The 130,758-nt window shown below is 32.2% G+C and overlaps 20 protein-coding genes and 1 non-coding gene across 27 annotated transcripts; 17 read left to right on the top strand and 4 right to left on the bottom strand.

Moving 5' to 3' along the window:
• The first annotated feature begins 6,095 nt into the window (after positions 1-6,095).
• LOC103495338 (probable pectin methylesterase CGR3) lies at positions 6,096-10,773 on the top strand. Of its 2 annotated transcripts, none has more exons than XM_008456850.3 (7): positions 6,096-6,372; positions 7,242-7,375; positions 7,550-7,589; positions 8,400-8,441; positions 8,983-9,357; positions 9,914-9,969; positions 10,324-10,773. In XM_008456850.3, the coding sequence occupies exons 2-7, from the start codon at positions 7,256-7,258 to the stop codon at positions 10,474-10,476; spliced, it is 786 nt and encodes a 261-aa protein (XP_008455072.1). In that variant the 5' UTR covers positions 6,096-6,372; positions 7,242-7,255; the 3' UTR covers positions 10,477-10,773. The 2 variants fall into 2 exon arrangements, with proteins under 2 accessions (XP_008455072.1, XP_008455073.1); XM_008456851.3 differs by having other exon boundaries at positions 6,211-6,372; positions 7,226-7,375.
• A 3,930-nt stretch (positions 10,774-14,703) lies between these two features.
• LOC103495337 (basic form of pathogenesis-related protein 1-like) lies at positions 14,704-15,259 on the top strand. Its single transcript, XM_008456849.3, has one exon. The coding sequence runs from the start codon at positions 14,723-14,725 to the stop codon at positions 15,206-15,208; it is 486 nt and encodes a 161-aa protein (XP_008455071.2). The 5' UTR covers positions 14,704-14,722; the 3' UTR covers positions 15,209-15,259.
• Positions 15,260-15,969: 710 nt separating this feature from the next.
• On the top strand, positions 15,970-16,042 carry TRNAA-UGC (transfer RNA alanine (anticodon UGC)). Its single transcript has one exon. It is a non-coding gene; the product is annotated as a tRNA-Ala (tRNA).
• Positions 16,043-17,092: 1,050 nt separating this feature from the next.
• On the top strand, positions 17,093-17,590 carry LOC103495335 (basic form of pathogenesis-related protein 1-like). Its single transcript, XM_008456848.3, has one exon. The coding sequence runs from the start codon at positions 17,093-17,095 to the stop codon at positions 17,588-17,590; it is 498 nt and encodes a 165-aa protein (XP_008455070.2).
• Positions 17,591-19,088: 1,498 nt separating this feature from the next.
• LOC103495334 (basic form of pathogenesis-related protein 1-like) lies at positions 19,089-19,799 on the top strand. The gene has a single exon (XM_008456847.3). The coding sequence runs from the start codon at positions 19,239-19,241 to the stop codon at positions 19,734-19,736; it is 498 nt and encodes a 165-aa protein (XP_008455069.1). The 5' UTR covers positions 19,089-19,238; the 3' UTR covers positions 19,737-19,799.
• Positions 19,800-23,404: 3,605 nt separating this feature from the next.
• LOC103495333 (basic form of pathogenesis-related protein 1-like) lies at positions 23,405-23,970 on the top strand. Its single transcript, XM_008456846.2, has one exon. It carries the CDS (start codon positions 23,459-23,461, stop codon positions 23,945-23,947), a length of 489 nt encoding a protein of 162 aa, XP_008455068.1. The 5' UTR covers positions 23,405-23,458; the 3' UTR covers positions 23,948-23,970.
• A 5,053-nt stretch (positions 23,971-29,023) lies between these two features.
• LOC103495332 (basic form of pathogenesis-related protein 1-like) lies at positions 29,024-29,704 on the top strand. The gene has a single exon (XM_008456845.3). The coding sequence runs from the start codon at positions 29,078-29,080 to the stop codon at positions 29,564-29,566; it is 489 nt and encodes a 162-aa protein (XP_008455067.2). The 5' UTR covers positions 29,024-29,077; the 3' UTR covers positions 29,567-29,704.
• Positions 29,705-33,258: 3,554 nt separating this feature from the next.
• On the top strand, positions 33,259-34,199 carry LOC103495330 (pathogenesis-related leaf protein 6-like). The gene has a single exon (XM_008456843.3). The coding sequence runs from the start codon at positions 33,298-33,300 to the stop codon at positions 33,787-33,789; it is 492 nt and encodes a 163-aa protein (XP_008455065.1). The 5' UTR covers positions 33,259-33,297; the 3' UTR covers positions 33,790-34,199.
• An 815-nt stretch (positions 34,200-35,014) lies between these two features.
• LOC103495331 (basic form of pathogenesis-related protein 1) lies at positions 35,015-35,821 on the bottom strand. The gene has a single exon (XM_008456844.3). The coding sequence runs from the start codon at positions 35,764-35,766 to the stop codon at positions 35,272-35,274; it is 495 nt and encodes a 164-aa protein (XP_008455066.1). The 5' UTR covers positions 35,767-35,821; the 3' UTR covers positions 35,015-35,271.
• Positions 35,822-39,428: 3,607 nt separating this feature from the next.
• LOC127149020 (pathogenesis-related protein 1-like) lies at positions 39,429-41,367 on the top strand. Its single transcript, XM_051083645.1, has 2 exons — positions 39,429-39,915; positions 40,162-41,367. The coding sequence occupies exons 1-2, from the start codon at positions 39,684-39,686 to the stop codon at positions 40,485-40,487; spliced, it is 558 nt and encodes a 185-aa protein (XP_050939602.1). The 5' UTR covers positions 39,429-39,683; the 3' UTR covers positions 40,488-41,367.
• Positions 41,368-43,887: 2,520 nt separating this feature from the next.
• Positions 43,888-44,670, top strand: LOC103495329 (pathogenesis-related protein PRB1-2). Its single transcript, XM_008456842.3, has one exon. It carries the CDS (start codon positions 43,997-43,999, stop codon positions 44,495-44,497), a length of 501 nt encoding a protein of 166 aa, XP_008455064.2. The 5' UTR covers positions 43,888-43,996; the 3' UTR covers positions 44,498-44,670.
• Positions 44,671-47,437: 2,767 nt separating this feature from the next.
• LOC103495328 (pathogenesis-related protein 1-like) lies at positions 47,438-47,947 on the top strand. The gene has a single exon (XM_008456840.3). It carries the CDS (start codon positions 47,438-47,440, stop codon positions 47,927-47,929), a length of 492 nt encoding a protein of 163 aa, XP_008455062.2. The 3' UTR covers positions 47,930-47,947.
• A 1,779-nt stretch (positions 47,948-49,726) lies between these two features.
• LOC103495327 (phenylcoumaran benzylic ether reductase Pyrc5-like) lies at positions 49,727-51,686 on the top strand. The gene is made up of 5 exons (XM_008456839.2): positions 49,727-49,924; positions 50,359-50,493; positions 50,585-50,822; positions 50,972-51,175; positions 51,450-51,686. The coding sequence occupies exons 1-5, from the start codon at positions 49,742-49,744 to the stop codon at positions 51,614-51,616; spliced, it is 927 nt and encodes a 308-aa protein (XP_008455061.2). The 5' UTR covers positions 49,727-49,741; the 3' UTR covers positions 51,617-51,686.
• Positions 51,687-55,783: 4,097 nt separating this feature from the next.
• Positions 55,784-56,643, top strand: LOC103495326 (pathogenesis-related protein PR-1 type). The gene is made up of 2 exons (XM_008456838.3): positions 55,784-56,192; positions 56,270-56,643. The coding sequence occupies exons 1-2, from the start codon at positions 55,913-55,915 to the stop codon at positions 56,338-56,340; spliced, it is 351 nt and encodes a 116-aa protein (XP_008455060.2). The 5' UTR covers positions 55,784-55,912; the 3' UTR covers positions 56,341-56,643.
• A 594-nt stretch (positions 56,644-57,237) lies between these two features.
• Positions 57,238-95,824, top strand: LOC103495325 (serine/threonine-protein kinase TOR). 5 transcript variants are annotated; one of them, XM_008456835.3, is made up of 57 exons: positions 57,238-57,665; positions 58,108-58,446; positions 58,520-58,594; positions 58,945-59,117; positions 62,780-62,878; positions 67,384-67,543; positions 67,656-67,799; positions 67,923-68,092; positions 68,197-68,401; positions 68,477-68,671; positions 70,252-70,404; positions 70,594-70,715; positions 70,841-70,940; positions 71,079-71,174; positions 72,713-72,843; positions 74,851-74,953; positions 75,370-75,552; positions 75,806-75,898; positions 75,995-76,030; positions 76,110-76,208; positions 76,302-76,400; positions 76,771-76,933; positions 77,086-77,210; positions 77,849-77,901; positions 78,986-79,109; positions 79,199-79,384; positions 80,436-80,588; positions 80,657-80,809; positions 82,638-82,709; positions 82,808-82,942; positions 83,049-83,110; positions 84,496-84,593; positions 84,772-84,881; positions 84,955-85,128; positions 85,213-85,278; positions 85,899-85,967; positions 86,060-86,170; positions 86,840-86,980; positions 87,178-87,303; positions 87,398-87,563; positions 87,642-87,856; positions 88,392-88,598; positions 89,507-89,620; positions 89,704-89,907; positions 90,167-90,247; positions 92,006-92,080; positions 92,176-92,242; positions 92,335-92,495; positions 92,620-92,793; positions 92,912-93,040; positions 93,126-93,209; positions 93,920-93,981; positions 94,070-94,142; positions 94,226-94,360; positions 94,913-95,086; positions 95,154-95,419; positions 95,661-95,824. In XM_008456835.3, the coding sequence occupies exons 1-57, from the start codon at positions 57,555-57,557 to the stop codon at positions 95,677-95,679; spliced, it is 7,413 nt and encodes a 2,470-aa protein (XP_008455057.2). In that variant the 5' UTR covers positions 57,238-57,554; the 3' UTR covers positions 95,680-95,824. The 5 variants fall into 5 exon arrangements, with proteins under 5 accessions (XP_008455057.2, XP_008455058.2, XP_050939571.1 ...); XM_008456836.3 differs by lacking the exons at positions 57,238-57,665; positions 58,108-58,446 and having other exon boundaries at positions 58,543-58,594; positions 58,907-59,117; XM_051083614.1 differs by lacking the exons at positions 57,238-57,665; positions 58,108-58,446; positions 58,520-58,594 and having other exon boundaries at positions 59,008-59,140.
• Positions 95,825-96,883: 1,059 nt separating this feature from the next.
• Positions 96,884-99,715, bottom strand: LOC103495324 (tubulin alpha-4 chain). Its single transcript, XM_008456832.3, has 4 exons — positions 99,239-99,715; positions 98,412-98,646; positions 97,931-98,301; positions 96,884-97,780 (listed from the first exon to the last, which is right to left on the bottom strand). Exons 1-4 carry the CDS (start codon positions 99,329-99,331, stop codon positions 97,124-97,126), a joined length of 1,356 nt encoding a protein of 451 aa, XP_008455054.1. The 5' UTR covers positions 99,332-99,715; the 3' UTR covers positions 96,884-97,123.
• A 2,012-nt stretch (positions 99,716-101,727) lies between these two features.
• On the bottom strand, positions 101,728-106,045 carry LOC103495323 (protein SHORT HYPOCOTYL IN WHITE LIGHT 1). Its single transcript, XM_008456831.3, has 4 exons — positions 105,762-106,045; positions 105,455-105,682; positions 105,297-105,362; positions 101,728-102,632 (listed from the first exon to the last, which is right to left on the bottom strand). The coding sequence occupies exons 1-4, from the start codon at positions 105,915-105,917 to the stop codon at positions 102,474-102,476; spliced, it is 609 nt and encodes a 202-aa protein (XP_008455053.2). The 5' UTR covers positions 105,918-106,045; the 3' UTR covers positions 101,728-102,473.
• A 692-nt stretch (positions 106,046-106,737) lies between these two features.
• LOC103495322 (uncharacterized) lies at positions 106,738-110,942 on the top strand. The gene is made up of 9 exons (XM_008456830.3): positions 106,738-107,001; positions 107,446-107,519; positions 107,643-107,785; positions 107,867-107,913; positions 107,993-108,101; positions 108,221-108,282; positions 108,787-108,901; positions 109,469-109,629; positions 110,646-110,942. Exons 1-8 carry the CDS (start codon positions 106,741-106,743, stop codon positions 109,615-109,617), a joined length of 960 nt encoding a protein of 319 aa, XP_008455052.2. The 5' UTR covers positions 106,738-106,740; the 3' UTR covers positions 109,618-109,629; positions 110,646-110,942.
• Positions 110,943-111,695: 753 nt separating this feature from the next.
• Positions 111,696-115,687, top strand: LOC103495320 (magnesium transporter MRS2-3). 2 transcript variants are annotated; one of them, XM_008456828.3, is made up of 6 exons: positions 111,696-112,286; positions 113,080-113,313; positions 113,425-113,553; positions 113,680-113,843; positions 113,958-114,192; positions 115,259-115,687. In XM_008456828.3, exons 1-6 carry the CDS (start codon positions 111,849-111,851, stop codon positions 115,544-115,546), a joined length of 1,488 nt encoding a protein of 495 aa, XP_008455050.1. In that variant the 5' UTR covers positions 111,696-111,848; the 3' UTR covers positions 115,547-115,687. The 2 variants fall into 2 exon arrangements, with proteins under 2 accessions (XP_008455050.1, XP_008455051.1); XM_008456829.3 differs by having other exon boundaries at positions 111,716-112,286; positions 113,961-114,192.
• A 1,180-nt stretch (positions 115,688-116,867) lies between these two features.
• LOC103495319 (uncharacterized) lies at positions 116,868-118,416 on the top strand. Its single transcript, XM_008456827.3, has 3 exons — positions 116,868-117,178; positions 117,914-117,960; positions 118,149-118,416. Exons 1-3 carry the CDS (start codon positions 116,974-116,976, stop codon positions 118,275-118,277), a joined length of 381 nt encoding a protein of 126 aa, XP_008455049.2. The 5' UTR covers positions 116,868-116,973; the 3' UTR covers positions 118,278-118,416.
• An 8,390-nt stretch (positions 118,417-126,806) lies between these two features.
• LOC103495318 (protein SOB FIVE-LIKE 5-like) lies at positions 126,807-129,315 on the bottom strand. Its single transcript, XM_008456826.3, has 3 exons — positions 128,895-129,315; positions 128,166-128,242; positions 126,807-127,161 (listed from the first exon to the last, which is right to left on the bottom strand). The coding sequence occupies exons 1-3, from the start codon at positions 129,294-129,296 to the stop codon at positions 127,125-127,127; spliced, it is 516 nt and encodes a 171-aa protein (XP_008455048.1). The 5' UTR covers positions 129,297-129,315; the 3' UTR covers positions 126,807-127,124.
• Positions 129,316-130,758: the final 1,443 nt, after the last annotated feature.

Raw genomic sequence — 130,758 nt, 5'->3', positions numbered from 1 at the left:
ATCATCATATGAGTTCTCAAAATTTGAAGGAATATTTTTGTATATGGAATATATAGAAATATCCAAACACATCATCTGAAGTAATGTTTAGGATATAATTATTTAAATATAGCAATTGGAAATTAAACAAATATTATTGCTTTCCACATGCTTTTGTAAGTTTAAAATTTTAAATTAAATCTCATAAAGTACATCCTCATCTTCATAATTATAATTATATAATTTGTAAAGATCTAAAAAAATATTCATATAATTTTAAATTGGAATGCATGAGAATCAAAAGTTGATCATGTCATACAACAACAAAAAAAAAGGGAAAAAAAAAGGAAAAAAAAGGAAGTTCTTGCTATAATTAATTTAACGTGTAAGTATATATCGTTGAATCTAATTATAATATTTAAACATATAATTTAGAATATTCATAATTTCTATTTTAGTTTAACGATTAGAACAACGTAAAACCTATCATTTATAGGAAATGGTATATATTAATTATCAATTAATTAAACTCATATTTTGATAATATTCATATATTAATTATTTATGTTTCAATTTTAACAACAAAGAAATAAAATGGGAAAATTAAACTAAAATAGAAAAAATAAACAAACTTTCTTTCTTTACATTCCTTCTTAATATGACTTAACACACAATCAAAAGTTCGTGCAACGAATAAACTAACACAAGCATTTTTATTACTACATCGGATCATAGATTTATAATACGAACTAGAACGAGAACCGTAAAAAGAAAATTTAAATAGATATTTAGTTTATATACTTTTAAAAGTCTAATTATTTTTTGTATTGATTTATTTTTATTGCATCGAAGTCCTCAAAGGTAAAATATTTATAAGAAGGCACCACAACAAAGCAGAGGTGGCAAATAACAAAGTCCAGCTCATTAGACAATAATACTATTTTGTTTTGGACTAAGATTTGTGGGTCCTACCCTTGATAACACATAATCTTGGAGGAATTTTCTCTTCATATAATTTAATTTCTTATTTGAGTTCAAACATGTATGCACATGAGAATGTTATAGTGAAATAATAGGAAGATTGCATCATATTCATAAAAAAAAATTAGGAAAAAGAAAACTCATTGGACCTCTTTTTTTCTATTACGAAGATGATAAATATGACAAGTAATGAATGATACCCGAAAAGCGAAAACTATCGGACAGCTATCAGAGAGATATTAGATAGTTATCAGAAGGTTATATGCTTTTAAATTTGCTATTTTTACAATTTAAAAAATGTAGTAACATGGACTCTATTGTCATATTTTTTTTGCTATTTTTGCAAATGTCCCGAAATAATATTCCAAATCACTTTTGTTTTATTAAAAAAAAAAATTATGTTTTTAATTATTTAAAACGAAACATTTTTTAAAATAGCAAAATAGGTCAAAATGTTATTTTAAAAAATAGTAAAATTTCATATTCTATCGATGATACATTAACAGACAACTTGGATTTTACGATAATTTTTCTATTTAATATTTTCAAGTTGCGTTCCCATTTTTCTTACATTTTATTGCACTTTTAGATGACAAAAATGAGATCGCAATAGAACTGGTCGTTGCTTTGGGCCATGCATGCACATTTATCATGATTTGTTATAAAGCGCTTTTTTTTCTCATTTTTTTCCATTGTTTGTTAGATAAATTTTTATAGAAATAAAGATGGGTTATTACATTAGGGCTATGATAGATATAAACATGGTCATTCCTAGCATGAAGCGTTATAAAATATGATAGTGCGTTATAAGTTATAACGTAAGCATAATGATATATAGAATTTATATATTCATGGAGGATGAATCATTAATTATAAATGCACTTATAAATGTGTCATTCGTTTAAAAGAAACAACTTTAAGATTATTGACATTTAAGGGTTTGAAATTCATTGTTAAATAATTTGAAATAGTAACGAGTATGCTTGAAATATTTTTTTAAAAAAATACTTTTGCAAATTTAACGATTTACATGCTCCTTTAATTTTCATTTAAAAATATGGTAAGTAACTCATAATTATTTTAATTTAATTTCTACCTTTGAAGAACACACTAAACATCGAATTGCTTAAAGCTAAGTACATACTTACTGTGTAATTTTTATGATTTAGTCTCCAAATAAAAAGATACACACTGTTGGTATAGAAAGTAGCAATATTCTTCTTACGTTTTTTTCTTAACCATAATTTAATGTCTTTTTTATTTTAGATGTTATCTCAATTCATTCGTGTATCTTCGTAGTTCTTATATATGTGAAAAATTAAAACATAATGGAAAGTGCACATCAATACACCTTTAAAAGGTTTAAGGTACAAGTTGTTTTTTCCCAAGAATCTTTAATTTGATATCACTTTTTCTTTTGTAATTCTCATGAGAAAGAAAGTATAGGACACATAATTTATGATTTGATGTGAAAAGCATATATATGTGTGTGTGTGTGTGTGTTTGTGAGTGAGAGTATAAAATAAAGTGATAAATCTATTAAAAGAAGAAAGAAATTAGGAAAAGTTAGGAGACAATATCAAAATTTCTTATCTTGTTTGTTGAATTTTGTTTTGGCCATGTTTTTTTAAAGTTGGAAGTTGCTTAGTACAAAGATTCTCCCTCACTTTTTTCTTTGTTAATTCAATGGTAATAAATAAAAATAAAATTTTCAACCAAAGCAGTTAAGAAATTGACAATCAAACCGACTTAGAAAATCGTAAGGAAAAGAGAAAAATCAACGTAAAGATTTATTTGGTTCAATCACACTCTTCTAAACTACATATCAACACGTAGAAAGAATAATTTATTATTAGAGTTAAAATATAATGTTATAGATACAGAGACAATAGTAGGATTAGAAAATTTATATATCGCACTCTTCAAACCGTAGGACTAAAATTGTAAATTAGGTTTTGGAGGTAGTGGTTTTTCGGAATATTGTCAAATAATAGTTCGATTCAAGGCATTCGAACAAATACAAATAAATTTCGCATTTGTTAGAGAAGAGAAACATTATATATAAGGAAGAGAATAACTATATCTTTAATGGTATGAGATATTCTTAAATTAGTATCTATGACTAAAATAGATAATATCGTATCATTTTGTATATAAATATTTATAGGATTCGTACTATCCCTACCAGATTTGAACTTTAGTGTATCGAGCAATGAGTTATGCTTAAAGAATTAATTTTATGTATAACTTTATGTTTAGTTAAGTTTTTCTAACATGTGTAAAAGTGTATAGCTATAAGAGTTGTACTCGAGTTTACATAGTCCTCTAAGGTTAAACTCCTTATTGATAATATTAGAGAAAGATCGTAAGTATCTAAGTGAAGGATAACTACGATTGTAAGTATATTTTAGGGTTTTGGCCTGCAAATTGAATTTAATTACACCCCGAAATTTGGAAATTTCCAAAGTCTTAGAGGTTCGTTTGGAGTCCACTTGAGATCCCGAGGTGTGAATTCAAGGCAAGATCAAAGGAATACAACGAAGGAAATTGCTTTGAGAGTACTTTTTCCTCTTCTCGTTATTTTTTCTTATAGTTGTTGTAATGTCGTACGAAAATATGATTGATTTCGTTATTTAGTTAACTTTGATCGTTTGCAATCATCCCTTTCAAAATTAACTACATAAAATCATATCAAATCATTATTGAACATGTCCAATCGAGTTTCTATTTGTGTAACTATTAGTAATAGTAGTTAACATCACATATCAAAATTCACACATCATCAATAGTCATTTTTAAAACGTTAGACACTACACATGTGTATAGACCTTTTGAAACTTACAAGGTCCCAAATATTATTACTATACTACTACATTTCATCAATCGTCTTATTGATTTGTAGCAGTGTAACAATCTTTTTATGTATACTTCGTAATTCTTTCTATCCTAATTATAGACTAGAGAAAGATTTGCTTTTAAGTAAGCAGAGATTGAATCTTGATTTTGAATAGATACTTAATTTGTGAGAAGTCTTCGATCACTCGATCAAAATATCAACTTTGTTTATATGTTTAGTTGACAAATGATTATTTACATGCTCACATCAATTATTTATCATTCATCTATCCTTTTTTTGGAAAAATCAAATCAATCAAACTTACCAATTTTTTTGGTTAATCATATTGACTATGACTATTATTAATTATATATCAATTATGGTTTCCATTTTGTAAAATATACCCTCAAATTTGGACCCTACCATAATAAAATATTGTTTGTTCAATTATATAGTTTTGGATGATTGGATTTGATATCATGTTTGAAGATAAAATAATAATAAACAAAAATAGACATTTTCAAAAAAATTTCTCCATATTTCTAACCCTAATTGTTAAATAAATTTAATTACTTTAACAAATTGTAAACCAAACATTTAAAATGATGTTATAAACATTATTTTCCAAAATCACTCTAAAACATATAAAAAAATAATCATTTCGCCCATATCAATTATCCAGATCTTCTTGTTTTCATCTCATTTGAAGTTGGTTTGCATCCAAAAATCTGGAGAAACTGTAACTCAAATTCTTTGAGCCTTCGATTTTGATACGCTCAATCGCTATTTACTCGTTTGAACTCTTAAATCACTGTCAATACCTCGATGTAGGTTCGGGATAATCCTTTATTCCACAGTCTGTTAATTAGTTCGCCACAAAAATTAAATTTTTATCGAAAATTTCATTCCTAATTTAATAAAATAATTATAAAATTAGAAGGATGAAAGATGTTACAATGTGATGTTAATTTTATAAATGATGATATCATCATGAAATGGTCGTCGACCTAATTATAGAGGAAACCTTTCGGGAAAGAATTTTTTCTACATATATATAATATTCATCTTGGTCGAGGATGCATGTCTTAATATAATTATCTACCGTTTAATTTTGTATTGCACTTGATATAAGTATTTCGTCATATAATACTTGATTTTGACAATAAAATTGGTTTCATAACATTAAAATCTTGTCGGCATGTAAACATTTTCATAGATACAACATCAACGTATAAAATATATATCAACACGAATTAAAATGTATAAAATATTCATATACCCATTATTTTATTTTATTACTATTTCCATAGAATTTTATTCTAATTGAGACCTCAGAATTTATGTGGCTAAAAAAAATATGAAAATTTCAACCATTTGCCTCCACATCAACACTACAAATGATAAAATTGTCCTACCAATATGGTTATTATTTGTTCATATCAACCCTAATAAATAATTCATATAATCACTTAGAAAATATTTAAATTCTAGACATTTTATGAAATTATTGTTGTGAATTGCTTGATGATAAATTGTTTATGGGCCCAATAATAGCTGAGCCAGGCCCAAAAATAGTTGAGTATATGATGGATAAAAAAACACAATTTTTATTGGTAAAAACTTTATTCTAATTTTGTCCCTAAAGTATTCTTTATAATTTAGTGACTTAGCTCTTAATTAGTAAATTACAAAATTGATTATCAATGAAATTATAACACTAATAGTAGGTGTATTCAAAATACATGTAAATAAAACAGCTATACCAATGGAATGTAGAATATATTACAATAAAAAATGAATAGATTCGAGTAGAAAAGAATAAACGAAGCTGTAAAGTCAAAGATTAAAATAAATCGATTGTAGAGGTTAAATAAGAAGAAAATACGTCAAAAGTCACTCTTTTCTTTGAAGATTGAAATGTATTTTTTGTGGTGGTATATCTCTACTTTCTTTGAAGTTCATAGATAGAAACATTCTTCAAAATAAACCTAATTCAATATACGAAAAAGTTGGTCTTAAAATCAACTGGCTCCCATATATTGTAATAAAAATTAAAAATATATAAATGCCGCATGTTATACAATAATACCTTTGTAAATGTTCCTAAAGTAGAAACATAATAAAGTTTTGGATGATTCGTTGAAATCTAAACAAAGATAAGATATAAAAAACGTGGTACAAGTGTATTAAAATTAGTCGAGATGTGCATAAGCTAGTCTGAATATAGAGGGGACATAGTAACTTAACAAAATTAGTTTAACAATTTGCATCCTAGTAATGGACATCATTATTTAAAAACTAAACATATATGAATTCTAAAAATAAATCTCCAAGAAATGTATTATGGAAATGTTTTAATTGCCTTTTTTTTTGTGATTGTTATGTTTATTATTATTATTTTTTACAAAAGAAATAAACTTTTCAAGATTTTTCAGTGAAGACTGAGAGAGAGTCTTGATGACAGACACCTCTCTAGCTTCTCCTCCGCTTTGAGAGTGAAGCGGGCGAAATCCAGATCTGAAACCACCTTCAAGATCTGAATCTCCTCCGTATCCTATCATTTCTAAGGAGCTTCAGTAAGCTTTTGTTTTTCCTAAATTCTTGTTCATTTCCCATTCTCAATTCACTTTATCTCTCCTAATTTTCATTTCTTTGACTTCGATTGTGTGAAATTTGCCGTTTTTATGATATCTGATTCCTTTTTCTTGAAACCCATTTGATATTTTATGCTAATAGTGTGTGTGTTTTGGTTTTTGGTTGTATTCTGATTTGGGTTTTTTCGAGAATTGATTGTCCTGCGTGAAGGTTGGAACTTTTTGCCCTTTCTTTTTTGGGCTGTTCTTGGTTTACTTTTCATCTGCTTAATGATTTAAGTTATATAATCGGTGAGTAGCTCTTGAGCCAAGTCAATTAGATTCCGTATGTAAATTAGTTAATTAGCCGTTTGGCATTTAAGGATTTAATTGATTTTGATCATTTAATGTCAATTTTTGAAATGAGTAATGGATTCTTGGCTCAATATAATATGTTGCCTAAGGTGGTTTCTACTTTATTAGGTTGGAATTGTTTCTCAACATTTATTGGTTTTTTCCAGTTCTTGTGAATTTGCATTGTTGGTAAAAAGAATCTTGAATTTCGAGAGAAGTTGACAATGCTTAGAGACAAAATAACATCTTGCAAGATGCTGAAATTTTTTTAGCAAGTTTGACTGCACCGAGTTTTTTTGTTAAGTAGCTAAGATGTAGTGGGCACTGCAAATTTATGAATTTTACTTGTCGACTTGTGTGAGCCATTTCATTGTTACTACAAGAAAATTAGACAACTATGTCCGTCAACCGTTGCCTCTTTTTCTGTTTTGGAGTTTTGACATAAATTGGTGCCCTAGCGAAAACATCTTACTTGGAAATAGTGTTGTTATTGTTGATAAAGAAGTGTGGCTTTGCAGATTTTCACAAAATCATGTCAAGGAGGCCAGGAAATCCTTCTCGGCGTCTTGTTGATGGTGGGAGTCTTCCGTTTGTTGGAACAATACATTCTAAGACACGGTCATCACCTTTACTAACCATAGGGCTTGTTGTGGTACTTTTCCTTACTCCTCTCCTTTCCCTTTTCAGGAACAGTGGTTACATTTTGTTGTTGTGGGGGAAGGGTGGTCAAATGAGGGTCAAATGACTGAATAAATGTTACCTCCTTAACTTTTGGGAATAGTACTATTAGCCACTAATTTTAATTTGCTATGGTTAAAAATTTCAGGGTGCTATGCTTCTTGTTGGATTTTGCTACCGTCAAGCAGGTCTTTATTTTATCTCTTATCTTGACTTACTGTTAATTAATTCTCTTTCCATCATCAATATGCTTGTTTCTTTCTGTTAGGATGCTGTCTCTGCATTCACTTTAAATGAATTTTATGTCCACAGAATCACAGTCACTGAATTTTAGTATTGCAACACATGGACAGCTCCTCGTCCTTATATTCTCCTCATTCTATTTTGGTCACACTCTCTGCTGGAAATGCTCTCTCAATTGACTAAGTACTGTCTGAGAATTAGTCAGAGTCACTGATTTGGTCAAGTAGAGATTTACACCTTAGGCATAGTAGTCTGACTGCCACTTTCATAAGTGCCCTACTGCATTGCCCCCTTTTTTCAAAATTCAGGCTCCTATTCTACCCGGTCTCTTTAAATTTGAGCATGGACTGTGATATTGGAGAAACAGTTTCTTTTTGATAGACCCTGCCCATAACTTATCACTCAAGTGCTCTGATTATCTTGTAGCAGCTGGTCTCTAACAATGCTTGCTTTAGATAGTTGGTAAAGAGACATATCAATAGCTCTAGCTGAACTTGTACAAATTCATAATGGATATCTCCTACTAGCAAAACTATGTGAAACTGGTAGCTGAGAAGTAAGAAAAAGAGTGAGGGCATGTTTTTGTGATCGTGAACAAATCTGTCGACTATGCTGATATTCTTTTATTAGTTTTTGTTGATGTTGATTATTGAAAATTGTTCGGTTACTGATGGCTTGTGAATCCGTGATGCTCCCTCTTTTCTTAATGTAATAACTGTATATGTTTGCTTATTCATTGTTGATTTGCATGACAGGTGGATCAAGAAACAATTTAGAGGCTGTGAGTAGAGTTGAAGGTGAATATATTTTACTTTTTATGTATTCTTGAGTAAAAGCATAGTTTCACCAGAACTCAAGCCTGAAATACAATTGATATTGAAGTGGAGGTATTATAATTTGTCATTATTTCTTCTCCTTCCTTTACCTTCAGGCATTAAACTAGTCAACATGATCTGACCACTGCGTGTTCAGACTATATTACTTAACATTTTCTATCTTTATCTGCATGCATGGGCTGGGTTTAATGGGTAAAGTCCACTTAATTTGTCCAAATGGTTAATAGAACATAGTGCCTTGGGCTCTTGGGTTATATTTGATGCATCCTTAATGTGCCAAAGGCATTAAAAACTGTGGAAGAGAATTAATGATTGTTTTATCTTATTCAGAGAATCAGATCGATTTATTTTTGTTAATTAGTACCATCTATAGTAATTGTAAAAGGCACTTTTTCCCCAATCAAGTACCATAGTTGTTGCATCATATATCTTATTTGAAGATCTCAAGCATATATATATATATATATATATATATATATATATATATATATCATGTACGTAGGTAGTACATCGTGCACTGTAGAAGTCCAACGAGCGATTCCCATTCTAAAGAAAGCATATGGAGATAGCATGCATAAAGTATTGCATGTAGGCCCTGATACTTGCTCAGTGGTGTCTAAATTGTTAAAAGAAGAGGATACAGAAGCATGGGGTGTGGAGCCCTATGACTTAGATGATGTTGGTGCCAGTTGCAAAAGCCTTGTGCGGAAGGGTATTGTGCGTGCTGCTGATATTAAGTTTCCCCTTCCATATAGAGCAAAGTCGTTCTCTCTTGTCATTGTTTCAGATGCATTGGACTACTTGTCACCCAGATACCTTAACAGAACTCTTCCAGAACTGGCAAGGGTCTCCATTGATGGTGTTGTTATATTTGCCGGTAAACCACTGTTCATAAAGTTTGCCCATTTGAAATTTTAATCTTTTTCTATACACCTAATCTTGTTAGATGAGGGGGAACCGGAACACATTTTGTTTTATGCGTCTATATGGATAGCCCAAGTTACATTTTCTGTGGTTTTCCTTTATCTAATTTATAATCCTCTCTTTCACTCTGTGATAGAATTGCATAACAGGTAAAAACTCACTGGAGCAATTGTTAAATAGTCTTACATAGTTTTTTTCTCGATCACTGTATAGTGATCTGTGTTCTTCATTCTGTGTATATTCTGATACTTTCCCTTTACGATTTTGCAACTCGTGGTACATGAATTAATTTTGATGGATAAACTTCGACATTTTCTAATAAATCTCAAGTTGTCCTTTTTTGTCCTTTGATTGTATTAAAGTTATTAACTGTTCTCTCGTAAGTCCTAATGACAAAGAACACTTCTGATTGTTCCCATCACTTTTTGGTCTAAATTCATCTATTTACTTTGATTAGTCTAGATTGATTGATTTTATATCTCTCCTTTCAATGCTGTTTCAATTTGCAGGTTATCCAGGTCGGCAAAAGGCTAAAGATTCAGAACTACCCAAATTTGGACGTCCAGTAAGTACCTTCTTTTACTCTAGAAAGGTAGTTAGCAATAATAGTAATTGAATCGAAAGAGACTGGATGAATAGAATACGGAGCTTTCTAGAATTTAGTTATAGCTTGGAGACATTCTTTGGGCAGTTTGATGACTAGACTGGCCACGGATTGTAACCAATAGGGCTACTTTTGTGTCGGTCTTACAATTGATCTACAAATAGAAGAACCATCATGTGTGAACATGCGATGTATATGAACATACAAAATTGATTCATTGCTTCCTTGTTGTATTTCGAGCCTATTTTCCAAGCAGTAAAACAATCAAGATGAGATAGATCATAACACTGAGATAAATATTTGCTTGTCATGAAGGCGAAATTGCGAAGCTCGTCATGGTGGATAAGGTATTTCGTTCAGACAAGTTTAGATGAGAATGAAGCAGTGGTAAAGAAGTTTGATCAAGCAGCAACTAAGAGGTCCTACAGACCAGCATGTCAAGTTTTCCACCTCAAATCATACTCTTGAGAATCTCAAAGCTCAAAACTGTATTTCCTCTCAACATATTTTCAAACTTGCTTTTGTTTTTGCACAAAGTGCTTAGATGTCATTTCTCTCTTTTTCCTCTTCCCTTGCCCTCTTAAAAAGTTACATGGAAACTGAAGAGCTCTGCGATATGTTTAGATTGTCTTATATTAGCTGCCATTGTCAGTTCAGCAAGTTGCTATAGGTAAGAATAGAAACATTTCTCTCAAGTGTTGCACTTGTTTGTATCTTTGGTATATTATGATAATTACATGGCACAAGAATTGTGTTTTTTTTTCATGATTAATATGTATGATCTCTTTGGATTATATTTAGGATTTATGATTCGAAAATATTTTAATTCGTTGCTAAAGGTGAGGTTTTAGTAACGTCCATGCGTCAGTAAAAGTGACGATTAGCAGCACACTAAGAATGCGCTACTAAAACCAATTTTCACAACTTAAGTAAGTGTTAGGAATTTACTGTAAAACTATATGTTTATTTGTTGAGTTTACACCCTAGGAAAGTATTAGGAATTTTGAAAAATATATGCATGTAATTGAATAATAGTGGAAAAAAAAGTGAACAAAGAAACAATAAAAATAACCAAAAAAAAAAAAAAAACCCATAAAAATGCATGCCTTTTTTAGTTTATAAAAAACTAAAATCTCAACTATAAGCTTTACGAACCGGGTACCAATTCACTCGCACCCGATAGTCTCACGAGTATAGTTATGATTTTTAAAAATGGATAGACGTATACTAAACATAAAAGTGAGTGTTTATGGTTCCATTAGGTTTAACAGTTATATATATAAATCTTAATAGGTCAATTGAAGTTCTGAATACATCAAACGTCTATTGAACGTAAAATCAAAAGTTCAAAGCTCCTAAACGAACAATTTGTAATAATTCAAGAATCAAACAAGTTACCAAAATCATAAAATGGAAGAACTAAAACCCCTTATGGAAAAGATAATTGAATTAAACCTTACTTGAGATTATAAAAGTCTAAATTAGGTGCACTCATCAATTTCTATTATTTTGGAAACTACAATTTTCTTCATTATATTGATCATATTGTAGCCTTGAAAGTAAGCACATATGCATGGCCACCCACCAACATAACTTTTTTTTTTTTTTTTACCTCCTTAATTTGTGGTCAATTTGTTTATTATCCCTCCCTCTTCATCACCATTTTCTTCATACCATAATTCAACATTATTGTCACACCTCTATAATACATACATATATATATTTGTTTATATTCTTTAAAGTAAACTTAATTATGGTAATTTTCTTTAAAACTATTCTTATCTTTTGGTTGTGTCAAGTTTTTGTCTTTTCATTTTGATAATTTATTTCAAAACACAATTTAAATAGTCTATAAAGTCGAAAAACGACTTTATTTGAATTTTGAAAGACAATAATGAATGATGTTTTCTAACGTACAATGTTTTATTATATTTATATGTAATTCTTATTCAAATTTTTAGATATATTGATATTGACATACAAATGTTTTGAAGATACATTATAAGATCGCCGACTTGGTTGGATTGTTGAGAACAAAGTTTCTTGTTCAAGCAATGTATGGAGAAACATCAATAATATTTTTATAGCTAGTTTGAAAGTTTGAATCTTCATCTTCCACTTATAATGCTATATTTTGTTAAATGGAACAAAATTTCTTCCTTAATTTTAGATGGGTTGCTATTAGTTTTTCCAAAAAAAAAACCAAATCTAATGCTATCTCTGGTCCCTGCTATAAATAATATTTTAGTACTTTGTTCAGTCTTAAGCTTCTTTCCGAAGTCCTAAATCTCCGACTTCCGCTGTTTCTCTTAAAAAAAATGTTATCTATATTTAATTGATGATTCTTAATCTATTCCCTTGATGTAGGGTCAAGTAATTTAGTTAATCCAACAAATATATATAATTTTCCTCTTTAAACTACAATTTAGGAATATATATATCTCTCCATTTTCCTCTTTAAACTATATATCTCTTGACAACCGTCGTTGATCAACCTCTTAACACTATTTTCGACAATCATTGATGATACTACCGACTAACTCAGACACTCAACAAATCCGATTATGGTAATTATTTGAATTTAATAAAAACAGAAGTTTTAATATATAATAAATCAAACCAAATTTTACACATTTTATTTTATTTTAAGGAGTTTTATCAAAAGTTTTTAAATGAAATAAATTTTTAAAAGGTTTTTCTTTCTCTCTAAGTCATTGGTTAATTTGCCCTAAATTGTCAAACTTAATGGTGTATATTATTTCTCTTTCCCCCCCTTAAATTCTTCCAAAAACATTATCTTTTTCATGTTCAAATAATTTGCTTCTTGCATACTCCATACAATTTGGGAATATATATATATATATATATATATATATATTATACACACATATATATTGTCTTTATTTGTTGGTGATCATGAGAAAATCTTTGATTCTCAAAATTACTATAAGAAAACTACAATAGCCATAGCTTGCATGCAACAATAGTTATATCTATTTATTTAGATCAAAGAAGAATAAAATAATCAAACCCTATATTTCCAATTAAACTATATTAACCATGCTTAGCTTAGTCTAATACAAGCCACCCTAGCCTTTTTTATTTATTTATTTATTTATTTATTTTTATTTTAAGAAAAGAAAGGTTATATAAAATAATAAAATAGTAGATGAAATTAATTTATAGGGAAAGTTCAAAAATCATAAACAACTTGTTAAATACATTCTTCAAACAAAAGACAAATTTTGAGTTACTATTTGTAATTCTTTTTAAAAAGTAAAAGTGTATGTATCCATACCTCAACTAGATTTACATATCTTTAACATTCTCAAATCATATTTTATTAATAGGAAAACTGTATAAACTGTATTAATAGATGAAAAGTACATAGATCAAAGAGTTCAATGACGATTTGAACGATCAAATTATAAAAGGAAAAAGAAAGAGAGATGTGTTGAGAAAGCATGTTGTCAAGTTGAGAAAGGTCAATAAGAAAAAAAAAGAAGAAGATAAGGAAAGAGACAGACACACACTCTCACATGGGGCAAACACAGAAGCACTATTGAGAGAATGACTTTTGATCAGTTCATTAAATATTAAACAAAACATTTTGAAAAAGTCTAGAGACTGTTAGTTATTTATAGCCATGTGAGCCAATCACGATAGCTTTTTGTTTTTCCATAATTTAAAGCTATGTTTGCGCCACATTTTTGGGTCACAGTACTTACTTTTCATATTTTACCAATTACTATACCTCTCTAAATATGTTAGTTATATAAGTCTCCCCCACTTGCTTAATTATATTCAACAACAACAATATATAATAATCCTCATTTTGAGAATAATTGTATATGAGACTATGAAAAACTAAAATTCTACGTTTGTTAGGGTTAGATCATCTTTTCTAAGAGTATAAGGTTTAATCGGTCGTTAGTATCATAGTTGAATTTAGGTCTCCATTCGTAATATGATCATTCGTTTGTTATTTTCTTTGATTTGATTTTGTTTTGTTATCTATAGAAAAGTGAAGTAAGTGACTTTTGTTTGTGGAATTTAGCCAATAATTCAATAATATTTCGTTAGAATGAAAACCATATCAATGAGATGGTAAGATAATAAGCATAATTTTATAAAATTAATAAAGATGATTATCAAACGAAACCTTAATTAATTATCATATAATTTTCTAAGATCTAAGATGAGTGAAAGGTCAAAGCTTCAACCTAGAAAATATATATACCTCAACAACCTTAATATATATTGCTCATATTAACCTTATGTTTGTGACCTAAAGTGTAGAGAATCAAATAATCTTACTTCCATAAAAACTGAAAAAAGAATGAAAAGCTTATGAGTTATAGGTATACTTTACCCACTCGAACTATTTTATGAATCAATATATACATATATAAAGCAGTATATATTTAAACAGTCTATATGGTTGTTTTTTTATAGCATCTATCTCTCCCCAAATTAATAAACACATCAATTTCAACATTAAAAAACGGCTAAAAAAGAGACATTTTCAAATACAGCAACATAAAACAATCATTTGATGGATCACCTTTTCTCATGCACTTGTATCTTTTCTTTAGTTCTACTAGGAGGAAAAAAAAAAAAGAATTACAAGACTCTCTTCCTCTCTATAAATAGAATGCTCCAAAAATAACAACACAAGAGTTGTATCAAGAAAAGAAAAGGGACATCAAAAGATATGCCATTGCCCAAGCTTCTTCTGATCTCCTTCATGATGATGGGGCTGATAACCCTAGCCCCCATCACCCTTGCTCAAAACTCCCACCAAGACTTCGTCAATGCCCACAATGCCGCCCGAGCAAAGGTCGGCGTCGGGCCAGTCTCTTGGAACTACACCTTGGCTGCCTATGCCCAAACTTATGCCAACAAGAAGATTGGCACTTGTGAGATGCAACATTCCTATGGTCCTTATGGTGAGAATTTAGCCGAAGGGTATGGCGAGATGACGGCGGTGGAGGCTGTGAACTTCTGGGTGAGTGAAAAGAAGTATTACGACCATCATTCCAACCGGTGCATCGGGGACGAGTGTCGCCATTATACACAAGTAGTGTGGCGGGGCACCAAGCATGTGGGTTGTGCTAGAGTGAAATGTCACAACAATTGGATCTTTGTGATATGCAACTATGATCCTCCTGGCAATTACGTAGGCCAATTTCCTTACTGATATTATAAGATATTGAAAATTTGATGAATAACTCATTGTAATTCAAAGATAATGATATTATATTATGATCATTAGAAATATTTATTATGCATACGCTCATCATTTGGTCCTACCCATTTGTTTTTCTTTTTAATTATAACTACATTTTCTTCATCGAAAAACAACATTTATAGTGGTGAATTTTGAGTTTTGACCATATGATAAAAATTCGGTCTCTTGATTGTAATAATATTTTAAACAATATTAAATCGTTAACTATAAATCACCATTATCAACAACTTAATCATAATTTTTTCTTTAAACACAGCATCAACAGAATCCAAATCTTTGACTTAAGGTTTGATAATTAATACATAAAAAATTATGTGAGTTTAACCTTGATTTAACAAAAGTAAAAATACATAAGCATGCATGCATGCATGCATGCATACATACATATATATATATATATAATAGTAAAAGAAAGTTTGATAGAAAGTAGAAACCGAAAGGAGGGATTATATATTTATTTACTTTTAGATGGAAGTTACGTTGGATTACTAATGGAAGCCAAGAAAACACAAGTGGGTCTCTTTAAGAGTTCTAAACCAATATGTCTAATTAAAAAGTGAAAGTGAAAGTGTGACATATATATATATATATATATATATATATCATGGGATACAATGACAAATCCTCAAATGGAAGAGAGATTGTAGTTGTCTAATTAACACTAAATAGAATAATTGAGTACTTAACCTAACCATTTGAATCAACAAGAAGGGGATGTAGCTCAAATGGTAGAGCGCTCGCTTTGCATGCGAGAGGTACAGGGTTCGATACCCTGCATCTCCAATTAACTTCTTTTTAATAATTTTAATTTTAAGTTCTTTTAACTTTTGGGTTCAGTCGATCGCCATGTTTTAAAATATATAAGTTTTTTTAAATTTCGAGTTTAAAATATATATTATCTTTAAGATTTGAGTTTTAAATTTTTTTAAGTTTCAAGTTCGGTTTTTGTATGATCCCCATGTTTTGAAATATATATTATCTTTGAAATTTGAATTTTAAGTTTTTTCAAGTTTCGAATTTAAAATATATTATCTTTGAGATTTGAGTTTTAAATTCTTTAAAGTTTCGAGTTTTGTTTTTATATGATCGTCATGTTTTAAAATATATATTATCTTTGAGATTAATTTGAGTTTTAATTTGTCTTTTAGTTTTCTATATTTACATTTATAGTTAATTATTGTCTATTAATATAAAAGAATTACAATTAATTAAATTTTGTTACTTTTTAATATAATAGAAGTTAAATTTGAAATTTAATTATTAAATTTAAAATTCTACTTCATAATTATTTTAAAATAATGTAAATAGTGAGAGTGAGCATTATTAAACTTATAAATTTAAGTACATTAAATACAATGAACCGACGAGATTAGAGATGCTAAATAACACATTTTTTGTGCCATCGACAATATAAGTATAATTTGAAATTTTCTAAAGGAACTATATTAACACATATAGATGAACATCATATATATATGTTCTCTTTACAAAGTAAGCTAAAAATGAATTATTTTCAAATGAGTAGCAATTATATCATATGGAATAATAATATTCAATATCATATTGAAATCGTGTAAAATTGTTGACCATATCAACTTTTATTTTACGACATCCACACAATATTATGTTCAATTTACCAAAAATTCAGGGAGTTTCAATGTTTCTCCACTTTTGTCTCTTCATGGTATTTCCATCCCAACAAAACAACTTACTAAAATAGAACCACACACCCTTTGATGTTCTTCATATAAATACCCAAAACCAAAACACACATCTCCTTAATCAACTCAATTATACCAATATAATCCTTCAACTAACCTCTTCCTTTATAAGATGGCATCTACGACGTCTAAGTTTGTTTCTGCATTTTGTGTTGTTGGGCTATCCCTAATCTTAGCTCCAATATCTCCCACGATTGCAAAAAGCAGCCCCCAGGAATTCGTCGATGCCCATAATGCCATCCGTGCCAAGTATGGCGTCGGCCCGGTCACTTGGAACAAAACTTTGGCCAGTTATGCTGAAAACTATGCCAAAACTAGGGTTGCTACTTGCGAAATGGAGCATTCTATGGGACCTTACGGTGAAAACTTGGCCGAAGCATTTGAGAAGACAACAGCAGAATTGACAGTGAACTATTGGGCTACTGAGGATAAATTTTACGACCATAAATCAAACAAGTGTGTTGAGGAAGAGTGCGGCCATTTCCTTCAAGTCGTGTGGAAGGACACGACATCGATTGGTTGTGCAGAAGTTAAGTGCAACAACAACTATATTTTCACTATCTGTAACTATTATCCTCCAGGAGGGTATCCTGATCAACTTCCATACTGATCAAAATATGCAAATTAACAGCTGATTGCAAAATAACAGAGATCAAGGTCAAGGTGATCGGCCGATGAATCGAATTTTGTATCATTATTATTATCAACTCTACGATGTTATATAGGTTATGGTTTTTTTTTTCCTAATCTGTGATGCTACTTTGATGCATTGCTAACCTTTTTGTATGCAATATATACAAAATTATTGCTTGAATTATCGATCAATAATTTCAATTGAATTCTAATATGTTGTTAGTTTTTTAATCAAGCAAACCCACATAGTTTGAGTATCAAAAATTAGAATTATTAAGCTCATGATGTCAAAGTAAAGAAACTTCATTAAAATAATAGAAAAGCTTATAAGACCATTATTGTAACATCTTTGGACTATGGAAGATGAAATGGAAAACACAAGAGGGAGATATGGATGTATTAATGAGCTACTTTGATATCAAATTTATCACAGTTTTCCCATTTGTTAATTGAATTGAATATTATTGATCAACTATTATAAACCTATGATCGATAATGGAATGTACAATGATGAATAAATATTTAGAATGAAGAGAATATATCATGGAAGAAGTTAGATAGACTAATTGAAATTAAATTACAAATTTACATATAACACATCGTTCTAATGTGGGTTTTAATTTGAAATCATCTTGAAGTTCTCAAACTTTTCTAACACAACAACTTAGATGATCGAACACATGGTGGGTTAATAATATTGAGGTCGAGATATTAGATAACATAGAGTTTTTATTAATACATTAGTATATGAAATTGGACTATAATAATGTTGATAAAAACGATATGAATTATAGATCAGGTACAATAATGGACATGCGGTCGACGTCAAAGAACGTGTTTGATATCTGTTTTCAATAATTTCTTCTCTTTCAATATGAATACCCTCCCCATATCCTAAATAAACACAAACCAATCATTCCACAAACTTGTTCATTTTGGAAAAAGTACAAATGCATTGCATAGGTTACAAAAAAAAAAGTTTAAAAGTGATGAACCCTAATGATTTTCAACAAGTATTATGAACTAAAACAATAAATTTTAAATATAGAAATCAAAATAATATTTTAATTTTAAAAAAATTTGAATATCGTCCAATAGTTAAATTTATTGAGTTGGGTTGGTAATAACCATTTCTTAATTAATGTCCCCGTGAAAAAATGATGACCAATGATAAATATGTAATACTCAAGCCGTAACACAAGGCCCGATGAAAATGTATTTTTGAATAACTTTTTTACCCAACTCAACTCATATGGTTCAAATTGGATAGTTCGGATTGGGGTTGATGGGCTATCTGTTTTTGATTTTTTTGGAATATTGACCAAAATTAAAGATATCAATCCACACACACTATATATATTATTCTATCACTTAGTAATTTATATTGAAGGCATAAGAAATCATTGTTTCTTTAGTAAGTACCCCCACTATTATTAGACATCTCCTTTGTCTTCCAAAACAAACAACCCTAAAATGGAACTCTGCCCCATCTCTCCCTCTTTACATAAATACTCTACCTTAAGCCAAACCCCAAAACTGCATAAATCTTCACATCCCATATTAAATCAATAAGGGATTGTTTCAACTACTTAGCTCAGAGGACGAATAATCCATAATCTATAAATATGGGATTTGCCAACATTCTCTCCACCTTTTGTCTATTGGGGCTAACCCTAACCCTAGCTTCTACTGCCCCCATCTTGGCCAAAAGCTACCCTAAAAACTACGTTGATGCACACAACGCCATCCGTGCAGAAGTTGGCGTCGACCCTCTTCATTGGAACTCGACTTTGGCTGCTTATGCTCAAAATTACGCCAACACGAAGATCGCTACTTGTCAAATGGAGCACTCGGGAGGACCTTACGGCGAAAACCTAGCAGAGGGATACGAAGAGATGACAGCTGAGATGGCGGTGAGTCTCTGGGCTGACGAGAAGAAACATTACGACTACAACTCGAACACGTGCACGAATGACGCTAGCAATTGCCTCCATTATACACAGTTGGTATGGAGGAACACAAAATCTGTTGGGTGTGCAGAAGTGAAATGCCAAAACAATTGGGTGTTTTTGATATGCAGCTATTATCCTCCAGGCAACTATATAGGCCAACGTCCATATTAAACTTTTAGAAGGGTGAATTACAAGGCTACTTCTATATATATATATATATATAGATATATGGGGATTATATTTTTAATGTGAAAGATCAATGGTAGATGTTAGCTTTCTTGCTGCTTGGGCTAGCAGTTTGTAATGCAACATGAAAGTACTTTTTGAATCATAGTAATTTCAAGTATTATGTGTATTGTATTTTATAAAATTTTGTAAACTTTATGGATTATGTATGCATCAACTAATTTTTTTTCAAAAAAAAACTATGTAAGATGCATTTATTATTAAAAAAAGAACATTTTAAATATAGAAAATTTGCAAACTATTTATAAGCTATAACAAAAATTTTCATATTAGAGGCCCCTAGAGATAAAAGTCCAATGATAATATACAAAGAATAATAGAATTCTATTAGTGATGAGAAGAATTGTCAATATATCATTAACAGAGAGTTTGATAGAGTTTTTCAATGTCAGTTCGGCTTCACTATGGAACATTTGGCTTGAAAAGAACAATAGTTCTTTCAAAGGAAAAGATTCTTCTATCATTAATATTTGGGAAAACATTTGTGCTTTGAAAAGTTTTTGGTCCACTAAACATCCAGCTTTCTCCGGTTACAGCGCTAGCACTATAGCCATTAATCTGAACGCTTTCTAATTTTATTTGGACTTACCTCTAGCCCCTTTATCGGTATTTTGTATCCCTTGCTTTCCATTGTACTTTTCCTATATATTAATGAAGCGGGGATGATGAAAGTGCTAAAGGGTGTCTACCTAGTGGAGATGTCCGGATGCATCTACTGACCCAAAGTATCATTTTTAAGAAAAGGATAGAGTTTTTCAAATGTCAATATATATGTTAGATAGATAAATGCACGTAATAAATACTTTTCTAAAAAAAAATAAACGTATATTTTCACTCAATCTACTATTAAAATTAATGTTAACATATTAACGCTAAGTCCTTAATAATAAGTATACCAATGTTAACATACCATATACAGAGAATAATAGAAGTCTATCAATGATGGGAATTGTCAATATATCATTAACAGATAGTTTGATAGAGTTTTCAATGTCATTTCGGCTTCACTATGAAAGATTTGGCTTGAAAGGAATGATCATACTTTCATAGGAAAAGGTTCTTCTATCATTAATATTTGGAAAAACATTTGTGCTTTGACAAGTTTTTGGTCCACTAAACATCCAGCTTTCTCCAGTTACAGCGCTAACACTATAGCCATTAATCTTAATGCTTTGGGCTTACCTCTAACCCTTTGTCGGTATTTTGTATTCCTTGCTTCCCGTTGTACTTTTCCTATATATTAATGAAGCGGGGATGATGAGGGTGCTAAGAGATGTCCACCTAGTGGAGATGTCCGGGTGCACTTACTGATCCAAAATATCCTTTAAAAAAAAAGATAAAGTTTTTCAATGTCAATATATATGTTAGATAGATAAATGCACATAATAATTATTTTTTTTTTAAAAAAATAAACGTATATTTTTACTCGATCGAATTGTTTCTACTGTTACAATTTATGCTAACATATTAACGCTAAGTCCTTAATGATAAGTATACCAATCTCTTCTCGTCATAGATTAAAAAAATAATAATAATTTCACATATAGCTAACCAACAATATTTTAACAAAACTAAATTATATAATCATTTTTTGGACCGACTCCCTTGTATATATCACCTCAAGGAAAATCACTTACCAACTAACTCTTCCAAAATCAATATAAAACGATTTGAAACTACTCTAGCTAAAATTGCAAATTTATTTCATGTAAACCATATAGCAACAACATTGCATTGCTTCATTTGAAATTGTATGGAAACACCTTAAAAGTTGAATTAATTAAGAGGTAAAAATTGGAGACAAATCAGCATATAAACTAAAACCAAACGTACAAGTTAAGCAAATGGCAATATATGAATATTTTCTAAAAGAACAAGATACAATATTATATATATATATATATATATATATATATATATGAAAGTGATTGGGAGTCACATGTCCAAAGTACTATTTATTAACACCATGAATTGCTTCTCAATAATCTTTTTTCTTCTTAAAAAAACACAGTTGGTGTAAGTGATTCAACCCTTTAGCTTAAGGGTTTGTCAGTTTATGTGAGACATGTGAACCTATGACACCAACCCCCAACCTCTAATCTTTCTTCTTTCTTTTACTTTTGAAATGTGCTTAGTTTGATGAACAATTCCCCTCTCTTTATTAAATTACTTTACTTTCTTACCTTATCAATTGCTTTTCTATTTGCATTATTTCCTAATCGATTTAAAAAAAATGATCGTAAATGACAAAACTACCACTTAAAATATTTATATGCAAAATCTTAAATTTTATTGCACTTTTATGGACGTTGCCAAATATTATTTTATTAAAACGGTCACCAAATATAATTACCTTCGATTTCTATTTTGTATTTTAGAATTAAATTAAATATAACCATTACTACTAGTTAGCTTTTATTATTATTATTATTGTCTATCTTCTAATAATGTTTTTCAAAATCTACGTCAAGCTATAAAATTCTAAAATGTGATTCTTAATTTTTTTTGAGAAAAATGTGAAAATCATAGTTATAATTTAAAAAGAAAAAAAATATTGAGAACGTCTATTGGCTGATAGTGATAAAATTTAAAATTTTTCTATATTTTGTAATATTTTTAGCAATTTTTGTCATGTACCATACTTTACCTTCCCCTATTGCTTTGATAAATTTTTTTGGTTAATGTAGGAAAAATAATAAAGTGAAGGGGTTTGGTTCTAGATTAAAAAATCAACTAATGTATTTTTCTTTTAAATATACAAAACTATAAAATTTAATCATGAAAAACTCAACAAATAAACACAAAAATAAAAATATTTAGATGCTAAAGAGAATGTCCACCTAATGAAAATGTTCAGATGCAGTTATTCAACAATAAAAATAACTTGATATCGTGTATTGTTGGTGTTATCTTCTCCTTCAGAAAAGGATGGGTGGGGTTTTTTTTTTCTTGAATAAACACATCCTCATATAAAATACACATGTGAACCTTTTTTTTTCTTCCTAAAAAATTCAAAAGAAATGCATGTGAACTTAACAAGTGATGTATGTATGCCCATCTTTCGTTTAGTGTATATATGCAAATAAAATATTGTCTTCATTACTGTCCACTGATTTGTTATATCATGGAAAATCTCTCTGCCATTAATTATATCAAATTTTGAAAATGATTAAATCCTCATAACTAACTCAAATGTTTATATATTTCATTAGTTAAAATGTTCATATATGCTTCCCATGTACTAAAATAAAAACTATAGATTATATATTCATATGCATATACATAGGTTATAATGGGCTAGTATTTCATAAAACCATAGAAATTTGATGGCAAGAAAAGAAAAAAACAGACACTATTAATGATGGGAGGAGGGAGAATTCTATACCCAATAAAGAGGCAATTTTTATCAACAAAAGCAAAGTCAGATGACACATGTGTTTGGCCCATATATCTACATAATGTGCCATTATTTGATTGAAAAAGGATGCAACAAACAATAGAAAAATTCCCTTTAAACAATTCCCCAACTACAAATGCAAACCACTAACCCCCACCATCTCTTTCTCCTCTATAAATACCCTTTACCATACACCAAATCTCCACCACCAAATACAAAAGAATATTCTACTCCAAAACCCCCCCAGAAAATGGTTTCCTCCACCATTATTATTCTGTCTACCATTTGCTTGGTAAGTTTCCTCCTAGCTACTACCATCTCCAATGCCCAAAACTCCCCCCAAGATTTTGTCGATACGCACAACGACATCCGAGCAGCGGTAGGTGTCGGCCCAGTCTCCTGGGACGACACTCTAGCTGCCTATGCTCAGAGTTATGCTGATAGTAAGATCGATACTTGTGAGATGGAGCACTCCAATGGACCCTACGGTGAAAACCTAGCTGAGGGGTATGACGAGATGACAGGGGTGGAGGCGGTCAAGTTCTGGGCAACCGAGAAAAAGTTCTACAACCACCATTTGAATCGATGCGTCGGGGACGAGTGTGGGCACTATACACAAATAGTGTGGAGGCACACTACAAACATAGGGTGTGGTAGAGTGAAGTGTGAGAACAATTGGGTCTTTGTGATCTGCAACTATAATCCTCCTGGCAACTATATTGGCCAACATCCTTACTGATAATATATTATAGAAGTTTATACTTTATTAGAAAGAATTATAAGATGTTCTTAATGATAATATGCATTGATGTGCATCTATGTATAAGAATATTAAATATGTATAAAAAGTATAAATCGATATAGTTTTTTTATGGTTGATTATTAAATACGAAGCAACCGAATTGTGTCAGAAAAGTTAGAAGAGATATAGATATGACATTAATGGTCTTGAAGTTTAGTAAATATATAATATTTGTCACAATCAAAAAGTAGAGAGGGTTAAAGAAAGGGTTTGAATTTTCCTTGTGTTGTATTACGTGGACAACAAATTGAAAGAGTTATAGATATATATTAGATTAGTTCATAAACTAAAACTTTCCTTCTCACAGATCTTTTAAATCGAATTAATTGTTGGTGAGAATGAAAATGTGACCGTAATAAACCAAGAAACATGACTAACCTTCTAGTTTATTAAGGAGGAATATGATAGACAGAAAAATCGAGTAGTCAATCGACCAAATCGAAGTCGGTTGATTGAAAAACAAGAAGGATCGATTTCAAAAAGTTATAAATTGAGAATTTATAAAGAATATTTTTAAGTATTAAATTGATCCAACTCGATAAAAACCGACCAATCCTAACTCACAATGTCAATACATGATACGATTTAAGCTTACACACACATTTCTTACATCCTAAAACGACACATGATACAATTTTCCCTAAAAACACATGACGCAATTAGTGCCCTGGAATGTTACATGACAAGATTAGCTTGAACAGGAATATGACACAGTACTTAATGCTTTTAAATGACACATGACATAGTGGAAGAGTTGCTTACTAAGTATTTTAATTACTCATTATTTTCTTCAAATGTTTTTTCAAGTAATTAAAAGGCAACAAGAACATACCAAACAATTTTGAAAAAACAAATAAAAATGCTAGTTTTTGTTTTAGAATTTGACCGAGAATTTAACAGTTTTTTTTTTCTTTAGAAAAAAGGTAACCGAAATATCGTTAGAAAATGGACCGAACATTTCGTTTATTACCTATATGAACTATATAAATGATAATATATAATAGGTATATATGGGTTCATAAAAGGAAAGCGTAGACATTGACATTGACATGCATGTTCTTGTAACTCTAGAGAGATAAAAGAAAAGAACAAGATTAATGAAGTGAATGCTCACTCACATGCATGGGCCAATGAAGATATGTATTGTTATATATATATATATATATATATATATATATTATATACATAAAATCATGACTTTGCATTGACAGCCGTAATCTTTATATATATATAGACTTTGTCAGTTATGGAGTTGTAGTGTAGCCATGTGAACCAATCAGCCAATACTCGATGTTGACACATTACTACACCAACAAAAAATAGAAATGATTAGGTAAAGTGCAAACTCTGCTCCATCTATCTCTTGTACTCTCCACTTTTCTACCACAAGAAAAAAAACGACATGAGACATATTTTGTTAGATTACATATGAGATGCATGGAGATAGCTTTTTCTCTTAGAAAAATCTGTTACTACATTAGAAATTTTTTAATTATTTCAATTGAGTTGATATAACTTTAATACTTTCATTTATATTAATATCCATGTAACTAAAAAAAGAAGTACAAGAAAATTCAAAGAGGTAAGGACCTGTGAAGATATATAACTCTTTTGAACTGGAACCAAAACTTGATTATCGTTAGCTCTCTCTGTAATTAAGGATCTGTGTTGCATGCATAAATATTAAAAACAGGAAAGGTTCTATTACATTCATCGTGATAGTTGTGGTCTTATGGAAGATTTGGCTTGAAAGAAATAGTCACATTTTCAACGGCACTGAAAAAGACGTCAACATACTATGGGATGACATTGTGGCTCTTACCGTTAGCCCTTTTCTCCTTGCTTCATGTACTTATTGCATTATATTAATGAAGCAAGAATGATGAGGGTGCTAAGGGGGTGTCCACCTAGTGAAGATGGTCGGGAACACCCAACTTACCCAATATATTTTTTTTTTTAAAAAAAAGGAAATTCAAAGAGGTGGAGAGAGGGCTTAGCTATTAGGGATAGATTTATTATATTACTCTCATATTGTTTTTCCTTTGATTTTAGTTGTTGAAAAATAATGTTCAAGAAAGAGAAATGATAATGTTCAAGAAAGAGAAATGGTAATGTTATTTTCTATTAAATGAATATTATAATCAATATTAGTTTGGAGATTAGAGTGTGTTTAAGAGTAGGGATTATACTCATTAGTTAATAAAAAGATGTTGTGCACTTTGGTTATATACAGAATTGTCCCATATAATATGAATTTAATTAAGATTATACAAGAGCTGTTTTTTTTTATAAAAAAAAAATTAATCTAAGAAATAAATATTTTCTTCTTTTGCTAATTTTACTTTTATAATTTTCTTTCATGTAAAATTGAAAGAAATCTGAATTTGGATCCTTTTACATAATTTAGACTATATGGAGGTGGTCAAATTTTGGTTTTTGATTATTTCTACAAATTTCCATAAACTCATTTTTGGTTAAAAATTTCCCTTAAATATGTAATTGCAATTAATTTTGTATGGTTGAAAGTAATTTAATTAATTCTCCATATAGTGAAGATGTTTTGATGCACCTATGGACTCAATCGTATTTTTTATCAGAAAAAACAAAATTAATTCCTCCATTTCTCCAGTTGAACTAAAGAGGAAAGAAAAACAACTTGGAGAATAGATGAACTAAATTAAGGTAATCCATAATTAGAATTTCATGGTGTATATCTGACCACTACACTTGTTTTGTATCCAACCATATAAGTAACTCAAAAACCATTCATTCTTCCCAACAAATAACTCTTCACCAAATAATGTACACTCCATCCTCACCTTGTGCCTTTCACATTCTTCTTCCTTTTTCTTCCTTAAAAGAAGATGTCGAAAATGGCACTCGTCACCGCTCTCTCCACCCTTTGCATCGTTGCACTAACCCTAACCCCAATCGTCGTTGCTCAAAACAGCCCTCAAGACTTCGTCGATGCACACAATGCAGTGCGAGCCAAGGTTGGGGCTGAACCCCTATTTTGGGACGAAGAACTTGAAGCTTACGCTATAAATTAACGTCGAAGATTAAAACTTGTGAAATGGTGCACTCTGTTGGCCCTTATGGTGAGAACTTGGCAACAGCGAACGGCGTGTTAACCACAGCAGTTGCGGTGAACACATGGGCGGCCGAGGAGAAGTACTACAACCATAACTCGAACAAATGTGTGGGAGGCAAGTGCCGACATTATACACAATTGGTGTGGAAGAATAGTTTTTTGGTGGGTTGTGCTACTGTTAAATGCAAGGACAATTGGTCTTCAGTGATCTCATGCAACTATAGTCCTTCTAGGAATGTTGTACGTGAGCGACCTTATTGAGGTGATGATCGAAATATTATTCATTTCATTTACTTGTAATATGAAAGGAAGATAATTAATGTAATGATTTTTTTAGCAGAAAGCTTTATATCCATTTTGCATGGACTTCATTTAAACCAGTATGTCAAGAAAATATGGACAAGGTAGTCCACATCTAAGGTAGATTTAACTAAAAAGAGATACCATTTAACTAACAAATATAAATGGTGTAAAGACATGAAAGAATAATTGAGATCTCTAGGTTTCTTACAAAGCCATATTTTAATAAAGTTTTACATTTAACACAAATCCTTACATTTTTTTTAATAAATCAAATAGGGTTATATAACCCAAGGATGTTAGACATCTATGTTATGTTTCCAAATATCATATGAAAATTCTGTCTATAATAATAAAAAAAAATAACCGGTACGAAATTTAACTCTTATGTAACAATTACAAATATAGCAAAGTCTATCGACTATTAGACTCTTATGATCTATATAGGTGATAGACAAATAATTTCAACATGGTCTAGTATGAACTTTTATTATTAACAGATTCTACTATATTTGTAATTTCTTTAAAAATGTCGTTGTATATATTAATATTTTGAATCTAATTATTATATTTACAATTATCTAAAATCAAAATCGTGGTTATCCTACTGGGCATTAGATTCCCCACTGATAACTCTTTCTAGAAGTGCTCTTTAAATCAAAGGCCAAAATTTCGAAGACAAGTAATAGTAGCCATTAATGAGTACGAAATTGCCTTGTAATTCCCATAGCTATCAATATTCATGCTTTCCGTAATCTTTAGGATATTTAAAGTTCAGTACTTCTATGTGCTTAATGAATATGATTCCCGTAGATAATGAGGGTGCTAATTAAGAAGGTGTATTCACCTAGTGAAAATATTCGGGTGCATGCACCCTTGGATCCTAAGTATCCTTTCTTTAAAAACTTTGGCTATAGAAGCACGATATGGACGAAGTATATGAAAAAACATGTTATTAAAATGTCCAAACTTTGAAGTACTCAGTCATATTTAATGCCAGTTTGAAATTGCACTATACTTATTTAGTATAACGACGCACCTTTGATGTCGGTCATATTTAATGTGTTGTTGAAAACGTTTGTCTAGAATTAAATTTTCTCCATTGTTTGTTGATTGAAAAAAACAAGTACCCAATCAGCTGTAGATTGAACAAAATGAAAATCTGATATGACTTTGTTAGATATCTAAGTAACTTTATCGATCTACTTTATACTAATTCAAAATTTTTAAACTTACATTTATTTCAAATCTTAACATTAAAAACATAAATAACGAAACTATAGTTCAATTGACATAGTATAATAAAATGTTCGGTGACAAAAAAGAAATCGAGAAAGAAAAAGAATGTTTATTGCTCAAATCCCTTGTTGTCTGTTGCATGCATGAAAAATAATAAATGATAACAACACAAAATCCCCTCCTTTGCAAGAGAAATTTGTAGTAAAAGTAGAGATTAAACAACTAAAAAGAGAGAGCAAATCGTTAGAATTCTAGGCAAATTATAAGGTTCTCCATACATGATTTCTCCTTTTTAGTACTTCCAATGAATAATGTGAACCACATTAACACAAACCATCTATAAATAACGAGACCTTCACCAAATGTTCATCGTCCAACCTAACCTCAATTCAAGTCACACATTCTTCTTCATAATATCTATCAGCTCCTTCAACAATATGTCAAAAATGGCACTCTCCAACATTCCCTCATCCATTTGCTTGATCATGCTAACCTTAATCCCCATGATCGTTGCTCATAATACCCCCCAAAACTACGTCGACGCCCACAATGCAGTTCGAGCTGAGGTTGGGGTTGATCCAGTCTTTTGGGATGAAGAACTTGCAAAGTATGCTCAAAATTATCTCGATTCAAAGGTTTCAACGTGTGAGATGGTGCACTCCAATGGGCCTTATGGTGAGAACCTAGCAACGCTAGATGGTTTGTTGACAGCGGCAGCTGCAGTACAGGCATGGGCGGATGATAAGAAATACTATGACCATAATTCCAACACGTGCGTCGGGGGAGAGTGTCGCCATTACACCCAATTGGTGTGGAAGAACAGTTTCTTAATAGGGTGTGCCAATATCAAGTGCAAAAACAATTGGTCTTTGGTCTCATGCAATTATAGTCCTGCTGGTAATGTTGCTGGAGAGCTACCTTATTAGATGAATCAATTTGGCATTTAAATGTGTTCTTGTAATTTCCACATAAATGGATTATTTGATTTTGTAATTAGTACAAGAAGGATAAACATTATTCATTGTGTATATGTATTATTTATTTACAAGAACATGTGATTTTGTTAAGAAGCATAAGAAGGATAAACATATTATTGTTTCCACAACACACATCAGACATCTTTGCTCCAAAAGAAGCTTGAGTTAATAATAATGTAGCAAGAGAAGCTTGAGTCAACGAAGACAATTAATAATAAATCCACAAAGCCAGGCACCAGACGTATATCTTTGCTCCAGAAGGAAAAATAAAAGCTCAATATTGGAAAAGCACTCTCGTTATTAATAAGTTGTTTTGTTGAAAGTCATTTTTATATGGATTCATTTTATTGTTTAGCTTTATATACTTCTAAAAGTGATCTTTTACTAATAAAATGATAATGAAAAATGATAGAAGTAGATGAGAAATTTAGACAGAGATAACAAAAATTTGAAGATACAAAAATAAAGTTACAGAGATATAAAAAAATTTGGGGAGAATATAATGACAGATCAAGATTATGAACAACAACTTTAAAAAGAGAAAATTGGTAATAATGAGGATCAAAAAAATTTCAAGAGCAAAGTGTTGGAGAAAGAGATAAAACAACAAAACTAGGGGACAAAAACCAATAGTGTATTATTAGTATAAGAGAGAAAAATGTTACTTGTTCCAACTAATTACAATTAATTACCTGCAGATGACGAGGCTCAATTTTGGGATCAGAAACATTATTCTTAAAACAAAATCAGTCGCAATGAATTCAAAATGGTGAATTTAGATTGCAAGAAAAGTAAAAGGAAGCCCATCCTAGTTTCTAAAGATATATATTCCCCAGTTACTTGCTCGATATTAAATTCTAGGCGAAGAAGAATCGAAGTGCCATACAGGGGTTAAAGGCACATGCAGTGTCACAACACTCTACGTCTTGTATGGAATTATTGAAGCTCCCATTCCTTACAGCTCCGAGCATGGAGCAATAGGTAGGTGCCACTAGCTACTTCGCCCCTCACCAGGAGCAAATTCGTAATTTTCATGTTCTCTTTCTCGGTTGATGCATTTAAGCTCTTTATTTTGTCCGTTTTGACTCTATTCTATGAATGACAACTCGTTTTCACCCTCTAGCTAGGGTGCTTAAAACCTATAAAAAAGTCAAATAGGCATGTAAAATATAACATATAGGAACAATCTCGAATTGAAGCATAATATAATTGCTCAAGTTTTTACAGATGTGTCTGTCTCTCTACAAAGATTTGTGTTGTATCAACGTAACCAATGAGAAAGGAACCATTACTTTCAATACCATTGCTGTGATTTTATGGAAAATTTGGCTTGAAAGAAAGAACAGGATCTTCAACCACTCAGAAAAGGGGGCAATACAGCCTTGGGATGATATAGTCGTGTTGGCTGGGTTTTTGGAGCAGTAGATCGAAGTCCTCAAATTATAACGTCAGTAGCATTGCTTTAAACATTTCTACTTTTGTATAACTCTATTGGGGCTTATCTTTAGCCATTTCTCGAGGATGCTAAGGAGGTGTCCACCTAGTGGAGATGCCAGATGCATTGATCTGCGTATTTCTTTTAAAATTATATATATATATATATATATATATATATATATATATATATATATATATATATATATATATATATATATATATATATATATATATATAATTGCTCAAGGTCTCTAATTTCAACCCTTAGCTTTGTTATTTTTGTTCTTTTTTTCCCTACTTTGACTTGGAGGCTCAAACATTAAGTTTCCTACACTCAAAGTGGCAATGGTATACACTTGGACCTATACAATATATCTCTAGCAAAATATATATTTTGACATAGCTAATTAAACTTGTTTAACAATAACTATTAATTATAAAACAGAACTTTGAACCTAAGGAAATCAATAATTGACCGATCTCAAATGATATGTTTGACGAAAAACAACTATACGTTTTCACTATTTATTTCATTAAAGTATATGCAATATTATTGTATTGTACAAAATATGCACAATAACTTTGTTTCACCAACTTCATATTTAAGTATTAGACACGACGTTATTGACATATACTACATATATCATTCATATTAATACAAATAATTTATCGTTAATATACTTTATATGAAAGAAGTATATATCAATAATAATGTAAAAAATACTCAAGAAAAATAGTAAATTATTCCTTATAAATTACCCTTTCGTGCTAAAATAATGTCAACTCCAAAAATTCTAAAGAAATTAAACCATTATTTTCTAAAATTAATCCATATGGTTTCTTCTTCTTTGATGAAAAAAAGAGAGAGAGAGAGAGAGAGGTAGCACATGGGGACTTCTCTATTGGTAAACGAACAAATATAATAATTCACCATTAGAATTATTACTTTTGATAGCTTATTTGACGGTGAAGGCAAAGTGTGTCTCAAAGTCTAGAGGGGATGTTTTTGTTGACAAATGTATCCATTTGCCTCTTTTTTACAAACCCCTTTTCTTGCAAATGCCTACCTATACTCACTTTACCACCTTCACAATCTTATTACCCAAATTGTATATATATATAAAAATATATATAAAAGCAACTCTTTTATTTATTTAATTGATTTTGAGATGAACCTCCGATGATTTAATATGGTAATATTAGAGATTAGCGTGTAGCTCGGATGAGTGTTTGACTGAAAAAAAAAAAAACTTGGAATTCAACTAAAGAATAAGATTAATATAAAAGCATAATATATTGAGGTATTGAGGGAGCATGTTGAAGTAAACATAAAGATGAAAACACTTCGTAATCTATAAATTAGAATCTATATTTTTTTTTGTAAAGGATACATTGGGTCAGTAGGTACACCTAAGCATCTCCACTAGGTGAACACCTTCTTAATACCATTATCATCCCCGCTTCACTAATGATAAGAAAAGGAAAAAACGAAGCCGAGAGAAACAAAACAAAAGAAGCTAGAGATAAGCCCAAACAACCCATGACAATTCACAGAAAGCATTTAAATTAAGAGCAATGGTGCTAGTTGTATAGTTATAGAACTTAGTAGATCTGCTAGTCCAAAGACTAGTAAGCATGCAAATATCTTCCCAGAAGATTCTACGATTTCTTTCTTTCCATATAGATCACTAAAGAGAGACAACAACCAATAATATAGTAAAGAATCTATGTATTGATTACTCTTTTTAATTTTCTGTTTATTGGTTTGGATATAAAATCTCATATTCTCTAATATGACGTCAGGATAATGAGAAGAAAATATTTGATCCAATTTTATTAATAATGATAAATATAAGAGGACAGATACCACCTTCAAAAGGTATATATTGTGCGCAATTGGTTTTAAGATGAAATTCAATCTAATGGAAATACTATCATCGTCTCATATTAGTTAGATGAGGAGATGGTTTAATAGGAAGGGGAAAATATCTTCAATGATATGAGGTTGTAATTTGGCGAGTGAAACAAAAGAAAAGGTAAGAGGATTTATATATCGAAAAATGGGACAATATGATACTATTTGTTGAGATACTTGAGGATTCATTTTTTGTAGCCCCGTGCATATCCTTTATGTCTAATGCACTCAACTTAACCATATATGCATCTATTAATACTATAGACCCAACACACCAAGTTATTATTCCTCATCCAAAGCTTGATCGATAACACAACAAACAAAGAATATGTGTTTTGTCAAACTCACAAGTGTTTTTCAACTCTTTCTTCTTGCAGTGGTCGTTCTTACACTGAGATGTTGTGAAGCCCAAAACTCAGCTCAAGACTACATCAATGGGCACAACTCAGCAAGATCAACAGTGAAAGTTGGGAATATTGTATGGAACGCAACACTTGCAGCCTATGCTCAAACATATGCAAACTCAAGGAAAGGTGACTGCCAATTGATCCATTCAAATGGACCTTATGGAGAAAATCTTGCAAAGGGAAACAATGGGTTTAGTGGAGCAGCTGCAGTGAAGCTATGGGTTGATGAAAAGCCTTATTATAGTTATAGCAATAATGCATGCAATGGTGGTGAGTGTCTTCATTACACTCAAGTTGTTTGGAAAACCTCTTACAGAGTTGGATGTGCAAGAGTTCAATGCAATGATGGTTGGTGGTTTATTTCTTGCAATTATGATCCTCCTGGCAACTGGGATGGAGAGTGGCCTTATTAGCCATACCACCATATGGTTTAACTCTTAGGTATGATTATAATAAAAATAATAAAGGGAAAAAATACCTCTTTCATCTCTACGTTTTGAAGCTAGTTTTTTACTTATAGTCATTTTAAAATGGTACACTTTTACTCCTGAGATTTTTACTCAAAATTCAGACGTGTATAACTGTACTATTTTGAAACTTTGAAAATAAATTAACACACCCACGTTGAAAATCCCAGGGGCAACCAGAAAGAGTGTTGTATTTTTCCCTAGTAAGTATAAGGGTTTTCATATATATGCTTTTGTTCTTGAAAATAAGATGGTGTTTAAAATGATGATGACATGGTTTCTTTTGAAACTAGGCATCTAGAAGCCATGAGTTGAGGAGAAGGTGTTCTATTGTGTTATGTTAGTGCAATCATATATGTGTGTAATAATTTTTAATAATCTATATGATCTATATATAAGATTTTATTGTCCTTTCTCTCTCTTTCTCTTTCTTTTTGGTTAATATATTTTCTTGATTTCCACATGCAAAAGTTATATAATACATGAAGTCTCCAAACACACATGGGTCTAGCTGATCTCTCAAACAATAATGTTCATTATTCTCAAAATTTGAACTCCAACATTTCTCATTTATATAATTCCATCTATACCAAACACACCATGAACAATCGTCATGAAAAATAAATTCTTAAAATTCTTGAAGTTTAAGGATGAAAGTACTATTAGAATTTTAATCTTTATAACTTCTTGAACAATGGGGATTCACACTCCTTTGTCACACTCCTTTCCCATAGTGAAATTATTTTATTCTAAGTCTTTGAAAAATCCACGGCTAAGAGAACTTCTCATTTGCTTACTTTATTTCAGAATGAATGAGTGAATCAATTTCATCTCGTAAAATTACGATTCCTAGTTCCATTGGGGGCTGCTTTTTGCAACCGTGGGAGTTATTGGGCAGCTATGATAATAAGGGATAATCCCACAACACAAAATGCAAAAAAGAAAGTTGGTCGCAGATGCCATCTTAAGATCTAGTTTGTGGCTTTGTTTTTCTCTAAAGGATGTTAGTTGGAAGGATTGGTTGATAGTAGATTTCTTATTCAATTTGAAAACCTAATTAACTAATCGGTTGTAATGTTTTTAGGTTGTTTAAAGAGAAGGTAACTAAAAGATTCAGACTTAATAATAGCTTTTTAAAATTTTGCTGTCTTAGTTTGAATTGGTAATGTAATTTCAACAAGAAACACAATTTTTTTTAAGAAAAACCAAATGGTTATCAAACCAATAGAAACAAACAACAACATGCATAGGACTTAGGAGATCAGCATGCAAATAAGATGAACTTAATTATGCTCATAGCCCCAAGGTTGTAAAACAAAAACAAAGAGCCATATAAGATGACGACCCAAGGCCTACTACTACCCTTTTTTCAAAAGCTTCTTTAATTTTATTGACTCTTGGACATAATTTTAGTTCGTAAATGCTCACTTAGTATGGCCTTTGGTTTACATAATTGCCACTAGGATCATAGTTGCAAGTGATGAAGGTGCCACCATTGTTATTGCATTCCACTTTTGCGCATCCAATTTTTACAGAGTTCTTCCACACCACCTGAGTGTAGTGGCGACACTCACTGCCGACGCACGAGTTTGAGGCATAATCATAGAATTGTTTCTCATTCACCCACATTTGAACTGCATTGGTACCTGACAAATCAGCTGAGCTCCAAGCAAGATTCTCCCCATACGGCCCGTTAGAGTGTACCATTTGGCAGTCGTTGATGTGTTGGTTGGCATATTGTTGTGCGTAGTTCGCTACAGTTTCATCCCAACTGACAGGTCCGACGCCAACTTGGGCACGAGCAGCGTTGTGGGCGTCGACGAAGTCTTGAGGCGAGTCTTGAGCGATAGAGGAGGTGAATATAGTGGAAGAAGTCAAGAAAAAAAGGAGGGAGAGGGAGATCATCTTGAGGAGATCAGCCATTTTGGTTTGAGAGTTGGAAAATTAATGGGGAGAAATTTTGTGGGCAAAATGGGATTGGAATCCCTTGCTATTTATAAGAATGGAAATGTGAAATTTTATGTAGAAATGGTGAGATTAGATGGGTTGATTCACATTGATCAAGAGATTTCAAACACAAGAACTTGACTTAGAGTTGTTACAAGATTGATTTATATTCATATTAGTCAAGCAAAGCTAAAATGTTTGTAAAATGAGGAACACACTTTTTCTTTTTCTTCAAAAAGTTTATAGGCTTTTTTTTTTCAAAACAAAATATTAATAACCTCATTTGATAATTATTAGACCACGCATTTAATTAACTTATTTGATTTTGAGAATATATGTACTTGTTTTATTTAATTTTTTTTAGATCATCTTTCTTGAATGATCATCCATCAACAAATTCTAAGAGAAAAAACAAAATTTGGGACTTTTTCTAAGTTTTCAAAACACACCTTCTTGGATTTTGAAAATATTGGTAAAGGTTAAAAAACATGATAAAGAAAAATTCATGAGGAAAGATATAATGTTTATTTTTTTTCAGAAAAAAGATACATTGGGATCAGGTGCATCCGCACATCTATACTAGGTGGACACCCCCTTAGTATCCTCATCATCCGTGCTTCATTAATAATAAACAAAAGAATACAAGAAGTAAGGAGAGAGAGGCGGGCTAGAGATAAGCCCAAACAACTCAAACAAAAGTTACACAAAAGCATTCAAATTTAAAGCTATGGTCAGAGGCCGAGTAACTAATTGAAAAATTCTTTGAACTAGTAGTTCAAAGGCCAGTCAAAGCTTTAACATCGTCCCAAAAAGTTTGAGTGGATTTGGCTTTGTCATTGAAGATCCTATTGTTCCGCTCAAGCCAAATATTCCACAAAGAGATAGTCACAGTGTTGAAGATGATAATGTTTTTTGTCATAGTTTTAGCTCGACTCACATAGTCATATGTGTTTGCAAAGGTTTGTAGTGCTTTGTAATGTTTATAAAACTTTATTTTTTGAAATCCAAATGACTCAAAGAAATCACTAAGGCTTCCATTAATAATTAGGTCATATTTTAGCTTTTTAATATTTGAAAGTTAAGTTTATAAAATTTTAATACTCTCTCACTTATAAGTTCCTTTGGCTTTGGTTTTGTTATAATCTTCATCTTCCACTATCGTTTTCTAAAATCAAACCAAATTTGAGAGAAAAAAAATCAAAATCTCATTCTTCTTTTAATTACATGCATTCAAGTGTTTTTTTTTCAAAGAATGAAAAACAAAACTATATTATGAACTTTAATCAAAACCAAGTGTATATAAATTTGAACAACCAAATATTAAAAACAAGATCGTTACCAAATAATTTTCTTATTTTTAAGTTTTTAAAAACTATGCTTGTTTTCTCATTTATTTCTTATTTATCAAAACTAAAAATGTATATAAATTGTTTTAACCAAATTTTAGTCTTAAAAAACTACTTTTTCTTTATGGCTTTGATTTTAGGGATAGTTGCAAATGTAGCATTATATTCGAAATAATTAAGTACATAGCAACATTTTAAAAAAATTGCAAATATAGCAAAATCTGTCAAAATCTATCAATCATAGTAGTCTATCACTGATAGACCATGTAGCAAATGTTGGTCTATTACTGATAAATCATAAGAGTTTATCAACGATAGAAGCTATCACACATAGATTTTGCTATATTTGCAATTTTTTTAAAATATTGCTACATACTTAATAATTATTCTAAAAATTGCTACTCATTATAATTACCCTTGATTTTAAAGAAGATAACAAAGAAACCATTATATGTTCAAAAACAGCGTTTCTTAGTTTAAATTTCAAGGGTTTTTAAAATTGCAAATATATCAAAATCTATCAGTGATAGGCTTCTATCGTTGATAGACTTTTATGGTTTATCAGTGATAAACCAACATTTACTACATAGTCTATCAGTGATAGACTCCTATCATTGATAGATTTTGACAGATTTTGTTATATTTGCAATTTTTTTAAAATGTTGCTATATACTTAATTATTTTGAATACAATTGCTACATTTGCAACTATCCCAAATTTCAAAAGCAAAAACAAAAAGAAAACAAACAAATTAAATTAGGACCCATTTGACAACTATTTACATTTTTTAAAATTATGTTTACATACATACTAATTCACCTATTAATTTTCTCCCTTAATTGTCTATTTTCTATGAGTATATTCCAAATTCACAAGTTCTAGAAAAATCAAGAGAAAAGAAGAAAACAAGACAAAGAAAAAGCAATCTGTAAAAAACTTGTTTTTGGTCAATTTGGCTAAAACTTCACAAATATTGTAGGAAAAATGAAAGTCATGGTAAGTATAAATCGTTCAGTAACAGAGAGAGAAAACAGACATTTTTTTCAAAAAAATCAAATAGTTATGCAATGGAATTTAAAATGGATTGACAAATGGAACCCTTTTGGGGTGTGTGCATGCGTACATGGTAAGAAATTTGAGAGAAAAAACGTTCTAAAATACATGAAATATCAATTAAACAGAAAATTGAAGGTTTTGGTCAATTACTTGGCAGAACTTTTACAGTTCAAATTAATACTTATTAAGACATAATGATCAAGAAAGTTTAAAGATAATTAAGAAAAGAAAAAAGAGATTATATTGATGTGGAAAAGTGAAAAGTGAGATTCTTCGATGAAGATAAAAAGATCAAAAGGGTGAAAACTGATAGAAAAATGTTGGGTCTTCGTCTTCTTCACACCGCGCAATTTCCTCCGAGAGAATTGGAGAAGAGATAAAGGAGAGAGAGACCAAAGAAATAAATAAAAGGAAATAATAATAATACAATGAAGGAAAAAAAAAAAAAGGCTATACAATATATTGTTGAAAATTACCATGGAGTACTGTTGGTGAGTAATTTACTTTTAGAAAAACTATCCTTTTAATCTTCGAGTTTTGAGAAAAAAATATGTACGTTTGATCTTTAGAGTTTGAAAAATGTATCTTTTTAGTCGGTGAATGAATGTTGGAACTAAAGGCAAAGTGGTTAACAAAACGACAAATAAAGAAAAGAAGAACATGAGTTCTTAGGCCTTCACGATCATGCGCCCATCAAGAATCCTCAACTGAGACAAGCTCAACATAGGCTTAGCCAAAAAGGGATGAAACCGTAAAAGCACTAAGTAAGGATCGATGTTAGGCTGGTCGGTCTCAATCTAAGAAAAATTCCATGAAGAAGCGACCCAATCACAAACCCTTATTAGAGGAAGATAGTCAAAACCTAACAGTAAGTAAGTTCTACAACCAATATCAAATTAAATACTATTCTCTCTTCCTTCAACCTTTTGATTTAAACATTCCAACGAGCCCTCTTTTCCAAAAATATAAATTTACTGTGGTTACACTAAAAAGATCGATCAAATACGTTTTACTTGGTCAAAATTGGACTAGCAACACGCACTATTAAATGTTATAATGCCTTGAAAGGGAATTGGCTGCTATTAGAGAACAGTTAACATTGTATATGATTTCATTTTCTCTCTTGTATTATTTGGGAAAGACTTTGCATCTCTTATTTCCACGTTTTGTTTTTTGTAGGATATAATAAAATTATCAATTCATCACTCATGTTATTATCGAATCTAAAAAATATTAAAATATCAATATGTCGATCAAAATTTAATATCATTGTGTTTGAAAGTCAATTTTTAGAAAATAATAGTAAAACTTTTGGTCCTTTTGTTTGTTTGTTTTGTTTTTGATGTTTTATTCTTGTCATAATTGTTGGGCAGCATTCTCCTCCTCCCATTCACGGTTCTCGTGGCCCACCTCTATCCTTCTTCTCCTTCTTTCCTCTTCATTTCTTTATCCTCTTCGATCAAATTTGATGTAATAGTAGATATAATTAACATGATACAAAATAGTTTTTCTTTAATTCTGATTATGACTTTGGCCTTTATTTTTCTAGGATTTTTAGTAATTGTACCTTGTGGTGAAGTAGGATTGAAGTTGGGAAATATGGCGATGGCATTGACGATTATTGAAGATGAAGATTCTATGGCTCTTTTACCATTTGGAGGATCGGCCTTTAGTGTTGGACGCTTCATCGGACTTCCTCAATGCGGTGGCCCTCGCCGGACAGGTAACTCTTTCCGACTAGCTTCATCTTAGGTTATATAACATTGATACTAAAAAGTCAAGATGGGGTGTTCTCTCTGTTAGAAAATAGTAAGGTTTTATGGATACCTTTTGGCATCAAGATGGGTGTTTCTTCATAACTAAATTATAGGGACTACATGGACAAAATTATTGCTAAATTTCAATAATAATAATAAAAAAAAAAGTATATAAATGATCTTTGTCATGCTTCCATCTTCTCTTGCTCAAGATTCACCAGATGATCAAGACTCGCCTCAAGACTTCGTCGATGCCCACAACGTAGCTCGTGCACAAGTCAGCGTTGAACCACTTGAGTGGGACAGAATAGTAGCAGGTTTTGCTCAACAATACGCGAACCAACGCATCAACGACTGTAGGCTAGTGCACTCTGGCGGATCTTACGGGGAGAATATTGCATGGTCCAATGCAGACTTATCAGGCAAAGCTGCAGTTCAGTTGTGGGTGAATGAGAAGCCATTCTACGATTATGACACCAATACATGTGCGCCTGGCAAGTTGTGTGGTCATTACACTCAAGTAGTGTGGAGGAATTAAGTGAAAATTGGATGTGCCAAAGTGAAATGCACAAATGCTATTGGTGGCACATTCATCGTTTGCAACTAGATCCCCTGGCAATATCATATTCCGAAAGCCATATTGAGATATGTAGGGTTTAATTATCTAGCGAAAATAAGATCAATATTTTTTTTGAACAGAAACAACGCCGTTCAGGGGAAGACTGTCCAAGGCAGCCTAATTCTGAACAGGACATCAATATGATTGATATAATAAAGAAGAACAAAGGCTAGAGAGAAGCTTCTAGTTCTAAGTATAGAAAGCATTGAGATTATTCAGTGCTATTGATACACAGGAGAGTAGTTTTTGAAGACATTGTCTCTACTACACCACAATCCTATACGGTTCCTCCAATCTTCCTATAAGCTCCATTGAGATTTAGGCAAATATTTACTATCAAAAATCATCTTATTCCTTTCTACCCAAATACTCCACAAAATAGCAACTACTCCGTTGTGAATAATCTGTCTCTCTTGCTGGTGCAATTGAGGGAGCTGATGAAGGAAAAGATTTGGTCCATGCTCGTCGTTGGAATGGTAACATTGAGGTCTCTTTGTAAAAAGTCCCAAAGGAAGCATGCAGCGTTGCAATGAAGGAAAAGATGATCTCCGAGTTCTCCACTAAATTTACATAGGAATGCACCAATTCAATGGGTTGGTGGGGAAGTGCATTCCTCTTCAAATTTTCTCAACGGTAGCAAATATCAGTAATGATATATAAATGTCTTCAATGATTACGGCAAAAGAGTCATTTAATTCAATGAATTCATGTGTATAATTATTTGTCATGTACATTACATAAATGATTAGTAATTAAAAGCAGAGTAATATAATACTTTGTTGGCAGTTGCATACAAAAATTTAACTCAACTATCATCGATAGATATTAAAGGTCGAGAGATTCGTAGGGTAAATCAGTTCCCGCTTCTAATTTGTACTAAAAGAGAATAAATAAATACTTTAATGCTATTAGTTTTAAAGATAAAAGTTTATCACTGTTGCAAACTTGTGAGTTGCACCATATCTATGCATCTCTTTCAAGAACAAAATAAGACATTGAAAAAAAAAAATTGGATTTAACTAGATTGATACAATTATTAGTTTAGGGTTTAAGTTATGCTTTTGGTCTCTAATATTTGGGTATGGTATTACAAAATATTTTAGTTCCTCGATTTTAAGCAATGTTTAAAGCATTAATGTCAATGAAAATATTAGTGTTTCGAAAATTTTAACAAAGATATTGATAAAATATTGATTTTGATGGATATTTTTAGAGAAAAAAAATAAAACAAAAAATCATAGAAAAATAAATATGTATATTATTTATTGAAAAATTGCATCATATGACAAAAAAAAATGAAAAAAACAATTCATAACACCTCTTTTGCATATTGCGAATATGACGAATATGACAAATAATTAGATATATTATAGGGTTATATTAGAGAGTTATTCGTTTTTAATTTGTACTTTTCAATTAATAAAATGCGGTGACATGGACCCTATTATCATAAAAAATTTTACTATTTTTGCAAACGTCTCTTATTTATATTAGTAGCATTTTTTTTTTTGGCTTGTGGACTTTTGTAGAATGTCATAAAAATATCAATTCAAACCTCATATCATTATCAAATCTAAAAAAAAAATGTGAAAGTATCAATAAAAATATCGATATATTTCGATTAAAATTTAATATTGCATTAGAAACTTAATTTTTTTGAAAATAATAACAAAATTTTTTGCCTTCTTTTTTGTATTATACTTTTTATTCTCATTCAATTTCTTCTAATTCTTCGCATCATTCTCCTCCTCCATTCATGGTTCTCGTGGCCCACCTCTATCTTTTTCTTCTTTTTCCTTCTCTTCTCTTCTTCTTCCCTCAACCATTTCTCTCTTCTCCAAATATATCTCAATCAAATTTAACGTATTGACCATTCTTTCTCTTCTCCAAATATATCAATGGAATTTAATGTATAAACAGATAAAACACGATAAAAAACAATATATAAATACGATAAAATTTAGATCGACTTTTAAAAGTTTGTCACCATATCGAAAGGTTTGTATTTGGCTATATTTGAAATTTTTTTATTTTAAAGTTAAATGTGGAAGAAGGAGGAAAAGGGAAAGTAAAACAATGTGAAGAAAAATAGCCAAAAAAAAAATTAGGCAGCAGCCATCAAAGGAAAAATAAAGTTGGAAAAAGGAAGGAGAAAAAAATGATAATATTTTCCACAAACATCATGGAAAAGTCATTATGAAATTATTGAAATTTTCAATACTAAAACACTGACTAAATACAATCACTTTTAATTTAACATTTTTAATTTGGTGATTACAAAATATACATTTCATATTCAACCTCATGTTAAATAATTTTTTAACTAAATAAATAATTTTTAAGATGACAGGTATTCGAGTTCATTATTCTCTAAGTTGGATCTCAATTATTTTAAGATAAAATCTCCTTAAAATATTGTCTTTTTAGGTTAATCATCATCCCCCAATCGAATCCCAATTTTTTTAGATTCAATTTTCATCGAAACTTTATAAGCTTTAACGTTAATATTGAATAAATGTGAGGTTTTCTATTTCAAAATTCAGGAGTAGTAGCTCACGTATATTATAAACATCGTGAGGTTTCTCTTTAATTTTTCTAAACGTAAGAGATTGATCTTAACATGCCGGTGTCATTTTGAATTCACAATTAATTCTTGAATTGGACCCAATCTTGGTTGAATCATTATTTGTTTAAGTTTTCCTAATCAATCTTAAACAAGAGCAAAGTAAGTTAATGAACAAGCATTGAAGTCAAAGTTTTGAACAAAATACTCTTAGTTAATTAATTAATTAATTAAAACGTAAATGACATACTTAGAAGTCTTTTTTCTTAAGTTTGAATATTTATATATTTCACCTTTCTACGAATCTTTATTTTATTACGTAAATTGCTATTATTTTTATATTAAAAAGTATATAATATACATATAACTCAACTAAAAGAATTAAGATTATATCTTTTATCAAGAGATTAGAGATTCAAATTAGAAAAAAAGTATACAAACGATCGGTCTTCACTTCAACTAATTTGATCGATATACTTGCAAATTTCAATATAGTCTATATCCCAAGTGATCAGAAAAACATCTTAGGCAACACTTTTTATATATTACTAGATCAAACTGTCTATATATCAGGTTCATGTAGGATTAATTAATACTATTAATATAATGATAAAATATAGTGACAGAAACATATCATCTAGTAAGAAAATATAATACTTAATTTAGTTGCGTGTATGCTCTGCCTTTTGAACATTCTTACAATACTAAAAATAAAAATTATAAAGAAAAAACGACTCCTTCTTCACATAATATTCTGCATGTTCATGCCTATATAAATCACTCATCCCCATTGATTTTCTCCACACCAAAACTTCTCAACATTTTATATATATATCACAACTCCAATTATACAAAACCAAGTAATATGGATGTTCTCAAGCTCTCCCTCTCCCTCTCCCTCTCCCTCTTTTGTGTCCTGACCTTTATCATGCTTCCATCTTCTCTTGCTCAAGACTCACCTCGAGACTTCGTCAATGCCCACAACGCAGCTCGTGCCCAAGTCGGGGTTGGGCCGGTTCACTGGGACGAAAGAGTAGCGAGTTTTGCTCGACAATATGCGAACCAACGCATCAACGACTGTAGGCTAGTGCACTCTGGCGGACCTTACGGGGAGAATATTGCATGGGGCATGCCAGACTTATCAGGCACGGCTGCAGTTCAAATGTGGGTGAATGAGAAGCAGTTCTACAATTATGGCTCCAATACATGTGCGGCTGGTAAGGTGTGTGGTCACTACACTCAAGTTGTGTGGAGGAATTCAGTGAGAATTGGATGTGCCAAAGTGAGATGCACAAATAATCGTGGCACGTTTATCATTTGCAACTATGAACCCCGTGGGAATATCATAGGCCAAAAGCCATATTGAGATATGTAGGGTTTAATTATCTAGCGAAAATAAGATCGTTATTGGTCACTCTAATCAACATGTAGGGTTTAATGTTCATGTCCATATGAACGTTATACAATATACATACACACATATAATGAAAATAAGGAAGGTCATATTATGTGATCATAATATATATATTTATATATAAATATGGAGGCCATATTTGATATTTATGTGATCAATAGAATAAATAATAGATCTATTTGTATGGTCGTCCCTTAGTTTTCAAAATATATATTTTTAAGTTCCTCTTAAATATTCGAATACGAATGAAGAATCACTTGACTCTCCCTAAGCTTGACTTCCTGTTACCATATATATTTAGCTTTATTGTTGTTCATCATCATCTCTTTATTTTTTTTCTTCAAATGAATATTTATTCACTTGATCATAAACTTGGGTTCTCTCTAAATATGAGAATAACCTCTCAATATATTAAAGAACCTTAGGATCCTCCCTAAGGATTAATCTGTTATTGGTGAAAGATGTCGTTTAGGCTCTCCATAGGTCAAGAATATCTACTCAAGAATGAATCAAACACCTTAGGAACCATGATTCCCACAAGCCACAATGACCTGATGATTAAATTTTCTTGTTTCATAAACTATAGAATCACATAGAGGTTTCTTCTTCTGTCAAAAACACTACAGTACTTCTCCCAGGACACGATATAAGAGTGGCAATCCTAGCAAGACAACATCTTTCTCTTAATAATATGTACAACAAATAAAAATAAAAAATAAAAATAAAAAAGGAAAATCATTTTCAAAGATAAAGCAAATAATGATTTTTGCATAATCAAATCAACACAAAAGAAGAAATAATTTGTATTGTATTTTATGATATATGTTTGTGTTTGAATTATTTTCTTTAGAAAAATAAGTAGTGCTGTTTTAAAACTTTAAATTTCCAACGTTGAACATGTTCACATGCACTGCCCCTACTTAATTATTACTAATCCTATTTAAGGAATTGCAAAGGATAGAAAATTAAATATATTTCATGTCCTTTTTTTTTTTTTTTTTTTTGCCACTTGTTGGGTGCATTTCATTTTCTTTCACCTAAATTAAATTTAATTTTATGTTTAGGATGTAAATATGCTAATGAATTCAAAATTCATTTCTAATTTTTAATATCTCATCTCTTAATAAATACACCCAAATTAACATCTCAATTAAGTCGACGTCTCCTTAGTACTTTAATCATGTTACGACCAAAGAATATATGATTCATTAAATCCCCTCCTATTTCGTTAAACATTTTACTTGGTTGGTTTTATTTTATAGAATTTTTATATGTAAATTACAATTGATTTTTTCAATGTAAATATAAAAATAATATTTGATGGCACATTATATTTTTATGTTATATAGAATAATATTACAAATTCATAATCTTAGATAATTTTAGACCAAATGAATAAATCCAAAGAAGACAATATATTAATTTGGTTGTGAAAAAAGAAAAATTCAGTTCATTAGGGATGTGAGTGAATGTCCCGACCTTACAACTTTTTAAGAGGTAACTTGAATATCACTCTCTAATTCGAATCTTTCGCACCTCTTCACTCTCTAATTATTAGTGTATAACAAAGAACAATAACCACGTACATGTTTTCTCTTTTGCATGTCATATTTATCCTTTTTTAAATGAATTCATTTCGTGTGTCTTTCAGTTGTGTTCGCAAACTTAGCATCATCGCATTTCATTTTGCACTAAATAAATAAGTAATTGGCAAGAAAACTTGACTTAAGAATCTTATTTGGTTAAAAATTAATATTTTATATTTTTTATATATATATATATATACATATATATAGTTATTAATACATTGCAAGTTAATTAAAAATGATAGAAATTTAAGACTTAACTAATTGATATTGGTCATAGACATTCAAAACATGTTTTTTTTTTAAATGATCACACACACACATAGTTGAATTTTAATAATTGAAGCAAACTTTAAAGGTAGAAAAAATCATGAAATCAAGGGATGTAAGTTAATCTAATCTAACTCATTAAATAATGTCATCAATTATCATCTTAAAATTAATGATTTTGATTGATGATCGATGATTTTTACTTGAAAATAATTATTATAAATAATTATTTGATTAAAATTAAGAAAATGTCCTCCTATGAATGAAATATTCTTTAATAATATATTTAAAAATATATGCGACCTCAAAATGATTGCTTGGGATTTGGCGAAGTTTCAAACACATTCATTTCACATTATTTCGACATCAATTATAGGTTTAAGCTGTGTCCTCCCTTTTAAACTAAGGAAACTCTTAACTTATTGGTTCTTTTTATACGATAACAACGACATGATAAGAAATCGAACCTATGGCTTTTAGGAACATAATAGAGAGTTCACGTCAATATCACTGAACCAAACTCACTCCAACCTGAACTATTAAATTAAATTTCGGTTTTTATAATACATGGTAACATATGTGTGTGAGAGATTAGATTATTTAAACTTTGGACCTCCTATATAAGATTTTGCTTATATTATTATGAATTATTATATACTCCCTTTTTGGCTTACTTTGAACTTCCAAAATTTTTGCCATAGTCCTAGTCCATATATATATTTGAGTACATCAATTATATCAATGTTACATCAAATTCTTATTAAATTTAATATATCGTTGATTAATCCTCAGTAGCATTATTAAGAAGTTAACTACAAATTAAAGTAAAAAGAAATAGTCGTTTATATCTTATAAATTTAATTTTAGTTTGCGTGTATGTTCTGCTTTTGAACAATCTACGCACTAATTAATTAAGCCAATCTCATGCATGCATTCTTCACATAATCTTTTCTCCAAAGTACTTTATAAACAACATCGATATGGATCACATCCTATTCTTCTCACCAATACTTCTCATAACTTTCCAATTACTTCAATGGATCTTCTCAACCTCTCCTGCATTCTCTTTTGTGTCTTGAACTGCTTCACCATGCTTCCCTCTTCTCCCGCTCAAGACTCGCCTCAAGACTATCTCAATGGCCACAATCAGGCCCGTGCTGCAGTTCGTGTCCGGCGTATCCAATGGGACGAGAAGGTGGCAAATTATTCCAGACAATATGCCAACCTACGCATGAATGATTGTAGGTTGGTGCATTCAAATGGACCATACGGGGAGAATATTGCATGGGGTAGCCCTGACTTGGGTGGCACCGATGCAGTCAAACTTTGGGTGAATGAGAAGCAGTACTACGACTATAACACCAACTCATGCGCCAGCGGAAAGGTGTGTGGCCATTATACTCAAGTGGTTTGGAAGAACTCAGTGAGACTTGGATGTGCAAAAGTGAAGTGCAGAAACAAAGGTGGTGTGTTTATTGTTTGTAACTATGACCCTAGAGGCAATATTGTTGGTCAGAGGCCATATTAAAGGATATATGTGTGTGTGTGTGATCCCAAATAAAATAAAAGACCCTTATGGGAAAATAAAAATTATTAAGGGCTCATAATCATATAGTTTTTAACTCTAATGAAAGAATAAGAAATAAAACTGCATTTTGTGAATTGTGATCTCGAATTTCTAAAGAAAAATAACGATGATAAAAATATATTTTAACTTAATTTGAAGTTGTAGTTTTGAAAAAAAATTGTTATGTATAGTTAAAAAAAAAAAGAAAAAAGATTTTACTAGTAAATAGTTTCCATGTTTTGCTATTTTTTAAAATATCTCTTCTTATTTACACATATAAAGTATATGTCAACGACTAAAAAGTTTGTGGTTGGAGTCTTCATCTAGTTATTATAAAAGAAACTTTGCTTACTAAGGTTTACAAATGGGTTGCCAAGAAATTTTTTTAAAAAAATGTTAAAATTGTTATTCAAATTATATGGTGTGGTCATTATGTAAAATTTAACCCAAAGAAAAGAAAATCCAACATTAAATTAGCTTTATAAATCACAAGTGTAAGGTAAAAATTATCCTTTTTAAGCAATTTAGATGTGTTGAGGTTGGTAATTAGTATTAAAGAGATTGTGATATTATATATTGTTCATAATATGTGAATATTAGTATTTGTTAAAGCAGTTGCAGATATAAAAATCATACTTAAAATACAGACAGGTATGCAGCATTACTGTCGATAGAATGTAAAAATTTGTTATATTCAAAATGTTTTTGATGCAATGTGAAATAAAAACTATATTGGTTTTGGAAATGTCTTATGTCCACTAAACAAGTGTATTAGTTAATAAAGGCAGACGAGAACACAGATTAAAAGAGACATAATTAAAGATCAATTGTGAAGAACAATCAGTTGACAGATCAATAGGGTTTGCAATCTAAAGGATTAGTAAACGCATGCCCCAGTTGAGTTAGGAGTTAATTGTCGATCATTAAAAGCAACTGTAAAAGAAAAATCAAACCAAACTATTGTTAGTCATTAATTAAGTTAACTAGGTAGTAGCTAGTGTGTATGTACTCCAAAATAATAATATTAATAATAATATGTCAACTAGTAATCAATGAGCTTGTATATGTTTACTTGTTTGAATATCTATATATACACTTTGTTAGTGGGTGGAGTTTTTTTTGCATGGGAACACGTTATTTCGATGGATTTGTTCCATTCATAATTTTATTGTTTTTACTTTCAAATTATTCTATCTAAAATGTTTGGATTTTGTAAGATTATTGATCAACTTGCATCGTAAAAGTGCCAGCTTAATTTTTTTTCTTGAAAAAGATTCCATAGGTACATCGGAACATCTCTGTAGTACCATTATCATTCTTATTTCATTAATAATATAAAAAGAAGAGTACACGAAAAGATCCAACTTAATTAAACAAGGGAGGGATTAGATATATATGAGATAAATAATTGTTTAAGATGAACAAACTTTTGCTTCATAGAGATAACTAATAATTATCATAAGATTTAAAATGAAAAAGGAGAATGAAACTCATTTTCCTAAAATGAAACATGGGTTTTGACAAATACAACACACACACCTTTTTTAGCAACTAACATGGATGAGAGAAAATTGAGGAAGACTAGAACAACCAAAAGAAAAAAAAAGAACCCTAAAAGTAATGGTATAGATTTCATTGAAAAAATCAAACTAAAACCCTAATTAAAGCCAAATCAATTTGTCAGTCCATAAAGATATTGAAATTCGCTCTATTTATTGAGTAAAGTTGCGATTATGATCAACTTTTGTTGTTTGAAAATTTGAATTAATTAAAATGGCAAGCAAAAGCAAGATCCTAATTGTTGGAGGCACTGGCCATATTGGCAAGTTTATTGTGGAGGCGAGTGCTAAGGCTGGAAACCCCACATATGCTCTTGTTCGAGATTCTACTATTTTTGATCATGCAAAGTCTCATATTATCAATAACTTCAAGAACTTAGGAGTCAAACTAGTCTCTGTAAGTTGTTATCTTTTATCTTCTGAGATGAGCACAAACGAATCTGATTATAGGAATCAGATATAACGTACCTAGGTTTCAACAAGACCAAATGTTGTAGAATCCATATATAAGAATAGTCGAGGGTGTGTGTTGCATGAGTTTTAATGTAGGAGGCATATATTTTTTTTAATAAAATACCGGAGGTCGAGAGATCATTAGACGCACTCAAATATTTCTAGAGTCGCACTAATGTAGGAAAACTAAATACAGTAGGTCCGATGAAAAAATAGTAGAGATGAGTACAAATTGACCTAAATGCATGAACCGACAATAATGTAGTAGGGTTAAACAGTTGTCCAGGTGACACACAAGCCTAGTCAGAAAAGCACTAAGAAATATCAAAACGAATAGATAAATAGATAACAAGGAATGTGTGAATGACACATTTGTAGGGTGATCTCTATAACCACGACAGTTTGGTTAAGGCCATAAAAGAGGTGGATGTTGTAATTTCCACCGTTGGTGCTGGTCAATTAGCAGATCAAGAGAAGCTCATTGCTGCCATCAAAGAAGCTGGCAATGTTAAGGTCATCATCATCATAGTTTTATATTCACTAATAAATATGTCAGAATATTATTTCATGTTGATTTTAATTATGGGGTTTTGTGTATATATAGAGATTTCTCCCATCAGAATTTGGAAATGATGTTGATCGTGGACATGCTGTTGAGCCAGCAAAATCAGCTTTTACTGTAAAGGTTCAAATCCGTCGAGCTGTGGAGGCTGCAAAAATTCCTTACACTTATGTTTCTTCCAATTTTTTTGCCAGTTACTTCCTTCCTAGTTTGTCTCAACCAGGAGCCACCACCCCACCAAGAGATAAAGTTCTTATCTTAGGAGATGGAAATCCTAAATGTAAGTACAATAAATTCTAATTTTTTGCACTTTCTTTAAATCTCTTTTAGATGTATATATTTGAAAAATTAATAATAATCAAGATGATTGAATGTAACCTAAACCCAACTACCGACTTGTTCTCGATACGTACAATGCTTGATTTTCAGCTATCTTCAACAAAGAAGATGACATTGGAACTTACACTATCAAAGCTGTGGATGATCCAAGAACTTTGAACAAAACTCTCTACATTAGGCCTTCTGGTAACACCTACTCTTTCAATGATCTTGTGTCTCTTTGGGAGAAAAAAATTGGAAAAAAACTTGAAAGAATCTATGTTCCAGAAGAACAAGTGTTGAAGAACATCCAAGGTTTGTTATTTTTAATAATTTCATTTCTAAATATTATATGGCTATTGCTAAAATGTTTGTTGAAAATTCTCCTTGCATCAAATTTGAATTTGAATGGTTAAATCATACACAACCCATCTAGAAATAACTCTGCCATTATTGAAATTTGTAAAAGTAATAATCGTCCATAAGAGAGAGTATTAAACAATATGATATTGAATTTAACTTGGTAACTTAAATTTCTGTGTCAATCTAAAACTAATAATGAGTTGGGTTATTTGGTTTGTTCTTGCAGAGGCTCCATTTCCGATGAACATATTAATATCAATTTCTCATACAGCATTTGTGAAGGGAGATCATACCAACTTTGATATTGAGCCATCGTTTGGAGTGGAAGCCACACAATTGTATCCAGATGTTAAATACACAACTGTGGATGAATTCCTCAATCAATTTGTTTGAATCATGTTGCACTTTTTCTTCATAAAATTATAATAATAAGTGATATATAATATATATTAGCTTTCCCTTTTCTTCTCTATGTAATAATATTAGTATGACATGAATTTTAATCAGCCTTTAATTTAACTAACTTTGTTATCTAATTCCTACATAAAAAATTGATGGAACTTTCATTCACGTCTTCTCTCTCTCTCTCGTTTAATTTCTAAGGTAGGGTATGATAAATTGGTCACTTTTTTTAAAAAAAAATTTTTGGATACTGTCGATAATAGCTGATTGATAGACTTCTAACTAACTATCAATATCAGTAATAGAAACATATATGAGTGTCTATTAATGATTATTATTGATAGAATCTAAAATTTTGCTATATGTTGTAAATATTTTGTCAAAATTGTTATTTTTGAAAAATTTTCTATTTTTAAATGTCTTTATCTTTATTTAATATTATTTTATATTTTAAAATTTTAAATTCAAAATCTAATTATAGTGTGAACATAAAAATATTGTTTTTCAGAATTTGTACGGCTTGAATCATTGAATCCAAAAATAGTTTTTTTGGATGGTCGGCCAAATAACACATTTATCGAACAACTCAACAAATCTGAAAATATAAAATAGAATTTCAAACTCTTTAACTAATATACTCTTTTTAAGTATTATCATCAATCCATATAAAGAAAGTTATTATCTCATGACATTTAAATTCCTTAGGTTTAATATTAATATCTATGAAACAATATCAGTAATTGAAACAAATTAATTGTTAGAGTAAAAATGACGAGGGTGGGGAGTAAAAGGAAGGGTAAATATATAGTAGCGTACGTAATATTCTCAATTATGTGTCTTTCAACACACGGGTAGAATTAAACTTGTAACCTACTAACTACAACGTTATGGGTATTTAATTAACTATTACTTCTAAATTAATGGATAAAAACTCCATGGATTTCACCGAGAAGATTGATTGAAGCTAAAATGATCATATAATTTAATTAATATACTGTTTATATTATCAACTTTAAAGTTAGAGATTCGATCTTTCCATCTCATATATTGATTCGTTATCCCTAAAGTTTTTCTTTTTGTTCTTTTCGTTCTTTCTTTTTGTTCTTTCCTTTTGCGAGGTGCGGCTTTAACTAGGATTGTCCATTTGCTAGTCTTTTCACAAGAAAAAAATCAACCTTCTTCTGTCATATTCTCCATTTATTTTGCAAAACAAAACGTTAGAAAAACATGTCTTATTCAAAGTTATGGCATTGTATCCATTTCAATGCAACTTATTAACGGACTTAATTTTGTCATTATTATTGATTTGAATGTATTTGGAGAGTGTGGACTATAGACTTAATTAACTCTCATGGACTAGAAATTGTTCAATGATCAAGGTGCTATGATGTAGCTTACAACTTTTTTTCGACGTTCAAATTATTTGAAAAAAGTACTTCGAATTTGTAGCCACCTATTTGTTCGGTTTAATTTTGATATCGATTTTTTTTTTGTATTTTTATTTATCTATTTACTTTCATTTATTTTTGTCTTTGTTGAACAAGGGAGTGTTGAAAATAAAGATAAATATTTTGGTTTCGGGTAAAAACACCAAAATTAACCAAATTTTCACTTTCCCTTCATCGTTTTGGCCTATTTACATTTGGAAAAAAAATTTCAAATTATGTTAAAAGAAGGGCATATCCTCGAAGGACAATGTTTTTGTCTTTATAAACAATATAATGTGATTTTTATACACTGAGATAGAGTTTTTTAGAGAAAAAAAATAAAGTCTACAGAAAAAGAAAAAGAGAGTCACACAAATTCTAAACCCTAGAAAAAAAATACAAAGAGAATAGAGAGATCTTTCAAACTTAATTGATGGTTGTAGACGATAGGGCTAACGTCCCGAGAATTCGCATCTTATACAACAAGTTTTAAGTCTCTTTTCTCTGACTAGTTTCTTAAAGTTGGAGGGCCCGAAGAAGTCTCCAACTTGAGAAAAGACTTACAAAATTCTCCTCCATTATTTTAACCTTTTATGATCTCCATCATATTCCATCATATTACCACGCTGTTTTTCTCTTAATTTCTTTTAATCACCTCAACTTGGGATGCTAGTGTTATTTCTCTTGCTTGAAGTTGCACTGTCTCTTCTTGGGTTTGCAAGAGAAAATCTTAGATCGTTTTTCTCAAAAAGTTAACACATAACACCTAACTCGAACATGTACTCATTAGAGACGAGTTGGAATCAAGAGAAAAAATGGATGCTCAAAAAACCATAATGAAATTTTAGAGAAGTAGATGATGAAAAGTCGTACCAATTAATAAAAAACAAACGATAATGTTTTTAAGAAGAAGAGAAGGAAGACCCAAACCAAAACTTTTTAGATGTGAAATATTAGATGCAATTAAGGGCCCGTTTTGATTAACATGGGACAAAAAACATGTTTAAAAAAACTCATTTTTATTTTGATAAAAAATATTTTAACATTAATTTTAAAAGCTAATTTGAATAGTTATCAAACACTCTATTTTTTTTTTTCCAAACTAGAGGAGGGCCTAACAAGACACAACATGGTACATATAAAACAAAATGGACTCCTAAGCGCTAACAATAAAAAAAGACTACACAAACACAAGGAAGTCGAATCATATATTATATATATGATCCTCTCTATACACTATGTGACGATACAATTGTACATGTTCCGAGAGCTCAACTAGTCGTGATTTTTTTTTCTCTCTACTTTAAAGAGCTCAAATAGTCATATTGTGACAAGTTCATCTCATCGAATAGTTTGTTGTTGTGTGGATAAGACTCGACTCTACCTCATGAATATCCCGACTTTGAAAGTTTAACTTTATCTATTCTAGATCACAGCTATCATATTGTTGATTACAAAATGATTTTGTTATTTAGTATTTTTTTTTCATTTTTTGTGTGTAATATTATCTTTTACTCTCTCCCCCTCAGTTGCCCTAACTTATAGAAAGTTTTTTGGTTTATCTATCCTATGCATAATTATATGTAGATCAAAATGTGTTTCCACGCAATCAAAATGATGCTCTTTAAAAAAAATGTGATCAATATATATAAAAGAAATATCATTTTTTCTTAGGCATTTTTAACTCTAGCAAAATGAACCAAAATATTTAGAAAATATAACAAAATTTTAGTTATATCAATGATAGACATTGATAAACTTATATCAGTGTTTATTATAGTGTCATTGGTAAAAATTGATAGAAACTTATCAGTGTTTATCAATATCTATCGTTGATAGAATCTAAAATTTTGTAATATTTTGTCAATTCAGTGTCTATCAGCGTCGTCTATCGCATGTGGATAGTGACATTTTGTTATATTTTATAAATAATTTAGTTTATTTTGCAAGGTTCCTAATTTTTATCGATATATTTGAATGATATTATATTGTTCAATTAATTAATCTATTAAAAGTACATTTTATTTTCATAAGTTAAACAAAAACATATAGTTCTTGTTCATTTTCAATACACAAGCAAACACAAGGTTATTTTTTATTCCTAGACAATTATTTAATTTGTGTATTCTTAGTTTTTATTTTTAAAAACCTTAAACCAAACGACCTCTTAATGGATTTTTCTTTATATTCTTCACGTTGTCCTGACCTCGTGCGTAAACCGTACGAACATTATTCAAAGAAAATAAATTTAAACAAAAACGATCTTTTAAATAGAATTCATGTCCCATAAAATGATCTTTCAAGCTAGTTGCAACATTTGATAATACTTAAAAGTTATACTCACTTTTGTAATACAATATTTTGATCAAATGTGGTTCGATAAATAGTATTGAATGTTAGTTTTAAGAAGTAAAAATGAAGCATTATTATAGACAATTAAGATTAAGAAAAAAAAAAGTACTTTTGGACTAAAATGAACATATGAACTAACATAACGCTTATTATCAACTTCAAAGTTATTAGATATTCAATTTTTCTGATCCATGCATTTAATCTAATATACCATTTTCTAATTAAAAAATACTTTCGACCGATTAAAAATACGACTCAAGCACAATTTGGACATACATTTAACACCTCAATAGCTATAGTGTATCACATCGATTTTCAAATTATTTGTTATATATTAATCACGAGCACTACTAAAACTAATAAATTTAAGTTATAATTGACATCTATTTTTTGTTCTTGAAGTTGAAATTCAAATCTCCATATTCACACCATAACTTTACTAAGAACAACGACAAGAAAGTTTGCATATAAAGAACGCCATGCAGCATTTTTCAAGTACAAACCCAAAATGAATCTTTTCAAATATATCTCCCTTTCTCTTATACTCTCTCCATTGATCATCAGCTTTCTCATGCTTCCCTTCTCTTTTGCCCAAGACTCGATCAAAGACTTTGTGGATGCCCACAACGCTGCTCGTGCTCAAGTCGGCGTCGGTCCTGTCCACTGGAACAAGACAGTGGCAGACTACGCTCGTCAATATGCCAACAAGCGCATCAAGGATTGTAACCTAGTCCATTCCAAAGGACCTTATGGAGAAAATATTGCATGGGGCAGCAGAAACTTGGCAGGTACCGTCGCAGTTCGTATGTGGGTGAGTGAGAAACAATTTTATAACTATGATACTAATTCATGTGTTCGTGGCAAGATTTGTGGCCATTACACTCAAGTGGTGTGGAGAAATTCTGTGAGAATTGGATGTGCAAAAGTGAGATGTAAAAGTGGGGGTACGTTCATCACTTGCAACTATGATCCTAGAGGTAATATTAGAGGACAGAGGCCATATGGTGAAGGGACGCTTCAATTATGACTACAAAAGTTAGAAAAGGAGTGAAAGGTTTAATATCGAGATCAAGATCATCGCATGTCAATAACTAATATATAAACTGAAAAATAAGATCATGATCTTAATTATCCAAGTTTATATTGTGCATACATGCATTACTATTATTGATCTATATGAAATGTGGAAAAAAAATGTTAAAATATATGTTGGTCTTGTTAACTTTAAAAGTTTTGTTCTATTTTAATTTTCGTATTTTAAATGATTCGTCGAATATTAGTTTTTTATATTTGTATAAATATTCAATTTAGACATTGTATATTTTTTTAAACTTATATTGTTGCAATGAATTTTGAAAACATATTCATATATTATATTTTATTTTACGAAAACTATTCCTATTATTTAGTCAATTTAGATCAAAATAACTCGAGAAAATTTAAATTAAATATAAAAAAAGTTCAACTCAATTGCTACACTACTTGATATATTTAATATAATTGATATATATTTAATATACATTATACACTTAGATACACATTTTATATACAGAAATACCGAAAATGAATAAGTTTTAAAGATTTTTCATTTAATAGAAATTAAGTAAATATACTTAATAAATTGGGTAAATAAAACAACATAACTATTTCTAAAATTTTTTTATATTTATAAATATTTTCAAACAGTTTTATCAAATTTATAAAAAAATTGTTACCTACTTTTTATATTTAAAGTTAAAATTTACCCCACACTAATTCAAAGATGTTTTTTTTGCAATTTTTTAATTTCTATGGATCAAAGTGAAAATTTGAGCTATTAAAAGAAAAAAAGAAAAAAGAAACGAAAATTGAAAATCTGAGGACGTGATCGTAAAACTCAATAGTTTGAGGATGTTTGTTGCAATTTACAAAAAGCAAGAAATAATCCAATGTTTGGTTTTGGAGAGGCGCTTAGAGCAGGACGCGGACAAATTAACAAAGCCTTTCTTCATCATCTTCACGCTCAACAAGACAAGCTCTCTCACACAATTGAATTATGCTGATTTCAATGATTCTGAAGATTTAGGACTCAAAACAAAATCCAAGGAATGAATTAGAAAGATTTCTATTACAAGAAAACTTCTTCTGGGGTTTAGGGTTTTTGTGGCCTGATGGCAACTTCAGGCCAGTCGCTCCGCTCCTCCTCTGCTGCCACTAGCGGAGGCAACTTCGACTCCCTCAATCGTATCCTCTCTGACCTATGCACTCGCGGTCATCCCAAGGTCTGCTCTTTCTTCTTTGTTCGTTGCTTTGTTTTCGGACTCCACGAAACCTTACAGGACAGCTGAAAATGACCAATTCTTGTTTTTTAAGTGATTTGGTTTTGTTTTTCGTAAGTTGGGTTTGTTGCTATCGAGCCAGTTTTGTGTTTTTTTGCTTTTTCTGAATTCGGTGGAGGAAGTTTTGATCAATTTGAGCTTGAGGTAGATATAGAGGAGATCAGTGGGAAAATGTAGTTTACGTTTTATTGATGTTTGAGTAGCATTCTGTTTATTATGGTGATTATAATTTAATTCACAATTTATTTGCTTTTACCATTTCCTTGTTCGTTTTAATGTAATGAATTTGCTTTTAAGGTATTTGGCAATTTTGTGGTATAATGAAAGATGGATAATTTACTAGTTTGCTTCTGTTGAATTTTTCATAACCATTATTTGTTTATAGGAGGGGGCTCCATCGGCATTAAAGAAACATATTGAAGAAGCAGCTCGTGATCTTAACGGGGAAGCATTTTCCCGGTTCATGGATCAATTATATGATCGAATTTCTACTCTTTTAGAAAGTAACGATGTAGCTGAAAATTTGGGTGCTTTAAGGGCTATTGATGAGTTGATTGATGTGGCTCTGGGTGAAAATGCTTCAAAAGTTTCAAAGTTTTCTAACTATATTAGGAGTGTATTTGAGCTGAAGCGTGATCCTGAAATTTTGGTCCTCGCTAGCCGTGTTTTGGGTCATCTAGCTAGAGCAGGCGGAGCAATGACTGCAGATGAAGTTGAACACCAGGTCTGTGTCAATTTTTTGTTTTCTAATTTAATTAGTTTGTATAAGTAAGTGTTCTCATGTCTTTCATTCTCAGGTAAAAATTGCTCTGGACTGGTTGCGTGGAGAAAGAATCGAGTATCGTCGCTTTGCTGCTGTCTTAATCCTAAAGGTAATTCGTCATTTTAATTGTAATAATTAGTAAAATTTTATTATTAACCTCTAGTTGGATCTATCTCTGAACTCTAACGAAGTATATGTTATTTTCTTGGAGAATTGAAGTTTATGTTATTTTCTTGGAGAATTGAAGTACATGTTATTTTCTTGGTAGGAATTGTTAACTTCTTAAAGATTATTTTTGGATTATATGGAGTTTTGATGCATAAATGAGGAAAATGAAGCAGAGTATATTTGTATATTTTTGATAGCTTTTATAGTGGAAAATTATTTAAGGATTTTGATCATGTGAACTAATCAACCATAGTGTTCTTTTTTTGTCCGTGTGTGTGTAAATTGTGATAGGAAATGGCAGAAAATGCTTCGACGGTCTTCAATGTGCATGTGCCAGAATTTGTTGACGCCATTTGGGTTGCTTTGCGGGATCCACAGCTAGCTGTTCGGGAGCGGGCTGTGGAGGCATTGCGTGCTTGCCTTCGTGTTATTGAAAAGCGTGAGACACGTTGGCGTGTGCAATGGTCAGTTATAGAAAACACAGTAGGTAGATTATTTAATGGTTTATTAATTATTTATGTTTGATTGAATAAATAGTAATTTTTCTTTTCTTGATAAAATAAGGCCACTATGAGCTTGCCTTCATGTTATTGAAAAGCGTGAGACATTTAGGCTTGTGCAATGATCAGTTATAAAAAATATGTTTGGTAGATGATTAAATTTTTGTTTTGCACAATATAAACACTTAGTATAAGGCCTAGATGAGTAGGCCCACTGATTGACTCTGGGGTATAGGAGGAAGATGGGTATGCAAAAAATTGGTGTTGGTTGCTTGGGCGAGGGAGGTTTTTAATGTTGTTCGGCTGAGTATCTGGATTCAAGGGAGAAGGTCTAGTGGGCTGTGGATTTTGTTTGGTAGGGGAGTGATTTGTAAGACCCATATGAGGAGGGCCACATGTGGACTCGGGGATAGAGGAGGAAGGCATAATTGTGTTTTGCTTGGGGAGAGACAAATTGGTCTATTGTCCGTTGGGTAAATGGGGGAGGCAGCTTCTTGGTAGATGGTGTTGGAGCTACGTCAGTGATAGGTTGCTCTCAGACAGAGTCGAGCGGGCAGCCTCTAAAAGGGTAGTAACATGTGTTTGGATAGGCATGTGGGTTATTTTGATATGTTTCCATGGACGGTGATGATGTATCTGACAAGGTAATCCAACTAAAAATAGAGGATATCAACGATCAAATCTCTTTTGGGTGGAAAAGGCAATTGGATCTTTGTTGGAAGGAAGCCATGGTCATTTTCTGTAATTTTCAAGCAAACTTCCATCATATCCATGCGAGAGAGGGTTTTTTTTGGCAAAGTCACGGAGATCACTACATGCTTGACCAATGTATTCAAAGGTTGCTCTATAAATCTATGGTAAGTTCCTGATCTTTATCCGATCCATGGTTCATGGCTATGCCTGAATGTGCGTGGGAGAAGGGGGAAAAGCAGAATCGGGGGAGAAGGTGGCTGCGTGGGAGGAGATGGGAGTAGTGCAGGATGGAAATATTAAGGTTAGGATTTTTAATTTTAAATGTTGGGCCCTTTTTTTATACCTTAAATGGGTTTTCTATCCTAAGATGTGAGTTTCATAAACATGAATAAGGGTTTTTTTTTTTTTTTGTTCCTGCTCGTTTTAAATACCCTTCTACTTTTTTTTATCAATCTTTTAAAAAATTGTTATTTTTAATAATTAATAAAAGGAAAATTGTTATGGATGGTAAAAAATGAAACTATTTACAAAATATAGCAAAAAACTTAAATGAACTTAAGAGGGTTTCATGCATTTTGCTAATATCTTGTAAATAGTTTCAATATTTTGCTATTTTTGAATATTCCCCTTAATAAAAATTGTATTAATTATTTTATTATTTTAAATAAAATAGCCTATCCCTAATGAGGACGCTAAGGAGCTGTCAACCTAGTTGAGATGTCTGGATGCGTCCCCTGATCCCTAGGTCTCTTTTGTTGTAGCCATAGTTTATATCTCTTGTACGCTTGAGTTTTATCCTTATTAAAGAGGAGGTTTCCTTTTCAGAAAAAAAAAAATCTGCCCCTAATGTGTTGTCCTACTTTTTTAGAGATTGGCGTGTTGTGGTGTTTCGTATTGTGTCACATGTCTTGTGTCCATGGTTCCTAGTTTGGTTTGAATAGACCTCCAACTCGTCTTTGTGAAAATGGTTACTGCCTGTTTGTTGCTTTCTCAAATAAGGACGACCTTGTCAGCTTGTAGGGGGTTGATGGAGAAAAAGTTGCTAATGCTATGTCTCAGGGTGTCTAGTATGCCGAACCCATTGTCATTGAATGAGCGTTTAAATAGCAAAACCACTGCTGTCATTTTCAATGAAGTGAGGGCATATGTTTGAGGTTGAGGTAAGTGACTTCTGTTGGTCAGTTGTTGGAGACCCATTACTACTGCTTTGTAGAATGGACTTAAGTGAAGGTGGGTTATTGGGTAATGAGGTGGTTAAGGGATGTGCTTTGGTAACATTATTGGTTGTTTTCTTAGGCTCATGACGATGAACCTTCAAGATAAGGTCAATAAATATCCTCCAACCTCTTCTATTTTCTCCACTTGGGATAATCAGTTTGTAATAACCTCCATTACTTTTCAACTTGGCAATTTCGATGCATATGCCCCCTCCATTTTAAGAGTTTTCCTACCCAATAGACATATCCATCCACACGTCCCTCCATGAATTTTTGTTTGACTGAATGGTGACTGGCGAGACAATAAGTTGTCCAACAGTCACTGTTAGCCACTGAGTGTGCGGGGCATGAGGTTGAAGGAGAAGGAAAAGTCTTTTCTCTGTTCAGTAATGTGAAAGGCTTGACCGTTGGTGTGTTGATCAGGGAAAAGGTAAAGGGTTTTTGGTCACTGGTGAAGGAAGATTTCTTTTTGGCCATCTGATCGAGGAAGCAGGGTGGGGGAGGCGTTTGGTGAGATGGTGGGGGATAGTGTGTTTGGAAAAAAACATATGAGATGGTGGGGGATAGTGTGTTTGGAAAAAAACATGTCTAGAGAGTTTCATGCTCCACTTTGATGTCATTAGCTTATATAAACTTCATATGAAAGATCCTATTAACTTTTATTGAGTCTACCATGAGATGAATTAGAACAAGCAATCATCGCTAGAGTTCTTCCGACATTTCACTCATAAAAATATTGTTTTTTTTTAAAAAATTAAAATTAAAATTTTTAATTTTGTTAAATGGTCACCCTTCCATCTTTTTGTTTGGGGACCTGAAAAATTCGACACCTAAAGTTTAATGTGTAAAAATATGTGATTTTCCTTCTCAAATTTCATGATCCTTTTTTTTTTTTGATAAGAAACAAACATTTCATTGATAAAATGAAATAAGGGGAAACCCCAAGCACCTAAAGGTGATTACAAAAAGGGCGCCAATTGGCAATTGAGACCGATAAGCTAAAGTTCTTAAAAGGGTGTCCTATTTTGCACCAATAGAAAGCCGTGGACAATACCATGTCAAAAAAAGAACTAAAAGATGAAGAAGAGTCTTGAAGAAGGCACTTATCACGCTTGCCCCATAAAGTCCAAAAGAAAGCCCTTCTTGCAACCAATAAATGGGTGATCCAGCATAAGAGAGTTGAAGATGTCCAAAATGTCATTGGACAAAGCAGTAAACCAAAAGCCTTCAAAATGAGATCCCAAAATTGTCAAGCAAAAGGACAATGAATAAAAAGATGAGTCGGGGATTCAACATTAGCACAACACATAATGAATAAAAATTCCATGGTCCTTTAGTAGTCATGTGTGCCATTTCTTTATTGGTTTTTCATTGTTGGTTTGGTGATTGTCAAGATGGGTATTTTTTTTTGAGGAAGAGACAAATCTTTTTGGAGATGCGAGTTCTGGTTTTCAAGAACTATCTTGTTACCTTTGTTTTTTATTGGGAAAAATTATTCTGTTACGGGGATATATTATGTTTTTTAGCAGATCTGATGGTGTTCTATGTGCTTGTATCATGTATGCCCGTGGGTTTTTGAATACCAGTTCATAGAATTAACTGGCTTGCAAGTTGCATCTTTGTGTGAGTGTGCATTTGGCTTTGCCAAATGCGTGTCTCTTCACTTGTACTGTATTTGATCAAATAAACTGCATATGTTTTGCTTTCATCTGATAGGTACTATCGAATGTTTGAAGCCACACAAGATGGGTTGGGTAAAAATGCTCCTGTTCACAGCATTCATGGTTCCTTACTTGCAGTTGGTGAGCTCTTGAGGTTAGTGTAGATGGTATATTTTGGATGCATGAACTATTGTAGTGCTGTCTTTCCTTGATATCCGTGTTTTGTGAAGGGTCATTTTTCATGTCTTAATTTTTTCACACAATATCTTATGATTTTCCTTTCTTTAGTTGTGAATAATTTTGAAACATTACTATGTTTTATTATGTTTGGGCAGTGTGGAAAATCAATGGCACCTCTTTTTTTATTGCCACTTCACTGCTTCTTGTTAGAACATCCTTCTACATTATATTTGCTTGGGTTTATGTTCACTTGATCATCTACTTTGAGTCAAGGCAGTTAAAGCTTTAACTTCAGAGCTTTGATTTGCTAGAAACTGAAGGTTCTTCGAAGACTAGACTAAAGTTTGGATGGAAAGATTCGACACCACTATATTCAAGCCTCTGATTCATGCTCTCTAATTTATTTGTTCACTATTTTCATTATGATATTTGTATCAATTTATCCGTTTGCTTCCTTTGGGAGTTTATTTCCATGGAACATTTTTCTATCTTTTCATTACTTCTCTGAGCTGTTCCTACCTTGTTCAAAAAAGAAAAAAAGTTCATTTTTCAAGCATCTTTTGAAATGTTTGTGATGGGTGAGGTGGGGAATTCCATGTTGAGTTGTACTTATCAACATTTATTGACAGATGCCTGCATCTTACACCTTTCAGTGTCAAAATTGGTTTCTTCTGTTTTCTGTCTTCTGATCCATGAAATTTTGGAAGGAGGCCTCAAAGCAAAAAGCTTTAAAAGCAAGGTTGTTGTTAGACCAGAATCTGGATTTGTTAGTGGCAAAGTGTGCCCTCTTTTAAGCCCCATCTCATCCAAACAGGTTGGACCCTCAGAGTTCTAGCCATCCGCATTTTAACTACTCTGTTTTTTCTTTACCTAACTCAAAAGGTTAAATTTTTTAGAGGCTCTCCTAGTCGAACTTCGTTCCCTTTTTCCAGAAAGAAGCGTGCTTCAGATTTTGAATCTCCCTTTAGTGTAAGCAGTGAGGAAGATGACCATTTGTTGAAGACAGCTGAGAAGGAGGATCAATCGCTGAAGAACCCTTTAGATTCTGATTTAAATGCCCTGTTCCAGATTGAGGAAGTTGTAAATTTTGAAAAGCTGGTCCCTATAATTTCCTCTCAAGCTCAGCAATGTGAACTTTTAGAGCATTTGATGTCTTTTGTTGAAGAATGTGGAATAATTTTGGGTTGAGCTCTCAAAAGTAGACTTGATCTCTGCTTCATCAGTCAATTATCTCTGAGTTTTGATTAGTGGATCACGAGGTTTTGGTTGGATACTTCAATAGTTTGGCCATCTACAGCTTCTTGGTCACCTTAATACAGATCTGGATATTCTTTCAAGTTTTAAAGGTTCTTTAGGGGGTATTTTGAAGCAAGGTTCCTGTTTGGCTCAGTTCCTCTTTTTTTCAGATGTTGTTTTTGGCAGTTCAGAGCTTTGGTTTTTTGTTTCATCATGTCTCGTCAGGCACAAGAATGGTTTCCTCTTGAAAGAGAAATTGAAGTTATTTTGTCGTTTGTTGGGTTGAAAGTTGTTAGCAAGTCTTCTCACGCTCAAGATTGTTTTTTGCCTTTTCTTGCTGTCTTCTCTCCTTTCATTTTAAAGCTATTAGTGTGAAAGTCTGCTGCTGAATCTGGGTTTCTTGTTGAAAAACCACTACTTTTGCTTTGTAGTTTTTTTCCTCCTTTTTGGCTTGAGATCTAGAGGAGTTTGGTTGTTTGTATTGTTTTTTTTATTGATCTTTTAGTCATTTTACTCCTTTTTGCTCCTAGTATAATTCTCTTGTACTTTGAGCATTAGTCTCATTTATTATCATTAATAAAAAGGCTCATTTCTATTTAAAAAAATATCTTGAATGGAAAACCCTTCAATAACTTTTTGAAAGAGAGCACCCAGAGGAGGATTTCAAACGTGCAGAAGGAAAGAAATCAACATATAAATGAACTTCCCCTTGAAAAATATGATGATTTCTTTCCATCCAAAGCTTTGGAAGTCTTTAATAGCATTAATTCACAAAAAGCCTCTGAATGTATTCATGACCCACATAGAAGCTGCAAAACATTGTCCTTAAGAAGCCGCTGGAGGACGATGACGTGTACTATAATGGCTCATCAGGAGATAAATACAACAGTTTCTTTATTAACGGCTCATCGACATTATCTCTTCGCTTGTTGGCCTTTTTCTATCTTTGCTGAAGGGCAGAAGAAGACTTGGACCATATTCTTTGTAGCTGTCATTTAGCAAGCAATGTTTGGGATTTATTCCTTCAGAAGTTTGGTATGATGCATTTCCGTCACAAAGATTGATGTTTTTTCGCAATGGAGAGAAGCTTCTCTATTAATATAAAACTCGTACAAGAGAATTATACAATGAGAATTATTCAATGAAAATAATAGAGAAGCCAAAAAAGGGGATCAGGAGGCGTACCTGGACATCTCAACTAGGTTGACACCCCCTAGGCGCCAACATCACATCTCATAGTACATCCAAAAACAAAAAAATTCCGAATAAACCAGAACAAACAACTGATAAAGGCCAATACAAAACAGAAAGTAAAGAACAACAGGAGATAAACAATTTCAGAAAAAAGCCCAAAAGTAATAACTAATAACTGTTATAGCGAACAATAGAAATAGGGGTCCTTCCATGAAAAACAGCAAACTTGCATATCTTGAGCTTCGGATAAAATGCAGAGAGATCAGCACACATTAACTTAGTTGAAAAATGAAAGCCGTCTAGTTTAAACATAAATTTTGAATGGAATACTTGTTAATTCCTTGTTTAAAGAACACCAAGCTGCAACATTTCTTTTTGCTGTGTCCACTGTGTCAGTCCTGCCCCTTGCCTTGTCGTGAAATATCCTTTGATTGTGTCCAAACCAGATTTCTGCAAGCAAAGCTTTCAACACGTTCTCCCATATTAATCTTGGTCTCTTTGACAATACCGGAACCCTCAGCAGTCGAAAGACATTCGAGCTTAATGATCCATCAAAAGCCCAAACTACATGAAATAGGGAAAGTGTACTCCCCCAACAATTGGTTGAATAAGGGCTGATAATAAAGAGATGCAGCAGGTCCTCACTGTCCTTCATACATAGCGGGCACATTGAGGGCAAAAGACACTTCTTGGGGATCATTCTTTGCATAATCAAGGAACAATTTAGGGACCGAAAGCCATAATTCAGATCAATATATTAACTCTCCTTGGACTGCTGGATTTCCAGAGAGCTTTGAATGTACCTTTGTCCAATGGGGATGATGGAGAAAGATGAACTGAAAGGGACTTAACTGAAAATCTCCACCCGTACATCAAGCCTTAACAGAACAGTCTAAAAGAGATAAAAGCTTTGGCCAGACGAATCTTCTTTCTCTGTATTCGCACGGGTCGTACACGTTGGTAATCGGACAACTCTTTCTGCAAACCGTGGAGCATTTAATTGAAAGATAAAACCTCCCTTAAATGGTTTCCACCACCGTAATCCTACTCCTGTCCCACATAGTGAGAATTCCCCCAGAAAAGCCTACTGATTCTGCAAAGTCCTAGCCAATTTCTTTGGAGCTCCATAATGATTTTATAAAAACAGCATTAAAACTCTCCATTTTAGACTCCTTCATTGGTGAAATATAACAAAAGTGCAGTGATAGGACAGCTTTCTCAAACCAGAACTATGCCGCAATCATTGACTATGGAACAGGTCCTTCAGCAAGTCTGATGATTTTAAAGGGGAGGAGCAGGGGGCGTCACCTAATGGGGCACAATCTGCTTTGAACAAAACAATCAAAACCACTCCTTCTACTTCCGCACCAGCCTTATGATCATAAGGACTTTGCAACCCATCACGTCTTTGTTACTAACATTGAAAGGCGAGACTAGCACAACATTTTCATTCTTCTTGACAGAACCAGCAGAGTGGCATGGAGCCTCGTAATAAAGTGATCTTTGTATTAGGGTCCGTGAAACTCGATGGAGCCTCGTAATAAAGTGATCTTTGTATTAGGGTCCGTGAAACTCGATTAATTGAAAAACTTAGGAGCAGGGGAAACAATGACTGACCTGTTAAGACAAGCAGATGCTTGAGCTTTGGAGCTGCAAACCTCCAAGAAGCTCGGATTTTCTTCGGAGAGTGTCGGTGCTTCTTAGTTTGGCTCTTTCCACTGCTTTGTATTGGTGCTATTATAAGCATCCTTTTAAGCTTTTGAGTCTTATTTAATTTCCTATTGGCAATCTCGTGAATAACCACTTCCCCTTTATTTCATTTTTTCAATGAAATGTCTCTTATCCAAAAAAAAAAAAAAAAAAAAAACGATAGAATGTTAATTCATTTTCTTGAAGTTTTTGTTTATTTAATTTTAAATTTTAAGCTTTACCCATTTGAGACTTCTCATATTGTAGGATCCTAGTGTAGACTACAGTGCATTCTTCTCTATTTAGTCTTTCTGGCAAGTGGCAACCACTTGTTGACTGATATATTCTCTATTTTTATAGGAATACTGGTGAATTCATGATGTCAAGATATAGAGAAGTTGCTGATATTGTCCTTAGGTACCTGGAACACCGGGACCGTCTTGTACGCTTGAGCATAACTTCATTATTACCTCGAATCGCTCATTTTTTACGTGATAGATTTGTGACAAACTATTTAACGGTTAGTTAATTTTGCCTTCTATTTTGTGATACTATCTTAGCTTGGCTGCTCATCAAATTGTTTTGGAACTTATTTGCTTTGTGATTCACTAATATGTGTGTACAATGTTTAGATATGCATGAATCATATTCTCACTGTTTTGAGAACACCGGCTGAGCGTGCTAGTGGGTTCATTGCCCTTGGAGAGATGGCTGGTGCTTTAGATGGGGAACTCAAATACTATTTGCCGACTATTACAAATCACTTACGTGATGCAGTATGTCAACATGTTGCTAGCGTTTTTTCTGCCATATATGCCGGTTATTTATTTCTTGCAGTATGGAGATTCCATTAGCTAGTTTGATGGTTTGTGAAAAGTTTCAAATATCTTAATCTTCAGATTGCTCCACGTCGTGGTAGACCCTCACTTGAGGCTTTGGCTTGTGTTGGAAGCATTGCAAAAGCCATGGGGCCTGCTATGGAATCTCATGTTCGAGGTCTCTTGGATGTTATGTTCTCAGCTGGTCTTTCACCTACACTTGTTGAATCCCTGGAGCAAATTACTACGAGGCAGACATAATTCCTTCACCTACTTTTTTCCTTGTTTGTGCTGTTGTTTAAAATTCTTTAAAAAAATCTCATGGTTTCTTCCATTTGCTTTTGTTTTGTATCAGTATTCCCACTTTGCTTCCCAGCATTCAAGAGCGGCTTTTAGATTCCATTTCAATGGTTCTATCAAAATCACATTCTCCTCAGGGTAGGCCTGCTGCTGTTGTGGGGCGGGCAAATGTGATGACGGTTCCTCAACCAGTTTCAGATCTTTGTGGTTCATCTCTTGTGCAGCTTGCATTGCAAACACTTGCTCGTTTTAACTTCAAGGTTCATTGTGTTCAGTTGGAAACTAACTCTATATACAAAATTTTTGTAGTCTACAATTTTGTTTATTTTGGTTAGGGTCATGATCTTCTTGAGTTTGCTCGAGAATCGGTCGTTGTGTATCTGGATGATGAAGATGGAGCAACACGTAAAGATGCTGCACTATGTTGTTGCAAATTAGTTGCAAATTCTTTTTCTGTCATGGCATGCACACAATTTGGTACTAGTAGGTCTAGTCGCGCAGGTGGGAGACGTCGACGCCTTGTTGAGGAGGTATATTATTTTGTAAAAATGGTTTTGTTTAATTTTATCTTTGCCATTGCATTGTTGTTATTGTTGTTGTTATTATAATTTTGTTTGCTAACACACTCCTTCTTCTCCCTTTGTTCCTCGATGTTAAACTAGATATAGGTTGTTGGGGCAATGAAATTGTTTTAGCGTTTGATTTATTTTAAATTTTCAAGTTAGTTTTACCTTGGGTTATACCTATTATTGCTTTTTAAGAGCGGATATTGTATTTTAATTCTTTTCCCATTTATGAATGGGGCTTCCCTTTTGTACTCATTCATTTTGAAATTAATTAATTCCTTTGTACTGATTCTTCTTGAAATTTACGACGTTAGTCTTCTTGGTGAAAGTTATTCTTCCAAGGGTGACGCTTGGGGTGTCCGTAAGAACTTCAGAAATCAAAACCAACTAGATAGTGTCAGTTGCACGGTTTAAAGGTTTTTGCTCACGGTTTCCTTAAAACCGCTGTGGTTTCCTCAATACCACTTGTGTTTTTGTCAACCTCATTCCTCTCACATGGTAACTATTCAATTTTAAACTCATTCTCTCTCTTCTTTTCCCTCTTCACTCTTCGTCTCACCAACCTCTCAAAAATCTTCAAAATGGTCGACTGACCGAAATCGACGTGCTGGTGATCGATGACAGTTTTAGCCAAAAACCAACATTGATCAATTGATGAACACTCCTAGCTTTCATGATTACTTTGTTAAAAGTGATGTTGAGGAATTATTGTATATTTTATATCAATTTCAATTTGTTGCGATGGTCAAAGATACCTAGAAAGCATATCAGAACTTTTTTATGTGAAGGCTTAGATGAAAGAGGTGGTTCACAATTAGTTAATTGGAGATGGATGTCTTGGTTTTCAAGGGACGAGGGGATTGGGGATTGGTAATGTGGATAGCTACAAGAGCGTTACTCCTCCCCTCTCTTCCCCCTAGTTGAAATGTTTGGGTGCACATGTTGATCCTCTATCCTGTCCCTTTGTTGTATTATCTTTTTTGTATTGTCTATTCATTATCTTAATAAAGAGGCTCGTTTTATTTTATTTTAAAACAAGGACGAGAGCATTATAAGATCAATATTCATTAATATGGAATAACAGAAAGGTCTAGTCTTCAAAAAATGAAGAGTTCAGACTCTGCAAAAAAATTCTAGTAAACAATAGACTTTCCAACCGAAGAGACATCCAGTAGAGGGCAAAACTTGACCTACTGCAGAGACAGCTTTGATGACTGGAATGCAGCAGGGAAAGATTTAACAGAGGCCCATTGAGCGAGTAGAAAGGAAGAAGATGCAACAACTTTAGAAAAGAACCAAAAAACCCATCACAAGAGCATGTCGGCTGTGAAAGGAAGCAGAGGGAGGACACGGATAGACGTATATAATTCATGGCTGTCTTGAAACCATAGTTTCTTTTTCTTATTAACAAAATTTGGGATTTTCTTGTTAGTTGTTTTTGTATTCACTTCTGTTTTTTCCTTTGTTGGTGTTTCCATGAAATATGTTGTTCTAGAACCTGTGCACTTCACCATGTATTTGTACTAATTTGAGTTTTTTTACAGCTTGTGGAAAAGCTTCTTATTGCAGCAGTTGCTGATGCTGATGTTGCTGTTCGCAATTCCATCTTTGTCTCTCTGCATGGAAATAGGGGGTTTGATGATTTTATAGCACAGGCTGATAGTTTGAGTGCAGTCTTTGCTGCACTTAATGATGAGGTAATTCAGCACTTGTAAATTCTAGTTTGAGGATGTCTTTGTCAGTTCACTTTGTTGCATAAACATGCTGGGTGCAAGGTCACCATTTTCAGAGCAGTGCTTGAACTCTAAATTTTTTTAGTAGTGTTGTTTATGTTTTGTCTGTTAAAAGGATCAATTTTTAAAAGTGAATTTGATATAATGATATAGGATTTTGATGTTCGAGAGTATGCAATATCTGTTGCTGGGAGATTATCTGAAAAAAATCCTGCATATGTTCTTCCAGCTCTTCGTCGCCATCTTATACAACTGTTAACCTATTTGGACCAAAGGTAATGGGAAGCAGGTTTTCATCTTGGATGGCCCAATCTTCCAGTTTCAATGGATAATGATTATCATAAAATATAAAAGTTCGATTGATTGCCTAAGCCTCTATTAAAATTTTTAAAGTTAGCAGTGCAGATAATAAATGCCGAGAAGAAAGTGCGAAGTTGCTGGGTTGCTTGATACGCAATTGTGAACGATTAATACTTCCTTACATTGCTCCAGTTCACAAGGTTTGGTAAATGTGATGTTACTCATGAACCTCTGTGTGTCTCTCTTTATTTGAACACCCTCAGACTCTCCACATACACTCTCTCTCATGCACTCTCTGTCTTTCTCTTCTCTCATCTGTACTCTGGATATTTTTTTAGGCACTTGTGGCAAGACTTAGCGAAGGCACTGGGGTGAATGCCAATAATGGCATTATCACTGGAGTTCTTGTAACCGTCGGAGATCTTGCTAGAGTGGTGGGTGACCTTTTACAAGTCTTTGTTATTAAACATTCCAAATAATTACTCAATTTTACCAATTACATCTTGTTGTTTAGGAGGTAGGAAATTTGAGCGTCCTTTTGCCCTGCCCTTTTCCTTCTAAATGTGTTTCATGTGTATAGGGTGTACTTTGATCTCCATTTTGTGCTAGTCATTATTTCATGGAACAACTACATTTCCAATAAAAAAGAATGTGTGTGTGTGTGGTGGGGGGGGGGGGGGTATTTCTAGCCTAGTAACCTATGGAGCCACATATACTTTGGTTGAATGACCCCTCTATGTAACACTAGACAAAAGCACCTTCACTTTTTGTTTTATGTTTTTTTTATGAAAAAAATTCAAAACATTTATCTGAACATAGAAAATTGTGTTGTAGTATGGTGGTGTAAGGTTTCCCTTCAATGATATCTGGAGGGTGGACCTTGTATTCTACGGTGCATTGGAATTGTCATTTTTAAATATCATTTGCTAAAAGAGCAGCAATGGCATCAAACTCTTGGATAAACATCCCTTAAAAGGTTGTAATTGCAATACACCTTTTATTGCTTTGTGGGTTTACAGACGTTAGATTTTATTAGGTCCACCTCCTTGCTGCCCTTTTAATTCCACCTACTCTCGCAGTGAACCTAGGTATAAGAATAAACTGTCAACAAGGAAATTGCATTTTGATATATTGATGTACAGTTTGTTGGTTTCTTAAACAATAAAACGTTAATGGAAAATGTTTTTTCCTCTGCTTTACTGTATGTAGATGATCAAATTAGGCTATCCAGTTTTGTCTTTCAACGGCTGTAGGGTTATGGGGCATAAAGGTATAGGGGTTCATTTGTTAACTGAAAGGAAGTGACTAACCACTTATAAAGTGCTTTAGTTGTAAAGGTTATCTTCCAAATACTCCCTTCTTATTTGAATTTGGTGGTAGCCACTTATTATTTCTGCTTTTAAATGTTGCAACTACTTAATTGCTGAGATCTGTAAGTCTATAAATTGTGAATCAATATAAAGATTTTTATTTTGTTTCTAAACCTATTTTATATAAGTTATCAGAGTATCTTGTTTCTTACCATTAAAACAAAGGTGAAGAAAAACTTAAGTCTGCTTTTACACTTTTCCCCCAGTTTATGAGTTTCTCAATTTAAAGCAGTCAAATGTTTCATGCAATACGAATATAAAAGTTCCTTATGAGGGGGATTTTTCATTACGCTTTGTATTTAGATTTCTTCGGTTGTGGTTCTGTTTAGCTTAAATTTTTCTGTTGGGATTCACTTTTTAGCTTGTCATCTCCTTTGTTTGCCTAAGTTTAGCTTTTGTTGTAGTTTTGACTGAATTCTTCTCTATCCTCTTGTTCTTAGTATACACTCTTGTACTATGAGCTTATGTCTTGTTTATTAATTATAAATAAGGAGACATTAATTATAAATAAAGAGGCTTGTCTCCGTTTTAAGAGCATAGTCAAATGTTTTACAATTATTATTATTATTATTATTATTTATTTGCTCTATGGTTGTTGACAGGGTGGTTTTGCAATGAGACAATACCTCCCTGAACTCATGCCGTTGATTGTTGAAGCCCTGTTGGATGGTGCTGCTGTTGCAAAACGTGAAGTGGCTGTTTCTACACTTGGTCAAGTTGTTCAGAGCACAGGGTACACAACCTTTTCATAATGCCTTAAAAATGTTAATGGATTCTTTGGTTTACTTTAAGTTGTTGGTTATTTAAGATATATATTTGGACCCAGCCTAATCCTTGGGCTCAAATTTGTCTAACCTAAATGATTCTAACTAGGTGGCAAACCAAACCGAATCAAACTAATTAACATTTTCACTGGATTGATTTAGGCACTTTAGGTAGCATATGTTTTTTAAACGGAAACAAGCCTTTTTATTAATGATAATAAATGGTGAGACTAAAACCCAAAGTACAAGAGTATTATACTAAGAGCAAAAAGAACCAAGGGAAAATACAGACTAAATGATGAATCTTGGAGAAGTCTTGAACAACTAACACCGAAGTCTCTATTCTTCTATTAATATTTCTGAATTCAATCATAAAGTCCTAAGCTTTAAGCTTTTTATACCAAGGACAGAAGGTGACTTATCACCTTTACAACCAGTTAACAAAGTCTAATTAAATTCCATCAGCTACTTACCAAGACTTAAAGCAGTCAAATGTTACTTCACTAAAACTAAAACAAAGACTATACTTGGTCAACATAAATATGATGGAAACTTAAAAACAAACCTAAACAGAAAAACAACGAGCTAATCAAGGCCACTGGAAGACAAAACATTAGTAGTAAACTAAATACAAAGCAAAACTTAAACGCTCCCTCAAAAAGAGCCCACTCGAATCTAAATTCTTGCACACCCAATTCTTCAAGATGAAAGGAGAAAGAGAACACCAAGAAGATGCAACCAGCTGCTTCAAAACTATCTTGCCTATGCAACCCAATGCAGAGGATCAATGGAGAAGATGGCGGTAGAAGGAGAGAGGAGAGAGAGAATACTTACCTTTTTGGTGGTGTTGGATTTCTTGGGTAACATATTTTTTTAAATATATTGAAATCAATTTTGGAGCAATAATACTTCTAAGTATCTATTACCTATTTTACTACATTGAATTAAAAGAAGTAGATCCCCTCTTTCGTCTCTGGAACAAGAGTAATGATAGAATATTTGACGAGCAATGATTTTCTTTTAGAACATTACATGACATAGGAGTGCAGACTGCTTGGTACAACTAAATTTGTGGGAAACACTAAAATTGAACACATTTTATTAGAGAATTACCGAAAACTGAAATTACCCTGCTTAGGTGTTGAATCGTGCCAACCGAACTGCCTACGTTGACGATTTGGTCAGTATAATTAGCAGTTTTTTTAAGTGGAGCATTAGGCGCTTGTGCATGGTTTGGGTAGGTGGTCTGTCTAGATTGGCTGGTTTTTGCATTTTGGGAGTTGGGAGGCCAAACAAACACTCCGACGTCCATCCTATGGGAGATCTAATCTTTGATGAACGGAAATTAATTGGAACGAGGAAACTTGAATAGATTGGTAAATGTAACATATCAACTCGATAACTCTCAAGCCAACTAATACGAGGGAAGGATAAAGGATCAATCACCACAAATTAAGATTTAATTGTCTTTCATTTGTTATGATTATCCTGAAGTACTTCTTGGTAATTGGAACAATCCAACAAACCAAGAAAATTGAGAAAAAAGTCCACTAAATTGACATCAGGTAGGTTGCCGAGGGACAATCGATAAAGTTGATCTCATGATGGGTTTTATTTATTTATTTTTCCTGAAACGAAGCAGAAGTTATGATGATTCTAATGAATGAAATAACTCAATAGTTTTGGGCTTGCCTTCCCTCTCTCTTTGATATCGTTTCCTGATTTTGTAATGTTTAAATTTGGAATGTTTTTATTTTTTAGTTTGTATCTTTTGAGTATCAATCACTTTTCATGATTTTGCATCTTGTTATAAAATTGCAGGTCAGGTTCCTTTATCTTATACATGTTGTTCTGCTCCATAAAATAAACATATAAATTTTTATTGGAAGAAGTCTTGAATGGCATTCTCTTTTATTTGCTTAGTAATTTACCCCTGATAATGATGGAGGAATTAACATTTTTCACTATCATGATAGGTATGTTATAACTCCGTACAATGAGTACCCATTGTTGCTTGGCCTACTTTTAAAATTGCTGAATGGTGAGCTAGCTTGGTCTACTAGACGTGAAGTATTAAAGGTAGGCACACCATAAGCAGACAAAGTGATTGTTTAGAATACCTTCTAGTTTAAGCACTCCTTAAAAATATCATTTAACAAAAATACTTTTATATTTTCATTTTTGGAAAGTTCTATTTTCAACACAACTTCTTTATGTTGAACTATGTTCAAAAAGTGTTGCTATTCATTGCAAACATTTTTGTTTTTCTTATTACGTATTTTCAAGATTTTAATTTCATCTCTTTGAAGTTATTTTTGGAGAACTCATCTCTAAGCTTTTCTCCAAAAGTTCAAATTAAACCAATTTAGAATCATTCAAAAAGCCATACCAAACAAATTAACAACTAAGCATTTTTTTTCCGAAATTTTTTTTCAAACAAACTAGAAAATTGTATCGTTAATGTGTTCAATTTTAAATTGCTTGAATTTAATCAGGTTCTAGGAATAATGGGTGCTCTGGATCCTCATGTGCATAAACGCAACCAACTAAGCTTGCCAGGGTCGCATGGAGAAGTAACACGTGCAGCAAGTGATTCTGGTCAACATATTCAATCCGTAGATGAACTTCCTATGGAGCTGTGGCCCTCGTTTGCGACATCTGAGGATTATTATTCTACGGTACTCTGCTCAATGAAGTATAATACATAGATACCTAACTCTGAAAGATGTTTAAGGTTTCAATTAAATATTAGATTCAACCAAGTGGCACAGATTTAGTTCCCATTTGGGGCTATCAGCTGACAATATAAATTCCACTAAGTTTCCAAATTATGAGATATTTGAATTGAAGATAAGACTAAAGTAGAGGAATGACAAGGATAGATGTTTCAGATATGCGTGCTTGTTTATTCACTTGTTTTTAAATTTCCAGGTTGCAATTAGCTCACTCTTAAGAATACTTCGAGATCCTTCCCTTGCTAGTTATCATCTTAAGGTGGTTGGATCGCTTATGTTCATATTCAAGGTATAGGGTTGAAGCAATTATTTTCCCTTTAGTTGTTCTCACTCGAGTTAGCTCCATTATCACTAATTTTTCCAAATTTTCTCTGTACAAATACAGTCTATGGGGCTCGGTTCTGTTCCATACTTACCCAAGGTCAGTTTATGTGATGATGAATTTAATTAATTTGGAATTTTCTATAGTTATCTAAATTCTTTCCTACTCTCAATTTCAGGTTTTGCCCGATCTGTTCCACACTGTTAGCACATGTGATGATACTTTAAAGGACTTCATAACGTGGAAACTTGGAACCTTAGTTTCTATTGTCCGCCAGGTTTATAACAAACTGCAGTGTATTGACATTTTATCCATGCTACAAATGATGTTATCCAAGAACCTCCTAAAGCTCATGCTTGTGTTTGTGCAGCACATTCGCAAATATTTACCGGAATTGCTCTCTCTCATATCAGAATTGTGGTCTTCCTTCAATTTTCCCTCTACCGGTCGTCCTCCACTTGGCTATCCAGTGAGCATGTCTTTTTTTTTTTTTTTTTTTGAGAAAGGAGACAAAGCTTTTGATTGAAATAATAAAATGAGACTAATGCTCATGGTACAACAATAACAAGACAAGAAGAAACATTTCAATCAATGAGCATAAGAACTAATTAGAAAACAATGGCGTTTTTTAAGAGAGAATCTTGCAAAAGATTTGGAAGGATAACGCCAATTATTTCCTAGCTTCCTTCCTCAGTCTCTCTATTTATAACCAAATACCCAAACAACTACTCTAGCTAATTACAAATATACCCTTAATGACATTCCAATCACCTTTCAGTTTCATTCTTTACCATTAAATGGATTCCGGCTGATATTGTTCTTTAACTTGTTTGGGTTAGGTTCTTCACTTAGTGGAACAACTTTGCTTAGCCCTCAATGATGAGTTTAGAATGATTCTCCACATTATTCTTCCTTGTTGCATTCAAGTACTAAGTGATGCTGAACGTTGTAATGATTATACCTATGTTCTTGATATTCTTCACACTCTTGAAGTTTTTGGCGGTTAGTACTCATCATATTTGTAGCTACAGTTATTATTATGTTGTATACAATGTGCAATTTCCTGTGGCCAATACTGTTCTTGTCTCAATACTATTTTTTTCCTTCTTATTTAATGTAATCTGTCATGCTTGTTCATGTAATTCATGTTGTAGGCACTTTGGACGAACATATGCATCTTCTTCTTCCTGCACTTATTCGTTTATTCAAGGTGGATGCTCCAGCAGAAATACGACGTGCTGCAATCAGAACTTTGACAAGATTAATCCCTCGTGTTCAGGTTCTTCATTGACTACCCTTTTGTATGTTCAAGTTTTTTTCTCTTTCATACACTAGAAGCAGTTTTGCTTCTATTATTTTTTAGATATTTTTTCTTATATTAGAAACAAAATATTATTGATCTGTTAAAAAGATGAACAAGAACGAGTGAATCGTAGGTGTCCCTAAAGTAAAGAGATCAGTTGTACAGTATAGAAATCACAGTATTTATTTATTTTTCGTTGTAAAGTTGGACAGTTTAGAAAGATTTGGATCTGGAGAGAGGAGTTTTTTTTTTTTTTTTTTTTAACTACGGGCAGTTGTTTATTATGCATCTTCTCTTTAGTTTCGGCATTGACTGATATTTAACATCACTACCTGGTGTTCTGGAACAAAGCTTTATGCAAGTATCCATTCTTTTAGATGGGTTTTTGTGGTAATATCACTATCTGATGATTTTGAACTTTTGATTACAAATGACATTCATAATAAAAATAATTTAAATAATCTTCATGATCAAATGTATATACTATATCAATTAGAAAAAATAAGCATTAAAATAGCATCTTTAACCTTTTTTCTCCAAAAACAAGTCAAAAATCTTTAAATAATTTTTTAAATTTCTTTGCTCAGCTAACGTTTCTGTAATCATTTTGTCAGGTAACTGGTCATATATCTTCGCTTGTGCATCACCTAAAGCTCGTCTTGGATGGGTCAGTCTCTCACTCTTCTTTCTTTGTGTATACAAATATACAAATATATACCTAAAGGAACAGACGATTTGGACATACCTATTTTCTGAAATTGGGTTTATGCCCCAGTGAAATTCGTTCAAATTAATTGCAGACAACTTAATTTCATCTATTCTCAGTGTCGATTTTCCTTTTGATTTGGATCGCAAAAGCTCTAATTTAAAAATTGTTTCGTAGGCTTCATTCCCTTAGATAATGTCTTCATTTTTTTAAAGTTTTCTTCCTCACCTGGTTCAAGATGTGCAACCGCACATTGATTTCGTTTTTCTTCGGTGACTCTTGTGTTGAAGCCTACAATTTTAGAGACGTTTTCTTCTGTTTTTTGAACTTTTGTGTGGATTCCCTGATTTTTGTTCATCACTCATATCTTTACAATTAATTTCTTGAATTACATCTTTTTTAAGTTCTTGCAAATGGTTTGAAAATTGTTCCAAGTTTTGAGTTATCTCTTCAAAGAAACATTGGACTTTCTCGACTTCCTTCATCATTTCTTCAAAAGCTTCACGATTGATGTACAAGTTGAGCGTTCTTGAATAAGCTGCTTCATCATAATTGTTGTAGGACTGATTCTTGAATTTTCTTGCATATTTCTCGGTCTTTCTTGGTTGTTCGCTATAATGATTTCTACCCCAAATTGTAGTCATTCTATAAAATTTTGATATGGCAAAAATTTGATAAATCTTTGTTTTTTTTATTTTTTTATTTTTTTATTTTAAGGGTTCTCCCTTGTTAGATTTGTGTTGTTTAACAACACGAGCACAACTCACAACTCTCTTGTGATTGGGTAAAATGAGGGAGTTTTATAAAGCTGTGGGTTCACTTTCCTTTGGAGTTCGACACCTTGTGGCACTTTGCTCTATTGATGAAAGTTAGTTTCATCTCAAAGAAACAAAGGGCTATTTTATCTTAAGGACTATTTATGTTTCACAGTAATATTTGTTTGTTACTTTGGAACAATTATGAATTATACAGATTTGTGCGTATTTGTTCACTTATTTTTCTCTTACATTTCATTAGTCCTTTCATTTAAATTTTACATGTACAGGAGGAATGATGAGCTCCAAAAAGATGCTGTTGACGCACTTTGTTGCCTAGCCCAGGCCCTTGGGGAAGATTTCACTGTTTTTATTCCATCAATACACAAGCTTCTATTGAAACATCGATTGCGGGTTTTCCTACTCTCTGACAACATTAATTTATTTATTATGTCTATTTAATTGTATTTGATGTATGATAAGTGTACGTTACTGTTTATCAGCATAAAGAATTTGAGGAAATTGAGGGACGTTTGCGAAGACGAGAGCCACTGATTTTGGGAAGCACTACTGCTCAGCGTTTGAGTCGACGAGTTCCAGTGGAAGTTATCAGTGATCCTCTAAATGATGTTGACATTGATCCTTATGAAGATAAATCAGATGTACATAAACAGTTTAGGGGTCACCAGGTATTTGTGACATTACTTGCTTCTATTGCGTTGTTTTTGTATTGTAATGTTACCTGAGCTTGTGCAAACATTTTGAAATGTGTATTTCTCTAGGTAGTTAACATCTATGCAAACTCAAGAATTAATGGTTGGGGGTGTAGTTCTATGACAGCAGAAGTAAAGCATCGATTTTACATATGGCTTAGAATATTATGTAGAAGTGAGATAGAGACACTAAAAATGAAGTCGTGGAATGGAAATAATCGTTCTGACTGCTAATAATAGTTCAAATATTGTTATTCGCTAGGTCTCATCTCCTTTGATTGGAACCCTTTCTTATAGTTTGCCCTCCCTTTGTGGCCATTTTTCCTTCAAGTTATTTGTTTCAATTAAGTCTTCTTTTTTCATGGATATAGTTGTTGCTTTGTTGGATGCAGATTTTCTTTTATCCCTTCTTAAATGGTTTCTTTAAACTTTAGGAGAAGGTATTGTATTCACTCTCACATCACTTTCACAATAAATTTCGTATTTGTAGATTATTGAAGAAGTATAGTCAGTAAGGTTAGAGTATGAAATAAATCTCAGTCTCCGGTTTCAGGAGTCGGGAATTAGTGATAGGGTGGTGGTTCCATGTGGAATCAACAAAAGAAATTGGCTAGATGATTGAAACTAGTCTTACTTCATCATATTTATGGAGGAGGCAAGATCTTTTTCAGAAACAAAATAAAGAAAATAAAAAATTTTATAGTAAAAAGTATGAAATAAACATTTGTCATTACAATAACTAAACTTGTCATCGATCTCCATGTGGAGAAAGAAAAAACCCTTATGCTACCCCTTACACCCTGTCTTAAATATTGTGGTAGTCCTATCTTTTATATGCAATGGCCCAACGAACTTTATATTTCTTTTGTCCTCTTCATGAGCTTCCAAGATTTTCAGACGCATGCTTTGAGGTTGTAATTTTATCATCATTCTGCCTTATTGTAGATATTGTGAAAATACAATCTCCTCTTTTCTCCTCGGGATGCCAAATTGTACATATCTTTTGAAATTACAGTTTCTTGTGTAGGTTAATGATGGCAGATTGCGCACTGCTGGAGAGGCATCCCAGAGAAGTACTAAGGAAGATTGGGCTGAATGGATGAGGCATTTCAGCATTGAGCTTCTTAAGGAGTCACCTTCACCCGCATTACGGACCTGTGCAAGACTTGCACAGTTGCAGGTTAGTTTATGACATTTATATGCATTTATATCTTCAGAAGATGGATTCTGATCGTAAGTTGTTGGCAGCCTTTTGTTGGGCGTGAGTTATTTGCAGCTGGGTTTGTTAGCTGTTGGGCACAACTAAATGAGACAAGTCAGAAGCAGTTAGTTCGGAGCTTGGAGATGGCATTTTCCTCCCCAAATATCCCTCCTGAAATTTTGGCGACGCTTCTAAACCTGGTTTGTTCTGAAGCATGATTTATTGCTCAATCCATGCAGTTAGATTGTGTTGATACAAATGCTTCACTTATTGTTGACATTGGTTAATACCGTTTTACACTGTGCTAACCTATGAAGTACTGATATGTGAGGGGAGGGATGGAATCCACATCAGATACGTATCTAATACAGATTTGTCAAGATATGTATTAGATACGTGTTTTGACGAGTCTTTAGGGGAAAAAAATGGATACGCGGATTATATTTTTTAGGTTGAAATAAAATGAAAAATCATCGGTAAATCAAAGTCTTCAAAAACAAAGAAATAAAGCAAATACTAAGAAATACTGAGCGTATTGTTGCCAATTTGTCAGTTGGAGAAGAATGTAGGTGGAGGTCCGCAACAATTGAAAATAATATGGGATGCCGGTGACCACAAAGAAGGATGTGTGTTGGCTGGTGAACATGGAGAAGTATGTGGGTTAGCCGGTGATTAGAGGAAAAAAATAGCGTATCGGGAAGATGAAGGGAGATGAAGGGTTCAAAAAATAGTGAAGAGATAAAAAGGAAAGATAAAAAAGAAATGTGAAAAGACCATCGTTTATGGGATCGAATATACATTTGATTTTTTTAAATGTCATTTAAACAAGAAGCTTCCTTTTTTTATGCATTTGTCTCAAGGTGTCTTTTTCATCTTTTTAATTCACCAAAATTTTACTCAATTATTTATTTTTTATATTTTTAAAATCTTAAATTAGTTAGTTTCGAACTTTCAACTTTTACTTGAGGTGAGTCTAATTTTAATTTAAAGTATGTTGAATTAAATATTAGAATAAAATGTTTTAAAATCGTATTTTTTTTCCTACTACATCAAGTAACTTCACATTTATGTTTCTAATTTATATTTTTATATCAAATTTGCATATCCTAAATAATAATAATAATAAATAACGTATCTTACACATTTTCGTATCTTAGTTTTTTAGAAATTGATGTATTATTGTATCTTGTCATATCAGTATTGCGTATCCATATCCGAATTTTTGTTTTATAGGTGTTAGCAATAAACTAATTACCAACTGGGATGCAGTGTTTACTCGAATATGTGTCAAGCACCTCAAAATAAGTAGGTGCTGAATAGGATGCAGTGTTTACTCCAATCTGGCGTGTGATTGGGTTAGATTTAAATAATATTTTGGAAGAGCATCATTCATAAGGGGAGGGTTTATGGTTAGATTTAAATGATACTCCCATATCCGTCTTTTCTTTCTATGATTTGGACCTTTTATGTGCTTTATGAACAAATAATTATATGCATCTATAATATACCTAAATGATTATATACATCTATAATATATATAAATGGTGCAATGAAGGAGAAATTTTGCTTTTTTTTTCCTTTTAAATTCCTATTTTGTTATTTATTACAACTATTAAGGTTGAAGTGGTTACAAGACAATTTTTTGTGTCTTTTTATGTATAGGGTCAAACAGTGTAAAATATTGAATTAGCATCTTCTTAAAACTTTGTTTTGTGCTGATAAAGGTGGAGACTATTACTATTTCCTTTACTTTTTTATTATTAAAAACTTTGTTCTGTGAACTAAACTAAAACTGTGAATTTCACGTATGTGTTGAGGGCTACCATATATATGAAGTGATCGAAAATAACTTTTGTATTCATCAACCTATGATTGAAGGCTTAAGGATCTTCTTAACTTTTAATTTTGGCTGGAATTTGCTGCATTGTTCTTATGTTTTCAATGCAGCAAATTCAAACGTCTCCGGCTTAAACTCTTTAACTGTTCTTTTTATTCTTTGTATTGTGGAACATGTTGGAAATCTGGCAGGCAGAGTTTATGGAACATGATGAGAAGCCACTTCCTATTGACATCCGTCTTCTTGGTGCTCTTGCAGAGAAGGTAAACTCTATGTTTCCGTTTTTCTTTTTTTCTGACGCTGTAGCTCAGATGTGTCTGAAGAATAACAAATAGGCAATTAATTGTGAGAATTTGTTCAGTGTCGTGCATTTGCCAAAGCTCTGCATTACAAAGAAATGGAATTTGAGGGTGCAAGGTCCAAGAAGATGGATGCTAATCCTGTTTCTGTAGTAGAAGCTCTTATTCATATAAACAATCAGTTGCACCAGCATGAGGTTAACCTTTTCTTTTCATTTCTTTTTTTGTCATTTTCTTCCAAGTATGTAAAGCCAATCTTGAAATATTCATTGCCCTTTAGTGATCTATGTTTTCATTCTCTAGGCTGCTGTTGGTATATTGACATATGCTCAACAACATTTGGGAGTTCAGCTGAAAGAATCTTGGTAATTTAGAATGCTTTACTTTTTTTTTTTCTTTTTTTAATTTTAATTATTTGTTGTGTTAGGCAATTTGTCAATTTGGTTCTTAGAAGGACTACTAACTCATGTCTTTTATGGAGTTCAATGACATTGACTTTTTAAAGTTAAAATTGCCTCGTGGAGCTAATCACAAAATGTGAAAACGTTATTATTTTCATTTTAACAGTTTACAACTTTAAAATAATGTAATTTAAATGAATATTGCTCACATAAAATTTAACACTTTTAAATTTAATCAATTAAAACCCATTTATTTGTTAGTACTTTGTATCGGTCATTTCTCTATAGTTAATGTTGATGTTTGACTATCAATGGAATTAGCGGAGTTTTTTTATCGTTTAAGAAAACAGCAAATTTATGTATTGCTTTCGGTGGGTGGTTACTGGTTATGGAACTAGAAAATTTTAAGGTGATTGAATTGAAGTTTTAGGGTAGCTTTAGAGTTCCTATGGTGATGATAATATAGTTCTCCATAATATAGGAAGTACTATGTAGAGATGCTTTGATCTTCCACGTGCATGTGATGTTTATTATCAGCAAGTCACACCATGGGAGAAATCCTGCTTTCGGACAATAATTTTAGTTGTCTCGTTGATTGAAATCTAAGAGGCACAGTCTATTTGGCTAGCATGTCCATGTCTGACTCGTTGGACATTTGAACATTGCCATACTTGTTGAACACATATCGGACAATGGTTAGTGTAATGGATGTGATAAATACTAGTTATATAAAGTTGGATACGATGAGGGTGCTAAGGGGTGTCAACCTAGTTGAGATGTCTAGGTGTATACTAATCCTTAGGTCTTGTTTTGTTGGTATCATTTTGTACTTAGCATCAGTCTCATTTCTTAATGAGGAGGTTTGTTTCAATTTTAGAAGAAAAAAAAAAGTCAAAGCAAGTCTAACATTAATTAGACATGTATCAAACACTTGTTAAATATACTAAATAGAAATGTATATGACAAAAGTAATCGATTTTGGAAGGAAAATATATCAAACTAATTTTCTAAGCATATAGATTCATAAATTCATCGACTTTGAATTTCCTTGTATAAAAATGTTGCATAGTTTTAAAAAAATTATATTTAATATAAATACATTTCCTTGCGGTATTCATACTCGTATTGTAGGTATAAAAAACATGATGTGTTCTGTTCATATCTGTGTCGTGTCTTACTCTTATCTCTATCCATGCTTCTTAGAAAGAGGACTGGAATAGGATTTCCCCCATTTCTCATTCTTTTACTTGTATTCTTTTGTAATCCTTAAAACAATGTAAAACAGCAACGTTAGCTTTAAATTTGTGAATGTGAAACAATTAGTAATCACCTTATTTGCTACTTTTAAGGTACGAGAAATTGCAGCGCTGGGAAGATGCTCTTAAGGCATATACTGCTAAGGCATCACAAGCATCAAATCCACATCTTGTTTTAGATGCCATGTTAGGTTTGTGACTTGTAGACATCTCATTCCTTACAATTATGTGTTGTTCTGTTTTCCTGTTCTAAATGCATGTATCGTTATATAACTTATATGACTATTTTTGTATTTTTCTTATAATTATAAATACCCTATGGAAGCCATTGCTGGAGGTTATTTTAAATATATTATGGATGTTTAACAGGGCGGATGAGATGCCTTGCTGCATTGGCCCGTTGGGAAGAGCTTAATAATCTATGCAAGGAGTATTGGACCCCTGCTGAGCCAGCTGCTCGGCTAGAAATGGCTCCAATGGTTAGTGTTTGACATTGACCTAAAGAATATTAGAATCGTTACAGTTTTTGCTAATCTGTTTCTGAGGGTGCAGGCTGCAAGTGCTGCATGGAACATGGGAGAGTGGGACCAAATGGCAGAATATGTTTCTCGGTTAGATGATGGTGATGAAACCAAACTTCGTAGCTTGGGTAACACTGCTGCTAGTGGTGATGGAAGCAGTAGTGGAACTTTCTACAGGGCTGTCTTATTAGTTCGTAAAGGAAAGGTACTGTCTATATTTTATGTTTTTTGTTTTATTTTATTTGCACTATTTTTCAAGGGGGTTTTGACGCCAGTGTTTCTGTCCCAGTATGATGAAGCACGTGAGTATGTTGACAGAGCCAGAAAATGTTTAGCGACAGAACTTGCTGCTTTGGTTAGTAACCCCACCCACCAAACACACACACCCCAACCAAAAAATTAAATTCTATTGTATACTTGACCATTTACTAAATTGCTATAATGAGTCAAAATTTTAATTGACATGTAAGTTACAAATTCTGGGGATATAAGAAATTTCCCCCCAAAGAATATAAAGAAAGTTCAGATCTCTGGTTGGTTGTAGTAGGGGTGCATGACGTTGTTATTAAATGAATTACGTTTCAGATTTGTTTAATGCTCTATGTGCGTTGTCTTGGTGACAATGATTCTTGCTTATTCTTTTTGTTAGAATGTTAATGTAATATTATACTTGTCATAATCCACCAGCTTAAGCTTTTGAGCATGAATACTAAAATGAAATCCCACCAAGACGTTTTTTAAGCAAGATCCTATGCCTTGACATTTTGTAAGCACCTCTACTTAGATTTTTTCCAAGATTCAAGATTCCGAATTGATTCAATGTTTTAATTTCGTCTAGCTCTTGAGTAAGTGATTTCAAGTGATACTAGTGGAGCTTTTCCTTTTTGTCTAAAATTATTAACCTAAGGACTGTTTTCTTTTTTCTTTTTTCTTTTCTTTTTTTTTGGTACCCTAACTAGATATCTATATCTTTAGGTACTGGAGAGTTATGAGCGTGCTTATAGCAATATGGTCAGAGTTCAACAACTTTCAGAACTAGAGGAGGTAGATATATGAATAACATATACCATTTGATTCCATCATCCTTTTCTTCTTTATTTAAAGGAACAGTTATTTCATGATTGGTGTTCACTTAGGTCATTGATTACTGCACACTACCAGTTGGTAATCCTGTTGCTGAAGGGCGGCGAGCTCTTATTCGAAATATGTGGACAGAACGCATACAAGGAGCAAAACGGAATGTTGAGGTACTGATAGATTTTCCTTTTTGTTCACATAGACTAGATTCTCTTTTCAAACACTCAACCCTAGTGTTTTTTTTTAGTATTAGGTTTTTTAGATTTTTTTAATGAAGATTTTGATTGTTTTTTTTTTTTTGAAAAAAATATGACTAAAAAAAGAGAAAAGAACTTGTGAGGTTTTGGGTGAGGCTGCAGGGTTGTTCACTCTTTTGACATGGCCAGTTAATAAAGTAGATGTCGTTCATAACAATGCTCTAGTTGTGGAGGTTTCGTAGCGACAAAGTATAGTGGACAGAATGATATTTTTATGTATTCTAGTTTAATCTTCTCTTGATATTCTGATGTAATAAGATCAGTATAATTTGGTAAATTCAAATTAATCTTGGTTAATCCTTGATTAATTACATTTAGTTTCCTAATTAGTTTTTAGTTTCCTTTTAGTTATCCTTTAGTATCCTATCTTACATTTAATTCTCTTTAATAGAGGATTCTTTTCTTGTATTAGACAACTTTTGATTCATAATAATGACTTTGATTTGATTCTTGGAGAAAGTTCTCCTTTTAACTCCTTAGGCTACATCATATTCTCTCGACAAATTTTTCTAAATATTGATTTTATCATATTATTATGTTCATTGGAAGTTAGCAGCCTTGCAATTACTATCAATTTTGTAGGTCTGGCAAGCAGTATTGGCTGTTAGAGCCCTTGTGCTACCTCCAACGGAAGATATTGAGACATGGCTAAAGTTTGCTTCTCTTTGTCGGAAAAGTGGGAGAGTCAGCCAGGCAAGATCTACTCTTGTTAAGCTCTTACAGGTCAGTGTTTCGTATTTATTTTATACGTATACTTTTAGGGGGAGTTTGGCCCACCAACTTCATAAGTTGGGGTTAAACTATTCAACTTCTGTAGTAAACATTATTGAATTTGTACATTTATTGAGGAGTTCCGTCTTCTCCTTTTCCTATTTTCCGCATATATTGAAGAACTCCATCTTACTCATGATTTTGCACAGTATGATCCGGAAACTTCTGAAAATGGATGGTATTCCGGACCACCTCAAGTGATGTTGGCATACTTGAAATACCAATGGTCACTTGGGGAGGATATTAAACGCAAGGAAGCATTTGCTAGGTTGCAAGTAAGATTTTCTCCTCCAGTAAAGCTACTTCTCGGTATAATTTACTTCAATATTTATCTGCCCATATAGTTGAATTGCAATTCGTCTGTTTTAGGTTTTATCTAGGGAGCTTTCATCTTCACCTATTATTCAACCTGCCAAGCATATTAACTTGTCAAGTGGTAGAAGTTCAACTGTACCACTGCTTGCTCGCGTATGCCTTGAACTTGGAACCTGGCAATGGGCCCTATCTCCTGGATTAGATGATGACTCTATACAAGGTATTTTTACCTTTATTAATTTAATCTTTTGGTTTTATAACTAATGCTGATTTTTCTTGCCGATGATTTTTGTTGTAGAAATTCTGACTGCATTCCGGAATGCCACCCAGTGTGCAAATACTTGGGCAAAGGCATGGCACATGTGGGCACTGTTTAATACGGCTGTGATGTCTCATTATACAATGAGAGGTTTTCCTGATGTTGCAGCACAGTTTGTTGTTGCTGCCGTAACGGGATATTTTCACTCAATAGCATGTGCTGCGAATTCTAAAGGTGTTGATGACAGTCTACAGGTATACAGCAATTTCTCATTAAAAGAAAAAAGAAAACTCCGATGAATAATATATTTCATTTAGATTTCTTTTCTTTTAACATGTAGGTATCTTTGAAAACTTTGTTTAGTCGACCATATTTGGTTTCTTTATTCTCTACTGCATTCCGCTTTCAAATCATCGGTCTAAGACTTGTCTGGATTTTAATTGATACGAACTGTGTGATTTTCAATTGACATTATAGTATTTGCTCATTTTGTTGAGAAAAAAATATGGAGACATGCACGTTTTAGTTTAGTTGGGGTTGAAGTAAAAATATCCATGGAGTTATTTAAATATCTTGTGAAGCTTAGTTGGGGTTGAAGTAAAAATATCCATTGAATTATTTAAATATGTTGAGTTGCAAATCTCTTTATTCGAGCTTTTATTTTAGCATATACTATGTTAAAAGGAACAATTTATCATGTTTTTATCATTTCCTTGATCAAGCTCTTTTTACTAGTTTATGTGCTTATTTTCTCCAACTCACCACATTACGTCTATTTACGTTCTTCAGGATATCCTCCGTCTTCTCACTTTATGGTTCAACCATGGAGCCACTGCAGATGTCCAAATGGCACTACAAAAAGGATTTGCTCATGTAAATATCAACACGTGGCTTGTAGTCTTACCTCAGATAATTGCAAGGATACATTCAAATAACCATGCAGTAAGAGAACTCATACAGTCACTATTGGTTCGAATTGGGCAAAGCCATCCTCAGGTTTGTTGCCTATATCATCCTTTTGCATTATGTTTAGGTTCGGGTATGTACATCAGGGTTTCTTTATGAACATGAGATTTTCCTTCTCCTGATATAAATTTGAATTACTGATATCATCCTCAGGTTTCATGCTGTGTGCAATTTGGAATTTTCATCTTTTATTTATTTCAGTTCATAATAATAGTTAATTGAATAGGCCTCTAGCATATTGATCCTTAGGTTATTTTGCTCATTGTATAATTCTCTTGTACCATGAGCTTAAATCTCATTTTTCTTTTTTATCTACTAAGGGAGGCTTGTTTCCTTTATAAAAAAAGAGGAATAGGCATCTTGCATAACTCTCACTTAGATTTTGGGGACAAGCTTAAGACAGCATTTTTGCAACAAAAGGCACTATACTGATGGATCCCACATGGAATTGCTAAAAGTCCTTGATCCAAGAGGCAGTAGAACTTCCCAAATCCCAAACTCCAGGCCCAAAAGACCTACAAAATGAAAATCAAAGCACATACTGGGAGCAGTAACATCAAATTTTGTTGACATAGAACTTTTTTTGTTACTTGTGTTTAAGGAGGTGCCTAGTCATAAGTTTACTAGAGCCCAGCGTTCCTTGATTTAATTAGTAGCGTGTCATTAAGATATTTGGATATCTGAACCTGGTTATAATTCTTGATCTCTTTGTCATAATCCACTGGTTGATAAAATCTACGTAAGGTCAAGCTTCTAAAGAAATAGGCTGCTTTGTAACATAATGAGGTTCATTTTGTTGGTTAATGATCTATAGTCTTTCCTTGCATTACTATTCTCTTTTGTGATTGCTTTAGAGGTTGAAATTTCTTTTAATGAAAGGTGTCCAGTGGGATGACTTTTTATGGAAGTGTTAAAATCTCTCTTTTTTATTTTAACAGGCGCTCATGTACCCTCTCCTTGTAGCATGTAAATCAATTAGCAATTTACGCCGAGCTGCAGCTCAAGAAGTTGTTGACAAAGTTCGACAACATAGTGGCGTTCTTGTTGATCAGGTTCTTTCAGAGTAAAATAGATTTTAGATTATTTTACTTTTGGCCCTCATTAATAATTGATCTATACATATTTTTACCTGTAGGCTCAACTTGTATCTAAAGAATTGATTCGAGTTGCCATACTTTGGCATGAAACATGGCATGAGGCTCTAGAGGAAGCTAGTCGTTTGTACTTTGGTGAACATAACATTGAGGGGATGCTCAAGGTTTTGGAGCCCTTGCATGAAATGCTTGAAGATGGGGCTATGAAGAATAACACAACGATAAAGGAAAGGGCATTCATTGAGGTTGTGCCATTATTATTTTTTCTTTCTACTTTTACAATGTAGAAACTTGTCAATTCAATTTTTTGGTTTTGGTGTCAACAGTTTTTTTCTCTCTCTCTGTCAACAGTCTAAAACATTTCATGTAACCTAATGCTTTGTTTTAATATAGATGTTGGTACTTATTACCGCTTAATAGTTTATTCCACGTGTTCTCAATAATTTTATCATGAAATTTTTCCTAACAATTTCTTATAGTCCAATCATAATGTACTTTTATCAGGCATATCGCCGTGAGTTGCTTGAGGCCTATGAATGTTGCATGAAATATAAGAAAACCGGGAAAGATGCTGAACTTACTCAGGTCTGTTATCTGTGTCCCATCCTTTCTCCATTGAAGATTTTTATTTGCTGCTTTTCTTTCTCCAATTTCCCTTTTAATGTCACCGTGAATGTATGTTTGCTAAACCACACTGCCGATTTTATCTCTGTTGTTTATAACTTTTAGGGAAGTATATACTCCCACCCCATTTTCTTAGAGAGTTTCTCCGTGAGCTTTCGTTTCACGTGACTAGGTTTCATGGTCTGCTGCTACCATGACAATTTAAGCATTTTAGCTCGTTAAATTGTCTTATTATTCATCTAACATGATGTCTACATTAGGGGATACTTTATTGCTGTTTTTGTTATATCTTTGTGAACTCTTTCTATAGTATAATGTATAATCGAAATGTCTATTCACTCTTATGCAATGCTGAATCCATGGACATGGTAATGTTGATAGAAATGCCGTTATGTCGACAGGATAAAAATTACTACTTGGCCACAGCATAATTATTTTGTAACCTACAATGACGGTTAGCCTTGAATAATTTGCGACTATTATTTATATCTAAAATTATGAATAACAACATTATGAAAAATGTTCTCGGATCATATTGAATACAAATAGTTTAATTTAAAATATTATAATTAATCATAGGATGCATCACTCTTGGAAATCTATTACTGAATACAAATAATCAGCGACTCTGGTACAGAGCATAGGTTACAACTTTTTCAGATTATTCGTCTTTTAATTACAACATTAAACAAAGTAAAGAACCAAAGTGAAAATTTTTTATGCCATTTTCAAATCATCAAATTAAGCAAGGCTTATGTCTGAAAGTTTTCTTTCAACATTTTCATAGTTAACGATATTGTGGTCTAGCCTTAGCATAACCTCGATTCAGCCTGTTCACATGGGGTGTTTACAAGCTTTGTGCATCTGTGTTCATGGTGGCACGCAATGGTTACAAATACAATTCGTGAGCTTGTTGTTTGTGATATTTTAAAGGTTTTTCATTTGTGTTGGAAAAGTTCATGGGGAGGGGCAGGGAAGCCTTTTCTGTTGCCGTCCTCACCCTCTATTTTAATTTTCATTTTTGCGAAATAGCTAGTTTAGCTTTGTGGGGATTAGGACAGAGTTCCCTACCAAGAAAATTTCCTCGTTTGTTTTTCTAATTAATATTTCCCATTTGGAAGGCCCTTCTTCTTAGTTTTTCTTGGAGAGGGCCCTTTTGTCCCTTGCCCTTAGGCTATTTATCTTTTCTTCTATGAATATATATGCTTCTTATAAAAAAAAATTAAATGGGTCCTTTCCAATACAATTTTTATTTTTATTTGAATAAAACATTATAAAATTTTTACTAAAAACAGTAATATTCCATATAATTAAAATGCTCAATTTCCTTATTTTTTAAAAGTTAAAATTTAAAGATTACAACAACATACTCTAGTCTTTAACTTAGTCTATCAGTTAGAAAAGACTGGATATGTATTCAATAAGATTTAATATAATTAATATATACACACATGTATACTTAACTTCGTTCATGCAGTGACTTAAGTAATTAATCATAAAATCAATTAACTATCCGCGGCGGGGAATATAATCTTCATCCCCATTTAGCCAGCGGGGAATATAATCTTCCTCACTCCCTATCTCACTCACCATCTGAATTCCTTTCCCCATTTGGGTGTCTCCGTGGTTAAATGGACCTCTCTAGTTTCTTTTTACCTGTATAGTTCTGCTTTTGCATCTTTCTTGTCGAACTAATAGCAATATTCATTATTTGGTCAGGCTTGGGATCTGTATTACCATGTATTTCGAAGAATAGATAAGCAACTTCAGAGCCTTACAACTCTGGATCTTCAGGTTAGTTCACATTTTTAAGCCAAACTTCTATTTTTTATATATTTGCATGTAACTATGAAAGTGGCATTAATCTTGTCATTGCAATTGTATTGTAGTCTGTTTCTCCAGAGTTACTTGAATGTCGTAATTTGGAGCTTGCAGTTCCTGGTACTTATCGTGCAGGTACTTTAGCATATGGTTTCTTAGCATGTAGTTTTTGACGGACATATTGACGAACACAAGTATTTCTTACCCATCTAATTTCTATTTTCTAGAGTCACCGGTCGTGACAATTGCATCATTTGCAACACAGCTTGTTGTGATAACATCAAAACAACGGCCCCGAAAGTTAACGATTCATGGGAGTGATGGTGAGGATTATGCATTCTTACTCAAGGGGCATGAAGACTTACGACAAGATGAGCGTGTCATGCAGGTTTTGTATTCTAAAAAGTTGGCACGATTGAATAGTTTCCAAGACTTCAGCTTTTACTTCTTGCGTTGAAAGTTCATTTATTTTATTTACCCCTTACTAATCCTGACCTTCTGACTTTGTCCAGCTATTTGGTTTGGTTAATACGTTACTGGACAATTCGAGAAAAACTGCTGAAAAAGATCTTTCCATTCAACGATATGATGTTATTCCACTATCACCTAATAGTGGATTGATTGGTTGGGTCCCACATTGCGACACCCTGCATCATCTCATTCGTGAGTATAGAGATGCCAGAAAGGTCAGTTGACGTTAAATGAAAGCATCCCTAAAATTTGGAATTCGTTTGATTTATTATGACACTGTAAGGTTTTCTTTTATTCATTACTTGGAGTATTAATATTGCTTCGTGGTTCCAGATAACCTTGAACCAAGAGCACAAGTACATGCTTAGTTTTGCCCCCGATTATGATCACTTACCGCTCATAGCTAAAGTGGAAGTGTTTGAGTATGCACTATTCAATACCGAAGGAAATGACCTTGCAAGGGTATTACTCTACAGAATATTACTGTTTTATGACTTCTTGAATGTTATTTGAATATATAATTTCAGCGTAGATTATCCTCTTGTAGGTTCTTTGGTTGAAAAGTCGCACATCTGAGGTATGGTTAGAGAGGAGAACTAATTATACCCGAAGTTTGGCAGTCATGAGTATGGTATGTTAATTGGTGCTTATTTATTTATCTGTAGTTAAAACATCATTTTTCAGTTATGTATTTTGGCTTTTGTTTCATTTTGGTTCCTGTGGTTTATATGTTTAATTTTGGTCTATGTACTCTCTATAAATCTTTAAAATAGTCGTGTGGATAATTTGTTATTACTTTTTACCAAAGAAAAAAAAAAATCACCATTAGCTTTCCTTTTATAAATTTTGAAAATATATTCAGTGCCCATTGAAATTATTTTATGTTTTCTAGCATGACAAAAGACCGAAATGATATTTTGTCTTTATTTGTTAATTCCTTATGGTTGTTTTGCACCAAAATGAGTTCTTGCCATTCAGTACTCTTCGACAAGGCTAGTTGATATTTACTTCCTTCCACCATAAAAAACTCTTGTTCTGAGGTTTTGTGGAAAAGTGAGTACGTCCGTCCCAGTGGTACCCCCTTTGCTTACGCATTTTATGTTATCAATAGAATTGTCTCTTAGGAGAAAATAATAATAATAATAAAATAAGAGGAACGTGAAATATATAAACATGAAATTATAATACATATAGATATATATAAGAACAAAGTGGACACTGATTCAATTTCTAGTTGCATCTGACTTGCTTACTTAACCTTTGGCTTATACCCGTTTATCTTTATTTACTGCTTTTCATTTTTAGTTTGTTCTTTATTCTCATGGTTGTTGATTTTTTCAGGTAGGTTATCTTCTTGGTTTGGGTGATCGACACCCAAGTAACCTTATGCTGCATCGTTATACGTAAGTTTTTTTTTTTAGTTACAAGTATGCATATTGATTTGTTGCTAAGATATATTCTCATTTTCCTTTGTTTGTGAGGCTTTTGCAGTGGTAAGATTTTGCATATTGATTTTGGAGATTGCTTTGAAGCTTCAATGAACAGGGAAAAGTTTCCTGAGAAGGTCTTTCTCAACTTTTAGTTTCTTATGTTTTGTTTTGGTTTCCACGATTTGCTGTTTTTAATCTCTTGTTTGTAATTCTTAAGGTACCCTTTCGGCTGACTAGAATGCTTGTCAAAGCTATGGAGGTTAGTGGTATCGAGGGTAACTTCCGTTCAACTTGTGAAAATGTGATGCAGGTTCTTCGATCAAACAAGGATAGTGTTATGGCTATGATGGAGGTATAGTCATGAAAACCGTACGAAGTATAGATATGAAAACTGTTAAGTCTCGATATAATTAAATTTATTATGACCCATCCTCTTAAGCTTCTGGTTGGTCAGTAAGTGGTTGACGTTGGACAATAACAAACTTTCTGATTTAACTACATTATTTCAAGATTTACTATATTCAACCTGTCATGAAATAGTTTTGGGTTGAGTTTCGTTCACACTAATGTGTATAGCTAGATGTTGGTGAATTTATGATTGTATGAAGTTATGTTAGTGGTTGTGTTCAGCATTTGTTTTAGTTAGCTTTGAGCATTTTGATATGTTGAGCTTGGACATTTAAGAGGGGTGTTTGACCCACAAATTTCTTAAATTGGTGCAAATAAATCAACTTCTATAGCAAACACTATCGAACTTTGCACATTTATCAATTAACTTCATTTTTCTCTCTTTCTTTTAACTTTACTTTTCTACTCTTTTTACATTTATTACTTCACTTTTCCTTCCGTCTCTCAATCATGATGGAATTAGCGGTAACCAGCCCTTAACTTATAATTTTTTCAGGCTTTTGTTCATGACCCTCTCATAAATTGGCGTCTTTTCAACTTCAATGAAGTCCCACAAATGTCGATGTTTTCAAGCACTCATGCCCCTGCTGTTGTGAATGCTGAAGATTCTGCTCAAAGTCGTGAACTTCTTCAACCTCAACGAGGCGCTCGTGAAAGAGAGCTTCTTCAGGTAAAAACTTGAGACATCAACATTTTCAAGTTTTCTTAGGATGATACTGATCCTTCACATTGCGTAGGCTGTTAATCAACTTGGTGATGCCAACGAGGTCTTGAATGAGCGTGCTGTTGTTGTCATGGCTCGTATGAGTAATAAACTAACTGGACGGGATTTCCCCACTTGTTCTTCTATGTCGACTGCCTCGGCTCAGCATGCAGTCGACCACAGCACCTTAATATCTGGGGATTCCCGTGAAGTTGATCATGGTCTCTCTGTTAAGCTTCAAGTTGAGAAGTTGATCGGTCAAGCTATGTCACACGAAAACCTATGTCAAAATTACGTCGGGTACGTTAATGTTCATTCCTTTTCCTCGATACCGTCATCCTTTTATTTTATCCATCTACCATATCTCGGTTTTCTTATGGACTGCCTGCAGTATAAATGTACTATCTTGTACATCTTTTACTATTACACCGTCAGCCGCCTTTTACTTTTACACCATGGGCGGTGGCGTACGTAAGTGTGTAAATCATATTCTAGTCATTGCTGTTTAGTAGTTTAACATCAAACTGTTTTCTGCGTGCAGGTGGTGCCCCTTTTGGTAGTCCAAAAGCAACCCGTTAATTGTATATTGGTTTCTGTACATATCATTTCTTAATGTAAATTATGTAAACTTGTTCTTACAAATCATGTACAATATCTTACGTAAAATATATAATCTTAATGATTATGGCTTTGATTTATCCGTAAGTTGTGGATCTTAGAATGAAGGATTACTTTATTTACAAAAGTTTATATTGAAATGTAATTGCACTATGAACAAAGATAATCCAAATGAAAATGGGCAATAATATTATAACTAAATTGCTAGTAAGTATATTTTGTTTGAAGATTCAATTCATAATATAGTGTAGAAGATTCCATCTCTGCTTCATACTTTTTTACCACTTGAAAAGCCTTCCCTTTTGCTTCCAACTTTCTATTTCTATACAAATTTGCAGATTATTCTCTCCACTCCAAGAACAAGAGGAATGAATGAAATGTTAATGAGTGAGAAGACTAATATGAACTCTAAGTAAAAGTAATAATATGGAAAATTATGTTAAATGCCAAATACAAGTGAAACTATTTGCATAACATATAGCAAAATTTTAGATTTATCGTTGATAGCCTTGAAATTCTGTTATATATTGAATTTTAGTTCATTTTGAAAATACCTTTAATAATAACAAATAAGTAAAAAAAAAAAAAAAAAAAAAAGAAACACATACATTATATACTGTACACTGATCTTTCTCTAGTATATACGTCACTCTCTCGAATGCAATATTCTTTTACGAAGATATATATTTTTGTCATATGCTAATCGGGTACAAAAGATGTTTTTTCCTTTTTCCTTTTAATAAAACTTTTTAAATGGTAAGGGCGACTTAAACAACAAATCAATTATGAAAACTCTGAGCTTTATTCATTTGCAAGGTGAGGATATTGATGTAGTTTTTAAAGATAAGGTATTTTTGTAATCAAGTATAAAGTTTAAGAATTATTTTCTAAGTTCGATTTGTTATGTCAAAAGAAAAAAAAGGAAATTCTCATTGCATTAAAATCTTTCCTTCTTTCGCGTAACATGGACTTATGGAAAGTAGAAAGGTTTTATAAACCTAATAAGAGTAATTAAACCTATGTTCAAGTTGGTGGATCACAATCACTCTTTACATCAAACAAAAAAAAAAAAAAAAAAAAAAAAAAACTTCAAATAGAAAGCACAGATCACAAAAAAAGAAGGTAATTCTTCTTCTTTTTCACAGATCACAAGAAAGCAAAGTTAAGTATATTCCCATCAAACAGAAACCACAAATCACCAATGTTTTGTTACCAAACAGCATTACAACGAACGAACACTCTACAATCAACACAACACACCACAGCTCCAAGCCAACGCTCCCGACAAAAGAGTGCCCACAAAAACAACCAAACACAAAACGAAACAGATAGCAAACTTCAAATATATAATATTACAATATAATTGAGTTTCCTTCCATGGTCTCCTCAGTACTCCTCCTGATCATCATCATCATCACCTTCGCCAGACTCTGCCCCTACTTCCTCGTAATCCTTCTCGAGCGCCGCAAGATCCTCCCGGGCTTCAGAGAATTCTCCCTCCTCCATCCCCTCCCCCACATACCAATGCACAAAGGCCCTCTTCGCATACATCAGATCAAACTTGTGGTCTATGCGAGAGAACACCTCTGCCACGCTTGTCGAGTTCGAGATCATACACACTGCCCTCTGCACTTTGGCGAGGTCGCCGCCCGGAACAACCGTAGGCGGCTGGTAGTTGATCCCACACTTGAAACCGGTTGGGCACCAATCCACAAATTGGATAGTGCGCTTGGTTTTGATGGTTGCAACAGCAGCATTGACGTCTTTTGGCACGACGTCTCCTCGATACATCAGACAGCAAGCCATGTACTTGCCATGTCGAGGATCGCACTTGGCCATCATGGAAGACGGCTCGAATGCACTGTTGGTGATCTCTGCTACAGAGAGTTGTTCATGGTATGCCTTCTCTGCAGAAATCACTGGGGCATAAGAGGAAAGCATGAAGTGGATTCTTGGGTAAGGGACCAAATTCGTTTGGAACTCGGTGACATCCACATTCAGAGCTCCATCGAACCTTAGAGAGGCGGTCAGGGATGAAATAACCTGAACATCACATTAAAGGAACACTAATCCGTTATCGTATGAAAAGTTTTATAAATTGAAAGAATAGGTACTATACATCGAACAAATCCCCATATTTTAACCAATTTGTCATGGTAGCATTCATGAGAATCAAAGGCAATTGAAATGTACCTGAGAAATGAGACGGTTAAGGTTTGTGTACGTGGGTCGCTCAATATCAAGGGAGCGTCTACAGATGTCATAAATGGCTTCATTGTCAAGAAGCACAGAAACATCTGTATGTTCAAGGAGGGAATGGGTTGAGAGAACGCTGTTGTAAGGTTCGACAACAGAGGTGGAAACTTGTGGAGAGGGATAAACAGTGAAACCAAGCTTTGATTTCTTGCCATAGTCAACAGATAAACGCTCCAAAAGGAGGGAGCCAAGACCAGACCCAGTACCACCACCAACAGCGTTAAACACCAGGAAGCCTTGTAGTCCAGTGCAGTTGTCGGCAAGCTTTCGAATCCGATCCAAACAGAGATCAACAATCTCCTTGCCAACTGAAACATAAATTTTCCAATTATCATTACATAATTCATGAAAAAACTATGGTGCACGTTGTATATTGATTGAATTGGTTTATACGGATGTGACAATTAGAGATGCTTACTGGTGTAATGACCACGAGCAAAATTGTTGGCAGCATCTTCCTTACCGCTGATAAGCTGTTCAGGATGGAACAGTTGACGATACATTCCAGTTCTCACCTCATCAATGACAGTGGGCTCGAGATCAACGAAAATAGCACGAGGAACATGCTTCCCTGCACCTGTTTCACTGAAGAAGGTATTGAACGCATCGTCGCCTCCACCTACAGTCGTATCACTCGGCATTTGTCCATCAGGCTGTTTAGACCACAAAATTTAGACAGAATGAAACTCAAATTCAAAATTCATTACCATTCTTATGGAAAAAGAAAAGGAAAGAATTCAAGCACATTTGCATTGAATTCCAAACCTACAAATAATCATTGCTGTTCCATTTTTAAAACTAGAAACTCTAATAACAAACAATAAATCATTTTCACAAATATCAATCAGACCTCCGTAAAATTTTGAAGAGAAAATAGAAACATTAGATGGAAGACAACGCTATCTAATATATTCTATATAGAAAAAGCAACAAACGTAAAACAAGAACTCATAATCAAATAATCCAAAAACAGATCCTATCAGATATCCAAAATTAAAAGATCCACACAGGAATCAACAAAAGCATAAAATATATCAAAATAACCAGCAATAAGCACATGCTCATAATATTACAAAACAAAAATCAAGCAATTGAGAAGTACGGTTTAAAACTTAATTACGAATCAATCAAGCAAACATGCAACAAGAAAAGACACAAAAAGCAAACAAATCATCAAAACGTGTTCAACTAAATCATTAAACCGCAAATGAAACAAAACAGCGAAGAAAATGAAAAGAGATAGACCTGAATTCCATGTTCAAGGCAGTACAGTTCCCAGCATGCATTCCCGACCTGAATCCCCGCCTGACCGATATGAATCGAGATGCATTCTCTCATTTTATTCTCCGGCAGAAAGAAAAAAAAAATAACGATCAAATGAAACCTAAGAAGAAGAAGAAGACGAAGAAATATCGAAAATGGAGAAGAAGGCGTTTATGAAGACGCCTTCTTTTGAAAGAAATGAAATGTTTTCGATGGAAAATGAGAAGGAAGAAGGCGGCCTTTTATAGTTGGAAAAAAGTAGTGGAGGTTAACCGGGGTTAGTTAAGAGTAATTAAATTAAAAGAAAATAATTGGATGGGAATTAACCATGGTTAAGTTGGTGATTTTGAAATTGTAACCGTTTCTCTATTTTCTTCATTTTCTTTGCCGCTCGAAAGGGCCCAGTGAGGTGTGCGAGGGAGCCGGCTTTGCTTCGTAAGTTGGATTTTAGTTGCGTTGGTCTCCACCAAAGTCTTTACATTTCCATTTTGTTCGTTCGTTGTTTTTTCGTATATACTTATTTTAACCTTGAACTATGTGTGTTGCTTCTTCAATGTCCTAGCTCTTGGTTTCGTATTTGGGATGACTTGTATGTTGTAGGCTTGTAGCTTGAAGGTATCGGAAAAGAAAAACGAGGTCTATATATGTTGTTATCGACAATCAGATCCTATCATCACTGTCTAATTTATCTTTAAAGTAAATGTTAAATGAAAATTTTGAGAGAGGAAGAATACACGATTGTGATTGCTGTCTGATAAAGCAAAAAGTATATGATCGTGGTTGTAAGGATGTGGGAGTGCGATTGTGGCTACTAGTTAGTGATGGGCAGTGAGCTACTGTGGCAACATGATGGTGGCCGTATAATCGTGGTTACGCGATGTTGGTAAACTGTGAGGGATCGTGGTCGTTACTAACATAAAACGTTTGACTGTTACTAGTCGTTAGATGATTTTTTCATTGACCGTCATAGTATCAGATGATTACGTTATTAATACTTGTCTGTTGGAACCTCCCCCATCCACTAAAAGATCACCATACCACCTCCCATCTCTCTCGACCTAAATTTTCTTTTTATTTTTTCTCTTCGTATTTATTTTTTGTTTACCGAGTACATAAGTGTCTATCGAGTGTTAAGATTCCATGTGTGTTAAATGCAATTTATTCCAACGAAATTAGAAGTTTTATCTTAGAGACTACATGGCACATGAAGTCACATTAGAGAAGATCCACGAAACACCTTAAAGAGAGTAAAACCTGTGACTCAATCTGTTTATTAACGTACATTTGTTTTGTAGATTTTCTCACCACGAAACTTAGCTCCACCGAAATGCAACAACATTAAATATTGGGACAATTTGTAAACAATCTAAATTGTGGGTTCCTTGTTTACTTATTCTATGATAATGTTAAGACAATTGATGGACTTTAATACTTTTTTAGTAAGGTTATATTGTGACTGATGAAAGTGTTGCAAGTAAAACATCGAGTTTGTTGTCGATCGTAAAAATCATATTTACATGTATACAAATTGTTTTTTATTTTATAAAATACAGTTTAGTTTAAAGATTGGAGGTACCTTGACTTAGATTTCAAATCATAAATAAAGATTTTCAATAACATTATACTAAATGATGACATTGTTTTAAAATAAATAAATGATTAATCGAAAGTTTCTTAGATAATATAGATATAGAAGATCAATTGGGAACTTTCTCCTCTCCCCAAAAGCCCTCACGTTGACCTAAACTTATAATCTAAATCAATTTTTAAATGAAAAAATATTTGTTTCATCAAGTCATCACAACTTTTGATTGAAAAATCATTCATCAACTTATCATAACCCCTAGCTCTTGTTCGATATCTGCGTCTAATAATAAAATCGTCACATCCATACCCAGTTTAGTATTACTGATGTTGACCTAAACTCCCAGTATCACATGTAGTTGCATGAGGTTGAAGGACCAATATCATTATTCAGTCAATTATTGCAAAGCCATGGTTTGTTATGTATTTTAGACACTTGAAATTCAAATCGATGGAACTCACTTGCATGACAATTAGAGTGAAATTTTGTTAACCACAACCATCGGTGTGAATGAGCATATTTACCCTCTTGCATATGCCATTTTTCGAAAAGGAAGTGTTGAGACATGTACAAGGTTTAACATTACAAATGACATCATATGATATGCAAAACAAGAAGAAAGCGTTGAGAAATGTGGAATGTTTTTATATTACCTATGGCAGCAAAAGGAGAAGGGTATGTCTAATCTTAGACAGACGTCATATTACAAGTAATTTTAACAAGTATGATGACAATACATTACAAAACATGTTGTTTCGTCCGAGTAAACTAATGTACTATCGATTTTGAAACAATAAATAAGAAAGGTAGGAGATTCTTCACTACATTGATGGTGTGCAAAGATGAGAGAATAATAAAGGAGATGAGAAAAGTGCAAAGAGTGGGAAACGAAGAATGAAATGAGGAAGCTATAAATAGTGGAAGATAAAACTGAGATTACAACCAAATACTATACCACATTTCTCTCATAATATTACATTAGAGGTGTTGCTTTCTTTAATCGTATAGACTTGAAAGAAGTAACAAAAGCAAAGAGGTGTTGCTTTCTTTAATCGTATAGAGAGAGCTACGAGACCAAAAGAATCAAAACTATACTTCAAGTTTGTAGAAGCATTTCTGCTCCAGTGGCGTTTGTATTTGGTTTAGATTCTATTTTGAAACTTAGACTTCTGCCTTCACGCTTTTATTTTGATCAATAAACTTTACAACGTTTAGTTACTTAAGTTCCTAAATTTTGTATAGATAGTTATTTTAGTCCTCGCCACTTTTATTCATAAATCATTTAACAAAAATCCAACTTCATTTAGAAACAAACCGCATAACATGATTAGGAGCTTTTCAAACACTTATTCATTCGGTTATCTACTTTTCAGATGAATTAAAAAATCAAAATAGAATTATTTATGGAAAGTGTTGGCGAGAACTAAAACACTATTATATACAAAATTAAGAGTACAAGAATTTGAAGATCAAAATGAGATAAGCATGAATGCAGAAGAACCAAAATAGGATCAAACCATATTTTATTTAAGCTATACCCTTTTTTTTTTTTTTTTGCGGGGTGGGGGGGGGGGGGGGGGGGGGGTAGTTCACTAACCTTGTGGCTTGTAAGTAGTTAAGTGCTTGAAGCATTCAGGATGCAGGTTGTGCACCAGTCCACGCATGGTGCTGATCATCATCGAATTGTTCGAGTCTGTGGCTGCGGGTATCTTGCAGATATAAAATGCCAATCCACACTCCACGAATGATTAGTATGCTCACAAACACTGCAGTTCCAAGTGTGCATATCACCTAAGATTTCATATAGCCAAGGGAGTTAATGAAAATGGTCCTAATACAGTAGTACCGAAGGAGAAAACTTTGGAAATTAGGTATGATTTTCATAAAAGGAGAATTATTTCTTTTCCTTTTAATGGAAGGATGGCGTTGTTGAGAAAATTGAAAGTAGAACAGAAGAGAGTGATGTCATGTAGAAAAATAAAGGTCAACAACTTAAAAATAATAAATAATAAAATAAATAACACCCTATGAGAGATTAACCAAAAAAACCACAGGGAAGAAAATCCAAAAGAAAGCAAGCATTCAATATTTCTTATTTGACCAACCCCTCTCGATGAACGAAGAAAGGAGAAAAGAATAGAAAAGGAAAAAAGAAAACATTTAAATTCCACTCTATGTCAAACCCTCAGCTACTTACACAACACCATTATAGTCAAAACTGGCAAAGAGAACCTTTTCAACAAGAATGCATTGACAAATTTGTTTTTCAATAAAAATCTATCTCAAGAAATTACAGTCTTAATTAGTTTCAGCTTGTATGAAATTTTTTATTCTTCCCATACCAGACCCTTTCAGAACAGTCTCCCGAGGAACCTACTGTCTATAAACACCAGGAAACTCAATAGTCAATTCACACCAACAGACAAACTGTCTACAACCACTAGTAAACTCAATAATCAACCTACATCAACAGACTAGCGGTTTTAAGTCAAATAGTTTTGTCATTTTCTAGAAACACAAGTATTTGTGTGCGTTGGTTAATAAAACCCCAAAGAAAGCTAATGTATCTCTAAGATCACTACTGGCAAGTGGCTCTGATGCATATTGTTGGATTTCCTTCAAATTCCAGTCATATAGGCATGAATTTTCTTACTCACATCCTGCCAGCAGAGATTTTAGCGTCAACTGTCTACAAGCAGAAGCAAACTCGGTTGATTCACATCAATAGACTGGTACTTTCACTACTGATAAAAACTAAACAAGGCTAACTGACATTAAGGATTTAGAATTTGTTTGGTTAAACAACTCAACTCAACTCAATGAAGTATGCACATTTATCGAGTAGTTTCACCCTTCCCTCTTTTTCTAATTTTTATGATTATCAAGAAACTCCATCTCTCTCTTTATCTCTATTGTTCACATTTATCGACTAACCAGTGTTTTTAAAATGCCCAAGACGCACTAAGTTACAATGGCCCTCTGAAGCCTAGGCGCAAGGTGGAAGAAAAGGCACGATTTTTTTTGTGAGGTGCACTATATATAAGAAATATATAATATATATACATACATATACTATATACATGTTTATTTACCCAACCACAATATAGATGGATAGAAATGAGATTTGTACAAAAAAAGATATGAGTTAAATATTAGTCATCCAACACCAAGATATATAAGAAATCTGCCGCTTCAGCTTGTACTTTAGATCAATATTAGCCATAGGTATAAATTGTATAATGATGCTTTATTTCAAATTAGGTCAAAAATAAATAAATATATTATATTTCATATTAAATGGCAGCCAAATTTGTGTTTTAAGGGATTTGTCAAAAAAAAAAAAGCTCAAAGAGGTGCGCTAATCCTCAATGCGCCTCGCCTAGGGGCCAATGTTGCGCCTAGTTCCTAGACGTGTCCCCAAGTGCGCCTTTCAAAACACTGCAAGTAACTCTACCTTTCCCTCTTTCTCTGCTTTTCACATTTTTCAAAGAACTCCATCTTACAATTCCACAGCCGAGACATAATATTACTAACTCAAACATAGTAACTTCAGGCTTATTAACTTCATTTAGTGAACCTAACGGTCCCTGAGTTCACTTTTAACCATATCAAGATTCATACTAGAACCCTGTAAATGCACCCATCAATCTGAATATTTCGTTAATTGACAGATACTTGCCAGTTTCAAAAAGTTTTCGAATGACAATATCGGTTCACAACTTGGTGTGTTCTTGGAGAATTAACACAGAAACAAGAAATATGGGTATTTTTTTATTAACATTCTGGAATATGAATAATAACTATTATTTGTACTACAACAAGTCAAAGGTGACCTATCACCTTTTCAACAAGTCAAAGAGTCTAAAATCCAGTTCAGTAGGTAGTAGGTAATTAACAACTAATTAAGCAACTAAATACACCACAACTGTTCATAAGATATGGAGATCGTTTATGAGGTGGATTCGTATCAGAACATATATTGGAGTTGGAGTTAGCCCATGGCACCAGCAATACTAAAGGAGTTACAAAGAGACTCTTATCAACAAGCAACCATTACAAATATCTTGTGGAGGGAACTTCAAGATGGGAAAAAAAAACTCTTAAGGCTCTAAACATTAAACCAATTGAATTTGCTGACTTTCAGAAAGTATGACTAAACAGGAGGCCATTGAATAGCTTCTTCCAACAAAGAGAAGCCTAAGACATCTCTTCTTTTTGTCTTCTTTTCACGTTTTTTCTTGTTTTTTCTTTTCGGTTGATACGTTTGCCATGCACAAGCAAAATAACAAGCAAAGCGTCATAATAATTCCATCTCCAATATTATCGTTAAATTTCGAACACAAATTTCTCCTTTGCAATGAAAAGCTTACAACTACCTATATTGCTGAGGAAACAATTCCATATGGAAATACCAAAGGAAAAGCATTAAAAATGGCTAAATTTCGAAGCATTTACCTCAAGAAATGCTTTCAAAACCCACAAAAACGCCAGCATTAGCACCCCATTAACAGAAAATGCCACCTGGAAAAACAAGTACTGATACACAATGAACCAACAACAAAACAGGAAGAAAAAAAAATCAACGATTAAGCTCATAGCTGAATAAACTTTACCAGTTTAGTAGGGATGGATTGAGGAAGAACCGATCTCACAGCCTTCCGAGCTCGCCTCGAGGATTTCCTAAAAACATTCTCAACAAAACGAACCAAAAGATCCAAACTTCTATCCTCTTCCTCATCGTCATCTTCCTCCTCCTCCTCCTCCTCCTCCTCCTCTCCACCGATTAAGTCGAAGTCGGAGCGGTTCCAATTACGCCGCTCGTCCACAAAATTATCAACTCCCTGGAAGTTAATCGAGCAAACTAAGAACAAAAACACAGGAAAAAAAGGTGAATAGATGGGAAGAGAAATCAAAATGGACCTGAGAGAAATTGGAGGTTCTTCTGGTAGCCCGGAGGAGCGTATGAGAAATTTGGAAGGGATGGGAAAGAAGCGAGGTTCGAGAAGTTGGAAATGGCGGTTGAGATTGAGGAATGGAAAAAAGGGACGGCGGTGAAAGAACGGCAGGTAAGGACATAGTTAGCTGTTGAAGAAGAAGAAAGAGTAGTTTACGCCTTACGGGCTCAGGTGATTTTGTTTGTTCTTCGGGAGGATGAAAGAGTTTTAGAATTTACATTTACATAAATTCGCATTAACAATTTACTCGAATTCTTTTAATATATATATATTTTATGCAAAATTGTATTAAGTGAACATAACAATTTAAAATATAATATGTGATGTTATAAACTCAATTGTATTATACATTTCTACGGAAAGATCAAAAGTGATAGCTCGTGGATAATAAAGGATCCCTTTCAAGAGTAGTTTGTTGAATAACGACTCTTCCTACTAAACCATATAGCAGAAAGGGCTCGATCTCATGTCGAAAGATCTGATTCATCGGCCACTAACAATTGTTAAAGAGCCCTAAAAAAATCAATTGTGCAGGCACGTACAAGAAAACTCCTGAACTCGTTCGACGGAAGGATATGCTTTCCTTCCTTGCCTCTCGTAGTAGTAGTCTTTTTTGCACTTCTTTCCAATCGCTTCACTTAGCTATGCTTTTTCTTTCTTTCATTATAATAAAACAGATTGACAATCTTTCTAGTCATTCTTCTACTTATTCTTTACTAATTTTAAAAACCTACTATTTTTAGTTGTAGATTTATAACAATAGAGTTATTTAAATTCTACATTTTCAAAATAAAAATATATCTTTTTAACGTAGAGGTTTAAAAGGTGTTAAGAAGATTTTTTTTAATAAAAAATAATATATGATATTTAAAAATTAAAGAAAAGAAATAATTTTTAATAATTTTAAGATGTCATATAATTATTTCCAAAATAAACGCATTTTCATGCAAAGTTTGGGAATAAAAAGGTATTTTTTTCACATCGTAAGGCTTTTCCACCGGCGGCAAATCCTCATGTTCCATAGTTGTTGTCCATCCCAAATGCGAACTATAGGAGCATTTCGACCTCAATTGACACAGTTATTGATCCCCTCATCTTTAAGAAGCTTCAAAGTTAGAGCTCTCTCCTCTTCATCTCTGCCCTCCTCGAATCAATCTCGCGGTGGCCTTCCTCGCTTCTTTTCCCAAGTTCTACCTTCTCATAAGGCAATCCTTTTTTTTTTTTTCAATTATTAAGTTTTTATATGATTGAAAATTGTGTATGGGTTGGGGTTGTGTTAGTTTTGGATGGGGTCTGTCGATTTGAATGGATTATTGTTAACTTTTTCCTTTTTGGTTTAAGTGGAGTGTTGATGACTCGGAATTTTGGGAGACAAAGAATGTTGTCATTATGAGTGGGGTTCGTGTATTTTCATAGTGGGATGGGATGGGATGGGATGGGATGGATGATTATTTTCTTAGTGGCATCTCTATCGGTCCCTTCAAGTAAGTCTTAGGAATTTTCCATATAATGATAGTAGAGGGAAGTTTAACTACTTTGTGTTATGTCATGCTGTAGTAAGCTTAATGCTTTACTTGATTTGATAGTTTTGTAAAGTTAGATTGTGGAAATGGAACTGCTCTTATATCATATGCTTCATCATTATCCAGGGTGATGTTATTCGTTTAGAAGGCGATGAAGTCTGGCATATGACTAAAGTATTGAGGTTGAAGACTAATGATAGGTACTACTTCTAATAGTCAACAGCAAAATGGTTTGCTGTTAGCTGGACATATGGGTTATTGGCTGGATTCTTTTCTCTATTTATCTGTTTGTTATCTTCATGATAATTGGATGTTAATGAAAGGGTGGAGCTGTTCAATGGAAATGGAGGTTTAGTTGAAGGGAGCATAAAGAACGTTCGTGTCAATGGACTTGACATCCTGGCTATGGAAGAACCAAAATCTGTTTTACCTCAAAGCACACAATGGCATGTATTTGCAGCTTGCGGTAAGATTCTTACAAGGAATCATCGAACTTTTAGTGCATCTTATATTCTTATGGCATGGAAGTTAACGTACCTCTGTTTAGGTACTCTAAAGGGTGGGCGTGCTGATTGGCTTGTTGAAAAATGTACAGTAAGTAAATATAGACGAAGGTGATGCAAATGAGAATTTGTGCTTCCTAATTTACTTGATGCCTTTTCACTTTATTTAGGAACTGGGTGCCAGCAGTGTAACTCCTCTGCTAACAGAACGTTGCCCTACCATATCTGATAACCGGGTTCACAGATTTGAACGTATCACATTGGCAGCAACTAAACAATGTGAGTCATTATTCAAGTCAAGTTTCTTTGTCTTTGGAGTGGGAACTTGAGACATTTCAATCTTGTTTGTTGCTTGACGTCTAACTACGTTTGGAAATTTCACACAACTTTCGTTGCAGGTCAAAGACTGCACCAAATGAATCTGAATTCTCCCTTGAAAATTGATGGTCTTTTGCCCCTTGTGAGTTGCAATCCAACTTTGTATTTCTTGACCTTCGAGTCTGACTTGGCTAACATAGAAAAGAGCTTTTCCTTTGTGCTAATAAACAAAATCATAAAAGAATCACGATTTATGTACATTTGCGTTATAGAATTAAGCATATTTCTACAACAAATGGTCAAGTACTTCTTGTACTAGTGATTAGGTGAAATGGTTTCATTTTTTATGGTTTTCTTGAAATTTTCAACATTCTGAGATTCAAGGTTGTAGATCCATCTTAAAAGTAATCATTATGATGTCCACTTGATGTGGCCTTTTTCATAAACGAATATTCTATTATTTTAGTAATTATATTAATAAATGATAAGCATCTGAGACATATTGATAAAGAGGAGAAAAGCAGTCTAGGAGCCGGAACCCCGGCCTGAAGAAACTACAAAAGAATTGCATGGCATTTTATACTACAAATTCTTTTCTCTTTAACTTAATTTCATAATCGCTTTGGTTTTATTTTGTTCCCTGTAGATTAATGAAACGAAGCTATCTTTTGTAGCAGTTGCAGAAGCGACACCTCTCGTAAGTGCATTAGCTTCAACAAAAATAGAGTCTGGTGGGCTTTTAGTTATCGGACCTGAAGGAGGTATATTTTATATTGTACTCCTGCTTCTGAAGATGAGTGCAATTTTCCTACAATATTAAAAAGAGGTTTTTAGTGTAGTTAGTGTTTCAATATTCTGATGAAGAGGCATATTAAAGTCTTGCAAAAATTTCAGGATTCTGTAATCTGTCATGAATAGCATTTTTTTAAAAGAAATTTGTGATGGATTAAATGTCCATCATTATGTCAAAATTTTGGATGTGGTGGATGTATTTGTCGTCAAACTAATCTACCAAGAAATAGAGTAATAGCTCTTATACTTCATACTTTTTATCAGGAATTTTATCGTGCATGGAAAATTACCTATGCTATCTATTGTTAATTTTCCACCTACGGAATAATAAACCGGCAGTGGTTAATGTAATGCAAACAATTGTTTGGGTTACCAGATCATTTTAGTCTTGTTGGTGACATTAACTAGTACTTGAGTGACATCTCCCCTTCATTCTGGAGAATATCAAGAAATCCTTTACTTCTCTTCATTTAGTGCCATGCCTTTTCTTTTTTTATTTTCTTTTCTTCATCTTTTCCTCTTTTTTTATTCTTCAGACTTCACTGAGAAAGAGGTGAGCATGATGAAAGAAGCTGGAGCCATTGCAGTTGGTCTTGGCCCTTATCGACTTCGTGTTGAAACTGCAACAGTCGCAATCTTATCAACCCTCATGTTGTGGTCCGACTCAAAATGTTCCAACTGTTAATCTCTCTTTCAGGTTAGCCGTTGACCATCATATATTTCTGTATTGATAAATCAGATTTTCCTGCATATCTTTATCTAATTTATTTTTCTTCAAGGATGAACTAAAAATTTGAACGTGAAATAGATTTTGAAGGTAATATTAAATACCATTTTTGTCATTGAACTTTTAAATGTTGTCTTAAACCGTCAACTTCAAATGTTCTATTTTAAGTTTTTTTCGGGAAAAGTCTAGTCATTATTTTAATTTTTCATTAATCATTTAAAAGGAACCTAAAATCATTTGCAAACCTACCAAAACATGTTGTGGCTTGTTGGCTTAGTGGACTGCAGAGTTAGGCAGACTCAATGTTGAATCCACAGGTCGCAGGTTCAATCTGTTTAGGTATAAGATGAAGATGGATTTAACTCTGGTATTAATAAATAAACAAAATCATTTGCAAACCTGACTCTTAGTCTACTATATGAGAAGACTCAAGCACTCGTCTACATGGATGTTTTAGATAAATGCACACAAGATGTGTACCTATACCGAGTTGCATCCTTTAAATTCTACAAGTTGCATTTTTTGTTAATGGTTGCATTTCTGTAAAAAAATATTTAACCAACTCGAAGAAAGTACATGCCTGTTTGAATTATTAAAAATTAGTTTACAAACATGCTTCTTCTTCAAATTGGATTTTCACTTTATCCATCCACTGTGTTCTATCCCAAAACTTTTGTCTCATCTAAAAATTCGATTTCCACATAGTAGAGTTTCTTAGATCTTGTAAACGAGATGTTGCTTCTAGTATATGTTTCACCTTGGGAGACAAACTCTTGAAGCTCCTTAAAATTTTTTAAAGAAATAATGTGAATTTGTCAAGGTGTGTACGGTGAAAGTATTCTTCATACAAAATTATTTGAGTTGGTGTTTGCTAAATAGATCAACGAACGGTGGTAGTTTCTATCATTAAATTTCAAAAAAGTTTCCACTTAGAACACTAGAATCCGTTCTATTAGCTTCTAACTTTTTACGTTCACCGATCACAGGGTAGCTTCAAAATCAGCACCACTGCAAAGCCTCAACAGTATGAACGTTTGTGGTTTGAGGTATAATCTATTTGAGGATTGGTCTGTGATGATGGGACATCACGAGGAAGATTACAATTGTGTATTATGAGAAAGATTTCCTATACTAAAATTTCCATGTCATCCTTATGGTAGGGACCTATTGACATCAACAAAATTTGTAGAGTAAATACAGATAGTATTGATATTATGGGAGTAGTAGGAAATTATCCTTGTATTATGGTAGTTGAGTTGAAATGCATTTTTTGTTTTAGCGAACTATGTGGTTAAAATTTGATATGAATTCGATAGCCATTACATCAGATTCGAGAGATTGAAACGTTTTGGGATCTCTTTTCCAAACTTTGTGTTATGTACTCACTTGCAAAAGCTAGGTTAGGTGAGAGTTTGATTATGTAATTAATCAATTTAATTATATTAAAAGCATGCATAATGATTAATATGGATTAAATGCATTAAATTTAGATGAATCACTAATATGAAAAGCTTAATTGGACTTAATTAATCAATGCTCGTCGATGTTCACAAATTACCAACTAATTTAACCTATCCCAGTTTGCTATTAGGGATCAACATGCAACTATATATATCTTGCTTTGCAAATTAAACTATAGCAATTGATTATGTGTCCTCAAGGAAGTACAACGCTGGGAAGGAATTGAAAGATGTAAAACGAAGAGAATTACTCTATGCCTAAGTACACTGATGGATAAAGTATAGGTCCAGAGGATTCGAATCCCCTCAATTTTATTGTCTTTATATAAAATATATTTATCGAAAATTATTTAATTTTTAATATTCAAAGTTAGATTCGTCACTGTCTAAGCAAAAAATTGTTACCTAAATCTCTCAATTTTGTTAAAACTTCTAATAGAAAGGGAACAAAATTTAGTTTTTTTTTTTTTAAGAAAATTGTCAAAATTAAAATATTTGATAAAATATTTATTCTTAAAAAAATCAAATATGTTTTAGTGTTTTCAATTAATAATTTGTTAAATTTTTCTATTATAAGAAGTGAATGTAATCAAATAAAATCTATCTCAACCCGCGAATTTTCTTCCGAAAACAAAAGATTGGAAAGAGTAAAATCAAACATTGTGTTCGTTGCCGAATAAATTTCATCAAATCCCGAGGTTGATCAGCCATTGCCGCCGGCGAAGTTCCATGCGAGGACAACATTCTCACCCACTCAAGTCGGGTCCCGCCGGACCCGATGACGAAAACGAACCAGTTCGCTCTTATCTTGCTGGAACGAACATCCCCTTAGGCACCGGAATTCGGAAGAAGGGAACCGGAGTTCGACCATGGTTACTCCTGGACTCGACCGGCGGAGCTCAGGTGGTTGAGGCCGGAAAACATGCGATTATGCGGCGGACCGGTCTGCCGGCGCGGGACCTTCGGATTCTCGATCCGTTGCTCTCGTATCCATCTACGATTCTTGGCCGTGAGAAAGCGATTGTGATCAATTTGGAGCACATCAAAGCTATTATCACTGCTCAAGATGTGTTCGTGTTGAATGCTAGGGATCCGTCTGTAACCCCCTTTGTGGATGAGCTTCAAAGGCGGGTATTGCGGCACCATCAAGCCACTAAGGCCTCTCAGGTTTCAATTCGAATTACGGTTTCAACTTAGTTGTTGAAAATTAATGCATATGTTCCTCCTAGTTTGGTTGATGTGAATGAAGTATAACTGATCATGGGGTTCTTAATTTCCTTTTTATCCATTTGTGCTAGCTTTTCTGTTTGGTTTGAAGAACTTGATTTTTGTTCACCCTTCAGTATAGTGCATGTTTTAGTGGGTTGGAGGACCGTTTCTAGACAATTCATGTTGTTCAGTCGTATGCAAAGTATATCAAGAGTGGGGTTTAATGTCATAATATGGAAGCTTGTCTTTCATGTTTGGAGAATAAGGTATTAGGATTTTAATTTAAAACTTTTGGGGTTGGGGAAGCTTCTAAGGTTTAATGGGTGTGAGTCATAGGCATAAAGCAAGGAGTGAATCTCTCATAACTCGGTTATTTAACTGATATGATGTGAAATTCAGTGATCACGGTTAAATGTTGTGCAATGTAGTAGTAGCTAGTTTCTAACATGGAGAGATGCATAATCAAGTCAATTGACTGTCTTCTTAGCCTTTGAATGCAAACATTGATGAATTTGGAACTTTGGATGGTTCTTTTTTAACTTATATTGGAAATTTGAACTTTTATCCTTCTTAGGTTTGATTTTCATTTGTCACTGGGGAAATCCTTTTATCTCTTTCAAAGTTTTATCACGGACACGTTATTACCAGTCAATCAAACAATACTTCCGTTTCTTCTACCCAAAGTATTTCATTTCATATTCTCCTTGCATTGATGGGTGCTATTTGTGTTTAACTATCTACAATGTTATAGGAGGGCGTTAGTGATGATTCTAATTGGAGGAATCTGTATGACTTAGAGGAGCCTCGATCAAGGACTCAAAGTCCTCCTAATTCATACCAAGGATTTCCACGGGCTGAAGAGGAGGAGGGGAAGGAAAGCATGAAACAAGGTCTTGAAAATCGGGAGGGATTGAAGGTTCTTCCTTTTGAGTTTGTTGCTTTGGAGGCTTGCCTTGAAGCTGCTTGCAGTTGCTTAGAAAGCGAAGTATGAACGTTTACATTTTTGTTTATTTTATCTAGTTTCGTTCTCTTAATTCTATTTAGCAGATATATATTGTACCTCTCTTATCTCCTTGCTTGTCATCTCCTGTACCAGGCAGATACATTAGAGCTAGAGGCTCACCCAGCTTTGGATAAGCTGACTTCTAAGATTAGTACTCTCAATTTGGAACGAGTGCGTCAGATCAAAAGTCGACTGGTTGCAATAACTGGACGAGTTCAAAAGGTTACTAGATTTAGTTGCTAGTCATGGCACATTTTCTCTGTTTGTGTGCTTCAGTAACTTTATCTTTGAGAAATCCATTTTTCTATTTAACTAGTCTTTTCATGGGAATGCTATGGTTGTTTACAGGTGCGGGACGAATTAGAACACTTGCTAGATGATGATGAGGATATGGCTGAGATGTACTTAACAGAGAAGATGGTTCAGCAACAACTTGAGAACTCTTCCACTTCCTCAATTCCTGAGAGAGATGACATGGAAGAAGACGATCAGCAATTAGGCAAAGATGACAGGCACGAGTCATGTTTTATGTCACCTTAAATACAGATTCACAGATATCTATTATATTTTTGTTGTTTGCATTTATTTCTGCTTTTCTAAAGGGCTTTGTGTTCCGATTTTCTCAGTAGTCCGACTGAAATATCAATGGACGGTGGTGGGATCTCTGCTAATTATGATGGCAATATGGATGCTTCCCAGGATCATTTGTTTGGTGCATCACACGTGGGCAGGGACAGCCATGGGACGCGGACAAGCACTACCCATAGCGCTATAAGCAAACACCTCGATGTGGAGGAACTCGAGATGCTATTGGAGGCATACTTTGTGCAAATTGATGGTACACTGAACAAACTTTCCACGGTACGCACAATAAACAATGTTTCCTTTCATCCACGTGAACCGTTTTATTTTGAAGATGTTCTGCTTGTTTTAACCTAAAAGAATTTTTTTGGTCAATATAAAATGAAAATTGTCCTGCGAATAAGTAATAAATCTAACAAGCATGTGTTTTGGGGTAGGAAAACATGATTTTAACTGCAGAGAAGGCTAAACTAGTAGAGAAACGAAACCTGTTAGAAGGACGATAGTTTTTAGTCTGTTCAAAGAAATATTGTTTTCGAAGCATAGAAGTCAATACATTTGCTTTGTGCACGAGGTGATTTTGCATACAAATACTTATGGCAGTGGAACACTACCGAAAGAAAGGAAATTTTGAATTCTCCACCTCCTTTTGGCATTAACCTTAGTAGCAACCAAAATTTACTTTATTAAATTTGAAATTGTAGATTATACCAATTCCATGCTACTTACTTTTACCCAATCCTTGGTCTGAAAGATCTCTTTACTTAACATGCAAAGTAAATTTGGTTTCAGAAAAGTGAAATATTTCTTTACCATTTTGGCCCCATTGATAACTATTTGCCACTTGCTTTTTCAATATTTGTTTCTTGAAAATTAGTCCTATTTTCACTCGAGGTTTCTATGATTTGTAAAAAATGGTTTTTGTTTTAAGAATTTGACTAGAAATTCGAGTGTCCTTTTAAGATCAATAAAAATCATAATAGAGAAATTAGGAGGAGACAAGCTTAAATTTTGAAAACAAAAAACTAAAAACGAAATCGTTATCAAATGAGGGAGTTACCCAATATCATTACACAATATGTTTCTTTACTTGTCAAATTTGAAAAACAAACTAGAGTTACAACGTTGCCACATAATAATACAACTTTAAATTTTGTTTTTATAAATTATTTTGTTTAATTAATTGAAAATTTTAGATCTATATTATAAAAAAACATAGAAAACCACTAGTAAAGTTTTTTTATAGTTCTCAGTATATTTCATTGAAAAGCAATCTTTATTTGAAGATTGATTTCTTCCTTTCAATAGTGTCTTAGTTTTAACACACTCTTTTATCCATTCTAAGCTGAGGGAGTATGTAGATGACACAGAAGATTACATCAACATAATGCTGGATGACAAGCAGAACCATCTTCTACAAATGGGAGTAATGTTGACTACAGCAACCCTTGTTGTGAGCGCTTTTGTCGTGGTTGCAGGTATCTTCGGGATGAACATCCATATCGAACTGTTTGAACCCGAAAAAGCAGGCATGCCAGAGTTCCTGTGGACCGTTGGTGGTGGCGCTACAGGAACCATCTTCTTGTATTTCATTGCTATTGCATGGTGCAAGCACAAACGTTTGCTCGAGTAGTAGAATGGAAACGTGCTGCCAACGGTGTAGTTGGCCTGATCAAAAAGAGTATTAAATTAATACAACGTTTAATACATATTTATTTATTTTGATATCATGTATTATTCTGCTGTGTTGAAATAAGGTGAAGCTTTTACAAGATGAATGCTGTTTCCATACTGCTGGTAGATATAAGTTAATTGCAGAAGTTGCATAGTTATAAAAATTTATAACGTTTCATTTGGCTTTTAGAGTGACTATGAAATGAATGAAGAAAGTTTGAGAGTGAGTGATTTGGTTTGGGGTACGACGGGTGATTTTAACTCTTTCAAAATTATTTTTTGTGCCGTCTTAAATCTTGTATATTGAATTAATTCGGTCGAGATTTTTATTTATTATTTAATTCAAAGACAAATTGTGGAATTTTAACTATTGAATATATGGTTTAGGTTAACAATCTTTATTAATCTTTATTAATTACTTAATTCAAATACAAAGGGTTGAATTTTCCGATCGAGATATATATGGTTCAAATTTTCTCACGGTTTTAAGTAGTTAACTACTTACTTATCGACACTATTTAGGTATTTAGGAAATTATAATGCACTAATTTCCATATTTATCTGCCATATAGAAAGTAATTTGCAATTATGTTGCATCTATATTTTACATAATTCATCTTCAACATTGGTCTTTATGATTACTACTTTTACATCTATTAATTATAGCCACTAGCAAACTAGTTGTCTAACAATATAATGATATAATAATGATGTCGTGATTTAATATGCTTTGATCTAACGTGAAAGTATTGTAATTCTTGCTTCAACAAAATGAATCCATGGTTTTTTACTTCGAAAAATCCTAAGATCATGCATTAAAACTCAAAACTTAAAAGTGCTTTTTCAGTCATTAAAAATATGTCCGATGAATGATTTTGATATGGCTAAAATCTCTCTTGATATCGTCCAAATTACATTTCTCTAAAATAATCATGTTTTTTTTATAAGATAATCATTTTGGGAAAGAACACAAAATTGACTTTTAAAGAAAAAAAAAGTTAAAAGACAACGTTGCCAACAAGAAGGATAAAAGAAAATAGGATAGCCAACATAATCACAACATACTATTACCTTCACATTTACTATTTACTATTACCTTTACCTTATGTCAAAAATCATAATTCTTTTTATTGAAAAGTAACGTAACAGTAATAGTCCTAACGATAATGACAATAACGATACGACGTAATTTAGCTATGCCAATTAGACGAGAAGGGCAGTAGTATTGATTGGGTTGAAAAGAGAATGGGTTTATATAAAAGGGTTAAAATCAATCACAAATATTAAAGTTTGTTAGAAATTTTGTTATATGTGACCAAGAAAGCCTCATCTCTTGTTGAACCTCATCCTCAAACTCAAAGAAAAAAAACTACCACTCTCCTCCCCATGAGTTCCATAGGCCAAAGCATTCTGATGGCCCTCGCCGTCACTCTCAACAAATTTGCTTCTTCCAACGTTCAATCCGTTCAAAGAAACAAAGCCACCGCCACCGTTTCTTCACCAATTGGAAGAAGAGACCTCCTCTTGTCCACTGTCGCCCCCGCCGCCGCCGCCGCCGCCGCGGTCGACTCCAGAACTGAGCTGCTAAAAAGTGGTGCATTCTTCTCTAGCTAGCTTCGTTCTTCCTTTTGGGAGTTTTAATTTCTCTTCTTTCATCAATTTTGCGTTTTACTTTTGAAAATTGTTATTTGTTTCTTTGTTATCTTCCCCAAATATCCATTTTCTTCTTCTTCTTCTTCTCCTGAAGTCTAATTTTGGGCGAAGCATCCAACTGAGTTCATCTGTTTTCGTTATCAATTTACAAATTTTTTGCTCTTTTCTAGAATATCGCAATTTTATTTATTTATTTATTTTGAAAAATAATTTCAAATTTATTAAAATTTTGTTTTTATTTCTTTCCATCCAAAAAAAAAAATCTTTTTTTAACAATTTTATGTTCTAAAATGGTTTTAGTGAATTATTCAACACTTAGCAAATGAATTTTTTTTTTTAATTACAAAAGTTGGGTTTTAAATATGTTATGTATTAAAAAGAAAATTCATATTGTAGAGCATTAAAAACAATTATAATGTACTTGTAATTAAAAAAAAAAAGATTTCTATTTTTAAAATAAATAATTATATTGAATAGTGTTATATAAAATATTTGTAAGTATTGTTTATATGTTAAATAATTGATTGATTTTTTATGTGTGTGTGTATATATATATATAGATTTTTAGAGTTTTGGAAATTGGAAATTTAGTTCCTAATAATATGTTTGGTGTTTGACAATTAGTATCTAATAATTATTACAATTTCCTCTAATTATTGACTTTTGTATTTAGGGTACCTCAAGAAGTCTGAAGAAAACAAAGAAAAGAATGACAAGGAGGTAATTTTTAATTTAATAATTTAACCTATTTTTCTAATTGATTAAAAATGTTAAAATAATCCTTATTTTCTTTTTTGAAAAACGATTCAAATGTGATCGTTTGCGGTTTTAGTTACATCGTAAGATATACGATTAAAGATAACATGATTAATTCTTTTGATACAAAATTAACTCTATAATTTTAGCAGAGATTGGAAAGTTACTACAAGCGAAACTACAAAGATTATTTTGAGTTTGTTGAAGGATCAGTGAAGAATAAGAACGAACTTTCGGAAGCTGAAAAAGGTATTGTCGAGTGGCTTAAACGAAATAAATAAAAGAGTATACTTTTTCATTTTTAGTTACCATAAATATAACAACAGTCTTAGTTCATGTCTCTAATTTTATTAATTAATAATTGCTTGACTGTAAAATCTTAGTGTGAAAAATAACAAAGTATTGTGCAATTTTATTTTTCTTTGTTTAGTTAATTTTCACAAAGTGGATCAATTGAAAAGTCAAAAGCAATTTTTGGGAAACTAACCCTTTTCAATTTAAGTTTTCAAATTTGGTCAATTTTGAAAATATTTTAAATCCATGTCTAAGTTAAATCTATGTATACCGTAAAATTTACGGGTTTGTATCAATTTATATTTTTACAAGTGTGTATCAATTTACACTGACAATTACATTCCATTTGGAAAAACTACATGCAGAACTCATAGTTGTATCAATTAACTCTTTAAACTTTTACAAATGAATCAATTTAGACTTTGTATAATAATTTCCTTTGAGAATTGTTCATGTGTTTACTCTGATCGTTCATTTTGTAAAATTGAAATTTAAAGAAGTCTATACACAATTGATAATTAGCTTGTGGATGATCTTCATAAGGTAATTGTAATGAAGGGTTTAAATTGATAATTTTACTTTGTTGATGTTGAAATTGGTATTATCAATGGTGAGTTTACGATGTTTAGGAAGAATTGAAAATAAGCATCCTACATAGTAAGAATACCTTGTACCAATGTGGTGCTTGGTCACGGTTACTCCAACGATCAAGTCCATAACATAGTGTAGAAGGAGATCTAGTGAATAGAGAACTCGTTGTATTTTAGTCTTGATTATAGAGAAAAATGGTTTTTCATAATGGCCACTTAGGTAACTAATCTCTTGAATAATTAATTTGATATTTACTAAAAGAGATAAATGGTTGAATAGTTAAACGCAACTTCATAGCTTGGGTTTGTCGATTCACACATGACACATAGAGTCCCCTTTCATCTAACTCTTTAGGTTTTTCGAGGCGACATTATAGACCGATCATAATGCTTTTATTGATCCTTTGATTCAACTTGCAAAGTTAACTCTCTTTCATCAACTATTGCATCACTCTTATCAAATTAATGACAAAATTATAAATTATCAAATTTAAGACAAATTAAAAATGACAATACTTCCAAATAATTGGACTTGTTGAAATTATGACCAAGAATGAAGTAAGCCTATCCTAGTGAATTTGGGTCAAAGATCAAATGAACTTAAAAAGATTGTAAATATCATAGAAAAAAGCCCAAAGAAAAATTTAGACAATTAACCTATTTCAACTAAGGTTTTTGTACGGATGAACCATTTACAAGTATCTCTATGATTTATAATCCGTCCCTTACAAATGTCTGAAAATATAACATTCTGCTTAAGTTAAAATGCACTACCACATTTTATAACGTATTGTATTACAAGTGACCATGTTTATCTTAACGTTGACGTGATTAACCATCTCTTTCGAGATTAAAAAAAAAAGCTCACAAAAAACTATGAGAAAATTGGAAAAACATGAGCAATTGTGCGTGTCTTTTATAATGGTATCGAGTTAGGGATGACCAAGTGTTGCCATAACACAACAACCACCTTTACTACGACCGATACTTTTATCATCCAAATATGAAACAAACTATGAGAAAAATGAGAAAAAAAAAAAAGACAACAAAGAAACTCTATAGCGATAGAGATGGTTATCACTTAACGCTACAATACTTATGACCGATCCCTAACACAATATGTTATAAAATCCAGTAGTGCACTCTTACGAAAATAGAATGTTAAATTTCCTATGCTTGAATATAAACAAACGAATTAAAAATATATATGTAATACATTATAAAGTCTACAATTATTGGACTTTGGAATATTACATTATTTCACTTGACTATTTTCTAAAATGTCTATATATATAGGTATTTCTACTCCAATTAAGTACATAAGAATAAGATATATAGGCTCATGTATAAGAGAGCTATTTTATGGAATATTAGTCTATGAAACCACATCATATTATATATCAAAAGTATAATAATTACCACACGATATATCTTGTAATTATAATATCCATAATCATGTTCAAAATGTTTTGAATATGTTATCTAACGTTACAAGCAACTAATTAAGTACAGATCTTGCATATTCAATTGTTTATGGTTATTTAAGATTATGATCTAGAAAAGTACACTACCAAAAGTAAAAACTCTCTTATCCTATTAACATCCTTCCTAGATTCTCATTGATTTGTTTTAATAATTATATTTGTGTATTTTTTAATTTCTTTTTTGTTTTAAATAAAAATGGCCATAAGAGATTGATGTTTATGTAAAAGTGTAACATTGTTACTTTATTCATGAAAAAAATTGAAGTACAATTATCTCATAAACAAGTGGTGATCTAGTTGTTTTTGTTTTTAATCATTCTAATTTGAAATATTTTAGGTTTCATTTACCGATTCGAGTGGTATAATGTTTCAAGAGGATGTTGTTATAATTTGGGAGAGAATTATTTTGTGTGATTGTTATATCAATTTTTCAGATAATAAATTTCTTTAGGGTTCGCTATCTTTTTATTTGGTTTGGAATTTTTGTGTGTTCCATGTTTTCTTTTAATTCATCTATTATTATTTTGTTTAGTCAACAAGTGGTATTAATTAGAGCTTTAGGTTCGTAATTTCTTGAATATACCTACTTAGTATGCTTTGTGGTTGCAACATTATATTGTTTGAATTTCCACGTTAAAATAGAATTCTTGAAACGTGCTATGATACTGTGATCATACACTATTTGTTAATTTGTTAGGTGTGAAATACATGTGTGATTGTCAAACTTCACGAGTCCATTAAAGTTTGAAGTGGAGGAAATTCGACAGAAGGAATGAATTTCAACTTGTGGTAGAAGCAAGGTGAAGAATGTGTTAATACAATCTAGGTTATAAAAACGCAAGTTATGAGTGGCGGTGGAAGGTCTACTATAGCTTAGGATGAATCCAATAGACATGCCAAAATAAAAAAAAAACTGAGTGATTGTCAGAAATATTGCAAACAATTTGGAGCAATACAAAAAATAAGGGTTTTGATCGAATGTCAATGTTGTCTTTCTTCTCACTAAATGGGATAGTTACATTATCTAAAGAAAATGAGATTTCATGTTACGTTCAATTTACCATGACAGAGGAATGTGATATTAGCATGGAGTTTCTCAACTTTGTACATAATATTAATTGGCTTGATCATTATGCAAGGAGTGCGATCGAAGTAATTGTATTGATTAATTGCTAAAGAATGTCAAATAATAATCTAGATGAACCAAGTTAGTAGAAGTTGCACCATATAAAATTTCAAAAAGGTTTATCAACGTATGACGAAATAGGAAAACTCTTGGAAGGTGGTATTTATTGCAACCCGCTCTACACTTCAATAGCAACATATATATGAAAGGATTAACGCAACCCACGTATCTTATATAAATTGTGATCTTTTCCAACGTGAAAGAACACCCTCAACACATTTCTTCAAAATGGCACCGCTTTACGTCTACATATCTATATAATTAATTAAACTTACATAGAATCATTTGATACCGTGCATATTAGACACATAAAATTGAACTACATAAAAGATTATGCATATATCTTATAGTTACCTCATCTTTCAATGATAAAAGACGATTCGGAGATCGTAAACAACATATAATTAGGTCATTGGAGACATTAAAGAACACCCTAGGTAGGTATTGGTGGTATGCAGCTGGAATGTGGCAGTAAAACAAAGAAGAAAAAGAAGAGATGAAACAAAGCAAAAAAAGTTATGGGAGAGAGCCTGCAAAATGGCAGGGATGATGGATATATGCAATTGGCAATAGGGCAATTTGGTGGCAATATGTTCCCCATGGGGTTTAAGGGTTTTGTCACCATAAACACAAACAACACACTACCAAACAGCTGCTGCAGTATTGTGTTTGCATTAGCCTTTTGTTTTTGCCTTTGAGATCCAAACTATATATATAAAATGAATCGTTTTGGTTGTGTCTATTGGCGGTGGTTCTAAAGGCAATACATGTCTCTTCCATACTTCTTTAACTCTTTCTGTCCATTCTCATACTTCTTTCTTTCTTATGCATATATATATATTTCCATATACATCTTTTCTCTCACCAACACATTTGTTTTTAAGGGTAAAATTGTTTAAAATATTATTTTAGATATAACAAAAATGTTATATAGCCTATCAATGGTAGATAATAACGAGAAACGGTGATAAACATTTAGCAGTTATAAACGACTATAATCTCTGAATATCGTTGTCTATTACCGATAAATGGTGACATTTTTGTTATTTTTGTAAATATTTTAGTTCGCATTTGAAAAACTCAAATTTTTATCTATTTTAAACTTTAAAATATATCCAACAACCAAGGGTTTCAATTCTTCAACCAAACCTAATTTTGTTTTGGTAAGTTAAATTATGATTTAAGCATGACGATATCGTTTTTATAAGTGTTGGGTCTAATTTTATTTGGTATTTGGTTTTACGCGGAAACTCTATTTAGTAACCCTTTCGTTTTTTTTTACATGTTTTTTAAAATTAATTCTATTTTACCTCAATTTGTTCTTAAAGTAATTTACATTTCTCTTATAAGTATAAGAGTTGAATTCTCGCCAAAATTTTAAAATAAAAAACTACACTTTTTTTTAAAAAAATACTGGCTTAGATTTCTAAAAAATTTATAAAAAGTGGATAAAAACCTAAAAGAAAATTATAAAATCGAAAAATAGTATTTAGAGACTTAATTTTGAAAACCAAAATATCGAAACCCTATTTATTACAAGCACTCTTTATACTATTTCAAACTTTGAAACAAAACCAATAACAATTAAATTTAACCAAAAATCAATCTTTGGGGTAAATTAAATTATATAACTAGAACCCTGATCTCCTAGGTTTTTTCTCTCTCGAATAACACTGTTAATAAATCACGTAAGTGTTGGTGTCAACTTTCTATTGTTTTTTTTTTTTTTCTGTTTTCTTTATTTGTCGACTCTATAAAAATTAAAACAAACAAAAAAAAAAAGTTATTATTGTTATTATTCCACTAAGAATTAAAATATCTTTTTCATGGAAGGTGTAAACTATAATACGAAAAATTTGAGAGGGAAAGAGACAGAAAATTGTGGCATTGCTTAACATAGCAGAAAGAAAGAAAGAAACCCTAAAGGGCCAAATTGGATTAACCTCATCAAAGAAGAAGAAGACTGTTGAGAGGTTTTGAAAACTGCTCGACGAGGAAGCAGTTAAACTCAACTATGATGTTTAGATATGATTAATTCAAAGTTATCCATTTTGTTTAATTTTTGGTTTTATGTTTCATATCTTTTGAAAAACTTTGTTTTATTTACAAATTTTGGTTAATAATTCAAAAGATTTCGTAAGGAAGAAGAAAATAATCATTATTAAAAAGAAAAAAAATGGTTATTGTTATTTATTATAAATTTATTGAAACTTTGTCTCTATTACTCTTCAATCATTGCTCAACTCATTATTGATTTTTTTTTTCTTTGAAAAACAAAATTAAATAATAAATAACATTTTGGTCATGAATTTCACTCAATAACAATCTCTAATATTATTTTGTAGTCTTTATTATAATGACCAATTGCTTACCCCAAACATCCCAAGCTAAGAGTTATAGTAATATTTTCACAAAAATCTTTACATAATAACATCTCATAAACAATATGAACTTTGTATTTCAAACTTAAATAACTCAATTTGTGAAAACCATTATATCTTAATGGCCAAAGCCATAACAGTCCCAAATAACATACATGAAATGGGTTTAAAATTTGGCTACCTGCTAAATATTATATATTGATTTATATATATATATATATATATATATATGGTACAATGATCTAACAATGGATCAGTTCATTCATTTTAAATTTCAAATTAAACAATAATATATAGATATATATAGATATATATATATATTGAGCAGGATGTTCCATCCTCTTTCTTTCTGTGTACATAAATTTAGATCAGATAGCCCATCACCATTACACACCTTATCATCATCTTGTCTCATGCTGCTTTGATCTCTTTTGTCCTATTTCAAACATAAGCCCTTTTCAACCCTAAAGGAAGCATTTATATATATATATATATATATATATATATATATATATATATATATATTGATTTTCCAAAAATCCCACCTAACAAAATTTGATATTTATCCATCATTTCATTGTTTTGTATTCAGTATATTATATATATACATACAAATATTTCTATATGTATAAACATGTGTATGCATCTAAATTTTGTGGGTCATATCATCACTTTTTTTTTTTTTTTTTTTTTAATTTGACATGCTTTTGATCCATAAAATTTTGGCAGCGACTAAATAATGACACATAAGTTGACTTTATGATTTTTTGTTTCTTAGCTCAATATATAAGAGGAATTTTCTGAATTTATAATAATACTTTTCCAAGTTTTTTCTTTTTCAAATGTGAGAATCTAAGTTTGAGTGTAGAAAGGGTATATCATATAATTAAATATAAATCGAGATCACTTTAAATGAGAGTATTCATAAGAATTTGAAAGAACTTTGTGAAAAAAGTTTTAAGAAAAATTAATTGAGTGTTTACTATCTATACTCTGTTATATATATATACAAATTAAAGAGAGTATAATATGGACAATATTTATGTATTATTTTCAAATTTGAATTTTAATCTTTAGTATATATGCTTAGTATTAATTCGAATTTAGCTATATGAAATTTAAACATGCAGTACTTAATCTTGACAAAGGAAGGATACTTACAAAAGAAATATAATAGAGTTAGACATGAACGAACATTATCGAAGACGAATAATCAATGTTTGAGTGAGACAATCAACTATGTGTAGATATCAAATATGGACAACATTTTTGAAGGATAGAAACATAAATGAATTGGTTGTTGTTATTAATTTTGTGTGGAAGAGTATTTGTATTAGATAATATGTGTAAACATTTTAAAAATTCATTTTCATGCATATATATTATTTACATTTTGTATATTATATATAACTCAAATTTATTTAAACTATGTAAACAAGGAGGCCAACAAACTAGTAAGAATCAATTTGATGAAAATAATAAATATTATTTTCAAAATTGTTGTAGACATCTCTACAAGTGTACTCTATCAGTTAGCGATGATAGAATTCTATCTATGTCGATCTATCATCAATTTTCATTAAAAACTAAGAAAGTAGATTCGATGGTTTATCGATATGAATAATATTCTCTCATATTTGTACATCCTTTACGTGCTCAATTAAATTAAAGTTCACCTTTCTCTCACGCTACAACATCATTTTCTTCGATCTTTACAAAAAAAAATTGATAGAATAAAAATAGTCAATACTTTAAGTCACAATTGAACAAAGTAATCAATTTTGATAACTAATTATAACAATTTCACCGATTTTCATTCATTTTCATGAAGTTTTCGGAAATCTCAAATTTCATCGATATTTTCATAAAATTGAAAACCCTAAATTGGGTAGTTTTAATTAGGTATTTTCACAATATTTCTATCAACGTTTTCATAATGTTTTCATCGATATTTTTAATTAGGTTTTTCTATTGATATTTTTATAATCTTTCCATCAACATCAATGTTTTGAATCTTAGTTTTAATTAGGGTATTCAAATCAAAGAACGACTATTGAATGGGTTAAAAAACACATGCACTTCCCACAACCAAGGCAAAAACAACTATCTTTGTCTAACAAAACCAACCATATTTAAATAATATAAGGAGAAAACATAAACAAAACAAAACAAGGGTGTAGTTTCCGATCAAAATTTGGCCATTTTTTTTAGAAACAATAAATGAAAACAGTTATCAAACAAATTTGTTTTTTCTACAAAAACAGAAATACAAAACATGAAACAATGACGTTGTTAACACGAGCCCTATATATCTTACCTCCAAACAAACAAAGGAACTTGTTTCAAAGAAAATGTCTGGGATTTCATAAAATTTACCTTTGCAATAAGATATAATCGAGTAATCTATCATTAATAGATATTAACCAATGATATGTTTATTTGATTAATTAGAACAATCACACGTATCATATAGATGTCAATTAGTTATATATATATTAATAGTTGTTAAGTTTTTCATTTTCATATTTGTAAATAGTTTTTAGATTATGTTAAAATGTACACTACTATTATTCTTTATTAAATTGTATGTGTGTGAAAGTGAACTAATTAATTATGTAATTGACAAGAGAAATTTGATCTCTCTCATGACAAAGAACATGAAAAATGATCCCAATAATTAATTCCATTAACCGAACAAAATATCGTAAAATTGATAAGGGATATTTTAAAATATAGCAGAATGAATTAAAATTCATTACATATTAATTTTTTACAAAGCATAAATATTGTCATTTTTTTATGACAATTAATCACTACAAAAATTTTCACTTTTACCAAAAAAAACGTCATCCAAAGTTCTAAAAACGTCGGGATAATACAAACAAAAAATATTACTGATGCTTAGTTATTCTCTCTCTCTTTACAAACATACACATGTTCATTTAGTACAACAATAATTGTCATTTTTTTCACTTCCTCATGGCTACACAGCAAAAGTAGTCCAATCCCATTGACAAGAAAATTCAATGTTCAAAATAAAAATTAAATAAAAAAAAACCCCATTTGATCATATCTCAATCACAACCCTAATCATATATATATGATAGTAATCTCTTCATCACTCCTTTTGGTAATCTCTTCATCACTCCTTTTGGCAAATTTCATAGTTGACAAAGCCAAAATTAATATAATTCTACCTCAATCCTGATCTCTTCTTCCCTTTAAACCACCTATATCAAGTAAAGAAACATAACAAAATTAAGGAAGCAAAATGATTTCATAATTATAAATCACAAGTCTATATATTATGATAATATTCACATTAAAAAAAAATTATTTCTTAATAATAATATTAATTGGTTAAGTTTTAATATTTTACCTTGTGTGATTTTAAATTTGTGACCTTATAAACTTATAACTTTTAACTTCTACGAGCGCGTTAAAAAATAATACGATTTTGAACAATATATTAGTTTTGTATCCAACAGATTTCAGGGCTTCAAAAATGTCTAACGAGTCTGATATTTCTATTTTTATATATGTCTAATAGGAATTATATTCTTTTGATAATTTTGTGTCTGATAGAATTTACGAAATTTTAAAAATGCTAAACAAGTCAACGACAACTGATTCAATACATAATAAAAATGAAAATAGTTTTAAGAATATATCACACGTTTTTTAAAATTTTTAAAGTAAAATAGACATAAACTTAAAATGTAAATTTTTTTACAAATCAGTCTTTAAAGGTTAGAAACTAAACCGACATAAATTTTAATTTATATATATATATATATACTTCTATTTGTGCTGAAGGTGAAAATAGTAGTCAAAGTGAGAGTTTCAGTATAAGAACTAGCACACGCATAGAAAAAGTTTAACTACAACATAACGTTCTAATGATCTAGATCTAACTAAAAAATACAAGTATTTGTGGGTTCAATGCGAAAATTGTTATGGATTAAATTATAAGAAAACTTTTAAATAAAAAATGAATATTTGTCAACAACGTGGATACCATTTGAAAATGAGTAGTTTAGACATAATCGAATTTTTGATTTATCCAGATACTTGGGTCGTAAATTTAAAAATTTAGTAATCTAAGTCTTATAAATTTTAGGGCTTACATAATATAACATAAAAGTTTAGGGAAAATTACTATAATTGAAGATGAATTATGTAATTTGAAACTTTGAATATGAATTATTGATAAGGAAGAGAGAATAATATTTACTGATTTTTCTGCCTTTGGTTTCCAGATAGAGAGGATTTTCTGATGCTGTTAAATTGATTTTGGTAAGTTGAATTCTCCTGCATGATTACAATATAATTAGAATCACCAAAATTAAATTATAAAAAATAAGTGTATTTTGTAATTAATTCATTTTTTTAAAATAAGTTTTTTTAAAAATTAAAAAGGAAAATAGGAAAAAAAAAACTTTAAAAAATATATTTCGTTTTTAAAAAACACAAGAAAACAAAAACAATATAGTTTTTGTTCTAATAAGAAAATTTTAAAACCTAAATTTAAGAAAAAAAAACAAAAAATTGAAATGGTTATGAGCTTTAGTTTTCAAAAAATTTGCCTTTCAAAACATAAGTAAAAAAAAAAATATACATAAAGCAAAAAATATTCGAGATCGAACGAATGTTTATAATTCTAATATAAAAAAAAATTTAAAAACAAAATAAAATAGTTTACCAAAAGAAATTATAAATCTCTCCTTTTCTCTTTAATACAACAATCGAAGATAAGTAGATTGAAACTACAAATTTTATGACCATTGAAATGTTCATTGAGGTAAGCTCTACATTTGCATAAACTTTCATTTTTTGTTTTTTTTTTTTTTTTTCCTTCAAATTTCTTGAAGAAAAAAGAATTTTAGACAATTGTTATGACTAATTTCTTGAATAAAAAACATAAAATAAAAGTAAAATTAAAAAACAAAAGAAAAAGTTGTACCGAATTATTGAGGTTGAAGTTGGGATCAGAAGTAGCAGTGTCATCAAGAAACGACGTGGTTTGCTGCTGCCGTCGGTCGCTCTCACCGCCCTTCATTTTCCGGCCAGTTTTTAGCAAACTTCCGGCGGTTTTAGCGCAATAACACGGCGGAGGATTGTCGTAATTTTGAGGGAAAACAAGTTCATTATTATTGTTTTCCGGGAAAATTTGAGGGCCAGAAGAAGCATCAGAAACCATAGACAAATCCACTTCTTGATCTTCATCATCATCATCATCATCATAAAAATCCTTATGATCATCAATTCTTCTACTGAAATAAGAAGAAGAATTCTCCAAATACACTGTCCAACCAGATTCCACAGACCCATCTGAAGAAACAAATAAGTTACGACCATGATCCATTCCCAACACCAAAAAAAAAAAGTTGAGTGAATATGAAAAGTTTATGAACTATGAACACTTAAGTTTATATATATATATATATATATTGAGAGGGAGGGGGATTTTAAAGGGAAAATAATGAATCAAAAACTGCATGCCAGTTGGTTGGTAGGTTAGCAATTGGAAATTAGGAGAGAGAGAAAGGAGCAACATATATATATATATATATATATATATATATATATATATATATATATATATATATATGTATGTATATATATTATATTCACATGGTTAGACAGCAAGGCTTTGTGTACCCTTTTAACAAAACCAAGTAAGGGAGCATAGATGGGCACTTATGCCTCTTCATGTTTTTGAGCATTGGACACACTTTGGCCTTTACTTAAAACACTTTTGTCTTTTCTTCTTGATTATGACCCTTTTTATAGTTTTTGATTACTTTCTACCCAAAATATGCCAAAGTGTGATTTTTTTAAATTATAGTTGAGAAATCACTTGGAAATATAATTGTATCTTTTGAATATGAATTTTTTATGTGGTGGGAGTAGATTGATTTTGAATTTTAAATTTACTATTCGGATGCATGTTTCATGAAATTAGAATTTGAGTTTATGTTGGTTTATATGAATGTGGTTGTACTATCTTTCTAATATTTTGATTCTTCGATTCTCTCTTTAAATATGTGTTGGGTTTACAGAGTTTTTCAATTTTAAAGAACTTAGTGTACAGTTTTTATTGTTCAAGAGAATTCTCTTTAAACTCTCTAGATTACTCTGAACTTCTAAAATGAACGGAAACTGGAGTTTCCAAAGGGTAACTGTGAGTTTAGGTTTTGTTTGCTTATCAGACTTGACTCTCTCTTAAACCCACTTAATTAGATTTTGGAATTATGGTTGGCTCTTGGGCCATACGAAACATATGTTTTGGCTCTTTACAAAGTTAAAATGTTATAATTGTCACAAATTCTCGGTCGCTTTATAAATTTGATCCTTCCTTTTTTTTTTTCCTTTTATTTCCATTGTGTCTTATATATAACCCTTAAAACATTTGCAAAACATTCCAAATGTTTTAATTAATTATATTTCAAAATTTTAAATTATAAATCTTGTGTTGGTGTAGTACTTCGTATGTGTTGTTATAGATTACATGACATTGGAGAAACCATATATTGATTAATTAGGGTTACTACAATGTAATTAGAAAAGGACAAAATGATTACATCAAACACCTAGCTCTTTAATTATAATTTTATTACAAGTTTAACAATAATAATCTATGCCATTATAGCAATAAATTAAAACTCTTTGGTTTCCTCGTCCACTAATCATTAATTTGAAGTCCTTCTTTACCATTTTGAGGAGTAATTAATCAAAAAAAGAAGTTGAAAAGTACAGTCTCAAAGATGAGTTTTCATGAACAACAACCTCCTCCTGTGGGGGTTCCTCCTCCTCAAGGTATAGCC

This window comes from Cucumis melo, chromosome 1 (genome assembly GCF_025177605.1).
Source record: "Cucumis melo cultivar AY chromosome 1, USDA_Cmelo_AY_1.0, whole genome shotgun sequence".
Lineage (NCBI taxonomy): Eukaryota > Viridiplantae > Streptophyta > Magnoliopsida > Cucurbitales > Cucurbitaceae > Cucumis > Cucumis melo.
This window is presented reverse-complemented; position numbering and strand designations above follow the sequence as displayed.

Coding starts and splice junctions, on each gene's coding strand:
- LOC103495338 (XM_008456850.3), top strand. CDS start 7,256: ATGTCAAGGAGGCCAGGAAATCCTTCTCGGCGTCTTGTTGATGGTGGG. Junction 7,590..8,399: donor ATTTTGCTACCGTCAAGCAG/GTCTTTATTTTA, acceptor TTTGCATGACAG/GTGGATCAAGAAACAATTTA. Junction 8,442..8,982: donor GGCTGTGAGTAGAGTTGAAG/GTGAATATATTT, acceptor TCATGTACGTAG/GTAGTACATCGTGCACTGTA.
- LOC103495337 (XM_008456849.3), top strand. CDS start 14,723: ATGCCATTGCCCAAGCTTCTTCTGATCTCCTTCATGATGATGGGGCTG.
- LOC103495335 (XM_008456848.3), top strand. CDS start 17,093: ATGGCATCTACGACGTCTAAGTTTGTTTCTGCATTTTGTGTTGTTGGG.
- LOC103495334 (XM_008456847.3), top strand. CDS start 19,239: ATGGGATTTGCCAACATTCTCTCCACCTTTTGTCTATTGGGGCTAACC.
- LOC103495333 (XM_008456846.2), top strand. CDS start 23,459: ATGGTTTCCTCCACCATTATTATTCTGTCTACCATTTGCTTGGTAAGT.
- LOC103495332 (XM_008456845.3), top strand. CDS start 29,078: ATGTCAAAAATGGCACTCTCCAACATTCCCTCATCCATTTGCTTGATC.
- LOC103495330 (XM_008456843.3), top strand. CDS start 33,298: ATGTGTTTTGTCAAACTCACAAGTGTTTTTCAACTCTTTCTTCTTGCA.
- LOC103495331 (XM_008456844.3), bottom strand. CDS start 35,766: ATGGCTGATCTCCTCAAGATGATCTCCCTCTCCCTCCTTTTTTTCTTG.
- LOC127149020 (XM_051083645.1), top strand. CDS start 39,684: ATGATACAAAATAGTTTTTCTTTAATTCTGATTATGACTTTGGCCTTT. Junction 39,916..40,161: donor CGGTGGCCCTCGCCGGACAG/GTAACTCTTTCC, acceptor CTCTTGCTCAAG/ATTCACCAGATGATCAAGAC.
- LOC103495329 (XM_008456842.3), top strand. CDS start 43,997: ATGGATGTTCTCAAGCTCTCCCTCTCCCTCTCCCTCTCCCTCTTTTGT.
- LOC103495328 (XM_008456840.3), top strand. CDS start 47,438: ATGGATCTTCTCAACCTCTCCTGCATTCTCTTTTGTGTCTTGAACTGC.
- LOC103495327 (XM_008456839.2), top strand. CDS start 49,742: ATGGCAAGCAAAAGCAAGATCCTAATTGTTGGAGGCACTGGCCATATT. Junction 49,925..50,358: donor TAGGAGTCAAACTAGTCTCT/GTAAGTTGTTAT, acceptor ACACATTTGTAG/GGTGATCTCTATAACCACGA. Junction 51,176..51,449: donor AGTGTTGAAGAACATCCAAG/GTTTGTTATTTT, acceptor TTGTTCTTGCAG/AGGCTCCATTTCCGATGAAC.
- LOC103495326 (XM_008456838.3), top strand. CDS start 55,913: ATGAATCTTTTCAAATATATCTCCCTTTCTCTTATACTCTCTCCATTG. Junction 56,193..56,269: donor GGGCAGCAGAAACTTGGCAG/GTACCGTCGCAG, acceptor GTTCGTGGCAAG/ATTTGTGGCCATTACACTCA.
- LOC103495325 (XM_008456835.3), top strand. CDS start 57,555: ATGGCAACTTCAGGCCAGTCGCTCCGCTCCTCCTCTGCTGCCACTAGC. Junction 58,447..58,519: donor CAGATGAAGTTGAACACCAG/GTCTGTGTCAAT, acceptor TTTCATTCTCAG/GTAAAAATTGCTCTGGACTG. Junction 93,041..93,125: donor AAGGAAATGACCTTGCAAGG/GTATTACTCTAC, acceptor ATCCTCTTGTAG/GTTCTTTGGTTGAAAAGTCG.
- LOC103495324 (XM_008456832.3), bottom strand. CDS start 99,331: ATGAGAGAATGCATCTCGATTCATATCGGTCAGGCGGGGATTCAGGTC. Junction 98,647..99,238: donor GCCTTGAACATGGAATTCAG/GTCTATCTCTTT, acceptor TGGTCTAAACAG/CCTGATGGACAAATGCCGAG. Junction 98,302..98,411: donor TGCTCGTGGTCATTACACCA/GTAAGCATCTCT, acceptor TTTATGTTTCAG/TTGGCAAGGAGATTGTTGAT.
- LOC103495323 (XM_008456831.3), bottom strand. CDS start 105,917: ATGTCCTTACCTGCCGTTCTTTCACCGCCGTCCCTTTTTTCCATTCCT. Junction 105,683..105,761: donor GAACCTCCAATTTCTCTCAG/GTCCATTTTGAT, acceptor ATTAACTTCCAG/GGAGTTGATAATTTTGTGGA. Junction 102,633..105,296: donor TTTTGAAAGCATTTCTTGAG/GTAAATGCTTCG, acceptor ATGAAATCTTAG/GTGATATGCACACTTGGAAC.
- LOC103495322 (XM_008456830.3), top strand. CDS start 106,741: ATGCAAAGTTTGGGAATAAAAAGGTATTTTTTTCACATCGTAAGGCTT. Junction 108,102..108,220: donor ATTGGCAGCAACTAAACAAT/GTGAGTCATTAT, acceptor CTTTCGTTGCAG/GTCAAAGACTGCACCAAATG. Junction 108,283..108,786: donor TTGATGGTCTTTTGCCCCTT/GTGAGTTGCAAT, acceptor TGTTCCCTGTAG/ATTAATGAAACGAAGCTATC.
- LOC103495320 (XM_008456828.3), top strand. CDS start 111,849: ATGCGAGGACAACATTCTCACCCACTCAAGTCGGGTCCCGCCGGACCC. Junction 113,554..113,679: donor TAACTGGACGAGTTCAAAAG/GTTACTAGATTT, acceptor GGTTGTTTACAG/GTGCGGGACGAATTAGAACA. Junction 114,193..115,258: donor CACTGAACAAACTTTCCACG/GTACGCACAATA, acceptor ATCCATTCTAAG/CTGAGGGAGTATGTAGATGA.
- LOC103495319 (XM_008456827.3), top strand. CDS start 116,974: ATGAGTTCCATAGGCCAAAGCATTCTGATGGCCCTCGCCGTCACTCTC. Junction 117,179..117,913: donor CAGAACTGAGCTGCTAAAAA/GTGGTGCATTCT, acceptor TTTTGTATTTAG/GGTACCTCAAGAAGTCTGAA. Junction 117,961..118,148: donor AAGAAAAGAATGACAAGGAG/GTAATTTTTAAT, acceptor TAATTTTAGCAG/AGATTGGAAAGTTACTACAA.
- LOC103495318 (XM_008456826.3), bottom strand. CDS start 129,296: ATGGATCATGGTCGTAACTTATTTGTTTCTTCAGATGGGTCTGTGGAA. Junction 128,243..128,894: donor ACTTCAACCTCAATAATTCG/GTACAACTTTTT, acceptor GTAATCATGCAG/GAGAATTCAACTTACCAAAA. Junction 127,162..128,165: donor AACCAAAGGCAGAAAAATCA/GTAAATATTATT, acceptor TACTTGATATAG/GTGGTTTAAAGGGAAGAAGA.